Genomic DNA, 142,086 nt, shown 5'->3' with positions numbered 1-142,086 from the left:
CCTCCCACAGGTCTCCGTCCTCGCTGTGCATCCGTGCGCACACCGTGACCGGCCAGTGGGGGGGCAAGGAGCACCCGATGATGCTGACCTGATCGTCTATCATCGCACGAGCAGGTGAGGCTGTCAGCAGCGGGGCCGGCCTGCAGCTGCTCCCCAACCGCACCACACCTGAGGTCAGAAGAGAAACATACTGGTGATGTTAAGCTCTTTAAACAGTTATAGATTTTAGTGGATTTCAAATGTAGTATCAGATTTGATGTGAAGTATCAGAAGACATAAAGATCCAAGAGAGGAATTGTTCACTGATCAAAACATTTATTCAAATTTTATGGTTCTATTGAAGGTAATAGATTTTACTCTTTCCTTTCCTGTGCTGACCAGGCCCTTGGTAATTCTGAAAACTCTGCTATACTATACTATATAAACTCAGTTTTAAATTCTTTTTACATTTATAAATTTATGATATGATGGCATAGCTATGGTAACCAGTTATTGATGTAATTAATTTTTTTTTACATAGTTCTGCCCATTATTTTCTAGTACAGTGCTGTTTCCGTACTGCTGACTGGGCTGTTTGAAGAGGGTGACACTTGGGTTGAGGGGGTGTTCAGGGTCATGTGCCCGTTTTACCTGTAACAGCAGACAGCACAGTAATGGTAAAAGTAGCCACAAAGGCATGTCAGTAAGCATAGCAATGTGAAAACAGCTGGTCTGTACCAGAGATACACATGAGCACTCTCTTGTCTGACTGGCACCTTGTCCTTCTCTAACCATAAAGTTGCCACAGTCAACAGAATAAACAAATGGGTACAAAATACACACAAATAACTCTAAATATAAACTACAGGATTAATGGCAAATGCATCCACCAACCCAACACCACTGGTGCTGGGGAGCAGGGCTGAGGTGTGTGTGTGTGTGTGTGTTTACATCATGCTGTGGAGTTACAGTGTGCCGTATGTGTGTTACCAGGGCAATCCTCAGACTTTATAAACCACTTCAGTTTAGAAAAGTGATTCATGGCATTACTTCACTCCTGTAATATGAGCGGTTATGAGCAAAACGATAAATATTTATTATCTCAGATGTTCCAGTACATCAAAACAGCAGCTTCATATAAGAACAGCAGAAGAGAACGACTTCCAAAATGATAAAAGCAGTTTCACTTTGGGTCAAATTAGATTGAACATAAACATAATCCATTAGAAAAACACAATGGAAAACAAGCAGAATTCTTACCCAGTGGGCGGTGTAAATGTGCCAAATTCCCATACATGTTGACGCTCGGTATCACACTCATTTCAATGAGTTTCCGTAGTGCTGCCATACTCATAGTCTGTCAGCCCACCCTAAAAAAAAAAATGAAAAAGTTAAAATTGATCCAAAGGTGGAACTGCACACTGCCTGGCAAGATTTGTCTAGTAAAAGCTTGCAGCTCTGTTGGAGATTAACCTTTGCCTTGCAAGCTTCACTGCCCAGTAATGTGTCAGAAGAAAGACAGAAGATAGTCCAACCATTATTAGCCAAGTCCTGGGGAATGTAGCTTTTTCCAGGGTGCCTGCAAGTCTTAGCAGGTTACATTATAGTTAAGACACATAAAGTTAGGACTACACTACTGGACAAAACCTTGTGGTTATGATCAAAATGTCTGAGTGTGTGATTAATGAGATGTGGGAATTGTTGAGGAAATCGCTCAAAATCATTTTAAGAGTTTGCTGGAGTGGAGTGTTTAATAGTATACTCGAAAACAGCTTACAGACACAGAGTGGGTCTGAGAAAGTAAGCTACACAGACAATAATGGAACTGGGAAGTCATTTATACTGTGGACCAAATGGTTGCAGCCAACTGCAAACTGTGTTGTAGTAACAATTCAGAGAGTTTCAGGCTGTTCTGCAGTCAAACAACAGTTTACAGTGACAGAGTGTGATGAAATCAAGGTGATAGGATGTTGCTCCTAGACAGAAGTAATCATCTGCAGTTACAATAGGCTAACTAAGCAAAAAGACAGTGTTATTTTGTTTTCAAGGTGTCTCTGATGGTGCCTCATTGTCCCTGGTTAGTTAGTAGTTCTGAGGTTGTTTACTTCTTCATCAATGCTGTTTTTCATCTTAATCAGAATTTTTAGGGAAGGAGAAGAAGAATTATTATTATAATTATTAGGGCTGTAGCTTTGATTTGAATTTGAATTACTCCACTATTGTACATGTAATGCAGATATCCTGGCCTCTGATTCCTTATTGCTTATCGGCAGAACCAGAAATTGATCCAGCTCTCCTTGACAGGCTCAAAGAAGCAGTAGAAAATCCAGGTCAAGTCACTGAGAAATATATCCAGCAAAATTTGAGGTCTTGCATTCTGATTTACACGCATGGATCCATGGATCCTGAAAGTGGTAAAGCTGATCCTGGTTCCATGCAGTCTCCTGAATCGCATCCCGCCCACTTTTCAGACTTTGTCGAGCGATTCAGAGATAATAATAAATGAATGATGGAGCAGTGATGAAATGGCCATTCAGTCTGAGTATCAAGCTAGGTAAATCTGGTTTTGGGTTTTCAGTGCCTGTTCTTGAAATCCATCAGAGTATGCGTCTCCCCAACAGAGTGTCTGTTTTTACCTCTGAGTTAATGGCATTTTGGGAATTATGGTGGGTTGAGGAAGCTATATTACCTTGTGTGGTTCTGTGCATTGATTCAGCAGCTGCATTGATGGCTTTAAAGAACTGTGCTATCAGGACTCGCCCTGAACTTGTGAATGAAATCATAATTTGCTTTCTCAGAATAGGACAAATGGGCTGCATGGTGGGGTTCATATGGGTTCCAGGCCTTATGGGAGTTACAGGAAATGAAAGAGTAGATCAACTTGTAAAAAGTTATTAGAAAAGGAAAACAGACATCGCCCTGCTATTAAGCCCAGTAGAATACCACAGCAGAATAAAAGATCTTCTAAAGGAATGGCAAAACATTTGGAGCTCGGAGAGAAGGGAGAGGCATTATCAGTCATACACATCCATGGGGCTAAGAGAGGAGACTCAGTCAGGCTTGCCAGGCTAAGATTGGGGCATTGTGCTCTAAATAGTGGACTAAAGCTGGGAGGAAAACATCCTGATGGTATTTGTGACTGTGATCTCCTCGAGACAGTATCTCATATTCTTTTAAATATGCAAAACAAAAAGTGGAACTATTCAAAGAGGTTGAAGAGCTGGGAATTTCCTAATAAAAAAAACTTTGCTTGGTCGACATGATGAACATCAACTGCTGGAGAGGAGGGTGCTAACCTTTTTGCTTTTAACGGGCTTGTATCAGAGGGTCTAATAGTTTAATTTGGTCTAATTCTTTTAGTGAACTGTGGTTGGCAGCATTACGCCTCGTAAGGTCTAAACTGCCGAAATCGAACAAGAAGAAGAAGAACTGGTTCAGAGGTCAGTCCAGGAAAAGTGAATCCCTAAGCTCCTTCAGGTGGTCGCGAGCGCACAACAACAACAACCGCACAGTCAAAACTTGCAAACCAGCGAGCTCTCAGCTTGAACAGAATATATTATAAAATCCCTAGTGGCATCCTGCACCTGCACCCACGGGTGTCGGATCCCAAACCAGTGGCCGAAGAAAGTACAGAATCGCCCTACCTGAACGCAAATCTCTGAAGTTTGGCGATGAAGGCAAAAGTGGTTGTGGCGGATGTAATCACCAACTTTCCTATACGAGTCTCCGCCCCTCTGGACATGGCCATGACATTTGGTACAATATGATATGAGGTAAAAACCAACAGTAGCCTACCGTCCAGAAACGGTCATTTTTGGTCAAGATATAGCCTAGGCTAACGCGCAAGAACGCATATTGAGACCCATCGTTCCGGTTGGGTGGTATTTTACTTTGAAATCAACTGTGACAACTTAAATTTGCTATCCGGGTCAATCGCTATGATTAAAGCAATTTGAAAGTATACACAAGCCTAGTGTGGTAGCCTAATTATCTTACTGAAGAACATAGAATAAGAGAAGATGACATTTTGTTAAGAAAAATACATTTTAGATCACCAACATGTTTCGGCATTATGCCTTCTTCAGGGTGTCAGGAAGGCATAATGCAAAAAGACATAATGCCGAAACATGTTGGTGATCTAAAATAAATATTTTCATATGGAGAGATGTGTATAACCTTCATGATTACTTATTTTGACTTTGGACCGTTGGTTTGCACATTTTTATGGGTGTGCGCTCTACTGCGAAACTATTGGATTAAGAAAAATACATTTGAAAAGATATATGAAGTTGGGCGGGGATGGAATTTGTACATCTTCAATGGTGTTGCAGTCCGTTTTTTTTCTTTGGGCTTTGATTAGGTAATACAATATAAACAATCCTTTTACTTAAACTATTAACCTGTGATGCTGCACACTCCGGTACAGCAGGTGGCGCTATGCACTTTCTAAATTGGTCGATACTCCATAAAATTCAGGGAAGTAGAATCGTGATTACTCGCTTGTTTTGGCAAGGTTTACTGTTAGAAGGTGTAGTAGTCTGAAAACAGTAAACTACTGAAGGGACTAGAAGCGGCTTCCCAGAACCTCGGTTTATTCCAGGGGTTACTTTCTCTCCGTTTTACTGCTTCGAAGTTTGGATGAAACTGCTCGCCTGTTAGTCCTAAAGAAAACAATCTTGCTAACCTAGACCCATCGCGGTTATACGGCGGACTTCCGTATTGTTGTCAAGGAACTTTGATGATGTTGCCGTTGCAGTTGCCGCGACCTTAATCAATGTAAAGACCTTCTTTCTTGTATTTTTTTTTATTTCTCCTGAATCGAGGTTGTCACAGCAAGCTTTGGATAATGGTCTTCCACGAGATTGTCCGGCTGTTGTAATGTAATCAGACATGTCTATGTAGCTATGCAAATAGGCTAGTAGAGATGTGGGTAAAGGGGATGCTACAAAGCTATGGCTGATATCGCCATCCTCAAACAGTGGATAGCTACTAGCTAGGTTAGCTGTTGTCTAACGTTAGCCAGTGTGCTTCGAGTCATATAGTGATTGCTGTTGACGTTACGTTTCAATAACTATACAGAGCTAACACTATACTCCATATTTCATAACGGCTGTAATAATGGAAGTCCTATATATTACATGTTAACAGTGAGAAGGGCCTGTTTCGTCCTCCGCTCCTTTCAAGAAGCCCGTGCACTTCGCTACGTCGCTCAGAATTCAGTTGTAGCACTTCCGTAGTTATAGCTATAGATAAATAATTAGCGCTAAGTTATTCTTTTCGGTTATTTTACACATTATTTAAACATCCCACATGGAACATTTATAAAGCCTCTAGTAAATGGTGCATGACAATAAGATGCACAGGCTGAGTTTGTAATGCACTGTATTCTTGGGTATTGCGGGGGTGTTATATCCGTTTCAGAGTAATTAAAAGCTGCCATTATGATAGGTTTACATAATGAATTTCTTGGGCCAAGAGACAAAACTCAAGAAACAAAATATAGTATGTTTATGCCTTTTCATTAAATGTGACTTTTGTTTTATGTTTCAGATTCTGAAGGCATACACACTTCACACTGGAGGGGCCAGCTAGTAACTGCAGAGGCCAGCTGTTAACATCCTTCTTTGGGCCTCCAAGTGTAACGCACAGACTACAATGGCCAGTCACTTCCGTAGCTACATCTGGGACCCAGTCCTTATTGTGTCTCAGATTGTGCTAATGCAGTGCATCTACTACAGCTTCTTGGGTCTGTGGTTGGCTGGAGTGGACAGCCTTGTACAAACGAACCGGTCACTGGACCAGATCTTCAGCTATGAAGTAAGTCATATGGTCTACTGTATCTGTGTAATCTCCTTTCTTTGTGCCAAGTTTGTACACCAGCTTAATGGTACTTAAATCCTGGCTCTACATTTGCAGAACCTTGGATTTGCAACAGTGCAGGGCAGGCTCTCAATGATGGCATTCATCTTGAACTCTCTTACCTGGTAAGAAATGGTGTTTTTGTCATTTCTCTGTTTCAATTTTCTCTCTGCATGGCCAAAGAGCCATGACACCTCTGACTAAAATCATATTGCTCTAGCATCATATGATGTAATCTTTTGAAAGGTTATCTTTGTATCTACAACCACCTTGTCTGAAAACTAAATTAGTGTGGTTACAGCATGGCAGATAATGTTGCCTATCTGTGTCATTGCTCCATCAGTGCACTCGGTCTGTGGTTCTTCATCCGTCGAGGGAAGCAGTGCCTGGACTTCACCGTCACGGTGCATTTCTTCCACATGATCGGGTGCTGGATCTATAATGCTCATCTTCCAGCTGCTCTGTCCTGGTGGCTCGTCAATGTAGCCTGCATGGCTTTGATGGCTGTAATCGGAGAGTACCTGTGCATGCGGACTGAACTCAGGGCCATCCCAGTCAATAGTGGACCGAAGTCGAACCTTTGACTCTTCGTCGACGCCACACTGACCCCGTTTAAAACTCTTTGGACAGTTAACCTCTGAGGAATTAGGTCAGAGGAGGTTTTTCACTACTGACAAAGGAAATGGAAAGGCAAGCTGCAATAATGTAGATGTTGGATTGACAGTTGTGCACCTCTTCAAGTGATACAATGGATGAACTGAACTATTTATTCATAACTGCCCATCTACCACTGGACAATGATTACTCCGTAGCCTATTAAGATAAGATTTCAGTTGACATCTTTCTCTGGACCTGAATGATCATAGATATAATTGCTTTTTGACTATTCAGCTTAAAGCTGCACTAGGCAACATTTAATAGTTTTTATGTGTAAAAATACACCCGTCTCATCAAAACTAGATCTCAGAGTGTCCCATTCCCCCTATTTGAGTCCCTATATATTCACCATATTTGCCCAAATTAATTTCTGGTTTCGGGTATGTGTACTTCTCCCCCCACAGGAAGTGACAAATACAAGCTGTCCCCTAAACGGCAGTGAGTGAGCGCTCCATCCAGAGAAAGCTGGACTCACCAACAAGAAATCTCTCATCCCATCGCATCACAGACGGGCAGATTGGAAAACATGAGCATGCCGTGTGCAGCTTACTGACGTCGCATCACCAGATTTCTGGGTATTGAAGTTCAGATTTTTTCAAACGGTTTCCTCTCTGCTGCTATTTGGAGCCACCAACATGCAGAGTCTCCTAGTGCAGCTTTAATAATTTTCTTATTATCTGCATCTGAGAGTTGAATGTTAGGTGACAAATTGTGGTGTTTAGTATTCAAACAGTTGTACTATATAGTTTTCTGATATACATCATTGTGTAAACCTGAATGTAAGAGAGGTATCTGTTTTATATTCTCAGTACATAATGGGTCAGAAGTATAAAAGCAAGCTTATTCTTGCCTTTCTGGATAGAGTTTGAACATTGCAATCTCATAAGCATTGTGATAAGCATCTCTGCATTATGTATTATGTCTTGATGTATTATGCAGACTAGGTGGCCACTCTGGGGATGTCTGTCCGTCAGCCACCAGCTGTATTCTGACAAGAGGATGTGTCTGTGTCTCTGAAAAAAAACTAGCACTGTTTATGGAGACGTGACTTGTCAAGTTGCATCTAGGATCATTTACTGCATTGATGGTTTTTGGAACGTTTTTGGCTTACTCATTCTGTCACAGCTTAAAGAAGTTTTCTAAATTGTCCGCCCCAAGTATTACAGCTCATATAACACTTACTCATATTTCTTCATGTTTTGTGTGGCAACTGTGTGACATCAGAACCTTTTGTAGCTTTGAAAATGTGGACTATGCAGTGACTTGGTTTGAAATCAGTTTTCTTGACTATTAACAGTACTTCATTATGTTGAGTGGGCTGATATTTCCAAGTAACTTTGAACTTGGACAATAACTTTTTGGAGCCAGCATCACCTATTATTTGAGTGTGCTCTTTAACATAAGTTTAAATTATAAAGCATCTGTTAAGCAGTTTTTATGATGTGTTTAATAAATACAGAGGACTCAGCGATGGAATGCTTTGACTCGACTTGAAACAGCCCCAGATATACAGGCGCTGCATTGTATTTTATGACCAGGCCTTCTTAACTCTTACTTGACCAACACCCATCTCTATGCTTCACGGGGGGGGGGGGTTTAGAAGCTCTGCCCCATTTGTAGTGCAGAGATGTCACAGATTGGTTTTACATATTCATCCCCTCCACAGATTTGAAACATAGTCAAGTGTTAGAAGTGTTCTGGCTGCATACCAGTATCATGGAAATACAATGCAAGTACCAGTGTGCATATGTCATATACTAAAACACTCCAGTACATCTCGATTATAAAAAAAAAAAAAGTGTACATGCCAGTGTCAAGCAGTTGCGGGTGAAGAATAATTGGCCATCATACTTCAAACTGTCAGAGAGAGATCATCTAATGAGGGGCTCACACCACATTCATGTATTTGAGTTTTTCCCCCCTGGGCGCTGATCCCTCATTTTATCCCACCATTGTCTCTCTGGTAAGTGGCCAGGTGGAAAGGAACAGATGGGAGTGTACTAACGAGTTGAAAAATGCTCGGTGCGATTCTCATTATCAACACTTTGCTACAGGGAAGACTAAAAACAGAAACACTGTTGTGAATGAGTTGTGACGCAGAAGACTTACTGCTCTCTGCCCCATTTATTTTTGAAGAATATTCCACTACTTTGTGTATCTAGGTTAAGGCTATCATAATTATTTTCATCAAGGGAATGAGTAGTAGTCTGTGTAGTCTATGCAAACAGGCAATGGATATTTTAAACTTTGTGCTTTATTATTACAAACACATTATTACTTTGCGATACAATGCTTTATACAGACTCTTGTAAATAGTGTGCTTTGCTATTGGTAAACCGTAGAGACCACATTGGTATTGAACTTATTTTTACATTCAGAAGTTCTTTCAGTGATTGAACCATCATTTGTAATCAGTTCCTGTGATATAATGCTTATGATACGCTTAATGCAATCATTTTCATGCTTTCTTCAACAGCATATGAAGGGAAAAGAGTCCTCTGTAGGAATTAACCGTACATATTGCTCATGCTTTGAGGACAGAACAACTTACAACTGTTTTATTCTGACACTTGCCACCGGACACACATTGGATGACATTATGCTACCACTTGTGAAACATGAAATAATTATAAACAACCAGTACAAACATGCTGATGGGGAAGAATAATGAATCTGGATAAGAAAGAATGCTATCATACCAAGGATCTAGCCTAACTTCATGCACAGATCAATACTACTGTACAGTAGGTACCTCTGGGCAAGGTAAAATCAATAGAAGGTCCATTGTCTCAAGAACTGTTTCACAAAAATAATCATGCATTTGTGATGAATGAGATTACTGAAAATATTCAGGCCCACAGAGTTCTTCAACATTTTGGCAATGCCTATGTAGATCATCAGTAATTCAGAAAATATGCAATTGGTGACACAATTTTGAAAAAAATAAAAAACCAAAAAGAAACAGGTCATTTTCATAAGTAATACTATTGCTCACTTATTTCAATTAAAGTTGCCATCAATTCTGTGTGATTTCACTTTATTTATTGCAGTAATAGTGATTAATTCATATTTTTGTAAGTAAAATTCAAACCTAACAGTAAGCTCATAGTGAATAAAAGATTATTACAATTAATGGTATTCCACATGGGTTATTGGCTGGATATGTTGCCAAATGAACTGTGATGAGACCAATCATTATTGCTACAGTCTGTAGCTCCCATGAGCTGCTTTCTGTCCACATACTTCTCTGTTTCTTCTCTTTGCTGCTGTTGAGTCTACCAGAATGGATTTTGTGGGAATCAAGCCTAAATTCCATCCAGATTGGACCAATTTAATGCACGAAACAGATAATTGGGGCTACTGATGGAAGTTAGCAGTTGTGTTTTGTTTGGTTTGCTAGCACTATAATTAATTAATATCTAATTTTACAATGATTACATTAATGGGTAAATATTTAATTAAAATGCTATTTTAATATTCCACCAATTGTATGGTTATTTTATAAAAATAACTATTTTTGTGATATTTTGCTCTTAGTTTTGCTATTGTGTATTATTTTGACTTCATGTGAGAATAATTATGGCTATTTAAAGTGATATTACATTTGTATTAAATACTGTATATAGTATGATAATTCAGAGTTACCTTACAAGGATTACCTTCCCATGTAATCTGTCTGCATATAGGACACATTGAGTAATTATAGTACTTGGTGTACTGTGAATGGGACAATGACACTGAATCAGCTGCAGGTAAACACTTTCGCACAAGATGGGACAGAAACTCATGAAATAACGTGGAACATTCACACTTCATATGTTCTTTGTCACACCCATCAACCAGTCAGCAGGTTGACAAAGTGTAAGACTTACCAAAACATGGGGTGAAGCTCTGAGAGAGTGAGAGAGGATCCGGAGAGGTGAAGGTGTGATGCTGTGTGTCAGATGCCTTTTTTGGTGTCTTTATAGCAGCCGTGCAACACCAGCCATAGGGGCTGAGTCGGGGACAGAGGGTCAAGTTTTATACAACTGGCTTGATTGTCACTTACACAAACATTCCCACAATTTGAAATAGGTTAAAGGGGCATTTCACCCATAGTACATCCCAACATTTCTTAGTTGTTACCTTTGGTGTAATTAATTCTCGCAGATTAATTTTTGGTATTCAGTCTTTAGGTTGTTAGATATTGACGCTGTATCTACATATGAATTATTTTCCTGACAGGGTCATACTATTCTTTCACCTACATCATTTAATTTATTGATTTATTAACTCGACGGCAAACTCAAAATTATTGACTCTTAATAACTCAAGTAGAGTGAATTTCTTTAAGTGTTTATAGTTTATAGTTTCTCAGTGTGAGCTGAGATACCTAATAAACTGCTATAATTTTCAGTGAACTGCCCCTTTAAATGTTTTTTCATAGTGTGATAATTGCATTATGATGGCTAGGCTGTGTTTATACAAACTCACTGGAGATTAACATCTGTGGCTTGGTGCTAACATACACTGTAGCTCTTAATTAACCGTTGTGATACCATAATATATATGGCATGTTGGTATTGTAACCCATAGTCTGACTGTAGACTTTGTGCTGATCAGACTCGGGTCACATTGTATTTGAAATCCCTAGAGTGTTTATTTAAGTCTGCCTGGACTGATAAAGCGGCAGAAATTTAATTTTGTCAACTACTACATCAGGTTCTACGCATAAGGAAAGATCAAGCCGAAGTAGTTGAGAGGATTTCAAACATTATTCAGCACAGAAAATATCTATTGGCTTGCCACAGAGATCTATGGCTCTGTGTTTAAATAATCCTTGATAAAATATTCTGCCTAATTAAATCCTTGGCTTTAAATTTCAACTGTGCTCAAGAGGACCCCACCCACCCACCCATCCACCCCATCCCACCCATCCCACCCCACCTCACCCCACCCCACCTATGCTGAGGACCAAATGGGCCCAGCCATGATCAGCATGCCCAGCAGTGGAAGGGGCAGGGCGGCCAACGGTGAGCGCAGGCCGGGAGAGGAGCTGGGGCTGCACAGGTCGAACAGGCTTCCCTGGAAGCGTATCTTCCTGGAGTCTTCCCTCAGCGTCTCCCAGATGGAGCCCACCTCCTCCTGACAGTCGGACAGCGCTGTCAGTGCACAAGTGTGGAAAGCCTCCCAGTGGCTGCGGCAAACAGAGGATCAGCGGATCAACACTACTACACTGCTCTCTGCCATTTCACAATTCATCCCATCTACTCTGCAGACATGCACTGGCTGTTGTGGATTAATTAGCTCTCCAGTAATCTATCACTCAGATGAGTATGGTGGCTTCAAGTGAGTCAAACTGAGCTTTAATTACCATGGTAACTGCATCTGAGAGTGATACAATATCAGAGATGATGTTGGAGCTGGCCAATTTTCAACAGAAGGCCTATGTGTAATTTTGTTTTACTTTAATATACTGTGCTGGGGTGGTAGAGTGCAAGCAGTAACAATGACAAAAATGTCCTCAGAATTTCATTACTGCTGCAGCAAAGTCATAAATTATTTAGTACAATGGCTCAGTGTTTCAGCACCATTCATTCCTGTTTTCTCCCTCGGAGATTACGGCATCTGTTCTTTTTCTCTCCAGTCTTCTGTCATGAGATGCAGACAGACACCATATCTTCCCATATCATTCCAGTCAACCATGCATTATTTCACATGAACAGAATTAAAACCTGACGTCGGTGCACAGCGCTATAGATCAGCGGCTTTCAATCAAGCACCATCGAGGCCCAAGGGTATGCAGGATTTTATTCCAACTGAACACTATCACAGCTGATTTCACTGTTTAGTTCTGTCCTCTCTGGTTGAAGTTGTGCTAATCAATGAAATCAGATCCTGTAGTGTTTGGTTGGAATGAAAACCTGCAGACTCTCGGCCCTTCATAGCACATGATTGCTCATTCCTGTTTTAAGGGCAATTGGGACTCTATTACACTACAAACACTGATGTCCAGTATGCACAAATGGATGCTGCATGCCATTCACACTCTCTCAAACTGATAATAATAAATGCATTATTGTCACCTGCACACAGCCTCCACTCCCCTCTCGCTGGTCACGTTCTCCTGATAGTTATCCATGCTCTCTCCCAGCTCCAGGACACAATCAGAGAAGTCCTTATAAATGTTCTCACACTTCACATCTGCTGAGTCTCCTGACACGCTGAGGGACAGGAATACTGCAAAACACATACAGGTGACACACATCTTATTTTACCAACCTACAGGCACCATGCGATGTCAGAGCCTTGTTGAACCAGCAAGTTTGACAGACAAATCAGTGCCAGTGTCTCCCCGGCAAATGCCAGAACAAGGTTATCAAATGCCTTTGTTGTTTTGGGAGTTCAAATTCGGAAACGGGTGCATCAGCTCTGTAGAATCCTTCAGAGGATTGCAGGCCATTTGGTGTTTCTTTTTCCTATCTGCCAAATATATCAGGGAACAGTTTCAATCAATCTGGTTCTCAGCTTGCAGGGTTTCTCTTTACAGGGCTTCCCCCACTTCCCACTGCTTATGATCATGCTTATGCTCATGCAATCTTTTGTAAAATGTGATCTACAAATACATCTGACTTGCCTTGTGACCTTTTAAGGAGTATGTAGAGAAAATAATTATTCTCATACATTTTATTCCATGCCTCACTGATTAGTATGTTTTCAATGTTAAGTCCATGTAATCAGCAATAGCAAGCATTTCTCCTTTAACGTGAATGAAAAGATTTTCAATTGCTGTTATCTGAACCTCCTTTTCACGAATACCTGTAGTTTTGGATAAAGCAACATCTTGTCAGAGGTAGCAATTGAATTTAGACAGATGTAAGTGGGCGGTAGATGGCAGATGTTGTGTCAGAGTGGTCACTGCAGCCGATTTGAAGATCTTCCACATGGCAGGCAAGTAATGCTGACATCTGATTCAGTTCCAATTTAAGTGCTAAAACACGTTAATATTGTGAAACCACGACACTCTGTATGAGCTTTGTTTCAAAATAGCAATAAAGAAAAGGCATGCCTCTTTATTGGTTTTCATTTTGAATGTTGCATGTCCCAAAAGCCTGTACAGCATCACGCAAGTAATAATAGACACCCAATATCTAATACCGAGGGGTGTGCTACAAGCTACTGGCCACGGCAGGTCTCATAACATGCAAAATGATCAACTCCCATCATGCAACAATGAGGGAAATAAATGAAAGATTGTGATCATGGCAAGAATGCATGTTGGATGTAGGAAGATGTAGATTCAGGCTGCTCTAAGGGCAGATCTACTCAGTTCCCTCTGACATCCAACCAAAGTGGACTGTAGTCCAAATGAAAACATGGAGGTGCTGGAAATACCTTACCTAAGGCAAACGCAAAAAATCTTCGTATCTTCGTCGACATATAAAATCCCATATCCCATTTCAAGCCAAGCGGAGGGCACCTCGATCCATGCAGCCACCGGATCCGACCAAGCCGTTCATGAAATGGAATAATATCGCTGCTTATAATACAGAGCTAATTAACTGGCCATTATTAATCTCTGCCAGTCTATCAGTGATTAAGCGGCGATAAGCACTTAGTGTGTGTGCAGTCTTGCCTTGATCCGGCCGGCTGCTGACGTTACCTGCCCCCCAGTGCGCGCTGAGCTCATCCCCCCTCCAGCACCGGACAGCTCTCACCTCCCTAATGAACAATCACAACGATACTCCCACTACATGCCTGCAGGGACTTCAAGTGTGTCTGTGCTGTTCAACGGTGAGTGTATAGTCACCTTATCGTACTTTGTGGATTTTTTTTTTTATTTTTTTTTTATCTCTATCTCTCTTGCATCCCCACGCTCTTCCCATAGGCTGTTAGGTTATCTATTATTCATAGATCATAATTTTGCTGTGACATTTGCAGGCAATATTATCCGTCTACAGCCCATTTGCTACCTATTTGCTCTTAGTTTAAAATAGGATAGCGTTGTGATGCATTGGCCTGTTCAGTACTTTCCACGCCATAAGCAGCAGGCAAAGAGCAGCTGTAATCCTTGATTATATCGAAGTAAGAGTATTCAGTCTGGGAAGTGTGTGATGTGATTACAGTCACTCTTCCATGGAGAGTGTTGCATTTTGGTTTGCTTGATGTAATATTAAAATGTATTTATTAAAAAGATGAAACTATTAAAAATGATTAAAAAATTTGAAGAAATGTACATCAAAATATTGACTAAATTCTGATATTTACAAAAAATCTTTGGAAAAACATCTATAAGTCATTTTTCTTCTTAATTTCCTTCATTGACATCATGGACATCAATGATCCTCTGTTTCCAAGTTGTCAGTTTCTTGAAATGTATCTGGTGTGATAATTATGTTTGACGCATTATTTATTATATTTCACAAGAGCAAAGGTTTTTTGCACCTGACTCTGCAGACTGTTGCAAAGCAGGAACTGCTGGACAATCAAAATGTGTGTCAAGCTCAGTTGTCAAACATAACATCTTCTCAATATCCTTCCTCACATCCCTTCCCTGCCGACAGAATGTGTCATGATGCTGGCAAGAGAACAACTAACTGGACAAAATATCCCTTTTGTTCAGCCTTTTATTCTTGTTGAAAAAACGTTTTATCACAAATTATGGCATGCAATCTCACAGTATGGCCACAAGCCATAATTGATCCTGTTGCACCATTTTAACAGAATAAACGTTTAAGATGCTCCACTGAGCCTCTTACAACAGAAAGGAGAACAAACCCGGTGCATCGTTAGTGTCCTGCAGAAACCTCTCCAACTTTCTCTTTTAATTTTTATTGTAACTGGCAGCTGCCATTGCCCCCCACATGTAGCAAATGTTCCATCATATAGGAACCGGTCCAAACCCTAGAAAATATATTGCCGAATGTTAAAAATATATGGGTATCAGTGGGAAAAATAATAACCAATTGTATCTACTTTTTGTTGACACAAGGTCTTTGCAGGACATCACCAATACAGTACTGATATGGCACAAAAGTGTTTCTATACCTGAGGGAAAGGAATTTGTTAGGAGGGTTCATCTCATTTGAGCACATGGGTTTTGAAGTCATAATGTCCATTTCAGTCCATTTAACCCTATAAGGCAGATAATAAGGATCCATATAAAATGCCAATAAACTTAAATGTAACCTTATGACTTCACAGCATGCATACGGGCAAAGAGGAGGTGTCTCCAGCTCTCTCAGTGTCTCCCACGTCCCCACATGTTTTTCACAGAGTTAACATGGTGATTCAATTACTGAGTCTTTTCTTTTATCAAGTTTCACACCCTGGTAAAACGTAAATCCCTTTACAAAGTGAACTAAAGGTTGAGTCGTGTCAGTGTGCAGCAGGAGTGGTGTGTGTGTGTGTGTGTGTGTGTGTGTGTGTGTCTGTGTGTGTGTGTGTGAATGGCCTCACTCTGACCGGAGCACTAGAGTCCTGGGATGCTCACTGGTCTTGCAGACCTAAAAGCCCTGGTGGTGCAGGCGAGAGTGTGGAGGTGAGAGGCTCGCTCAATACAAACATATAAAACGCATCGCTTTGAGCTGGAAATTGGATTCCAGGAATGTTGAGCAGTTGTAAATGGGAGTCAGGTTACTGTGGCTAATGAGGAAATGAGCTTTGGAAGTCTGACAGACAGTATGATGATGGCTGGCTACAGGCAGATTTATTGATCTGTTCCAGCTGCCCTCTTGGTTCGTTTCCGTGGAGATGTTTTAGGGGATGCCTTGTCTGTAAGAGAGGAAGTCATTATCAGCCATTTGTGTTGCTACTTTTGCAGAGAAAATGAAAGTAACATGAGCAAAAGGTCACCACTCAAACAAAAGAATATGAAGAGAGTGCAGTAATAATTAAGCGGTAAAATAGTTACTCAAAAGGGTTCAGTCTATTGTACTTGTGACACTTGGGGTAGAAAAACAAACATACTCATGACGTTGAGGGTTTCTTGAGGAATCCAGCTGATGTCCACATCACTCATCCCACCAGTGCCTTTCTCTATTTTCACTGGGATTCTCTTCTTCTGCACAACACAGGTTGAAAAACAACACATCACATTTTCAATCCACTCTATCCATTAGCCTGATACAAGATATGCATTCTATCCCAACTGTTGTTGTAGATGTTATGGAAACAAACATGTAATTTGTGATTATCTGCGACCAGATTGGTGCAGGTTACCTTATTGGGGCCGCAGCCTAAAGTAGGGCCATACTTGTTTAGATTGTGTAGTCACTAATATGGATGTTCGTGGATAGGCCTAATCAATGATCTGTTATTTAGGCCTATTCTTGACTCTGTGCAACATCAATCAATGTTATCAAACTAAAAGATGAGTGTTGGTGTGGGGTGTAGCTTTTTTCTTGGTATGTTGGTGGGAAAATGCTATCTTTTAAATTGACCATGTCAGATAGCATCATGTAGACATTGTGTACTTGCTGGGTTCAAGAGTCAAACTCTTTTGTCAAACGTTTTGAATCATTTGCCAAACCCGGGATTAGGACCCAAGACCCTTGCATGGAAGTCTGCTGCCCTACCAAGTGAGATAAAGCACCAGTGTGGCTGCCAGAGAAACTTAGGTGTTGTGTCTCTCTATCCCGCTGCTCTATATGCGCGGTGGAATAAAAAAAAAAAAAAATACAGTACATTTACATACAAGAATACCTTTTGCCTCACAACCTTTTCATTTACCAATTACTCACTGCCTTCTTCCAACTAGATATTTAAACACATATTAGATCAGTACCTTTGACATATGGAGATATCTTAACATGTAAAATACAGCAAAGCTGATCAAACACAAACACATACCGTCCTCGTCTCCAGGACCTGGTACACTCCAAAAAGCACCAGCGCCACCAGTCCAGTCAGGAAAATGTACATGAACATTCTGCAGACAAAACAAAATCAATCCTTTAATCACTGAACAGAAATCAACCCAAGAATACTGGGTTCATACGTGTTTTTGCATATACTGTATATTTCATTTTCATTTTCTCCCTAGTACACAATTTTGAAAGATGTGAAAAAAAAGTGGGTTAGGGAGGGAGAGCGAATAGAGGTGTGTGTCTGTGATAACTGATCATTCATCTCTACTTGGGGGTGGTAAAAAAAAGGCGTAATACCAGCCTTGACATCATTGATTGAGGTGTGGCCAGAAGTGCAACAAGGTTGAAACTTGCAACCCATAAAGAGCAGTGCAACAGCCATTTTCAGCCCCTTGCACCGGATGCAGGACTTAGCGCAAAATGAGTCCTTCAGTTTTAAGACAAATCCACCAAGACTGGCACCCTTGCCCTCTAAAGCATTTCAAAGGATCTTATATGCACTACAGTAATTTGGAGAGTTGGTGTTGTGAAGTGTTAGTGAACTGGGCGCAATGTTGATTTGCATGGCCTCACCTACAAATAACTATTATGTGGGCAAAATAAGGAGATTTACATATGCATGACCATAACAGGCAGGCTGTATTTTTTGACCAGCGCTATTAGGCAACTGAATAAGCATAGCATCCAGATTTGGTCACTTTGGTGATATAGCATGCGCTCTTCCGTGTGCACATCTTAAGTGAATCTGGGCCTCAGAATACAAACAAGTAGCATCTTTATCTATATTCACATATGTTTACAGCATACAATACAACATAGACCCTGCAGAAAAATGCTTACGTCTCTCCATCCAGTCCCTCTTCCAGCTCAGTGATGGTGACAGTCTGGTTGTAAATGGCAGTCTGGAATGCATTGCCCTGGAGAACAATTACACACAACTAGTTAGCAAACGCCTTAAGCAATACATTCTTAAAAGTTTAAGGAACTGCTCCTTGAAAACCAACAAAATGACTGACTAAAGACGCATTTGACATTTCATAAATCATAACATCAGATGGTTCTTCTACACCACCACCACAAATGCTTTCTTAAAATCATGTAAATTGTTCTTACCTCATTGTCAAGATAGTTGAGGAGGATCACAAGACCGAAAGGACGACCAGCCATGGGCTGAGCTGGGATGAAGGAATACTCGAAGGACGCCTGTTTCTGGGGCTGCACCACAGTGTTCAGGGGCAAAGCTGTGAACTGCACAACACAGTACATTATTTCAAATGTTGTTGTCATACAAGAAAACAGAATGACTTCTTTAACTACATAAAGTCCTGTATTTAACATGTTTATAGGAAAATATTTAATAATAATGTCATGAGGTAGATGACAGGACAGAAAGCCATATTCCTGCACATTTTTTTGTAATACAAACTAAATAGAAATTTAATTCTGGGTTTTTGTTTTATCTCTTCTAGGAAAGTGAAAAGACAATGCTCAAAATCCATGTGATGGCATCAAAATCAAATGTGCAATACTATAGAAACCCCTGTTTTATTTTGGGCTGAATGGTGCCACTGGCAAATATTTGATCAACCCTTTTATATCATATGTTATTCAGACTCAATATTTAGGTTACAGTTATGAGATTGGAAAAATATTTTCCATTCAAAATTGTTCTTTTTTTCTCCTAAAAAGTGGATATTGGCCACATTCAATACTCCACAACAGGAGTTTTGGGTGTTAGGTGGACTGCCATTGATTATTATACAGTCACATAAATGCAGTTTTCTTTCCACTTTGAGAAGTGGTATACAGTAGTTTTTGTAGATCTCAGACAAAAAAACAAACCAAATAATTTAATTTTAAAATAACTTTCCCACACATCAGACTCAAGGAATGCACAAATGTTTGAGCGTGATTCGACTTCAGAGCCCGCTTACATTCTGAATGTAGAACTGGAAGTCCTGTGGGTAACGGAAGGAGGCCTCCAGGGACTGCACGGAGAAATCCTGACTCCCCTTGTTGGTAAAACCCACCAGGAACTTCAACGATTTCATTGGCGGGAAACTCTGAATTGATGACGAAGACACATAATACAAATAAAGCATCGGTTCACCATCAGAAATCTCATAAGCCACTAAAACATACAACAAACATAAGAGCATCTCAGGATGTCATATCCACTTTATGCTTTAATATTAGATTAAAAAACATTACTACACGTTCCTCTTTTCTCTCAGTTGTTGGTGTGACTGTAAACATTGAGTAACAGGTCAATGAATGAATGCTAACCAACCTTCTCCAGTCACAAAGATGATGGTCGTGTCGGCGTCAGGGTGAGACGTTACATCAACAGCTTCAGCATCATCGTCTAAGTCGCCGTCCGTTTCCTGAGGGTGAACGCAAAATGACATCGTAACGTAACTGTCTGAATGTAAAATCTAAGAAAACCTAACAAACAAACAGTTTGTTCTGCTGCTATTTGATCAAAGACACATACCGCACTTGGTATCTGATCTTCCTCTACAAGCACCTCATCCTCCTCTTCCTCTTCCTCCTCATCAACTGCAGCATCTGGGCCGATGTCCTCAGCAGACTCTGAGTCGGCAGAAACGTGGCCTGGGTCGGAAAAGATAGATTATTAGGTACATTAATGGTCTTTGGAAGTTTCCTCTGTCCCCAGGAGAGGATTGGCTGCTGGATGTGGAGAGAGCCCACACTCCATTTATTACTTATGGGAATGAGAGAAGCTGTGAAAAGCAGTGAAAAACTGTGAAAACACTATAAAAATAACTTGCTGTCCTCTGCAGAAAAGTACATTGCATATCATGTGTTAATGGAGTTGGAAGATCAAAACACTAGTCAGAAATTATCCTTCTGTGGTGTCAATAAATATTGACAGCACAGGCAATACCAATCAGGAAATTAAATGCTTTAAAAAGATGTTTTAAATGGCTCTTGGTAGTAGAGTTCAAATGCAATTTAAAATGAATAAATAAATGAGGCGTATTCCTAATTTCTTGTCTGCCCATCTGCATGACTCCTGGCCGCCAATTTTAGATGAACAGCAGCAGATAGTCACAACCATTCTTCCCCTGGAGAATATCAGTGTCATAAATAAGTGGAACCAACAAATACAAAATATTACTCATTTGAATAAATCGACTTCAAGCCAATAATTTATATATGAACATCACTAATGGACAAACTCTTCTCTATGGGAGACAAAGGTGGACATCATACTACCCAACAATACAGGAATAACATACTACTAAAATTCTGTGATATCTTTCTTTAACATAATGGTGTATTTGGGTATTCCTGGTAAACGGAGTAAAAGGAGTGAGCCTTTCATTTTTTATGCAATTTGATGCAACTCCAGCAGCACATTGTGTTTTGAAACCTTCAGTGAAGTGTGCCCTGGACAGTCAGGGGCTTAAAGCAGGGGTTCCCAAACTTTTTCACATCAAGGACCCCTACATAGGCCACCATTAGACCATTATTTGCTGAGACTTTGCCCCATTGACCCCATTTTTGCAGTTAGATATGACTTGGAGACAGAATTATGACAGAACTATATTACTGTCCAGAACTATATTATTGTCCATATCATGAATAAGCAACTAGACAATGTGTGTTCCAACTAAACACTACACAGGTGATTTCACTGCTGTACTGTAGTGTTTGGCTGGAATGAAAACCTGCTGTTGGCCCTCCATGGCATGTGCTTTGACTCCCCTGACTTAAGTTATACTCATGAACAAAATAGTCATTCTCATTCATTCCCTAATTGTGCGAATTTCTAGTGAATAAAATGATAGTGAAATTCAACTACTACTACTAGGGACGCCTGGAGGTCCCCGGACCCTCGTTTGTGACCCACTGGTGTCTATGGTGACGTGTCCCAGGAGCGGGGACCCCTTCAAATGGGTTGTTGCATCCATACTCAGCTTATAGTAGGCTATCTTTGAGTAAATCACATCTAAACTTAATAGGGCGGTTCAAATCCAATTTTACACAGAATACACGAGGTTTAACGATTTATAACTTTTACTATTTAGCGTCGCGAGCTAGAAGACGACATTCCTATTCATTTATTTAGAGGAAAAGTGATAAGCTACAACTCTGGCCTGTAACGTTATGGATACAACAACTTTCAGGCACGTTAAGTTAGCAATGCATTCACGGAGAAATAGTACTACTGGCTGAAAGTAATATGCCACGTCAATGTTAGGCTGTCTGATAACTTTTTGAAGTGTTGGACAACTCGAGCTAAAGCCTCAAGTTATACCTTGTCTGCTTCACGCGCCTACACAGAAACAAATGACTTACCGATGGATAATAATCCACAGGGAAAGGCCAGGAGAAAAAGTAGAAGCAGTTTTGATCCAAAATTGAACATTTTGCAGGCTTCAAGGTTGGAGTTTGTAACACATCAGCAGTCGGGAGAAGACAGCAGCGGAGAAAGGGGCGGGACAAGAGAGCGTTAAGACACGCCTAGTATGTACTGTACAGATATGGGAAGTCCCACTCAGTTAAAGTTACACTGGGTTTTATTTTTCACCACCAGCTGAAACTCAGCAGCCTGGAGCAAAAAGTCACAGAAATTGCACTTTATGACAAAATTCAAATGAATCATCCATCCAGCTTACAACCTTAATGAAAAATCACTCTAACATTCCTACAGGATCTTATAGTCTGTCTGTGGTAGTCAATATAATAATAATAATGATAATAGAATTCATTGTGATCTTATTGTACTTTATGGTATATATATATATATATATATATATATATATATATATATATATATTTTTTATCTCCTATGGTATCACTATAATATTTCTATAATATATTAGCCTATATAACGACTTACGTTTGCTCTAATATTTGTATAGTATTGTTCTAAAATTACTTTATAATAAAAATTGTATTATAGGATTTCTCTTCATGATACGGTTGTTTTTCATAAAGGGAGGACACAGTCGAGACATAAAGTAGGCTACAAGTTGTCCTGAATGAAAAGAGGCAAACTTTTCTCTATATTCAATCTGCTTCAGAAAGCATGATTAAAATTGAAATCAGTCAGTCTCTCAGTGTTGTGATAGCCTAATGTTTCAAAGTATCAGATGGTTGTTTAAGAGGATGGCTGAGGCTGAAACCATGAAGAAGAAGAAAAATGAAAGCAGTCAGTGATGTGGATCGCCCAAATGGCCTCAAGATGTCACTGGAATTCATTTGCATTTACTAGGCAGTAACCAAGTGGGATAACCTCATATGTCACTGGCCCGTGGGAAGCCAGTTGTGATGGGTACTGCACATGGTAGTGCTGAGTTCAGAGAAGTTCAATGAATAAAACAGTAGTGATCAGATAAAGCAGAGCCATGGCAGCATTGTCGTCACTTATCATTCATCATTTATTATTCAAACTACAAAGTTGCTATTTATCTTTAAAGATGAGCAGCTTCTAGCTCTTGAACTAGGAAATAACAAAAAATAACCAACAGATGATAAAAAATGAATGTGAACTGCAAAACAGCATGGTGTGAATTAAAAAAAAAAGGTAGGACTTACTGTATTGTAGTGTTTGGTTGCAATGAAAACCTGCAGACTCCTGACCTTTCATGACCCTGGTAAATGTCTGTCAAAAACCACTGATGAGCCTCTCCACTTTGCTGCTTTCGGTATGCAAACTTATTGATATTGATTAGTTGACATTGGTTGGTTTGGTTCTGTAAGTTTATGGACAAGAACAGAATCAAGCTGTTCAGTATTGGAGGGGAATTCACTGATCAGTTATCATGGCTTTTGACTGAATCCAAACGATCACTGTGCTCTGAACCTAGTAGCCTACAGATGTAATCGGGGCAGGTATTAGTCAGTGTATCACTTGTGGTTGTGATAAGTTTGTGAGCATTGCCTGTCACAAGGGCTTTTCATCGACTCAACCCAGGGTTAACAGCCTAAGATCTCCAGGTTAACTGTCAACTCTCCCGTTTTTCCCGGGTTTCTCCTGTATTTTCACCCCCTCTTCCGCCGTGCGAGAGAGAGAGAAGAGAGAGAGAGAGAGAGAGAGAGAGAGAGAGAGAGAGAGAGAGAGAGAGAGAGAGCATTAAAACGTAACAAAATGGAAAGGAATCCTTCCAAAAAACGAAAACGTGGGGCAGAGAAATTGAGGGACAAGAAATAACGGCCCGTGAAGCTCAGGCATCAAAATGCGCAAAAATTACTGACCTTTTCAGTAATGCAAGCACCAGCAGCATTTCCATTGCCGGTGGAACGGCATCAAGAGGCTCAGTGCCTCTCTCTACATGCCCACCCCTTTACTCCACCTTTTAATTGTTTATAGTTTGTTATTAGACAACGTTATAGTTTATTAGAATTTATTGTTACCTGGTGTTGGTTAATTTAAATATTTATTGTTGAAAGTTACCAAATTAAAGTGCTAAAAATGGCAATGGCAATGGCAATCCCTGACTTTGATATTGATATAGATTACATTGCATTTTCAAATATAGCCCTTTATCATGATGCACTAAATGCTCAATGTTGTGGTCTCCTCACAATGATGGTCTGCTGGTCGACAAACCATATGTAGCCTAGTACTAACTTATATACTGTAGGCTATAAGTAGTGACACTAAGTCTTGCTGTATTCATGTATGAGTCAATGGGGTGGGGATGGTGGAATATTCGCAGGCTGGATGTGGGCCGTCTGGGTCAAAAAGTCCAGGGCCATTTTCTTGTCCCAGTCCGTCCCTGATCAGACGCCAGCAAAAAAAGCTAGGCCTATTTAGACACTTGGGAGACTATTTATCCATCCCTGACCAGAAGTATGTTGGGAAACAACCATGCGTTTTGCAAGGTTTAGGGTGGAGTTTAGTATTGGTCACAGTGGGAAAAAAGATGTCAACCAGCATGCTAGTTGGTAGATCTCTGGAACCGAGAGAGGAAATCCCTTTCATAATGTAAAAATAATGGTCGGGTGGGAATTGAATTCAGAATCTCCATTTTATCACACTTGCTGTTTATGCTTACTATTTATTCGAGGTGTCGTCACTTCGCTCGTGTATTTCTGATGTGGTCGCTCACAGCTGACACAAACGCTGCTCCATTGGCCGCTGGGACACAAGTGTCCTTGCACTGGTCATTTGACTGATTAGTTGTTGCATCTTTGCACATTTCTCTGCAGCATATGAGGATCATATGGGTCAATGAAATGCACAGGAAATGTTGACAGGTGAATATCGTCCAATGACTCTTTTGGTTTGAGACGAGCTGTAAAATGCAGAATACGTAGGCTACCAAGGCGTGATCTACATGAAATCACTGTGAAATCTCCACACCTGGACTTCTATTTACAACGTTCAGATTAAATTTAATGCAAAATCCATTGAGGGGGCCTGAATGGCAGCTTTGAGTATTTCCATTAGCAATAATGTTACTACAAGCTGAATGTATATCGGTCATAACAATGCCATTAGATGGATGTCCAGTTATCAGTATGGAGCTTGAATGTCAAACCTAATCTTTGAACGTTGCCACACATCTCTTAAACCTTTAACCTTTAACCTCAGAACCGGGTATGGTCGCTTGTGGCTACAGCTGTATCTTCTTTTAGAAGGGGAATTCACCGGTTTCTTCTACCTCCCCAGTACATGTTCCCCCACTCTTTCTGTACACTAATTGTTTTTTGTACCCTACTAAATAAACAAAATTTGTGGTACATTATTGAGATTTTTACCATTAGTAGATACTGGCTTATATCAGTTTGCTAAGTGCGCCTTTTTGTGAATACAGAGAATAAAACAGATTTTTAGGATGGTTAAAGTGAAAATTGGAAATTGGTTGTGTTTATCTGAGGCTCTATATTAAATCAAAACTAGTATCTGTGTCCCCATATTCCTTCATATTCTCTAAAGAGGTTCACAGTCTTATTACTTGTCACCTTGATGTTATTCTCTGTCTAATGAAGAGTTGTGTGCTCATAAAAAGCTTTGTGGTTTTCTGCAAAAGCACACATCCTGTATCACGCTTTTAAACAAGCTATCCCATGAAAACTGTTTCTCTTCTCGAATAGCAACACACTGCAGGAACAGTAATATTACAAAAGAGCTGACTCTCCAGTTTTAATCTCATTTTTTTTTTACAAATTTTTAATCAGTTTATCACAGGGGAAGAGGGAGAGAGCAAGAGCCAGAGAGAGAGAGAGTTAAAGAGAAAGAAATACAATTGTACTTGGATAGATTCATTGCCATGGCAGGCAGTTGTAATGGGACGCAAACAGCAGGTAAGTCTTGAATAATCGTAGAAACCATGTCTATTAAATGTGAGACACAACATGAAGATTTTAGCTATAAGAACTGATTTGATGTGAGATTGAAAAGGGATTTGACTGAATTTCACTGTATAAATGTTTTATTCCTATGGCTTGAGCCAATTTGCTCTGTGCTAATGAAAAAAACACTGCTGCAGCCAGAGTGAAGGGATTAAAAATTCAACATGTTTTGTATTCATTTGTGCATCTCACAGAGCCTCATGAACAGGTCACACACTGTCATCAGCTATTTTTAGTATTCTAAACACTGTACACACACACACACACACACTGTACTGATACATTATAAATTATCTTATCCAGAGAGCATCAGCATTTTACTCCTCGCTCGTGTCAGCAGATTAATCAATCACTCATATTCATATGTGTATTCAGATTTAGTGAACAAACTGAACTGTTTTCTTCTTAGGCAGTCACCATTAGTTAGAACCACTACATACTGTCTGTTGTAGACAGAACCACGGCTGATTCAATTTCATATCAGGTCAAGCCTAATCTCAAATGCAAACTCCCTGGAAAAAAAATAAATAAATAATCGGTGCTATTGAAATCAGCTGGAATGATGTTACCACGGTAACAATGTGATATGATTAATTATTCTTTCCAAAACCTCCCTTGTGAAACTGCAACTAAATGAAAGGAATCCATTTAAGCTTTCTCTGGATATTGGCAAACACATTCAGAGGCATGTTTATTAAGTGTTGCTGGGTGGGTTAATTAGGTCAGCTGCTGCTGAAGCCCAAAGGCCACAAGTGACATTGTGCACGTAACGTCTTCTGTTGTGACACCACCAGTGTGTGTGGGATCGCTCTTGAGTTAATCTTTTGACCATCTTATCAGTGAGCTGCTGACTGGATGTGGTTTGTTCCTGTTGTGTTTTGTTTGCACCTTTACCATTCGTTTGCAATCTTCAGTTCACCCTAGATGCTGTAATGCATGAAAAGCCCAGAATGTCAACTGTTTCTGAGGTGCTTGGGATTATAAGGTTTCATCTGCATTCAGAGTAGTTTTGAGATAGTGAGCGTTTAAACTTTCACTTCATAAACTATAACTAATATAATCTTTTTAGATAGTATTTTTAACCTCCTTGTCAAAAACCTCTATTCACCTTGGGAAGATTTACTCAGCATGTATGCTTTGTTTCAGCAACAACCAACATTCATACCTGAGAGCCGCCCAGTAGCTATAACCACAGCCGACAGAGTAGAGTAGACTGGTGGCCACTGAGCCACTGAGCGGTTCCACTGGAGGAATCTGCATGTTAATGCCTTGCTCAAGGGTGCCGCAATAGTTGTTATCTTGCTCACTTCCACTACCTAGTTTTTCCCAGCAGGGATTTTGGATGTACGTCATCCTCTTCATCGTCCTCATGATCATCCTCCTGTCTGCTCTCCTCAGCCAGAGACTTTGCATGTTTGCATGTTTCTCCCTGTGTTTGCGTGGGTTTCCTTTGGGTGTTCCAGTTTCCTCCCACAGTCCAAAGACATGCAAGTCAGGCGGACTGGAGACTGGAGAGGGCTCCATCCCCTCATGACCCTGAATGGGAAAAAGTGGGAAAAGACAATGAATGAATGAGAAAATGTGACACTAGCAGTATCCAGAATAATTTCCTGGGGATCAGAGAACTTTTTTTTTTTTTTTTTTTAATTTGGGACTCAATTTAGGACAGAGTTGACCATGATCATATCAATACAAAGCCTGATTGAGCATATTGGACCTGGAATTATGGTATTCCCCTTTAAGTTGGAATGGTATCAGAACAACATTTGTACGTTAAAGGAGCTTTTCAAAGTCCAACTTCAAAAATTCTTGATGTCAAATTTCTTCACGATGTTTCTACAATTTAAAAAATGCTGTTTGTACATGTAGCATTATGCAGGGTTATTATGAGCAAGCTATAATTATGCAAGCTAATGAGCTAGCTTGCCACTTGGAGGTGGATTCTGTCAATATTGTTCAAGATACAATTTTGAAGCTAAGAGAACACTAGAAAAATAATGTGACATCTATTCAATGTAATATGCTCTTTATTCTCTTTTTGTAGTCTTGAGTGTTTTCTGTGGATCGTATGAGCTGTGGACGCTACTAGCAGTCGTCAGTGCAATGTTGGTCCTCTCACTCTGCTGGAATATTATTTGCTGTGTGGCAAAACTCTGCTCAGGTAATAACATTACTTGCTTTTCAAAAATATAATAAAAACAGATTCAAATTTTGTATCTGATGGGTGAATCTGTGATTTAGGTTCTTATAAAGGGACAGACCTCCTACCAAGGGTCAGAGGAAGGTGAGTGTATATGATACAAGGAAAACACAAAACATTTTATTGTTCATGGCTTCTTGAATGGGCTGCTTTTTTTAAAGATTTTTTTCCAAGTTGAACAGTGTATATAAAGTTTATTTCCTCTCTGTATCAAATTTAAGTGTAAGGGAGATGGAAGACAATCCTATTTATGGAAACGTGAACTACATACAAACAAGTAAGTTCTGTGTGTGTGTGTGTGTGTGTGTGTGTGTGTGTATGTGCGTAAGGCATATATACACAAATATATGTGTTTATACTGTATGTGTGTTTCTTTATCCATCTGTGCCTGTTTACAGTGTGATATTGTTCTCCACTGGCATCTCTTTATTTACAGGAGTTGATCCTGTAGATCCACCAATCAGCTCTTCCTCTCAGATGGATCAGCAGAGCGTTCACTGTGACTCACAGGTAGCGTCTTTATCCCACTTACCAATATTCAATACATAGCCTGTAAAATAAATAAAACAATACAACAGCCTGTTCATAAAAGTGTGTTTTGAGGAGTGATTGAAAAGATGATGCTGATTTAGCTATAGCCTTACTTTCTACGATTCTATGAGTACAATATGAAAAATTTTCTAGGAATACAAACAATCACTTGTTTAGGATTATTTTGCTATACATGTTATACCATGCAGAAAAACAGTGTCAAAAAAGGTGTACAAGCCTTTTTTGTTCTACATTTATATCAAGAAAAAGGATTGTGTATGATAACTTTCATGTTGCTTGCCACTATAAACATGTCTTATGCATAAAATATTGTGTAAAGGTAGTTATGAAAAAGATAAACACTTTTTTTTTTTCTAGTCCCAATCCAAAACCCAGGACTGCTACGCTAACCTGGCCCTGAAGCCTCCCTTGCCTCAGTCCGGCCGCAGCTCTCCAAAGATCCACTACTCTGATGTGGTTCAGCTGCTGGAGGCGCTGGAGCCGGAGAAGGAACCGGCAGGCGACACAGACACCGTCTCCACCCTGTCTGATCTGTACGCCTCGGTGCAGACCCAGCGCACCAAAACCCTGGACACTGCAGTCACTGGAGACGGATACGCAAACCACCTCTGAGAGCTGCACAGTTACTGATGCTTCTGCTCATGTTTAGACGCCAGTAATTATCTTTCTGCAACCACAGGATGGCACTGTAAGTCATTATATTGAAAGTGACTACTCTGCACTGTGTGTTATCTGAGTAGTGATGTATGCTGCACTTTTTAACCTGCATGAAAACTTACTCACTGAGACTGGTGGTATTTTTATAGTTTTAGTTATATTATTTAGCAACCTTTTGGACTTAGATTATTTCCTGTGTGCGAAACACAAAAATGCAGCTGAAGTTACTGTAAGAGGAAAGAATCCCTTCTTTCCTCTTACAGTAACTTCAGCTGCATTTTGATTTTTAATGACTTGTATGTTTCTTGACATATTTTATTTTGGTTCTGTACTAAATCACAGCAGATATGATTTAATTGTGTCATGACCTATACTGCAATGATATGCATGGATTATAAATATACTTCTCAAGTGCCAACAGATCAATATCTGATAGTTTGTTGAACATATTGCTGATATCTAATTATCTATTGTTCGAGTCAGTGGTGTTATAAAGGCAGCTGACTTTTAAATTATTTTCTAAGTCATTTGTTCCATGTAATCTCCCTCCAAGGTTCAATTTGTCACTCCCTTAATAAGTATGTTAATGTTTAAACCTGTCAAGTCAAGTCCAGTCAAGTTCATTAATTTATATAGCCCGTCATCACAAGCTTATCTCAAAGGACTGTACAGAGAATGAGCCCAACTATATCTAACTAATCAACAATCAATCACAACCACAAAATTATGAAAGACAAACACAAGGAAGCAGAACAAAGCACAAGACACACAATAGCAAGTTTTAGCAAGACATAGAAAGTCCACCTATTCTACATAGCCTAACCTACCTGGCACCACCAGCCTTAGACCCTCAATGCATACAAGGAAAAACTCCCACGAAAAAAAAACTTGTTAGGAAAGAAAATGGAAGAAACGTTGGGGCGGCCGAGTCAAAGAGGATGGCTGAGCGTGCAATAGGTGCATTAAATTCCTTTTCTGGAGTCTTCATTAAATCTGACTGATAGACCTGGCTTGGGCTACTGGGTTAAATGGGTCGTCCTTACAGAAATACAACTGAATGGAAAAAGTTGTAATTCTATTTTTTTTTTCCAAGTAAGCTGCATATTATAATGAAACAGAGAGAAGGGATCATTTTATTATTTTCAGTTTTGTCAATTGTTTTTCAGTTGTTTGTAAACTTACTTTAGTTGCGACACTGATATGATGAAAATGTCGTGTAGTTTTAGCAGATTATTGATATGATAGGCATAGAGTATAGCTTATACAGAGCAGCAGACTCAGTGTCTGTTATTGTGCTGTGACAGTTCCAATATTAAATACTGTTACACCTTCAGTGCTCAGTATCCTGTTGCTTCAACCCACAAAATCAGCATGCATGTAATTTACTCATGGATGCAAGGTCATTTGCTTATGTAATATTGACTGAACTTTGTATTGTCTGGCATCTTATCATACTTTTGTATTCATTAATGGGTAATAGTGCAGGACAGACATTGACCTGTGACATTGTGCTCCTAAACAGAATGGGACAATGCAGACTAGCATGGGAGTGGTACATCTCTTTTTTGAAAAGCGTGTTTGGCATTATTTCTAAATCAGAACAAAAGCTAAGTCAAAAACAGTGGTGTGAACATGATCAATAGTTTGATCATTGGTGCTCTGCTATCAGTGACCCTCCGCTGTTCTCTGCCTACGGTGTGAAAAGTCAAGGATGAAAAGCCAAGAAGCACTGAGACTGACAACACAATGAACCACTGATGCAAAATGAATACTTCACCTGGCTGTGTGGCGACTAAACAGCAATTTTAACATTTAGAAGATTTTAAATGAGTATCAATGTAACTCCAAGATAAAGTTAAGATAATAAGATAATAAGCTACGCAAAGACACATAGGACCCTGGTATTAGCTGTTATAACAAAGGCAGCTATTTTATTATCTACTTTCTCAGATGACTGAACAATAACAACTCTAACAAGTCAGGCAAATTTCTCTTCAAAAAGGTTTTTCTCCATAATAATCCATGTTCATTTTTTTGTGGTTTCTCAGTTTTAAAGTGAATAAGAAATAGAGAGACAAGGGTAATTCTTATGTCAATTTTGTAATTTTTTCATCAGTTGTTAGCTTTAGATACTTTTTTTATAAGCATCCTTCCTTTAGTTGTGATGTACATTTATTCAAGACTAATAAAATGACAATGCCTGATATGTTATTGATCTCCGTAGGGAAATTTTCTTTTCACTTGCCCTTCCATAGAGAGGTCAGAGGTCAGGCTCAGTTACAGAGAAGCACAATCTCTTTCAATCTGGTTACCAAATGTCACAAAGCATGTGTAAATCGAACTATGAATATTAGACAAGAATACGTTAAATTATTAAGGATAACACTGTAAAATCCAATGCAGTCTTGAGTGTCAAAAAAGAGAGGGCAAGAACAAGAGAGAGAGAATGCAGACAGAGAAAGAGAGAGAAGAGAAAACTGTGACACAATCAAGCAACTGAATCTACTTTGAAAAATGTACATAGATTCATCTTCCGTAGTTTTAACAAATACTTTGAACTCAGCAAAAGAGAGCAGCTCTTTGAGTTATCTTCCTGAGCACTATTCCCCCCAGAGGGGCCAGAGATCATTAACGCTTTCTTGTCCATCTCAGTTTCACATGTTATCACATTTATCAGAGGACAAATTTCATCTTGACACAGTGCTGCCATGTTCCTACAGCAGATAAACAGAGATAGCTGCAATGCCATTAAATCCAATAATCTGATATATGCCATTGAGCTTGAGCGAGGTTTAGTTTACTTTATGCAATGTGAGTGCTTATGTAAGGGTTACTATAGTACACAAAATCAACCACATCTTCTTCTATCACACCTAACACACAATTTTCAGAGAAGACATTTCTTTTACCTTGGACAGGACAGTCAAATAAAAGTTCTGTATTTGTATTCTTCCGCTGATTAAATTTGACATTCCATTTTTAGTTGGGAAAGGATTCTTGTGGGGCTCTCTAACATTTGTACATTGTTTTGTTACTTAAAGAAAATAAATGTGATTCCTAGTGATTTGATGACGCACCTTGTGGATTGATACTGGACCCTGTTAGATAATGACAGACTCGGTGGTGATGGAGAAGACGCACTGCCTGATCTTTGTTTACTGTATATAACCCTATTTAACTGTATGAACCCTCTAGACCCCTCAGGTCATCTGGGACTAACTATTCCCAGAGTTAAAACTAAGCATGGTGAGGCAGCATTTAGTTATGCCACACAGAGCTGGAACAAGCTCCCAGAAGAACAAAACTTTTTTATTCTGGACTGCCTATGCAACTTGATCTTTATTCTATTTTTATGCATTTTAATTCTTTATTTATATGCACTGTCTTCTAAATGTGATTTTTATATGTCTGTTATTTTTCTTTTATTTATGTACAGCACTTTGAATTGCCGATGTGTATGAAATGTGCTATATAAATATACTTGCCTTGCCTTAACCTCAATAGCTAATGCCCCACACTTTGGTACCAGGCAAGTGATTCTCCTGGGTGAATGCCTCAGCTTCATCCCCAGGTTCACCAGTCTTCATGTACTGTGCATAGAGGAAGAGTTTACGATGTGACACACTAGTCATCATTGTGCTTTCAGCCTTGATCTCCAGAAAAGTTGGCAGGAGTCTTGGCACAGGGAGGCGTTTATTGGAGGGTGAGATAATTATATTGCCACCATTTCTTGTTATAGACTCTTTGGCCTTGCATGATCTGATTTGATTTGATTTGATGTTATTAGGAATTTAAAAGCACAACAACTCAAAAGAGTATCATGACACAAAATCCCAGAGGATAGCACTTAAAAGCATTACTAAAAACACTTATTTCCAAAGTGATCCTCGATGGAAACAAACAAACACAATACATAAAAAAAAAACAGGTCGATGGAAACAAACAAATGACAAGATACACCTACTAGCCCCCCTTGCAACCCCATGCCCATGGTTCAACCTCCCTCCCTTAACAGTGAACCATCAACACTCCCCACAAAGCCGCCTCAACTTTTGTTTTAAAAATTGCCTTTGTTTGGCTTTGTTTAATATGCAGGGGCAGGTTGTTCCATAAGGAGATCCCAGTATAGAAAAATTAGCTTCTTGCTATTTTACCTTTAACACAAGGAACACTGCATGACATAATGCTTGCTCTTGTGTTGCATTTATGTTAGCTTCTAACCATATCAGTTTGACAGTTCATATATTCTGGGGCCCTTTTGTGAATTATATCAAACATATGGTTAAGTTTCAGTTGTTTAACTCGATCTTCAATTTTCTAGTCCCAACTTCCTTCATTTCTACAGGTCCTATATGTGTCCTGGGAGGAGCATTGAGCATGTATCTGATAACATTATTCTGCGCTACCTGCATTTTGTTTTTAAGCTTTTGGGACAGTCCACTATACTATGTGGAGCAGGTATAGTCGAAGTGGCACTGGATTAATGAGCCAACTAAAAGTTTCTTAACCTTAATATTAAAAAACGAGTGTAACAATATAAAAACGTAAGCTTTTTTGCGGTTTTAGATAAGATTGTAGCTGCAATTTCCTCCCCAGACAAAGATTGGTCGAGAGAGACTCCAAGGTATTTGACACTGGTTTTGGATTCAATAATATTTCCTTCACACTGTACCTTAATTGTATCGCTTTTCTTAAGCTTGTGTTTAGTGCCAAATAAAATGGACTCTGTCTTTCCCAGATGTAAAGACAATTTGTTGTCAATCAACCAGTCTCTAACCAGAGACAGTTCTCTACTAAGAGTTTCCTGTGTAACTCTGGTATCTTTACCGGATACTAATAAGGTAAAGTCATCCGCGTAAAACATCATTTTAGACGTCACGGCTGCTGGCCTATCATTGACATAAATTAAAAACAACAATGGTCCCAAAATGGAGCCCTGTGGTACCCCACATGTGACCTCCATAACTGTGGACATGGCTTCACCAACTTTACACATCTGTTTCCTGTTTGCCAAGTAGGATTTAAACCAATTTACAGCTATGTCTTTAAGGCCCACACATTTCAATTTCATTAAAAGAATATCATGATCAACGGTATTGAAAGCCTTCTGTAAGTCTAACATGACCATACCCGTATAATTCCCTTTCTCGCTCTCCATTTTTATGTAATCAAAAAGATTGATCAAACACGTGTTTGTAGAGTGAGCTGTTCTGAAGCCAGACTGGTACTTAAAAAGTATTTTGTGTTTGAGAAGATATTCTTCCAGTTGATTATATACCAATCTCTCAAAGATTTAGATAGTACGTTTAAGATTGACACAGGCCTATAATTGCTAACCTGGGTTTTACTGTCTTTTTTATGCAGAGGAATGACTCTGGCTGATTTCAGATCATTTGGGAACTTTCCAGTGTGTATAGAAAGATTCACAATATGCATCAGGATTTTTGCTGTTATGCTGGCACTATCCTTTATAAATCTAGCTGGCAAATTGTCTAGTCCAGTTGCTTTAGTGATATTCATTTTGCGAAGAAGATTAAAAACATCGCTCTCTGTTACCATATCTAACTCAAACATATCGTTTGCTATGTTCAAACTTTGGTAAAAGTTTTGGACAAAGGAAAACCCATAGTATCCCTTACAGGTTTGTAACTTCTTAACCAGGGATGAGGCTACAGTGGTAAAAAAAAAGGCATTAAAATGGTTGGCAATTTTTGTTTTCTCATGACATATGGCTCCATCAATTTCCAAACTAATATTTTGAGACTTTGCTTTGTAAGAAGATGTGGAGCCGACCAAACTGACCATACTTTTTGTGGCTGTTTCAGATTGTTGTTTACAGTGGTTATGTAATATTGTGCTTTTGCCTTGTTTATTTTGTATTTCACTTAGTTTGATGTATTCATCATAGTACTGCTGCTGACTGGTCCCTTTAAACTTGGTGAGAGCATTATCCCTTTTCCTAATAAACTCCAAAATTGCATGGGTAATCCATTTAGCAGTATTCTGCTTGATTCGTATGTGTTTAATTGGGGCCAAAGAATCCAATACAGACAGGAATTTCGGTTTAAAAAGACTCCATGCCTCGTCTATGTCATTACTGTTCAATATATCCGTCCAATTTAACGCACCCAGAGATTCAATAAAACGTTCTTTTGAATACTGTTTCATTGCCCTCGTTTTTATAAAGTCACATTGACCGTGGGGAACTTTAGTGCGCTTACGGGTACAATATGTTACCATATGATCACTGACACCATATCCTAAAACTCCAGATTGACTAATTTTCTCAGAATCAGACACCAGAATCAAATCCAATATTGTTTTACTGTTAACACATATACGAGTGGGTTCTTTAATTAGCTGTTTCAGACCATATAATTTTGTAGGTTTGTGAAGTCTAAAATCCCAAAGGAAACTACATTCATTATTTGCAACATTAATCTCACTACATAGTGTTTCAAATTGTTCATAGAAGTTCTGCTGCTTTGGAGGTCTATAGCATACTCCTACTACGATAGGTCGAGTTTTGGGTAGGATTATATCCACACAAGCAACTTCTAGACCCTCTCGCTCTAATTCTGACCGGTGATAAAAATGTACATCGTCCCTTATGTAAAGGCAAACACCTCCACCATTGCGGTTTTGGTCTCGTCTGATGATGTTATAGCTTGGATGATTAACTTCATTATTCTCTATTGACCATCTAGCCAGGTTTCAGTCACTGCCAGCACCATTGGTCTAATATTTGATATAAGCAGTTTCACATCCTCTACTTTCGGTAATAGAGCGCATTTATATGCATTAGATGCAGCCCTCTTCTATTAAAACGGTCAAACTCATCATTTCGCGAATCTGAGTGCAGTATTTCATTCTGGTCTTGCTTCAAAGTGCACATGTCATTATTCATGCTTTCATCAATTAATCCAATGTTTGGCACCGCTTGCAGACAGAAAACATTGCACTCAAGCAGAACATCGTTTTGTAATTTGAAAGCCTTATTATGTAGGCTATGATCTGATATGTTTCTGAAGAGATGGAGAGAACATAGGCTTACTGTATAATTGTGATGTGCTTCACTTCAGCCACCGTCAGGTAAGGTGTCCAACTTCCTGACAGAAATAACCCTTTGTGGGACATATTAAACAATATTTGCAGACACAAACAATTGCTGACAACCTCTTTTTGCTGTTCAGCTTTCCGCCGCTGTGATTGTTTTATCATGATTCAACACAGAGGCGATCAAAGAGCCATAATCAGAAGCTATCAGCTTATTCTTGTGAATCAGATTCGACATTAGATGTGAAAGATTACAGTGTAGATTAGACAGCAATAAATATGAGTGGATGAATACTCAATATTCCAATAAATTTGCAATTTACTGTAAACAGCAAGCTATTAAACCATAATGAAATAAAGTAAAGATAACTTTGTTCTCTGATCATTCTTTCATACTAGTCAACACAAAGTTAAAAGCCAGAAAAAAATGGCACCATGACATAGCAGGACTTCTTAGATTGGGATCATCACACTCTGAATCTCTTTTATTATTCTGGCTCAATATTCACAATGTTAACTGATTAACCTAGTAAAAGTGTTAAACACATAACTAAGAAAAGATGACAATTTTAGCTAAGTGTAACTGCAAAAGGTTACATTTTCTGAGATCATTTTCAGTGATCTGAAGTGCGGTTCATGGTTTTATTTAAAATTAAATCAATCAATGAGAACACAGGGCGAATTTGCTTCAGTGTCATTTATTAATCATTTATTCCACATGTATATACATTATATATTCCACAACAGATCTTCCCCATTAAAAACATTACATTCAGTGCACCATTAATGTAATACTGTGTTTTAAGGAACTTTTGCTTGTCTATTGCCATTTTACATAATACAGAACACCAAATACTTTAAGATGATACAAATAGTACAAATGTAGAAATGTTAACTTTTCAGCCCAGGTCCCAAATGATACATTTTGTCTCTCAACCAGGTTTATTATATTGCCCCCTTTTATGGGGACCACCCAGCAATTGGATAGCAACTCATTTCCTGACCCAAACCAAGAAACCAGGTTTGGGATTAATAATAAATATACACAATATATTGATTATACAAAACTGGAAAAGACTATTGATAGAAACCCTTCGAACTTGGCCCTCAAGGTAGAGAGGCACATTTAAAAAACAAAGGCTGCATATATTTGTGTCTCTATAGAAGATATGGGAAAATAGTATGAATGAATTGCACTATATTTTCTACAGATTTTACTCAATATTGGTACAACATACAGGCAGCTATTTTACAATAATTAACTCCTCTCCTGTTGTTATTTAACTCCTCTTCAAGCCCATAGGGTATAGGTAAATTTAGATAAAAATGATTTTGCCAGCATTGACAGACCAATCTGTAATCCAGCAAACAAAAGATTAGCCCACAACAAATACTAAGACATGGGATGATAGAGTAAAAGTTTTATATTTGCAACACTTGTAAACAGTGGAATAAACAAGATCTACATTTTGAAATAGATAAAATAAGAATAAAGCAAAAAGCTGCATCAACCACATTGACATCAATGTTGACTGTCAACACAAACACTTTCAGGTCTGCCTCAGTGTGAGCTCAGATCTTGGTTGTGTCCTCAGAGCTGATGTGTCCTTTCTCATCAGTGCTGATTGGCATCTTGAGCACTTCTATACTGTGAAAGTCAGAAGGCATATCGAAGAAAAGTTCATCGTCAAAGCAGTCCTCATCAGATGGAGAAGCCAGGAAGGGCAGTTTCAAAACAAAGCCTGTGAGAATCCCACCAAGACCAGACGCTGCGATGGTGGTGAAGACAGCTGCCACCTGGTAGAGGGCTTGCTCCTGGGCGGTGCGGCCCAGGCCGGGCTTCAGCCCAGGAATCAGCTGCTGCAGCTCCAGCAGCTTTGGATCTCCCTCAGGTGGGGCGCGATGGGAAAAGATCTGGTACATACTGGGCCCGTAGGTTTCCTCAGTGGCTAAGAGGATGGCACAGATGCCTGCTGTGGATGATATGAGGCCAGTGAGCCCATGGAGATTGTGAATGCCACACTGGTCCTGGATCCTGAGGTGGCGGGCCAGATATGGGGTCAGGTACCTGTATCCCAGGTAACAGGCAGTACAGCCCATAACGCCCAGAGCATACGCAGCTGCAGGGGAAATCATCATGTCCACAGAAGCCCCGACAGTCACACCACCGGCTAGAGTCACGTTCTGAATGTCAGCCATGGTGAGCTTGCCTCTCTTATTGAACACTGCTGAGAGTGCGAAGGCAGTCATCGTGGATGAGCTTAGACCTATAAAAGTGTGAAGTATTGCTCTGTGCTGATCATCACCTTTAAAGGTCAGAGCAGAGTTGAATGAAGGCCAGAACACCCAGAGGAACAGGGTTCCCATTACAGAGAGGATGTCAGACTGATAACTGGTGATCTCTTTCACGTGTCCATCATTCAAGCTTGGGCGGAATAGCACAAATGTCACCCCCAGGCCAAAGTAGCAGGCAAACAGGTGAATAAGAATGGTGCCACCTGCGTCATTTATCCTTATGTACTTCAATACAGCCCATTCTGTCAGCGCAAAGATAGGGACCTCCACCAAAGCCATGACCAGGAGCTGCACAGGACTGGTCTTCCCTAGCACAGCTCCAAAAGAGATGAGCACCACAGCGCAGGCAAACTCTGCATTGAGCAGGTTGATTACCCCCAGATGAATTTTACCATCATAGTAAAACTGGAAGAAACCTTGCACCAGAATCGCCCACTGGATCGCAAAGGTGGCAGTGAGAAAGTTGAAGACCATCCCACTGAAGCCGTAGAGCCGGAGGAAGGCCAGCAGGCAGCCGAAGCCTATGAAGATCATCACCTGCACATCGGCAAAGAAGGGGTAGTCGCGATACAGGGAATTCTCCATGGGGTTGGTCTCGTTGTTTTGCAGCTTGGCGTTGGCATTGTCATCGTAAGTGACAAAGCCAGCATAAAGAGCCAGGAGGATAACCTCTAACACTAGCACCAGCACAGGCAGGCGCACCCTCAAACTTGTAGACTTGTTCATGGCGGTGCACAACTGACAGTTCAGAGCAGCATGCACCCTCAGCGGCACTAACACCTCTTTTATACTGCTACTCTGTCAGATAAGAGCAGCTACCAGCACTGGGTAAAGAGTACAGGCCCACACTGTGTACTGTAATGTAACAATGCAGCACTTTCAATGAGGGTTGTACTTTGGTCCCTTATATTTCGCAATTGCATTTTGACAAGCCAGCATTTGAGGATTTTATAAGTGAATTTCTACTTATAAAATATGACAACTCAAAGAAGTAAAACTCAATATGTATAATGGTCTACTTTGAATGAATGCCACATTTTTAGTTTTCTACAGTTACAGGAAGAGTTCATTTAAAAAAAAGCTATATATCCATTTAAAAAAATATTTACCTGAAGTTCATCATTCAATATTTCTAAAATAGTGAAGATTTAGTTCAACGTACCATAATTTCATAGGTGTAGGTGTCACTTTTTTCAAATTTTGGAATTAAACTCTTAAATGGTTTGATGCTGTGTTAAGTAAAAAAGGATAACAGCCTCTCGTGTTGAAAAGCATAGCACTGTTCAACTCAATCAATAGGACTATATTTATGAAATAAACTGCAATAGTAGTTATAACATTCCAATACATAGGCTGAATCTACAGCACACTCCTCATGAAAAAAAAAAAATCTCCACTTCACAAAACAATAGATGGAGTTGCACTATCATTTAACATTAATGGATTTGAGAGTTGAAAGGGAGACTTCTGGTGTGAAATGGCCATCTGCTGCCATCCTTTGGTCATACATGTCTAGACTGTAATGCATTCCTGTCTGACTATACTAATTCTGCACACAGTAATCTCAGTAAACTCAGTGAATCAGTGAATCAGTAAACTCAATTTGAAACTTGAAAATCTGCTAGTACGTCTCAACACATCACTCCTGTCCTTTTGTTATTACACTGGCTCCCCATAAAACAGTGGATCACTTTTTCTAGTCTTTTTATGTTTGACAGGTTCTATATAGCCTAGCTCCATTCTTCATAGCAAAAATTAGCCTAAACTATATGTCGATCCTCCACAGCAGATACCACTTAAACTATATGTACCAGCTTGTGTCCTATATTCCACTGACCGGACTCCATCTAAAAAAAATCAATAGGTAGAATGTTCTTTGCTATTAAAACCCAAACTCTTTGAAACAATCCTCCTCTTCAAGTGTTGGCTCAAAACCTGACTATACAGCTTTGGAGCTATAAAGTACATTAATAAATTTACTTTAATTGACCATTATATTTAGGGATTTTTTTTTTTTAAAGTAGTTTAGCTGAGTTATTAGGATGAGAAAGGAAGCAGTGAAAATGGGAATAGGGAGTTCAGGCTAATGAAAAGAAATCACAGTTTTTCAGAACCGGGTCATAGTGATTTCGCAGTTACTCAGGGGAAATGTTTGCGAGATTGATGGGATTTGTTACATCCTTAGGACTTTTAACCTCACTTATATAACAATTATTACTCAGACACCTACTGGGAGTTAACCACTTATTTCTGTATGCAGCACACCAACAACAAACATGGCGTCTTAATTAACCATAACACCTTGCGTGTCCAGCTACGGAAAAAGTAAAGGACAAATTACCACATTTCCTCCCTTCTTACAATAGATGTCCTATTAGACCAATAACTAAAATTTCCACAGTTCCCAAAAGAAACTGGCCCTTAGATGTCTATTTACGTAAATCTTATACAATCTGCTGCATACATTACTAATCAACTCTTTCATTTATTTATTTAAACAATCAAAACAACTCTGGGGTGAGGGTAGACTACCTCAGACCCCTGACTATACCCATGGGGTTTATTCTGTCCCAGCTGGTTTGGGTAGGTCTCTAAACCTAGCCTATAGGTTCAAGCGTTCAGGAGGCCGCCGCTCTCTTGTAGGGTATCGGCGGTCAACCGGAACCTCAGTCTCACTGTGTCTCAGTGGTTTGAAACAGATGCTGATGCAGGAGGATATATTACAGTCTCTTTGACCTGAGGATCAGGAGCTGAGACCTCAGCCTCAGGTGTAAATGAGCTTTGGACTTGTAAAGGTTGACAAACAGATGGATCGACAGGCAGCGCATCAGGACAGTCCTCTGCAGACAGTTCTGTGGGTGTTGGTGTTTGTCAGAGTTGGTCGACGTGCCTTCTCCAGATGGTGTCTGCAGCGGTCTGAACTGTATAAGATACCGGTCCAGTCTGCGCAATGACAGTGGCAGGAAGCCACTTAGGTCCACAAGTAGTTCCTCGCCAACACAGATTCACCTGGTGCGAAGACTCTGTCTGTAGCCCGTCGTTCTCTTTGCTTGATCTGTTTCTTTTGCTGCTGCAAAACTGTGTCCTTCACTGATGTTGGCTTCAGGAGGTCAAAGTTGGTTCGAAGATCTTTTTTAAACAACAGGCTGGCAGGTGATGTCTTAGTGGTTGCATGTGGCGTGTGTATCTCCCCCAGCTTCTCAACTGTTTTCTCCAGAGTAGTGGATCTCATGATAGCCACTTCAGGCCATTTACTGTGTGCATCAACAGCGATAAGGAACATTCTGTCCTCAAAAGGTCCTGCAAAATCAATATGCACATGATGCCATGGCTCTTCTGGAAAGTTCCAGGGGGGCATAGGAGCTATCTGAGGACTGTTCCTGACTTTCTGACATGAGGAACAGGTTTTGCTATATCCTCAATCTGTCCATCTATGCCTGGCCACCAGAAATAGCTTCTTGCTATTTCTTTCATTCGCACTATCCCACTGTGTCCAGAGTGGAGTTGCTGCAACACTGGTTTGCCCCTCTTAAGAGGTTTCAAATTGCTGTGGTCGCTGCCTGAGTGGCCCCTTACAATAATGTCCAAGACTGCTGAAAAGACAGGGTCACTGCACGTGGCTTTTCTCACTTGTGAAGCTGAAACAGGAGCATCATCCACCTGGCTAAAGTAGAAGACGTCCACCGTGTGCGACTGTCTGCCTTACGATACTTGATGTCATATGAGTGCGCAGCGCCCATCGTTACAGACGGCTTGCAGCGAGAGATGGTATTCCAGTGTGTGGTCCAAGGATGGTTGCGAGGGGTCGGCGATCAGTAAGGAGTGTGAACCTCCTTCCATACAAGTACTGGTGGAATTTACGAACACCGAAAATGAGGCTCAACGCTTCCCTCTCTAGCTGAGCATCGTTGGCCTCTGCTTTGTTCAGGGTCCTTTATGCAAAGGCAATGGGTCTTTCGTTTGGCATTACGAAATAACTGCACCCACCCCATATGGAGATGCATCGCAGGCCAGCTGGATTGGGAGCGACGGATCAAAGTGAGTCAGAACCTCTGACTTCACCAACATGTCCTTTGCCTTCTGAAAAGACTCCTGACATGCTTCACTCCATTTCCAAATCTTGTCTTGGCAGAGTAATTCATGTAGTGGCTTTAACAGCAATGCCAGGTTTGGAATGAAACGACCGTAGTAGTTAAGTAATCATAGGAAAGAACGCAACTGGCTGACGTTCTGGGGTGGTGGGGCGTCCACAACCCTGAGTCCATATTCCTTCAATCTATGAAGAGTGGCATCCAGGTTGTGAAGGTGTTCCTCATCAGTGGCTCCAGTGCAAAGGATATCGTCCAGATAGCACTGAACTCCTGGCAGCCCACTGAAGATTTGGTCCATAGCACGTTGGAAAATGCTGGGGCTGAGGTGATTCCAAAAGGTAGTCGACAGTATCTGAAGAGACCTTTGTGCGTGGTAATAGTGAACAGTTCTCGTGACTGTTCATGCACATGCATTTGCAGGATTAATGGATAGATCAGATGAAACCTGGTAAAGCTTTAATTATGTTCAGGTTTGTTCTCAGTATTAATTAATTTAAGATTGAGGTTTCAAATAATCAAATATTAAGATTAGTGGAGTTGTGAGATTTATTTGGGTTTGGGTGAGGGGACATGAAGCTGCTCTGCTCTGACTAATCAAGCCCCATTGACAGGCCATTCAGCTAAATAATTCAACTAAATAAAGCAAAAGCCAAAGGAATTATATGGAGGAAAACACATTTGTGAATGAGAACACTGGGATGAAGAGAGGGGAAACCTTTATATCAAATAGAGTAAAGGTAACAGAGGAATACGTATGGTAGAAATAAAAGAGAGGTTATTACGGTTTGGGCACAAGACATTACAGCTTTTAGAAACACGCTGCACATGTTTTATTTTCAAATGTAAGATGTAAAAAAGACAGGTGATGAGAACAGTGTTGAGTGAAATAGGACGCTGCGCTGCATTAAATAATTTATTTTTTTAATGAATTTTTGAGAAGTGATTTTATGAAAGAAATAGACTTACTGTTGTGATAATAATGTCATCTCTGGTTCACACTCCGAAGCAGTAGACGCAGCAGAGGCAGAAGAAGAAGGAGCAGAAGAAGAAGCAAAAGGACTCCCAAGATGCATTGCATTGCCAACGTATGCAAACAGGAACATGGCCACCGGTGTTTAACATCAGCAGTCAACGTTCCTATTTTTCTTCTGTCGGTGTGTTGCAGTGTGTGACAACAAATTATTTTCTGTGCCTCCACGACCGAAGCGAAACCTCCATAGGGTTTATCAGCTCAACCGACAGACCCTCGAAACAGCGCCTGCGTTGTGCATCAATCACAGACAGGTAAAGGATGAGTAGCTTCAGCTAACGTTAGCCTACCGGTCGTCAGCTAGCATTCCTTAGCTAACATGTCAATTCACTTAATGTTTGATATTTGGTGTTGCATGTCCATCAAACACTTGATATCGCCTAAAAATAACAAGCTCGAAATAGCGAAGTCTTAACGTTTCAAACGTATTTTTACAGAAAATACACGCAACCTCACGACTAACGTGAGCTGTAACATTTGTCACGAGTCGAGGTGTAAATGCATTTGAAATTCATTTTGCAATTCTTCGTGAAATCTTTGACTAGTAAATTGTTTTACAGTGTGTACATCGAGGCCAAACGATATTTGAATTACTGAATGTTTGATGTTTCGAGTGGAATTTGAAAACAAAAAAGCTCGATTTCTTTTCTCATAATTCCCATGAAGGGCCAATGCCTGTAGCCTGTAGTCTGCTGGCTGAGACCATGGATGTATTAAACTAGGCTGAGACCTGCAATTTATTTTTGTACATGATAGTTCTTGCTCAGAGGGGCAGATGCTGGTGGTCTAAGGAATGTAGCACTCTGTATCAGAGACTTGCTTGACAAATATTTGATATCCTTTCCATTTGAATGTCTGTTTGACTCCACTCTATTTGCAGAGGAGGTGGTTGTTGGCTTATGTGAAAACATCACATCTCTCTGTTAGGACCACAGTATTTATGTAACTGGGGTCAGCAGCCTCAACACCATCATCCAATGTTTAATTTCCTGAAAACACTATCCAATAGGTACATGCGAAACAGACCTCTAGTACTGTGTTGATGGTTTCATTCATTGACAGTAATAGAAGTGAATAAGCTGCACACTGCTCTACTTGCTGTGATTTTTATTTATCACACCAACTATGCTAAGCCTTCATCAGGATGTGATTCATTCATTGATCGGCCATTCCTTTAAGATGCAGGATAGCTTGGTAGTGTGGAATCGGGTACAGAACATTAATTTTTATGTTTACAGTTGGTGTTTTTTTTAACAGATTTACCGGGAGTTTGTTATCAACTTTGATACTTAGGCTTTAAATTCTCTTTCAGTGTGGGTCAAAAATGGCGAGTCCAAGGACCAGAAGAGTTCTGAAGGAAGTGAGAACCCAGGATGAGAACAATGTAAGTCGTAACACCTTGTAACTTCGAAGCCATGTTTTCACTACTTGGTCAAAATATTGTCAGCTCATCATAACCCTACCAGGCATGTAGTAAGGTAGCAGAGGTGGAGACGTTTTCAATGTATCATTCAGTTAGTTGTAATTTTTTCTTACAATATCTAATAACATTTTTGCTTCATAAAATAGTATAGGCCTATACTGGAGAATGATAAGAAAGGTGGGACAGGTGGGTGGGGATGGTAAGGTGCCAAAGGTCATAGGCCAGATTTGAACTCATAATATGAGCTAATGGAATGTATTTTAAGATTAAGATTGCACTTTATTGATCCCCTGGGGGAAATTCAGGAGCAAATTCATTAGCCTGTTAAAAATGAGTAATCAAGTAAAAGTAAGAGTTATTGTCTTGGAGATTACTAAATTAAAAGAATATCTTACCCCAAAGCACTTAACTTTTTTATTATGATGAAATTCATTTTTGATTTTGTATGATTCAAAATCTTTCCAAAATGTTGTATTTTTAAACATTTATTTTATTTCTAAAATTGCACTTTCATTTCCAAAAATGAACGTCTTAATCCCTGACCATGGTGGACTATTTAATTACGTTTGTTAGCCTGCATCCTTTGCAATAACGGTAGGACAGCTGTAACGTCTCTTAACTTCAAAAGTGAATATATAATTCAAATTACAACCTTAAATATTTAAGAATAACTGCAAGCCTAAACATCAAAACTTTCAATTATTAACTCAAATATGTGTTTACATTATAGGTTTTGCATTTTAAATAATAATTGCCGTGCCTTGTCTTTTTCTGTCTTTTGACAAGTGAGATTATAAGAAAAAACAAAAGAAATATGAGAACTTTGCTTCCAAGATTCACGCTTAGTCTTAAGCTTTTTTATAAGATATATGTTAAAATGAAAACTTTTTTCTTAAAGCAAAAATTACCTTTAAAAAGTAGCACTTAAGAAATGTTGCTATGGTCAGGCTACAGATGCGCTTCATTCTACAAAAATCCAAAATGCTGTATATCTAATTATTAATAAATAAATAAATTCTACACATCCTCTTTTCTCAGCTTTGCTTTGAGTGTGGGGCGTTCAACCCCCAGTGGGTGAGTGTGACCTATGGGATCTGGATTTGTCTTGAATGCTCCGGGAAGCACCGGGGCCTGGGAGTACACCTCAGGTACGTATCTTGAAGTTTACTGAGGTGTTGATGACTTTGGGATTTTCATATGGGACATTTGCTATCTGTCAAATCCACAGACAAGTAGGCGTTGAAACCACCTAGATTGTGGTGTTGTGGGCGTATCTCTAAAGTTTTCAAAGCAGTCTGTACAAATTTCATTGGCTGATGAAGTCCATTAGCAGTTCTGTCAAAAGTTTCAACCTTTTTGACGGACTGCATTGCGATATTTTCACCCACTGCATTCCGTCAATCCATGTCATCCGTCAACGCAGAGGTCTCATCGAAATACATGGGATATTGTCTGTTTTTTGATTAATCATAAATGCTCATGTGAACGGGCCTTACTTCATAGTTTCGGTTCTGAGATATTACGGGTGGAAAGCTAGTTTTCAGAATTCAAATATCTTACTTTATTTATTATCATCTATCTATTTTCCAAACAGACTTTTGTGAAATATTTCAGCTCTAGTAGCTAAATAAAATTAAATCCCTTAAATGAATACACTGAGTTTTTTGGGAGATTATCCCATTGGTCAGCTTACACGTTTAGAACATAGACACCAAAATCATCCTTGGAACAACGGAGTGAATCATTGGATGATTTTAGTGTCCATGTTCTCATCATGTAACGGGTAAATTGACCAACAGGCCAATCTCCCAAAAGATAAGTGTTTAATGCCTTTCCATTCAAGTATGACAAGTCTGATAGTAATTAATTTATCCGTTATGTCCTCTCTGCAGCTTTGTGCGCTCTGTCACCATGGACAAGTGGAAGGATATTGAGCTTGAGAAGATGAAAGCAGGAGGGAACGGAAAATTCCGCCTGTTTCTTGAACTCCAGGATGATTATGATCCCAGCTGGAACTTGCAGGAGAAATACAACAGCAGAGCTGCTGCACTGTTCAGGGACAAGGTGAGGCGTGCAGACCCATAGGTCTATGATTAAAAGATGCTGTCATGCAGAATGCAGACCACAGCTGTCATTGTTAACTACTTACACTTTTCATATTCACATTTAGAGGATTGTAATTTTTTAGCTTTAACTATGAAACTAACAGAGATAGAGACTTGATTTCAAATTTTAATGGTATGTTTGGAGAAAGAAATCAAGATCAATTTAACTTAAAATTTGAGTGATAGGAATGACATTGTACATTGTATATGACAGGTTGCAACATTAGCAGAGGGTAAGGATTGGTCCATTGAGACGTCTTCTGCTAAAAACTGGACATCTCCTCAACCTAAGACTAGCCTATCATCCTCTCACCGGTAAGAGTGAAGGCAATCTTGTACAACATGTTGAAGCCACTGCATTGTCTGGAGTGCAATACAGAACAGTCATCAACGCAGTGACATCGCATTTCTCTCTTGTAGCTCAGGGGGACCTGGACAGAACACGTCAAAGTCTAACGACAAGGCTTTTGAAGACTGGTTGAGTGATGATGTTAACTCTTATCAAAGGTGAGAGCATTACATTACACCCTTCTCCTGCTGCTATACTTTATCTTGTTGTTCTCCAGGCCAAAGCATGTCTTTATTGAAATGTTTTCATTACATTTTCTACTCTTCTCCAGTGGAGGGGGCTACAGTGGGAATCAAGAGAACCGGTATGTTGGTTTTGGCAACACGGTGACCCCAGAGAAGAAAGAGGATGACTTCCTGAACAATGCCATGTCTTCCATTTATTCAGTATGTCACAATATATCTTCAAGCTGAGTTGTATTTTCCTTCACTGTAGAATACCTTCTTTATGATTCTGTTTGTTTTTTTCTTGCCAGGGTTGGAGCAGTTTCACTGTTGGAGCTAGCAAGTTTGCCTCTGTCGCTAAAGATAATGTAAGTATATTCATATGATAAACACTATAACATCCTGTTGGCACTGAATGTCTAAGGATTTATGCAGAGAAATAACGGCCCTTATCTGGACATATTTAATGCAAAACAAGAACATTCGCATATAGTTAAAAAATAAAGTGTCTGGTAATGGTCAGATTAATTAATAATTTTTTTCTCCTTTTTTCCTTCATACAGACAGCTAAACTGGCAAACCAAGCAACCTTAAAGGTATGACTAATACAGCTAATACAGTTAGCTTTCAGCTTTACACTTGATATTATCTGGCTTTCCTTACTTACTACTTCCCTCTTACTTTACCTTAAGTAGAGTGCTCACATCATTTCTGATTAGATGGTTCAGACATTTTGCCTGATACATCTCTTAACATACTGTGTAAACTTTTAAGATGTGAACCTCAAAAATGCATGAATGACTTCCTTTTTATTATTGCAGTAGAATGAACTGTGTTACTACTTTAATATCTCTTTGCCTCCTCTGGACCTAGTTAAGGGGCTATAAAGCGCCCCCAGAACCGGTAAAGCAGATACCAGCTGCATGGCGCTTTGTCATCATAAAGTTTATATGTTGCACATGTATTCTTTTCTTTCTTTCTTTTTTTTAAAGAAATTATTAATTTCTCTTACCTTGTCAGCTTGTCATGGTTTTTCAGTCCAACTAATCAAAACAGAAACAGTCTACGCTTGTTTGTGCACAATGGTGGATGTCAGCTTCACTGGCTTCTGCTTGGATATATTAACACAAGTTTTATGTTTGTCTTGGCACCTGCACTTTGAGTTTATGGATAACCTATGGGGACAGTAGTGTTAAATCTGATACTGTCATAATGTAGAATTGAGAGTAGATGGGATGGGGATTGCTTTTAATTCTTTGCCCTCATGTTATACAGAAACATTGTTCACTCCGGTCTGTTGATCATGGGTTATCCATTCACGCATGACAGTTTCTGTCCTATTGATGATCATTTGTTTGCTGCTGACAGTGCTTTAGAGGTGTAATGGTATGTAAAATTAAATCAACATCTCAGTACACTTCCTTTGGTTTGGTACATATTCTTACTGAAATCTAATGATATATTTTTTTAAATATTGTTACTGGCTACTCATGACTTGTTTTCCTCTAAATAAGGCAATAAGATAGCAGTGCTGTGGGAAAAGTCTTAAAAAAATTCTAAATCCCAATGCAACATTTCACTTTACAGATTCAACTCAGGTGGCAAAGAAGCTGCCCTTGAAAATCTGAAATGGAAGATATACACTTAAAAAGCCCCTAAGATTAATTAAGGCTGCTTGGGCTTTACCAACCTTTAAAAAACATATTTTTTTATTAGAGTGCAATATTAAACCACTGCCCCAGAAGAGAGGTATGCACTGACATGTGAGTTTTATGAACCATTACACCCCCTAGTGCTTGTTCAGTGTCATAGCGAATGCAATGACGACTCGCCTCATGCAACTGCAGAACCAGTGGCTCAGTGTCTTGCATTATTGTGAATGTTGAACTCCTCTGTTTTATTCAAGCGAATTCTCCCCTCTCACTTCCAACTAGGCCACAGAGTTAGGACAGACATTAAATGAGAATGTTATCAAACCTACCCAAGAAAAGGTAACATTGATGTTTGAAGTTGTTGACTTGGTGGTGGGTTGCAGTGCTTTCTAACAGCTTCAGATGTGAATGTGCATTTTCTAGATTGCCTGTCTGTGGGAATTTATTTGCTTTATGCCGGCGTTACACTAAACGACAAAAGTGATGGTTTTGAGATTGTAGGAAGACCAATTTTTAATGGCTTTTCCAGTCAGATATTCAGACAGCTGTGACGGAGAATGTATTAAGTAGAATATATGTCATTCTATCTGTAGTTAGGGTGAGGGCACTCCACGTAGTTTAACTCTTACTGTCAATTGAGTAGCTCTTGGATATGTCTGTTGATGAGATCATCAAATAAGTCTTGATATACTGAAAGAGAGACATGTTCATGTTCACAAATCAAAATTCAGTAGTAAGAAGAGAAGAATAACATGACAATTCAATTTTTTTAATTAGAAGAATATTTTTGTGATCCTGTTCAGTGTTTTACTCGCTTGACTGACACAAAGGCCACTGACTGAGAGAGACTGGTGGTTAAACACAGTTTTTAACCTTGCTTTTGTCTTCTAATGTACTGTTGGCATTGGTGATTAAAGGTATTTAGTATGTGCTTATGTAGCATAGTCTTTCTTGTAGAAAATTACAAAAAAGTTATTGCTGCATTAGTTTGGAGTTTAGATGTAGCAAAGAGTTAGTTTGGTCTTGTGCTGATTATCAATACCCTTATCAAACACATAATCACTTTTCTCACAATCAAAAAGCAACTGCAGTTCACTATTCTGTTTGACCAACCTGTTGAGTTTGTTTTGGTTTTTAATAATAATTTGGCTCATCCAGGTGAAAGATGGAAAATTGCTAGATGAAATGGCAGTCAGCATCACTGGGCTGGCAGGCAAGGTAGGCTGGTGGGGGGAAACCTCCGCCATGCTGCACAGATCCAGAACCAGTCTCCTGAGCAGACAACATGGGCTCTGATCCAAGACTTTTCCCATTAGGCCGGGGTTCATGTAAAATCTGTGCACAAGTAGTGCCTCCCATTTTGTATCGCTCAAGGGAGACTGGTTTGGCTGTGTTAATGTACATTTGAACAATGTTAATGTAATGTGATCTCCCATTTTTCTTGCTGCCATTTTTATTCTGGTGGTGAGTACTGTGTAGACATTTTCTTTCAAACGTTCTTTGTTAAACCAACAAATGTTTGTATTCAGTAGTCAAAATCAGTGTGCACAAACTTTTATTATTATTGTTGTAGCTAAAACTCCTCTTGCTAATAGTGCTGTAACATTGCAGAACAATGTCTTCTATTATGCAGATAATAATAACTACTTATGATATTTAAATTCCTTTGGGCATCATTTATACCACTTGATGTTCCAAAATGTTTTTTGTCAGTCAAAAATCAATTGGTGTCTCTACCATTATAAAAAATAAAAAGTTGGATATACTAAACTCAATAAACTGAAAATTTCATTAAACATTGTCAGTGTTGAAAAATAGATTTGCTTATTAAACTTCCAAAGTTTAATCTTGATACAATTTTCAATTTGACTAGAGTACTTTGTGTAGAAACCCAATATATTGAATCATTTTGTAGTAGAATAGTGTAAAGTCATCAGGATTTAATATTTGCAGTAACAACTGTATCAATATTTTGTCAACTTAAGTCTTGTCTTGTCTTAGGTCCAGGGAGCTGGTGCAAAATTGACTAATCTCTTCTCGGGAAAGACAGAAGACGGGTAACAGAAGCAAATTCATACAATTTAAAAAATCATGCATAGCTTTTTCACTGTGTGGCTGAATGCCATTATATGTGAGCTATCTGAGCATCTTTTACTTGTGTGTTGACTGTGTTCAGGTCTGCTGGAGAGAGCTACCAGAACATGGATGCCACTGAGGGCTACCAGGGCAGTTCTGCCCAGCCTCCCGTAAAGGACTTCTGGGAAACCTTTGGCAGCAACAGCTCCCTAAAGCCCAAGAAATCTCCCAGCAGTGATAGTTGGACCCACGCAGATAATTCTGCGAAGAAGAGCTCTGACAGTTGGGACAATTGGGGTTCGGAGGCAGCATCCAACAACAAACACAGCACAGGAGACAGCTGGGAGGCCTGGGACAACAACTGGGAGAACGCCGAGGACGTCAAGGGAAAGAAGAGCCCCACGAAACCTGCTGAGGAAACCTGGGATAATGCAGACTGGTAGTGGCCTCACACTCATGCACCTTCTTACCGTTCCCAACCTGGCCCTTTCTCTCCGTCTCTCTGTTCATCTCACAGGCACTTTCAGGGAAAGAGCTGCTTCAGCTCGGCTCCCGTCAATCCATTCAATATGTATTTATTATAGCCCGAGTACGAATGAATGAAACCCAAAGTTAAATTGAGCTAATTATGAAAGTTATTCCTAAAAAAAAATACTGTTGAGTTGCAGTCTTGTATTTTAATGTAAATTATCTTCATCACAATGAATTAAACTCTAAATCAATGTAGATATTGTCATAACGTCCTTACTGTCCGTACTTCAGTACAACACTTTTAATGGTGAATAAGCCAGTGTTCATATCGCAGGTTTATTGATATTGGCATTCAGTACATCATATGAGAATTTATGCATGAGATAGAAAATTTGACATTGTAAATATGATGTTGACTAAGAACAACTAAACACTGATCGCACCCTTTTCTGTTTGTTGGTGAAATCTTTAAGTTTTTCTCAATCACAGACGATTTTTAAAAGATGAAGTATAAATCTTATCAACAGTTGCCCCAAAAGGTCCTTATCCTGCCCCTCGACCTTTTGCACATTTGTTTTGTAAATACAATTTCAAAATACTTTTTTTTTCTTGGAATATCGCACTTTGAGTAGATACAACTCAAAATGATATGCTAATACTATCTAAAACTATAGCTATAAAGTGATATAAAAGGAACAAAGTAAAATTAAAATAAATTGGCTAAAATAAATGGAAATGTTAAATGAACTCTGAGTAATGTAAAATGTCAACTCTTTATCACTTTTTGGTAATTAAAGCAATGCAGTTTCAGTACAACTGAATGTAAAACATACTTTTAGCACAAAAATATGCAAATAGTCAAGGGGTTTGGAAATTGACAGAGAGCTCCTGATGCATCATCAGGGACACAAAAACGATAAGATGGGGAGCGCTCAAAGGTTGAATATTTGTTGTGTTCCAAACAAAATAAATTAACAATTGCCCCACTGGTAAAAGACAAATGACTAACTGTTGGTTGTAGATAAACATGCATGAATCACATTGTCATGCTCACCAGCTGAAATCACTTTTGTAGTAATTTTGATACAGATTACTTAAAACTTTCATTTTTGTCAAAATGGATACATTTATTAATTTAACATCAATTAGCTGTTGAACCTCTGACATGCCGATACAGTAATTGTTAGCACAGCTGCCTGGAGGCAAAAGCTGCTGCGCTGCAATTCTAACAACATCACTTCCACTTTTTTGGTTTCACCTTGGGTAAATTGTGTTTTTAACAACACTCCAAGAAATAAATCCCTTTGGATAGGAAAATGTCAAAATATACCTATGGAAAAAATCAGTTCGATGAAATTCAAGGCCTTTCAGACTTTCAAGCAGTATTTGATTACCTGTTTTTCCATTTATTTATTTTTTTTGACAGAACATCATTACAAGTTCTTTCATTAAAAGCATTGTAATGTCAACAAAATGTCACAATGCTTGCCATAACTTATTGATATATATATTGATATAATACGGGTATTTTTTCCCCACCCTTAAAGCGGGCCAATACTATTTGAATGGCTGACTGTGCTGCCTCACTTTCAAATTAATGCAGGATGGGATCTGTTCATAAACTGGTGTAAACCAGGCACAGGTTGGGCCAGGTGTAAAGACAAACTTCTTTTCTGAATCCAGCTGATGCTTCGAAGCAGCGAGCAATGACTCTTATATTATGAAAGTCAGTTGCTGGACGTTTCACTCATGAGTTCATTAACCTTTTTTGTGTTTTAAACATACATTGGATATTTTAATGAAGAGTATATAAATGTTGTCTGAAGATTAAATAAATGGTTTAGTCTTGATAAAATAATGTGGTCATCAGGAAGAGAATGATCTATTGAGGTGGAGTCACAAAATTCCTCCTCTGTACAGTGATAATTTCATTAGATAATCAGCTTTTATTGCAGGTTTGTGTGTGTGGCACATGTGTGCCCACCTAACTGTAAATGAAGGACTGTGTTTGAATAACTGGACACAACTGGGGACTGTAGACTGGACGGTTCATCGCATGTCGTTAAACTGCCAAACCTGTGGGACGGCCACAGTAACCTATGGTGACCTCAGCTGAACTAACAGATCATTGTAAACCGTCATTTTCAGTCATCTCATATGAAGTAACGCTTGCTCTGTGAACTGCTCTCATATGTGTGTCAGGTGTCATTGCATTCAAGTCGTAATGAATTTGAGAGGATCTGGTGGCACAAATGGGTTGAATCCTGCACACCTAAAAAAATATGTATTAACATCTGAATTGTGGAGTAATGTTAAAGCGTCATTACAGGCTGGCTGGTTTAGATTGATGATGGTTCGTTTTTTAACGCTGTGTTGTGAATTAGTTTAATCTAGCTATTGTGTCCCATTCATCTTGAGAGTGAAATATCAATGTTTTTATTTAATCTGATTTTGAAAGAGAGCATTTAACTAAATGTTATCAGTGTTCTGTTCCATCAGAAATACTGGCAGCTCCACCTCCATTGTTCCACCATAGAGGCAAATGTAGCATGAAAAGTGTTAAACTTAACCAGTTTAACAAGTAGAAATGCAGTCAACATGAGATTTGGCATTTTATAAACCTAATAGTCTGGTAATCATAAAATTTGAATGAGCTGTTTAGAGCTAGGCCAATAGTGCAACAATTTCTAATTCTCCTATGTGGCCTTTAATTTCCTGTGACATAACACTTTGTACCTTAATATATTGTATATAACTCTAAAATTCCATTTGTTCGTCTAATTAATGAACTAGAAACACTTGCTTTTCATAAATGACAAACCACCAAACCAAACTCAAGTTAACTGCACTCAAACAAATTACAAAGGAGGACTTTGTCTACATTTTTGTTTTGAATTTTCACAGTATGAGCAAAAATTGTGCAGCTTAAATGGAATAAGTTTGATAACACCCTTTATTTGCATCTGATTCTGTGAGGCTGTGCACCTCTGCCATGTGTGCACCGGCCGGGAGTCATTAATGTCACATGGAGCAGTAGGCCAAATTATTACAGTGTTGTAAAACTTGTTGCTCTTGGTTTGCAGACGTTCCTAATTGGGCCTTAACGCATAGTCTAGTCTACGACTAGTAAAAATGACACTCTAATTTGAAGTGTGAAAGATAACTGATCCTGGGAACTTACTCTAACTTTATCTTCATTCCATGCCCATGTCCTACCTCTACCCAGAAGTGTTCAGTTTACTGCATCTTACTGAGTATGCACTGGTGAAAATGTGTTTATTGTGGTTTCTTTTTCTTTTTTTTTTATCCTCTTCAGCAATGTTTTGGTGTAGGCCTTACCAGCTGCAGGCTTGACTTGGCGTGGCATGTAATGTCTTGACTGAAAGAAGTGTGCTTACGCAAAATGAGAAACAAAGATGGGTCTAAAAAGCATTTTGCATGTTTTCTACACCAACTGATAATGTGATGACATAAACCCGAGTAACCGATCGCTACTTGTGCAACGTTTGTGTAGTTCAACCTCTGCGGTCATGTGCTCTCCTATACATTGATATTGTGTTACACGCCTCAAAGAGCTGTCTTTGTCTTTCTGTTGATACTGATGTCCGTTTGCTTGTGTGTGTGTGTGTGTGATACAATGAGGTGTACATGCGTGTCATTAAATGAACATCTAAGATGAAATGTCAAGGGATGTACTGTTGCTCTCAGCTTTCCCTGTGTTTCTGATGCTTTATAGTGGCAATTATTTCCTTGCCGCGTTGTTAATTTTCATATTTTATTTTATGCTGGCATAACTTAAGACATATCAAATACCCACAAATGAATGGAAGTGCTTGGACTTGGTGCTGTGAAATCACGCAGTTTAAAGAAAGTGAAGATTTGAACGGTCACTTGTTGAAATCTGTCAATGAGCTCAGTTCTGAAATAAGGTGCTTTTGCTTTTGGTGAATGTCTTTTGCAGGGGATACTGTTAGACTTGAATAACAGAACATGGTGTTAAATGAAATGCATCCAATAGTTCTTGACATAAGCAGATAATTTTTGATGGACAGTAATGTTGTTCATTTTATCCCCCTATTCTGAATCTTATTTTTAACCTTGAATTTCCAGAACATCTGTTTAATGCAATGTCTGTGCCTGCCGAACACTGAAGATTTGGGTGTGGCAGTGTTTGTTGATATAGCTGTCATGTCAGAAATACTATTTTTGATGTCATGCATGAGATGTAACTTGGAGCAAAGTCCATTCAGTAATTTTTAATTTTCAGAAGTTGTTTCCTCAGTGAATCCAAATGCAGTTGTAACCTGCTTTCCCCTCGAGTTCCACCAGCAACCATCCCATGAGGTGAGCCAGTGTTACCTACTCAGTTCAGGCTGTGGATATTTTTCCTGTACACCTGGTGTCTGTGTTAAATAAAAATGTATTGTGTGGTGAATCTGCAGTTGTAGTTATTGTGTGCCTGTAGTGTTGAATTTAAACCCATTTATTGTCCATTCTGGGGGAAAAAACCTGGTTATACTGGAGAAAAATGGTTTCCACTTTACAAGAGTTTTTACATTTGATAGGACAAGATTTTTTTTGTAGTTATGACAAGTTTTCTCAACATGAGCTGTTTTCATCATAATGAGAAGATCGAGATGTGTGTGTGTTTGTGGGGGACATGAGGTGTGGACACGGCATGCAAATAGGACTGGTGTTTTGGTGGATTCATGCTCACTGACAATCATTAGGGTTAAAGGCCAAATGTGTTGCTGCAGAATGATGCCGCAGCAGAAAAACTGTTGCCCTATCTTATTCATTTCCTGAGATTTTGATATGGTACAGCCTTCCTGTCCTACAACTGCCTATTTCTGAATGTGTTTAGGTTGGGTAATGGATGGAAAAGGGTTGGTTTAGTTGCCTGTTTTTGACTTTGTTCAAACATGAAATCTCATTGTCTGCATCAAGCTATCACAACACAAAATGATCAGTCTATCTGGAAAAAAGTAATAAATCCGGAGCATTAAAAAGCCTATTACACACAGAGCAAAATTCAGTAGGCCTGGATGAGAAAAAAACGTAGGCCATAATAGAGTAGGCGTCTGGTGGTATCGTCACGCTTTGGGCTTTCAATAGCTGGTGACATGTTTCTCTGTGATAGGCCTGCAGGGCAGACTAAATCCAAGACCAGTTGTCGCACCTAGAATAATAAAAAATGAGTGTTAAAATTGTAAGTTCATTTCAAATAATCACTCAATCACACAGGCCTATATATAATACCAGAGATAAAAATCACTCAAGTACAGTATCAGTTTGTGAACTTTTTTACATGCATCCCATGCACCCGTAACTCCCCCTCCCGCCCCGTTATGCGTCAATCCAATATTGAGTGGGGAAAGCAATGCTATCCCCCAGTCAATGGTGAGTAGGCGAACTATATCTGAAGCAGCGATGCCGCATCCTCCGAGGAGGATGAAAATCTGAGTGGGCACAAGATACAGATGAACGGCCTGCCTCATTGCAGACACTGACATTTACCTTGTGTCCCGCCTACAAGGCGTGGAATTGTATCCTATTTCCAAAAGTGTTTCATTGGAAGGGGGACACTGAAAGCATCATCGATGGCCCAGCTACAGGGTGAGTAACGCAGAGCAAACACATTTAGAGTTCAGTAGCCTTCAGTTTGTCAGCTAACCATTCAAAATGAATCCAGTAAGCGTCGGGACATCCGCTGAAAAACCACCGAGAAACAGGCTGCATGATGGAGGAGCAGCCAGCAGGGAGCCAGTGGCTGACTGGCTGCCTGACTGCTGTACCGCAGGTTTCAATAACGTTAGCGGCTATTTGCTTTTTGAGGAATAAAGCAAGCATCGAGTCTCATAGCAAGTGAGTTTGCTGCTTCGTGCTACTTGTAGACATGATTGGAGCCTATACGGATGAATCTCCCTAATTACAGAGACCCTAATTACAGAGATACTGTCAGTGTTAGCCATTGTAGGATGCTACCGACATTATCATGAGTTGAGATTTAATTTGTTTAAGATCACAAGGTTGCCGATGCTACCGATGCATCCTTGTCTCGAGCTGCTTCTCGTCACCGTAGCATCCGTCTAGTCTCATTGATCCCTTTATGATAGCTATCACAATAGGCACGAGCCTCTTTTCATAACTTAAATGAAGACTTCTGATGCATCAAGGAGCGTGTGTCCACGGCTATGGCGGGGACAGTAGATGTCTGAGATGATAGGGTCATGCCAACAAATGGTTCATAAATTCAGGTTTTATCAAGCGCCCCCTAGATGCAAATCGCCGTGATCGTGTTTCAAGCAGAGGAAATTAAATTTGCTTTAGATTTTTTAATCAGGAGACAGAAAAATATCACTGCTAGTTGTTTTTCTCCTCTGATGAAGCAGTCACCTCCTATGTAGCATCATGTATTGCATTTGATTGGGCCATCAGTAGAGCGGGGTGAGCTGCTTTAAGAGTAGTGATCTGGGGTCAGTGGTGCAATTTCTCGTTATACCGGGGGAGTTGGGAGAGGGGCGGGGAAGCTGATCCCTAATCAGCGCTGAACTGGCAACTTCATCCTGGAGCCGCGCTGCCGTCCGCATGTCCAGCTATCATGGCAGTTCGTGGCTGCAGAGCATACATGTGAACCTCCATCTGAACCAGCTAAGACAGGTGGTTTACAGCAGACTGTTTTGTCTCCCACATTTTTGAGACAAGTAAAATGGCGTCAGAAACATCCGGGTCATGGTGAAAAGGAAGAGGTAGTGAGGGGGAGGAGGAGGGATCCCTTTAAACTGAAGCGGCGGACACAGTGGGATTTCTTTGAGAGCTGGCTACTTAGCAATTGTTGCTACGCTACCATAGAAATTCCAGCTGAAGAACGCTTTGCTGTTGTTGTATCCGGCTGCAGCTGTGAAGCAGTTTGTAGCCTGTCGCTAAAACTATTACAAGACTAAAACATGGTCTCTGAGTAAAACCTCCCAGTTCAGCAACCCAGCAGCACACAGGCCCATCATGGTAATGATGGTACAGACAGATAGAAACCATAGAAACAGAGTGAAGTTGAGCACTTCCTGTCACTTGTCGCCTTCCTTTCCTGTGACTTGAGTCATCAGCATGTCAGTCTCTCAGTTTCTGTCATCAGACAACCACACAACCTTAAAAAGTGATTTTCATTCAGGGTCACATAAAGAAACAAGAAACAAATATAGGCTACTATGTCAGGGTTTTTGGTACTAAAAGAAAAGCATGTTGACTTTGTCTGGTGTGGAAGTGGGTCAGTACGTTTCCCACCATACTGTAGCAGCACCTGTTGCAGAACTATTGTTTTGTGACTCTGGGCATCAGTGGAAAACGCTCTACATTTGATTATTTTATTGCCATTGTTTGCGCAAACATTTTTCATGCAAAGCTTGCATTCAGCTTGGTCGAAATGGGCTGGCTTTCAGATATCGTCTGACTTAAATCCAACTTGAAGAGCTACCATCATCTGATACATCCTAGGTTCGCAAGTAAACTTCTGGGATCTTTACCCGTCCTCTGTCCTTGTGTTGTTCTGTTTTGGATTTGTTCTTAAGTGGTTATAGATACAATGTAAAATGTGTCATGAAGTACACAAGAACGTGTAAGAACACATATTGAGAAAGACACTTGCTTGAGGGGATAACGATGTAACACTCCTGCCACAGCTACTAGTGGCCCTGTTCTACACAAGAGTGAATAATTAGCAAGCACAATATGGTATTTTAATAGAAAACGGAACGTAAATGATTTCACGGTACTGAATGGGTACCTTGAGCATTTTCAAATATCTTGCTTTATTATAATATCGGGATATCGCCCATCCAAAAGACAAAACAATAGCTAACAAGGTAATTACACCACTTAACATTCCGTGAGTCTTTAGCCAATTATCAGTGTAGAGAATTCCAAATGAACACTTGTGTCCTTGTGGAGAACGTTCTTCCCACACTTTCCACCTTAATTTGTTGTGCCTGATGCTAATCGCATCCTTCACCTCCATTTCTGTTAATCCCTGTTGCTGCAAACTCTGTGAAGAATTGCATGCACGATTCTGTGATTCAGATGTATTGAGATGAAAGTGATCAGGCATGCTGCTTATCGACTATAATGCTATAAATTTTCATTCCAACTTTGAGAAGTTCTCCATCATGAAAACTTTACAGACAGCTTGAAATAAACCAAATAAATGCTAGAATAAATCTGTCATCTGCAATGCAACGATGCAGTCGTGATGGATTCTCTCATTTGAAATGGATGAACTTGGAAAGCATGTCCCACATATTAAGAGTGATCAAGGGGTTAGCACTGTCAGATGTCAGAGGCAGTGCTGATGTAAAGTAGCAAGCTAACATATTTATAGAATCAGACAAACACAAACTCTTCCTAGAATGACTGTGCTGCAGTGCTGGAAATGGGCTGCACCGCTGATGTGGTGAATCTTGAGGGAGAGCAGCATTTGCTTCAGACTGAAGATTAGCTAGTTCAATTATTCACCCATAGCATTTTGGGAACGATTCTATTTTTTATTCAAATGAGTAGCTGTAAGTGTCCTGAATGCACCCCAAATTTAAAGAGCCAATCAGAGAACAGCGCTGTCTTGTTTTTCTCTGCCACCTTCTTAGAGTCAGCAGCAGAGTCTGTCGGACAGCTTTGCTCTCCCTCTTCAAGTTGGAGGACAGAGTGAGCCCTCTCCTGCCAAACACTGTTCACTGTTGTTTCCCTCTTGGTGCTCTTGTATTTCAGAGATGTTCTCCTTGATAGAGAAATAAAGTGTGATTGCACCAGTTGGTTGCAGTTTTCACTTGGATTGCACTGTGCATTCCTATTCAGTACTGAATATGAGGTGCATGGGCTAATGATGCAATAGGTTGTAAATGTTGCTGGGTAAATAATGGTCCATCTTTGTGATTATTTAGTCTGTAAACAGTTGTGAAAAATCAAATTACTGCAAAGGTGTGATCTACATGAGAGTTGGCCATAAAATGTAATTAGACAGCAGATGGCTAAAAGGACAATTCTGTTTCGTTTTGTTCTCATTTACATCCATCTCTGAATATTTTGTTGGGACAGATATTTGTGTAGTCATTTTGTCCTATTGCAAAATATAGGGGAGGGGGGGGGGGGGGGGGGGTGTCACAGGGGACAGCTTGATTAATACATTAACACCTAGGCCTAACTAGCAATTAGTGAGAGGTGTGTTTGAATTCTGAGGACTATAATTCCCAGAAATCATATGATGTCAGTAAATGGCTCACTCATTGCACCTGTACATGGACAGGATTTCCTGGCAGTGACCATACCCGACACCTTAATTATAATAATAAATAATAATAATAAGGTGAATGTACAGCATCTCAATCAGTGGGGATGGGACACTCTTCTCTGCTACAGTCCTACTTTGTGATGTAGGCTGATAAGACAGGTGTATTTTTCATAAAAACCTTGCCTAGTGCAGCTTTAAAGATCACTACTTCCATTATTCAATTTTAGTAAATGTATTCTCAAGTATGAACAAAAAAGGTTATCATTGTGGTGTTTCTTCTTACGCTCTTTGCTAAAGACATCAGTTATTTTTACGAGGCCATCCATGCAAGAGTGGCATTGTGTTTTAGGTTGTGCATTTTTATTCCTCCACAACAGAAAAACAGAGTTTGATTTTTTTCGAGCTTTAAAATATCAAAGAGAAAGCGAGCTACATTAGGCAGGGAGACTCCCTGATTGCCACCAGGTATTTTGTGAATTTTCTAAGATGCAGTCTAAGTCCAGGCTATTGTAAACTATGACCAAACAGCATGGAAACACAAAGGGGGGTAAAGATATTCAGCATAGGTATTATTAGTAGTCCCAGTCCCAAAGCCCACCAGGCTGCTATGCACAGAAGGCTAGGCAAGTCATTGTGTGTGTGTGTGTGTGTGTGTGTGTGTGCAGATGGGTTTTCTGCATATTGTGGCACATTTCATTACAGCAAAGTTACTGCAGATAATTGATTGTGCTGCTCTCTGTCAGTTACTAAAGGGGACTTGGCATTGAAGGCCAAACTATTTCCAGAACTCTTTCAGTTGGCTAATTTGAATGGTGACGATCCAAAGGCAGTATTTGTCACAATCATTCTTACTGATCCCTTCGCTGACAGAGCAGCAGCTCAGGAGAGAGAAAATGCAGGACAGGGAGCGCACAGACTGAAGCAAACGAGGTGAGGAGCGTTCAGAAATATGCCTAAATATTATGTACAGTAGCTCTGAGAAGCCTCAGCTCAAATAAGGGGCTAATGATAGATCTGGCTGATCTATCATTAGATCTGGATAATTACTACAGAAATATTTCTGATTAGTTCAGTCAAGAATTCGCCTGACATTTAACTCCAGAAAGTATGATTTTGTTTCTGTTGATTGTTAGGAAGCAGAAAAGGAGGAGAGGAAAGAATATGAAAAAGGGAGCAGAGAAATGAGAGAGCACAAGACAGAAAAACTATGAGCTCTTGACAGTCAAGGGAGGTTACTGTCATTTTATCCTTGTCTTCATCATTTAAATGGCCTCTTTGTAACATCTCTTATGGTAGACGTGATTCAATAACCAAGGTAAATGATCGTGCTAAAATAGAAGTGGAAGAATTGACTAAATTTTGAGATAATTAAATAAAATCTGTGTGTGTTACTCAATGGTGATCAGGGACAACAGGACAGGAAGTGAAATGCAGCCTACCACTCCAATACTGTCTAGTTCTTTATTAGATGGAATGCTAATTTAATGTCCTTTTCTCACATGAAATTCCAGCTGATATTAAATTGTAACTGCTGTGTTAGCCTTCATTCATGTAACGCTATGTAAATATGACATTATGCTGCACATGCTGGGCAAGTGAAAATTAGATTGCTATGAAGTGTTTCCCCTTCATAGCAATCTAATTTCGAACTTATTTAAAATAAACATTCTGACCAAAGGTGTTATAACGAAGCCTTCGCACACACACCTGCAAGCAAAATCGCTGCTGCGATACTGTTGCATTTTGTGTTAGGAAAGCTTAAAAATTGACAAATTTCTTGTCACCGGCTCTGTTGGTGTTCTTGGCGAGCTTTGGCTTATTTTTCTGTGGTTCTTGTACAGCAATTACTGCCAGGTTGTATGGCTTTGTTCTTTATTATTAAACAAAAATAAATTATGAAGGGATAGTTTGAGAGATTGTCTCTGATAGCAAATAAATTGTATTTCTTTCAAGTAAAAAACTAGGCAATATGGTGTTATGTAATATGATGTCATCCCTATAAGCAACAGTAGCAGATACCTACCACTGACTTTATTGTAGTTGTGTGACACTGAGCTGTGGGACCTTTGGAAGGTTTTGCTTTTGCCCTGACATATCAGTGTGTGGATTCCTGTCTCTGCAGGGGAGCTGACTCAGTGGTTTATACAGCAAAGCTGTGAGAGTGATTGACCCACTCAACACTTCTCCATCAGGTGATGTATAACCTACTGTACAGTTCATATTGTGCTGAAGTTAACCAAGGATCACACTGAAAACTCAAGATTGTTCTTTCTGGGCTGGGGTCTAAACACCTTGAAATAGGAGTGTGGAATCAGGAAAGCATTGAGCGGAATAAAGTAATGCTTATATGAGATTTGATAGGGCAGAAAACAATTTTTCATTTTTCATTATTGGCAGTAAAGAAGTTGCAGTCACACCAGTGCTCCCAAATTTCCAGGTTAATGGCATTCATTTCCACAGTCACAGTTTAATGCAATGCAATGTTCCACTGAATTATTCTTGGGGATAATATGTGCTTGATACTAAATATGTTTGTTTTTTTCCCCACAGGGTGCTACGACAGGACAGCCATGCCACCCCCCTCCGACATTGTGAAGGTGGCCATTGAATGGCCTGGTGCTAATGCTCAGCTTATTGAGATTGACCAGGTCTGTACTTGTATGTGTAAAAAACAAACCATTTATAGAAACTTCCATTATCTAGTTTAAACTTTGAATAATTAAAGGGAAAGCAAGTATTGCTGAGTCATTGTTTAGGTTTCTCACACTCACTCTTTTTCAGTCCGGTCTGAACTGGACTGCATTTATTCTTGAATGAACCAGGCCAAGACACTATAAGATTTCTTGAAATAAATAGGCTCTAACAGTACTACCTAGGGCCTACCTACTACCTAATGCAGGTCTTTCACTCTGATCTACTAATTGGTATGGATTATAGTTTGCAGTTTCAATGCTAGTGGTGGGCAATATGGCATAACCTTTAAATCACAATATACTCATTATTCTGAAAAATTAAGATATAACACCATATATAGAGGAAATTATTATACATTATAACTGAATGCAGATTGTATTATCCCACACAAATTCACCTTTGAATGTTTCATGATTAAACTGAGGATAATACCCAGAGACTGTAAGACAGGGCTTTTACCCATCCCACAATAAATTACAATAATAATGCCTTTTAAAAAAAAAAAAAGTATTTTCAGGAAAATGAATGAGATGCGTGGTAGTGTCAGGTCAACCAAGTTGCTCATTTTGGTCCCAAACAGCTGTGAGATTGTAGACTGTGTCAGAGTGTAATATCCAGATATTAAAACACTCAATTTGGATGGGGCGTCCTGGTGGCTCCATGTCCTGGGTTTGAATCTGGCCTGGGACCTTTGTTGCATGGCATCCCCCAGTCTGTCCCATCCCTCTGTTCTGTGAAAAATAGCCTTACAAACAAAACTCTCAGGCACAATGAAATAACAATATAACAGAAACTTTGACAAAACCAAATTAAGGCTTCATGTTTACTGTGGTGGATTATCTTGTTCGGCCAATATTCAAATCTGTGGAAGTTGTTTTTCATACTGAATAAAAAGGAATGGCAGCAAATGGCTTCTTCTGAAGGGAGGAAAACAAGCCCTGATATCTCCTGTGCTGACTGTGTACAGACACCAGGAATAATGCAAAGCAGAGGGGCAACCTAGATGATTCTCACAACTTAAAAAAAACACACCAGTAGACTGCAGCCCTTAGATGGCTTAGATGGATAATACTGGGCACACCCAGTATTATCCTTTAAAGAGCGCCTCTCACATATACCGCTTTGATTTGGATCAAAAACCACATGTGAAAAATTGTGGTCCGTACTCAGTATGCCATGTATTGTGATGTGGGTTGAATGGACCAACATTTTTTTTCTACTAAAACTATTTGCTTAATTATTCCTCAGCAGCAACACAGACAAAGTAGACTGTGGAAGACTTTTGAAAAGTCATCAGTGTAACAGGGCAAGGCTTCAAAATTGACATCTTTGATATAAAGTATACATACACACCAAAATCTGTAATTGTTGTCATTGTCATACCACATCAAAACGTATCACTGAATGATAATTATAATCTATGTTGTTTCATTTAAACTCTGTGATTTTGTAATTTTAAATGTTTGAATGTTTTTTCTCTGTTTGCAGAAAAAACCTTTGTCCTCGATAATACGGGAAGTATGTGATGGGTAAGCATTACTCCTACATGATAGGATAATTTCCTGATATATTTTATTATCTGTGGCTCTCAGTGTAATTGCAAAAGTGTAATTGCAAAGTTGTGGTCTCTGCCATTTTAATAAAAGGCTGTGAGGGGTTTTATTTAGTAAAGGGGCAGGAATCACACAAAATTGCAAGCATATTTCAACAGGCCGTTCACTCACTCCACAATCTGCCACTGCGAGAAACTTTGAACTCTTTGCACTGGAAGGACAGAACCCTCTTCCTGTTTTGTGCCATAAATCAACATCAGTAGAGGCAGCAGCCAGTGAGAGCACAGGAGAAGGAAAACAAGACTAGAGGTGATTTTCAAGTCCAAGAATGCCAAGTCGATACTCGTGTCCTTGTTTAGAAAGTTCTTCTCAAGTTATCTTGGAGAGAACAAACTTCTCAAGAGCGTGAGCACAGACCGTTTCCTGGCAATTTGCGATGGGTCAAGCCGGTCAAGTCCCCATCCGATGCATCCTCGGCTGGCAAGTAAACTTCCAGGATCTTAACCCGTCCTCCATCCTCGCATTCTTTTAATTCATTCTTCGGCGGTTAGATTACGTCAAACACATCATGGAGGACACAAGAATGCATATTGAGAACAAAAAATGTTCCACCTCCATGTTTTTTTTGGTCCTGTGTTGCGGCAGAGTGAGAGCCTGTGGTTTTGTGAGACTGGGGGGAGACTGGTGGTGTGAGAAGTAGAGTAGTGTCTGATCCCCGTCAGCTAATGTGTGATTCCCCAATCCAACTCGTCATCAAGTGCGCGCGTGTCTATCTTTCGAGATGAAAAAAAATGCCAGAGAATGCCAGCCGTTTAGAGTGTGATGTCCAATCGCTTCACGGTCTGTTTAGTTTTGTAATCCCCCGCTTTGCCAAGGCTTTCCAATGATTCACACACTGAGACGAGATTTGACTGTGGATGTGTTCCCCTCCTGTTCTTGCCCATTGCCTTCTCTCTCTCTGTCTGCTTAATCATTTGTTCCTGCTTTTAACCTTTGAGTTTAGGCTTCATTGTTGTGGTCTTTGTGTTTCTGTATCAATTCTTTTGTCCTTTCTTTCAATGATGATGAACACTACAACCTTCATCTCGCCCATCCATCCATCTCTCTTCACTCTGTTTCTACCCACTGCCTCCTTCTTCCATTTGAAGCTATGAGAATTTTTGCACTTCAGTACTAACGCCCACTGAATATTTCCCCTCCACAGTCTCTCCATCTGCCGCTCTGGTAGATGGAACTGCTGGAGGGAGCAGTGTGACTTTCATCAACCTTTTGTACATGCATGGTAGATTATGTTGGGTGAGAAAAACCCCTGCTCATCCTGTTAAAACATGGGTTCACCTCACTAATTCTTACTAGGTACACTGTGGTATAGAAATGCAATGGATTTACTTCTGGGTGGTCTGTTTATCTCTTTCTTACTCTCTCCCCATCCTTAGTTGGTCTTTGTCAGGCTCGGAGCAGTTTGCTCTGCGTTACGCTGATGGCCCTCAGCTCTATATCACTGAGCAGGTGAGCCTCACTGTTTTCTCCCTTGTGTTAATGGCATTGTGAATGAGTGATGCACTTGTAGCTAAATGCCTCCTTTTATATCTTTTAGAGCCGTGGTGAAATCAAGAATGGGACCATCCTACGATTAGCCATTTCTCCTGTGAGACACCTTTTTGTTTTTATTCCTGCTCAGTTGTGTCTTTCACTAGATATAGTGAGCTTCATATTTGTGCAATGATTCCCTGCTTTATACTTTGGCTCTTCACTCAATTCTCCAATTCATACTGTGCAGTGACTTCAAAAGGTTTGCGCCCATAATGGTGAATAGAAGCTGTATTGATACCTGAGTCTTTACCTTTTCTCAGTTACACTAACCATGTATTGCATACTGCTTTGCATAGGCTATAGCCGCATCACATGCTGCACCACAGCTGAATTTTCACTGAAATACAAAAAGACTGGAAAAAGTTTACTTTTGGCACCCAATTGTTAATTTTGAACTTGTTCCTCTGATATACCTGGAACTACCCTCAATTGGAAATGGACATTTTGTGCTCTAACATTATAGTCATTATCTCATTTTGCATCGAAAGCGTATGGAGACAAACCATCAGTGTCTCTCTGTCCAAATAGTCAAGGACCTCACTAAATATGTTACATGAAATAAATACTAGAATGTATGAATATACAAAAAACTCTCCATCCCAAGCAGCTCTATAAGAGCTTTATTAAGCAAGACCTGTCTCCATTAACGTTGTGTTAATCCATTGACTGGCTGCGGTGAACTGTATCATGACGTCATGACGTGTGTCATGGCCGACAGGCTCGTGCTGCTCGTCAGCTCCTGGAGAGGATCCAGTCCCACGGCATCGACGCTCGCCTGGAGGCTCTGAAGGAGCTGGCCAAGCTGTCGGCAGACCCCACCTTTGCCACAGAGTTCATCAACATGGAGGGCATCGGGACACTGGCCCGTCTTGTAGAGAGTGGCACCCAGTGAGTTTTAATCCTGACATTAACCCTATATAGGCTTTTCACCTTGGGCAGGCGCTTTAAACCCTGGACTAACCTGCTGTAGGGCTGTGACCCAGGGCGACGTGATTCACACTGTGCTCCTTTTTAGTAGTTTCATACTGTATCTGCAAAGCTATTGAGTAGATAGGTCAGTGGGAAAAGTAGCCATCTAAGGGCTGCAGTCTACACTTCAACGGTATTATTCTTCTTTGAAGGATAATGAAATTTGAAGGAAAGTTAGTCACTACAACTTGGAACAACAGAGCTGTTTTAAATTATGTAACAACCTTCAGACATGTGTGTCTGATTTCCATTACCATACTAATACCTCCAGATAAGACAGCCTGACTGGAAAACAAGCATATGTTAGGAGACACATTCCCCCAAATAACTTATTTAGGAGAGGGGCAGACATGTTGTGGTACAGCTTGATTAAACTGTATGAAAGACCGATATAGGCTCTCAGATATACATATTTTTAAGCTATTGCCTGTATTGCCTTGGCTCCTAACCAAGTTAGAGCCAAGTTAGCCCAGTTTAGTAAATGTGGGTTAGGTCAGATAATGTGAAGAGGCCTAAGGGACCGCTCTCCTTTGCTTTCCTCAGCTTTGGCGAAATGTTGGCCTTCACTCTCACTGCCTTCCTGGAGCTGATGGATCATGGCATTGTATCCTGGGATCTTCTTTCCCTCTCCTTCATCAAACAGGTACCTCCAACTAAAGAACAAATCAGCACAGATTATAGTTTTGAAGAGACCCTTATAGGGAAAACTCTCTTTTCCCCCCACATCTTTACATGTTACTCAATTCATCCTTTTTATTTCTTGCTTTAAGTCAAAGAATTTTTGAGCTCTATCTTTTAGTCCTTTCTATTCACACACTTTTCTTTAATTACTTGACCTTCTTCCCTCCCCTGTGCCGGAAATGAGTGGGTTGCTGTTGCCTAGCAACTCCTTGCTTTATTTGGAGCCCCTTCAGTGTTGCTGTCTGTGAATAGTTTTCTACTTAACACCTCTGTGTGGCCCTGACAGTCTGCCAGCGGAAGCTTGAGGAAGTGTTCATTTAGTTTTCTTTTACCGATATATGCAGCGTTTCACAGGGAATATGGATGTCAATTCTACCACTTCTCCACTGCGATCACCTTGAGGTTTAAAGTGAAGCACAATGGGGTGGCACGGTGGCGCAGTGGTAGCGCTGTCGCCTCACAGCAAGAAGGTCCTGCCTTCATCCATGCCTTCGGTGCCTAGTGCCCAGGTGGGTATCTCGTAAAAAGGGCCTTTCTGTGTGGAGTTTGCATGTTCTCCCCGAGCTCACCTGGGGTTTCCTCCATATAACACCGATAAGAACCCCCCACTAAAAACATGCAAGAAGATCGTCGCCTGACCAGCAAAAACAAAAAGAAAAAAAAGAAGTTGGTCCCCAGGCGCTGCGCTGCAAGCTGCCCACCGCTCCTGGCCTGCCCGTGGAGGAGGACGAGCCAGGATGGGATAAATGCGGAGGACATATTTCACCATCCATTCATCCATTGGATGAACGGAAAAACACACAGTGGTCAAGCTAAAACTAAGGCTGGTTTTCTTAGTTCCTGAAAAACGGACACTTTGAAGATTGAAAGTTTTCACGGAACAGCAGCCATGTTCTGTATTTGGGTTATTTCCGTGTCACTAAGTCTGTTCCCCCTCTGCTCTGTCCTCAGATTGCTGGCTACGTGAACCAGCCCATGGTGGATGTGTCCATCCTGCAGCGCTCTCTGGCCATCCTGGAGAGCATGGTCCTCAACAGCCACAGCCTCTATCACCGAGTGGCACAGGAGATCACCGTGGGACAGCTCATCGGACACCTGCAAGTGTGAGCACACACACACGCACAGGGGCTCCCCACTCTCTGATGTGGGGCGGAGGAGTAACTGTAGCATTTTGAAGTAACTTAATATTGGTGCAATAGAATAGAGATTTGCCATGCTCAGTGTTACTTGCTGCTATTTAAAGGGTGTGTTCAGGATGCTTAGAAACCCATCCTATTGACAACCAACGATTCCTTTCATAACACTGGTGGTTTTTTTTGAGAAATTGGCAAAAGTCACCTGTCAGCAACTGTTAGCAATATCAGTGCAAATCAGTGTGGGATAAAAACATTCCTTTAGAAATTGTAAGATATTCTATTTAGTATTACTAAAGACTGAGGGTGTAGCAGGATTAAGAATAACAGGCCTGTTGGATTCTACAGTTTTTCAAATATACTGGTATAAAAATTGTTTTTGATCAATGGGATAGGCTTCTAAAAATCCTGGACCCACCCTAAGTAGTAGTGGTAATAGTGATAAAATAACAGAAGTTCCAAAGTAAGATTAACTGTAATATAACCTAATTTTTAATCATAACCCTAAAGCTCCTGTAGTTTAAATTCAGTATGGAGACTAGTGGAGCAAGATGCTTCTAACTGGTTGTGATGTGCCTTCAGGTCTAACCAGGAGATCCAGACCTACGCCATCGCACTCATCAATGCTCTTTTCCTGAAGGCACCAGAGGATAGACGGCAGGTCAGTGCCCAGCTCTCACCACACACAATGCCTTATTAGAGAAAATGAATGCATGAATTGAATGAGATAGACATAACTGGAATACTGATCATGTCCTGTCATCACATTACAGTCTAAAAACACCACCCATATGTTTTAGACTGACCTTCATTCAAAATAGTCATATCTTACTTGGTATTAGAAGATGGCAGAGATAAGTTCTGCCTCACCCTGGTTGCTTATGTATGCAGAATAGTTTAGTCACTAATGCTAATCTCATGAATAGACGTCTGTCTGCCAGCTGTCATGTAGTGGATTCTGTCTGACAGTCATTGCTGTAATGATACAATTGCTCAAAATAGTACTTGCCCCCCCTTGAAGTTTTGCACATTTGTTATGCTACAGTTATTACAGAATAGCCTGGTGAGATAAACCTCCCATCCAGCTGTAACTGGAAGGTGAAAAGAGTTTTTTTGGGGTCAAAGAGCCTGGTTAGAACCAGGCAAATTTCAAATTAAATTAAGGATTAAATTAAGGATTTATTTTTCCGTCTGAATTCTAGGCAAAGTGCTCTTTTCTTTTAAAGTGAAAAATTAATTATTGGACTTGATGCCATCCATTGGTGTATCCACTGGTATTTCATGCTGTGGTTATGATGGAGAGTATAGTGTGCGGACTAAAATCCCATTATGATGAATTGAAGAAGCCTTGTCTTGGCTTTGTTAGCAGTAAACACTAAATTCAATCAAATATGAAATTAAATAAAATGAAGCAAACAAATGCATTTCGAACTTTGTAGCACAACCAAATGTACAAATAGTAAAGGAGTGAGGACTTGTTTGAATGTGTACAGCATGTTACTAATCACTGTCATGACCTCCCATGTTGCCTTGCTTCCACTCTGTAGTGATTATCAAAGCTCACATTGTGCACTAGCATACTGCAGTGTCAAGTCCCGCCTGTTTCATGCCGTTTCATACCCGGTCTCATCACTGTGTGCCTCTCTGTCTCTAAACTAGGGTTGTCCATGCTTTACTTAATCAAATCTCATTTTTCAGGTAAAGCAAAGAGTTAAATAATGCCTCATTTATTTATTTTAAGGTTTATCACCATAGGATTAAGTACAGTTTAATAATTTGCTGTTCTACTATTCTATGCCAGACTTAAAATATCATAATTTGGGGATAAAATAGGAAAAAATACAGAGGGTGGCCTAATTTTATGGTCACTGTGAAAATTGGACAGGAGAAACTTGCTGATTGCACTCTGTATTATCACATATAGTGGCAGAAGGGTGATAATATTTTATCTATAACAATTCAAAGGCTGTCATCCCAAATGCCATATTAGTGGGTCATGTCAACCTACACCACTACCCACGAGTCAAAACATTGAAATTATTGTTCAAAACGTGTTTGTAAAGATGCAAAACAATGTAAAGATGAAGTTTGAGTAAAAAAGGATGTGAAATGCTGAAACACTTCAGGTCTTTAATGCAATTCCATGTAAATTAAGGGTGTGAAAACAGACTAGATTTTTAATTACACAGTCTCATAAGTATTAAGTATTATATATTTCTAAGAGTGTTCTTTACAAAATAGAATAGCATACTTTGTTTACACCTAAGTCAGAAATTCCCTAATGAAAGTATTTAGATAATAGATTAGCATAACAAAATGAACAAAAGTCAAGGGAGCTGAATATTTTTATTCAGTGACTGTATATCTCCCATCTGTGTCTGGTTATCTAACGACAACAAGCTACAGTCTAGACCTTTTGCATGGATTGGTTTGTAAAATGAGAGCTGAGGAGATGCAGGAAAAGAGACTTGTGTGCACTTGTTTGCATACATATCTCTACTGTACAAGTTTATTATCATATGAATTTTTCTTATTTTTCCTCTAATTTTTGCTTTTTTCTTGTTAAATACTGAATAGTGTTCAGCCTCTAGGTCTCCTCTGATAATCAAATGAAACTAGCTGCAAAGCAAAAGTAATTTGTTGGGTGAACTGTTCACCACTCTGCATGCAGCCTGTGATGGGAGTCACGACTTGTGACTAGGCATTGCTTCGTTTTAAGAACCACGGCTCTATGGGATGAGAGAAATCATGCAACTGCGTGCAAATGTTTATGCCATTTCAAAGCCAATTGGATAAACTCAAAAATGCATTGACAATCAAACTAAAACCCAGGCTTTTTTTCTTAGTTCCTAAAAAGTTGACTTTTGGAGTACAGGGCTTTCACCCAACAACAGCAGCATGTATTTGACTTTTCAGGGACGGCCATGTTTGACACTACTGGGACACCACATTTTGCTGTTTCATGTTCTTACTCCGTTGCATGCTGTGCCCTGTGATGTATGCCTGTATCTCATGGTCCATGTGTGTGCATTCTTTGTTCCCATTACTGTTATGCCCACGCACCTCCCCCCACGCCCCCCCACCGACCCTCACCCACTAGGAGGACTATACTAACCCGCTGGACCAGCAGCTCACTGTGAGTACACATCCCTTACCGTCTCACACCATCCTCTCACCCCACGGTCCTTTCTCCTCCTCTCTCTGTTTCTCCATGACTCCATGACCGCTCCACGATTCATGCAAATTAAGATTGAAGCATGGCTTGTTGCGGCAGCAGACGGACCATGTGGACAGGTTTAAGTCAGACCCTGTTGTCATGTTTTACAGAGAGTGTGACGGGCAGATAGTTGGTAATCCGAACCAGTGGTGTGGTGAAATTAAATGTAGCTTCAGAGTGTTGTTGTATTTCAGTAGTTCTCATCTAGGCAGAGTCAAATAAAGTTACTGCTCTGTACTACTCTGGTGTGGTAGTAAAGCATCTTCACTCATCTGGCCTGTCTGTTGGATCGATGTTCCTCTTTACCCTCAGGAAATGGCAAGTACTTTGGCTCAGAAACACCTGCGATCCATCATCCTCAATGTGAGTATCAAGTCTGAAACACAAAGAACAAAGTATTTCTCGCTATTTCAACTGCACGTCAGAGTTAACAATGAACTCCATTGTTTGTTACAGCCTACAGCTGTCAAATGTCCAGTTGTTAACAGGATTTGAGCAACTGCTCCAAATTGTTTGGAATTGAGTTTAAGTTGCATGCTGTGTGTATCACAAATTGTGCTTTTGAAAGCATAAACAGATGCTGTCTGAAACAAAAATGCAACGTGTCTCCAACGTAATATTTTCCACCCTTTGCACTATCCAACGCGGGGCTGGTAGACTGCAGAAGAGAGGTGCAGACTGGCAATAGCAAGGCTGGAAGTTCTGTCCCTGGCACCAGCGGTTCAGAAAGTGGAAAAATATACTAGCCTCCAGAACTGTGACACGCATCCAGCAAATGTGATACAGCATGAAGTCCATGGAGTGGAAGAATGTCTGCTCTGAAAATGATTCATTTTGACACCAACTTGTCTGAAGTGCTCGGCTGAACTGGCTGGAAATGTCACGAGGGAAGACGCTGCACTACTGCTGTGTGCCCTTGAGCAAGAAACCTTCCCTCAGCAGCTTTATGTCTCTGTTGGTACCAAACCCCTCATCTGTGTACTGTACATGGGACTTGGTTACCTGCAGGACTGTCACAGTCAACGTATTATTAACATACCACAGTATTAGAAACATACTTTGAAGTTGGGCACTTTACTGCCATAACTGTTGTTGCTTTTTTAAATTATTTATTTCGATATTTGTTGCATTTGGTCTCGCATGACGTGTAAAAACGAAAAATATGAAAACGATAATCTTTGTTAGCTGCCTTCCACATTCTGTTCAGGCAATTATCCAAAGTTGCAGTGACTCACTGTAGTTGCTGTTGGATAGAGGAGAGACAGAACAATTTGTTGGGCTTTTTCCACATAGGGGTGAATTTGCTCTGTGCTTTCTGCTCTAATATAATGTGCTGTTGTTTGTGAATAAATTATACATATAGCCTCTGCTCTTAACTCACACACGGCTCTTCTTTTCCAGCATATTATCAGAGGCAATCGACCAATCAAAGCAGAAATGGCACATCAGCTGTACGTGCTGCAGGTGCTGACCTTTAACCTTTTGGAGGAACGTATGATGACCAAAATGGATCCTAATGACCAGGTAAAAATACAAAGAATGGTTGTTCTGTTTGGCAGGTCATTCCATCTGTGTTTTCTTAAACCATATAATCCTGTTAAAATTGTTTCCCAGGCTACTAAGTTCAATATAATTAATGTAATTTGAATGCAGTAAAAGATGAAATGTGCAGTGGAATCCTACCAGCATTGTTAATTTGAATACTGAAAGTCTTGTTTCATATTTACTCCCCTATTCATCACAAAGAGCTATAATAATTAGAGTTTCTTATCCCATCGACTTTCTGTTGGGTAGCTTTGTCAACCCACAGGTTTTCTCTACAGGGAAATTTTCCTTGTTAGATGCACGGATGGTACTGTGACTTAAGTATGAAGAATGGACCAGAAATGTTGAATTTTCCTGCTTGTTTCATGCATGCTTGTTTACAGATTTACACTGCAAATGCACAAGCACAGCACACACGTCCCATGCAAACGTAAATGTGTATGTAAAACAAGCAGGAAACTAGTAACATTTCTGGGCCATTTTGCACTTCAAATAACACCAACAATGCACCATGCTTCAACAGCTCCTTTAGACTCTGAGAGGTGTGAATGGTTCAGTCATTCATACATGCTGCTTTTCTGTTTGTAAGAGGCTGATTTTCTACTCCACACACACTGAACCTGAGATTGTTTTTCGACAAACTACTGATACAGTTTTTCTAAATTTATATTTTATTGTCTGTTGACTATTTTGATTCAATGAACTGTTTTGAATGATGCTTCTGTCAAGTTAAAGCTATTTTGACACAAGTAATAGAATGATTGGACGTCAGCGTTGTTATTATTATGCTGATAATCCTGTTGGCTTGCTGCGGCCCAGGCTCAGAGGGACATCATCTTCGAGCTGCGTAGGATCGCCTTTGATGGAGAGAATGACCCCAGTGGCACAGAAAAGAGAAAGGCCATGTACACCAAGGACTACAAGATGCTAGGTTTCACTGTGAGTCTCCAGTACACATTTCAGTTTCTTGTTCTGGGTTCTGGGGAATACTTGAAAAAGAAGTTATATAGATTAGAAATATGTTAAGAAACCGCAATCTGCTGTAGGGGGATTGGGCTCAGGACTGTCCTTTCTGTTGTGAATGCAGAACCATGTGAACCCAGCCATGGATTTCACCCAGACCCCTCCAGGGATGCTGGCTCTGGACAACATGCTGTACCTGGCCAAGCTCCACCAGGACACGTACATCAGGGTGAGTTTTGGCCTCAGGTGCCACTCAAAGAACAGAAATTTAACTTGAGAGGTCAATCACAAATGAAATGCCGCTAACATGCATGCTCTCCCACAACAGATCGTCCTGGAGAACAGCAGCCGCGAGGATAAGCATGAATGTCCCTTTGGCCGGTGCGCCATCGAACTCACCCGCATGCTGTGCGAGATACTGCAGGTCGGAGAGTTGCGTAAGTATTTCTCCAACAGCCATGCTTTGATGCAGACTGGATAAGAGGTGGCTCTAACACAGGTGGCCAACCTTTTTTCTGTGTTATTCAAGGAGATTCAGTGGAAAACATTCAGGACCCTAATTATGCAAGCAGGGAATGAGTAAATTTTTATATTTATAAGAACAATAGAAATTCTGGCTATTTGTGGAGATGAACATAATGCAAACTGGCACTTGAATTATTATTGTTATTATTATTATTTTTAATAGTAGTGGTAGTAGTAACAGTAGGTTTTGTTGTTGTTTTATTTTTAGTAATCATAATAATGCTCTCAAAATATTCAAAAGATGTAATGCTGCCTATTCAGCATTGAAAACAGTTACTCAGGAACACCTCTGTCTTTACAAATAAATGCATTTACTTGACTTTAAAAATACCTCTGCACAATGAGGTAATGGCAGGGAATTTCCTGACCCGCAGTAAGCCTTCAGATAGCGTGGTGCGGCACGAGGGCGGTTACTGCTGCAGCTTTAGGGCTCTTGAGGAAGAATACCTCTCTCACACACACTACCATGTTTGCTTGTAATACCGCTTAGTATTTTTTGGCTCCCACCACCATGCAACCATCCAAGTTACTGATCTCTCATTTAGTATATGGGCCTGTTAAGTTTTATAATTTAAAACTATTCTTGTAGCTAACGAGGGCTGCAATGACTACCACCCCATGTTCTTCACCCATGACCGGGCTTGGGAGGAGTTCTTCTGTGTCTGCATCCAGTTGCTCAATAAAACCTGGAAGGAGATGAGGGCCACAGCTGAGGACTTCAACAAGGTCAGAGTTCAACACCGGTCATCTCATTCAGATTGATATAGTGTGTAGAGTGGAATTATTGTGTAGAGCTGGGTGATCTTAAATTGTCACCAGTTCAAATTTTGTCACAATTTGCATTCACATAGAGATCATAGAGACATTGTGATAAATGTATTGACCCAAAACTGTGTTCATTGCGTAACTTTCCTAACTCATCCCTCACAAATACATTCATTGGTGTCAAGCATGGTTGTCATTTACTATGATTGTTTCCCCTTTTCCCACTGTTGGAAACCTCATGTTACAACCACAGTGGGCACGAGATTAGTTTAAAATTGCGTGGCTCAACATGTCATTTGAGTGCATCGTTGAGAATAGCTAAACAGCCAAAGGACAGACCTACGCTGCCTTAAAGTGCTGTTGGAAATCTGGAAATTATGAATTGAGCATACATGAATAGCACAACAAAGTGGTAAATAGGATGTTGGGATTATTTTATACCTGAGTTGCCAAGATGTAACGTTTAACCACTATTACCATAACAATATGTTATGGTAATAGTGATGTTTTATTTATGTGTTATTGTTTGGCATTTTATGTAAGTGATTAGTCTTGTTTTTATTTTCTATCTTTAACTTTCAGTTAATTGAATTGATTAATTAAATTATCAATTACATTATGGACAGTTTCTCTACTTTATTCTGTTGCAGCACAAAGTACCTCTGTGCTGCTTGATTTCTAAAATAAAACATTAGCTGTGAAAAACAGCTTTTGTTACAGGGTCCATTTTATTATTTCCAATCAAAAGCGCTTGAATGCATGAAAAGTCGTATTTATGACTTCCAAACACGGAGCTTACAAGCAGTCCAAGAAGGCAGCATCAGAAACTGCTGGACAAGCCATTTGAGAAAAGCATTTTATGTTAAAAGCAAACACTGGCTAGATGTAATGGATGCTGTAATGGTTAACCCAGCAGAGGATGGTTCCTGGCCATCAGCTGAAAATGAAGGTTTCAGTAGATTGCTTATAGTGGGTGACCCTCATTACCAAACGCCCTTTATCTATCCAAGGTGGGATTGCTGAGTATGCTCTTTTTCAGCAATGGCAGGCTTCACATTCATACAGTCCCACACATCCATAACTAGTAGCTGCCATAGTCTTCTACTGGGGGTGAGTGAGCAGCACACTGGAGCAGGTAGATGAAAGGTTTTTGGTTGACTAAATAATATAGGACAATTAAATGCTTAAGGCTATCAATTCCAATGCAAACAATATTGTCAGGCTGATTTAAATCAAGCTCTGCTTACTTTAATTCAAGCTCCAGAAACTTCTCTGTCTATTCTGTTGGTACAGAATATTGATGACCATTTAGTGTGTATTGATGCCTTTGGGTTGACAAGGATGTCTGTCAGCAGAATACGTTTCTGAATGGGATTGTAATGGAAAGTAATGGGGATGTGAATTACATATTTAACAACACACTCTTTGCACTGAAAACCAAGCCAGGAAGCAAAAAACTCTGATGGGAATATACTGTATGTCTCTAGATATCAGTTTCTGTTACCATGGAAGCCTGCTGTGTTTTTAACCCTCCTCACCATGGGTTCTAGTGGAAGCTGAATCTCAAATCAAGTCCTTGACTCGTCTCCCTAGATGTCACTGAATTATTCAAGCTGCCATCAACATTTGGCACCGTCCCATCCAGTTTTCACATTTGTTCAACCCATCCTCAAGAGACTCAGCCCAGATCCCTTCTCAATAATTACAGGCCTATTTATGAATATTTTTTTATCTTTTATGAATTGTAACATCTTTTCACAGCAAATGCAGGGGAATGTTAAATATTTTTGGAATCTTTTTCTAATTGATCACAATTATTAGTCGACTACCTGACTCGCTGATGCAACTCTGTGTGTGTGTGTGTGTGTGAGCAGGTGATGCAAGTGGTCCGTGAGCAGATCACCAGGGCTCTGGCCATGAAGCCTTCGTCTCTGGACCAGCTGAAGAGTAAACTGCGTGGCCTCAGCTATTCAGAGATTCTGCGTCTGCGCCAGTCGGAAAGAATGAGCCAGGACGACTTCCAGTCTCCACCTATCATGTCAGTCTGTCTAAACTTCCTCCCATTCTCCTGTGGATCTTTATCTGTTGTTACAGTTTAAACCTGTTCTTCTTTTGTTATCTGTAGACTTTCATATTGTATGCATCAGTGTAGTTTTGACATATGTAGAGTATTCCTTACTTACCATCTAAGGATTTCAGCCTTTCAGCCCCTTGTCTTAGCGACAGATGCTCAATCCATCTAAACAAAAAAAAACCTGCTCTGTCTCAGTCTTTGTTTTTAGTATAATATTATGCTCATTATTTGTATGCATGTCAAATCCCATGCTTGTTCATGTTCCTGAGACTGTGTTTCTGCTGTAGTGAGCTGCGGGAGAGGATTCAGCCCGAGATCCTGGAGCTCATCAAGCAGCAGCGTCTCAACCGCCTGTGTGAGGGAAGCTGCTTCCGTAAACTAGGGAACCGCCGGAGGCAAGGTACAGTATCACAACTCACCCAGCTCTTTCACATCATTTACTAAAGGAGCACTACTACTCTTCCTTATCGACTAAGTGTTTGGTCTCCTGTCTCTTCCTTTGTAGAGAAGTTCTGGTTCTGCAGACTCTCTCTGAATCACAAAGTGCTGCACTACGGGGACTTGGATGAGTCGCCCCAGGGGGAAGTGCCTTTTGAGCTACTCAGTGACAAGAGTGAGTCAGTGTTAAACCAGTGTTGCACCATTTTACTGCTCAACCTTTTATAACACACACCATGACACTGACACTGGCTGATCATACTGAATCAGTGGAATTGGCCAGGCTGCCCCAAATAAACGCTTCAAATGACTTAGTTGTTTCTTTTGTGTTTTCCCTCCAGTCCCAGTATCAGATATCAAGTCAGTGGTGACAGGGAAGGACTGCCCCCACATGAAAGAGAAAAGTGCACTGAAACAAAACAAGGTAGTATCATTTTGTACTTTTATTAGCATAACATTATATAGTTATTCTCTCATTCTTTCCTCTCATTCAGTGTGGAGAGTAGGCATGTTGTGTGACCTGTTTTCTGTTTTCAGGAGGTGCTGGAGCTAGCCTTCTCTGTCCTCTATGATCCTGATGAGACGCTCAATTTTGTAGCTCCCAACAAGTACGAGGTAAGCAGATATCCACAAACCCTAATGAATTTCAATAAGACTCTGAATTCACTAGTTTAGCCATATAGTACTATATAGGTAACTGGTATCACTTTTGACTTGCAACTCTTTATCTTAAACTCAAAATGTCCCTGTGTGTGTGTGTGTGTGTGTGTGTGTGTGTGTGTGTGTGTGTGTGATTTTGCACCAGTATTGTATCTGGACTGATGGGCTGTGTGCGCTGCTGGGCAGAGAGATGGGCAGTGACCTGACACGCAGCGACCTAGACACTCTCATCAGCATGGAGATGAAACTCCGCCTCCTCGACCTTGAGAACATCACCATTCCAGAAGCCCCGCCCCCCGTGCCGAAGGAGCCTAGCTCATACAACTTCACCTATAACTACAGCTGAGGTGTGCTTGTGTGCGTTTGTGTGCATGTGTGTTAGTGATGGATGGGTATACTCAGTCTTTTAGAAAAAAACGTCATGAATTTAGCTTCAAATTTGAGCACCGCTACTCTGTTGTTCCCCCAAAAGAGAGATTTGTCTTTTCACCTCCACAGGGAGGTCAAAGGTCAGGGTCAGCTATAGAGCAGTGACCCTGGTTGAAGGACGGTCTCCCTAATCACTTCACCACCCTGCTCTCCATTGTGTTGCATATCTGAATGATCCGCAGTTGATTTGACAGTTGGAAAAAAATGAACTGGAATTCTGTGATAAAGAAGGCTGGAAATATTGTTTTAAAAAATGTAGTAACAGAATAGCGAACCAGATAGAATGCAGACACAGGTACGGTTGGAGGATAATTGCTGCTTCCTGCTATAAGTTTGTTACTTTCATCTTGTTTATCATGCTGGAACACCAAAGTGTTGATATCAGTATATAGTCAAGCCTTCTGTTTACTTAACATTCATGTTGCTCCAGATTGTTTGACGTACTTCTCTCCTTAGCCCAGTGCACACTTTTATAGCCTATTACACACTGTGTCCACTGTATGAAGTAAATAGATTATTCCACTGGATTAATCAAATCATGCAAGTATTTGATCTGTGAAAATTCTTGAAGATGCCCATCCCTAGTGTTTCTGTACTGTGTGTGTGTGTGTGTGTGTGTGTGTGTGTGTGTGTGTGAATGTGTATGTGTGCAGATTTAGAGATTTACTGTAGGTTGTTTATGTTAAGAGATGTAAGGAATTGTTCCCGGGCCCAACATACTGTCAATAGTTTATGCGCCTAATGCCCTGACACTTGAAATGTGGGTGCCAGGTAGTCAGGGCCAAGGTACTTGCATCTATTTCAGACATTGTACCAGTGCATTAAAAAAACATGAATATACTTGATATGAACCTGAAAGTTATTATTATTTCTTTTTAATCATACTCACTTCATTGCCTTATCAGCCATATGCTCTCTATATATTTTGAAAGATTATAGCGATAAGTTACAGTGATATTTCTCTTTGGTGTCAGCATTTTCATCTTACAGCGTACGTACCTTGACATGCCTCTGCCAGGAGTCACCCTCTGATGTTAGACGCCCCCGGTTTCTGAATTAACAACCAGTTTTTAGGATTGATTTGAGACTTTTAATCAAAGTGTAACAAGGTGAAACAACAAAAACCACAGGGAAAAGACCATATCTGTTGGCCTTCTTTAGTTAATGTGCCAGAAGTATGACCCTCAGACCAATGGAAGTAAATCAAAAGCAGCTGAGTGACATGGCCATTGGCATCAGGGATGGCTATTATTTGGTTGCTAACAGCTCATCAATCATCAATCCACATGGGCATATGTGTGCTAAGAATGATCACATTTTTGAAGTGTAATATTAGTTTAAGCACTGTTGCTTCAAAATTGTTATTTGTTACAAACGTTTTGGGTAGTTTATTCATGTCACTTTGTGTCCCGTTATCTTTTAATCCAGTACTAATCAATATTGTCATTTGTTATGCAGAATAGATTTATATTTTTGTAAATGATTGTATAATCTTATCAGCTGTGAAGAGAATGGATATTGAATTAACATAGCCGTTTCATTTTGTGCCACTCTGTACAGTACATTCCACTCGCTCATTACTGTGGAAGGATATTTTACGGTGAACAAAAGCTTTTGCAGTCTTGACATTTTTTAAATCACAATCACATTTTTTAAATCACAAGTACTTCGTGTTGAATTAGGTTTAGGAATGACACTCACCCAGCACCTAATGATGTCAGTGTTGATGTATCTTATACTACTAATGAGAATACGAAAAAATGCCATTACTGGTTATGCTGTCATACGTACAGTTTGTGAAAAGGATTATATTTGAATCTTGTTTTTTCAAAAATGTTTTTCTGTTCTATTTTTAACTGAAGTTGGAGGTTTTAATTAGTCAGTTTAAGAAGTTATTTTATATTCCGGTAGGTCATGCAGTTTTTTCAGGCCTTGCTGCCACAGTGTTGAAGCTGCAGCTCGAATATATCAGTAACCACAAAATGCCACACTAAGTAAAGGATTGCTGCATTGGATGTACTAACAGTATGACTTGAAGTTTTAGCATCTGGTACTCTTTTACATGACTTGCTAAACTATTTATTTATACTTGCTAGTACCAGAAATGAATGACATGTTGTTAGTTAAGAAATAACAACATTAAATCTAAATATGGTATTCATATATAAACCATTGTATGTATATATTGTGTTGCCTTATCGAAAAAAATGTATTATGTTTTGTGTGAATAAATACAGTCTAACTACTCTAGAACTCTTTTTTTTTTACTTTACATGCCATTACATTGTTTTAATCTACCCTTCACATAGATCCATTTTAAGGTTGAAAGGATTAGTGAACTAAGAAATCAGTTTACAATTCCCACAAAAACTGACAATGCTGCCAGCTGCTACCAGTCATACAAATTATGTTAATGAGGCCACTTGTAAAGCCTGCTCACCCACTGCAGTACCTTTTAACCTGGCATTAACCTGCCTCTGCTCAGTTGCAGGCCTCAGCCAGCAGGGGACAGACTGTATCTTGTGTTTCATGAGTCAATGTCTTGGGATTGGTTGAACTATTATCCCAGACATCCATACTGTAGAGAAACCACAGCAACTACATAGATAATGAAAGGAGTTGTAGTTGCAGATGAATCAATAATGTATGATTTTTTTTTTGTGTGGAGAGTTTGGCTGTCATCTCTTATCATATCTTACCATACACTTGTGCCAGTGCCTATGGGTTTGATCCCCTGTCTAATGATTGTTATACTTCCAGTCTGTCTAATTCAAATTCAATTAGTAGTCAGATGACAAAATGACAATGTGAAATCATGTAAATTAAAAAGTTTTATTGTGTAATAGCTCAAAATAGAATTTAACACAGTCACTTTTAGATCACTTTTATGCTAAAAGGGATGTGGTACGTTAGGCAGGGGAATCTGGATGAGTATATGTATTGCAAGATGGAGAAACTAGGCCAAGGTATCGAAAGCTAAGCAAAAGGGTTGTTTACATCAATCACTTTTACTTACAGAGCCCAAACAAGCAGGAATGTCATTCAATAGCACACTCAAGGGAAGGTTTCATCTGTTTGGATTAGGTATGGTTGAATCTGTGGAAGAGCAAAGGAGGTGCATGGACAGGAAACATGAGAAATGCCCTGGTGGTCTGAGCCACTTTCCTCTATACAGTAAACACTGTAAATATCTGTCCCTGGATTGAGTCAGGTGTTGCCCAGTTTCAGTCCAGTGGTCGTCAGTGGCTCAGACTCCTCAGTTCTCTCTCCTTTGTTCACTCACTGTGCGGCGGGAATATGACGACAGGTTGATTGTCCATTTTTGTTTCCCTGGTTGGGGTTTAGGTATTCTTTACATACATCTTAACACAGCAACAATGTCAATATATACTTTATAAGGTATATAAAATAAATACAAATCTTTTCTTACACCGCTGCTCTAATGTATTACCGCTCTCTCTCTGCTAATTGTGATTCACCAAGTGTATATTTGGCAGTGTGAGTGTGTATGTGTTTGTCTCAGTATTTTTGTCTGCTTTTGAATATTCACAAATGTAATTATCTCAGCAGTCCCGGTGTAATGACAGTTTCTCACTCTGCGTTGGCTGATGTTCACTGCTGCCACCTGTCTTTTTATTGGTTATCTGAGCCTCGTGACTTTTGATCTCCTGGAGGAGGGTGCCGTGGTGCTTCCCGTCCCCCTCCCCAGGCTCCGTGTCCCAACCCTGGCCTGCCAGTGCCAGCAGTATGAGAGCAAGGAATAGCAGTGTGAGAGCTGTGGAGGTCAACTCTGGGCTTAGCTGCAGGCTGGGCGGTGGCTCAGGGGCGTCCTTTGTCCTGAATGAAACACACGGAGGCTTTCTGCTCTCTCTCGCTCTCCTGCTCGCGTGCTTGGCACCCTTACTGATCCCTAAATGTAGGCAGACACGGTAAAATGTCTCTGCCTGCAGGTGGGTCAGGTTGAAGCTCTGTGTACCAGCCAGGATGCGCGTGGTGTATGTGGGCGTATGAGCATTCGAGTGTATGGCTTGCCAGGATAGACGAGTGGAGGGGAGGTTGTGCCCACTCTGCCAGGACAGAACAGCGTAGTGTTGTCCGACCTCCCTCACCTCCAAGCTGGCCTCCGCTCTGAAGATTGGATTTCCCCTCAGGTTAGCAGCCGCCCCCCTCTTCCTTTTCTTTTCTCTCCCATGCAAGCCCACGGTAACGCTGTGTGTGTCTGCTCCCAGTGCATTCTCAGCTATACAGGTATACAGTCCCGCCTCACTGGGGCTCACCATGCTGATCTCTAGAGTTCCCTCAGGCAGCAGCCGGTAGTGGTTGGAGCGGGTATGTGGCGTATCATCTTGAGCCTGGGTGGGAGAGAGCCTGGAGGCGGATGTGTGGTTGGATCCTTTGGAGTCTGTCACACCGAGGTAGGGAGCAGGGTCTGGTGTGTGGTTGGATGCATGGCCGGGTGCGGGACCCAGTCTTAGCCCAGAGGGAGTCACCCAATAGAGTTTGGGCTGTGGCTCTGCCAGAGCGCGGCAGTGCAAAGCCAGACTGCCCCCTTCTCTCACCCCTACATAGGAGGGGAGGGGACCACGCGGGATCATGGGGAGGCAGGAGGCTGACATCTCCCTGGTGGACACCTCTTTCACCCTGCGAGCTCTCAGTTCTGGAGGTTCAGAGCACAGGGTAGCCTGGGGCTGGATGAAGCGCACCACCCGAGGGGTTTGTGTGTCCGTCCGTGTGACTGTGTGTGTGTCTGTATCAGTGCGCGGGTGAGAGGCCACCTCTGCTGCCCAGTGAAACAGGCAGTCACAGCGGAGTGGGTTGGAGTGTAAGCTGACCTCCTGAAGACTTGGCAAGGAGAGCAGTGTGTGTTGGTGCAGAGCGCTCAGAGAGTTGGAGTTGAGCATGAGACTCTCCAGCCGGCCCAGCTGAAGGAAAGCCTGGGGATGGATGTAGGACAGACGGGGGTTGTTGGTGATCTCGAGCTTGGTGAGCTCTGGCAGGTTATCTAGGGCAGCTCTCTCAATGGACACCAGCTCCTCCATGTTGTTCAGGCCTAGTTCCTTCAGATGGACCATGTCTCGGAAGTCTCCCGTCTCAACCAGTTTGATCTGGTTCTTATTAAGATCAAGGAACTTAAGGCCCGGCACTCTCCTCAGGGCCTGAGTGGGGACTTTGGTCAGCATGTTATCGTAGAAGGAGAGGCTCTCCAGGCCATCCAACCCTTCCAGTGCTTTTTCAGCCAGGCCCCTCAGACCCATACCGCCGAGCACAAGGCTACGGAGAGATCTTAGGGCCTGGAAGCCCCGCTCAGGAAGGGCCTCCACAGGGTTTCCCCCCAGCATCAGAACCTCCAGGCGAGGCAGGGCTCTGAACCATCGGGGGTCGATGGTGGTGAGTCTATTGTTGTTGATATGCAGGCGCAGTAGGGAGTCCAGACCAATGAAGGCTCCTGGTGCTAGCGAGTGTAAGTTGTTGTGGCTAAGAAAGAGCTCCTGCAAAGCTGGCAGGGAGGAGAAAGAGGCCTCGGGGAGGTGATTGAGCTGGTTTTCTTCCAGGTGCAGGGACAGCAGGGAGGGTAGGGAGGACATCTGTGTTATTGTCCTGACACTGCTGAAACGATTCTGGGAAAGGTCTAGCTCGGTGAGGTTGGGGAGGCTGTGTAGCACCACACTCTCCAGCTCAGACAAAAGGTTGCTCTGCAGGCGCAGGGTGTGTGTGTTCTGCGGTAGGGGCAAGGGAAGCTCGGTCAGCAGCAGGTCATTGCAGTCCACAGTAGGAGCTTCATGGTAGACAGACTCAGGAGAGAACCATGGCTTGATCTGACACACGCACTGTACTGGGCAGGAGACATGCCATGGTAGTGAGTGTATCACCACAACGCTGGGCACACACACGCCAACAAACACACACAGGAGCCACTGTGACTGAAGAAGCACTGAAGTCGGCCTCATAATCCTCACAGCTCACAAGAGTTGACTCAGACAAGGGAAGGAAGTTAGGATGCCTCAAGAGTTGGTTATGAGGACTTGAGATGAATCATTTGGGCCAGCGATGTGTGTAAAGTCATTCATGTGCAAGAGCAGTAGATTCTAGATGTGTGCACAGACTGCATAAGATGGTTTAGCGTCATCATTCATAAGAAGGTAACTGATAAAAGAGAGATTTGATTGGTCTCAGCGTTCTACAGTGGCTTTCGACAGAACAAAAACAAAATCTGACATCCCTTTGTAGTTGAGGTTTGCTCTCTTATACCAAGTGGGTTTTTATGAGTGACTTTAATTACAGTGGTAGAACAGTAATTGCACATCGGCTGCTGCTAGATGATGGCCTTTGTTGTCACGCAATTGATCTTACATCCTGGCCACAGGTGGAGGACACATGGCTCGCGGTGTGGTGGCTCACTGTGTCAGGAACACAAGAAGAGAGAGAGAGACAGAGAAAATCAGAGAGAGAAAGAGAGATACTAAGATTAATAAGGGCTAAAAGTCAAATCTGCCATTTCATACATTCAGCTATTAAAAGTCAATATATCACTCAAATACACAAAACACTCTTTTTTTCAGCATTATGCCTCATCCAGTTCTCACTCTAACCCAAATCTGTGTGAATTTATAAAACACTTCAGTTTTGCTATAGGTGCTTTAGTGAGGTCTTATAGAGTTATCAAGGATGGAAATGTATTATGCAGACTCATAAAAGCAACACAATGCGATGCAGTTGAGGAGGAGCAGGGGAGGAGTGGAGAGGAGAAGATGGACAGTGTCTAGAGGAGAACAGGAGAGAGGAGGGAACAGATTGAAGAAAGCATGTAGCGAGGAGGATCTGTTTTCCAAAGGAGACCTGGCCTACACAGTAGCAGCATATTTAAATACACACAGAGTAGCGACAAACACATTTAGACAATCTAAGAAAAAGTGAGAGAAAGAAACAAAGAAACAGAAGGGGGAAGAGGGGGAAGAGAGAGAGAAAGGCAGTGGTCTACTGTAATCTGTAATCTCCGGTGTAACTTTCAACCTTCTGCACTTCTGAGGGGAATAGCTAAATATGCAGTGATGAAGTTGTGTAGCATACAGATATTTAATTACAATATTTCATTCATTGTCTGTTAGAACATCTTTTTCCACAAATGTGATCTATTCTGCAACAGTTAAAGTCACAACAGTCTATAGCACTCCAGGGTCCTTTTATATTATCAGGGTTGACTCTGATTAGAAGGATCCTGCAGCACTTAAGGCAATATGGAAGGTTGCATGTATAAAGTTGCTACCTGAACACACACACACACACACACACACACACTGGGGTTACAATGGTATATTGTTTGGCATGCTATTGGGCCAATATGGGCCTTTCAGTAAAAATGGGATACCAGCTAGTCGGTGTTATCCACCTCTGATATGATGATTTGATGATGATACGATTTGTTTGATTACATAATTATTGTATAATTGATCAATACCACACTGGTTTTTTATGGGAAGAATTGATTATAAAGCAACATTTCGACTGGATTTGATTGAATACATGGATATGTATTAGTACTATTATTATTACCATTATCATTATCATTATTATTTTCTGAATATTGAATACTGATTTTCTTTATCTAGGCAACAAAAAGTTGCAATGTTACACCAACAACAGAGTTTCTATACATCAAACACACGCACACACACGCGTGTGCACACACACACACACACACACACACACACACACACACACACACACAAGAACATGGCGAAGGGAGGTAGAATTAGCCAGGTGGCATCAGACGCTGGTGTGGGTGGCACAGCTGCCACTTCTCACTGTATGAAACGTCTCAGAGCCAATCTGGGATTTCACTTCCTGAGTTTCTGAAATAGCTTTCACAAGTTTCTTTTACAATATCCTGCTGAATATTTTGTGTTTTCTATCCAAAATGGCAGATACCATCTACTTAGCGCAGACCCACACATACTAGGCTAAGTATTAAATTAGTGAGTGGTAATTAAAAGTGCCAATATCCCTTGAGACAGATAGAAACAGCATTGTTATTTCCATATCATCACTCATGTTGTAGCTGCCTTTATCATTTCTTTGTGAAAATATAAAAATCGCCACATAGTCAGTAAACAATTTCAACAACACAGGGGGTGTTATGGGCCCCCTGTTGGTTTGGAGCCATTTAATTTGAAACAACATAAGGTTCCAAAACATGCCACAACACACACACACACACACACACACACACACACACACACACCAAGACGCCTTGCAAGGCTTAGTACATGGTTGCCATGGAGACAAATCTCCCATCCCAGTTCTGTCTCAGTGTTTTGAGATTGACTTTAGAATTTGTTGTAGGCCAAACTGCATCATTTGATAACAACACAACAGGAACACAGATGGAAAACAGTAGATTCAGGAAACGGACAGTTGGAATGCTGCATACTGCACCTCCACCTGCATACTGTTGCCTGCGTTTACTGACATGACATCCTCTATTGGTCGACACGTTTATTATCAAAATTGTTATTAGAGGGAGTTTCACCCTTCCAGACATCTGCAAATTCCTACACCTTCCTAAAAATTCCTACATTTTTATCACAATTGTCAGGACGGATCCTGACAATTGTGATAAAAATCTACATCTGCCACTGAAGCCAGTTTGAGGTCTGCGCTCTGCATGGGGCTAATAGGAAGAACAACAATTGTGCGTTCTTTACTCTCTGGAGGGAGAAGGAGCGAGGAGAAAGACGAGTGTGAAGAGATGCTTGCCAAGTTTATTCTACTATGAGGGAAGAGGAAAAAATTGACAGATTCAATTTAGAGCAATTACTGAGAGGAAGCACTGAAGCTATTAGCACTCAAACACTCTCATGGGGCTTAATTATACCTGTTGGCAGCAAGAAGTGTACACAAGGTGTTCACATGTCTGTGTGCTTGTGTTTATGTTTGTGTGTGCTAAGTGCATGCATTGCATGTGTATATGTTAACCAGCCACTGAGGCAATTTAATATCAGGGCTGTAAAGGGAATTTAGAAAAATGAGAGAATTGAAGAGAGAGGGAGAGAGGGAGAGAGGGACAGAGAGAGAGAGAGTGGGGAGGCAGACCACAACAGAGAAATGCACGAGCAGACCGTTCCTCCTGGGGCTCTTCTTACTCTTCTATCAGCCATTCTCTTTCATCTCCACTCTCTTATCTTTTCATATGCAACCTGCTCAATAATGGATTCATCATGTTCATTTAATTTTGATGGCCCCCGTTTTTGCGTTCCTATGCTCATTGTGTGTTTTTGGCCCTTTCACAAAAGCAGCACTGTGTGCTAATGTGTGTATACAAAGGACTTCTACTGCCATTGTAGGTTGAACTGTTCAGAATAGGAGTGTAAAACAGAGCTGGATGACTCAACCCAGTGTGTTTCATTGCTTTACAGCTATGTCATGCCACTGCTCTCAGTTGCTGTTTTTACTCTCCAGACTCTCGGACTGGGATTTCTTTGAGAGCTCGCTATTGCACAGCACATATTACCCACTACAATACCCAGGCCATGAACAGATGAGTAATAATTACAAAAAGACAACAAACAAACACTATGCCTAATCCAAAACCTGATGTTCCAGTGAACGGCTCAGGGAGGAGGGTGAGGGGAGGTTCATGTTATCCTTTTTCTTTAAACAACTTGTATACAGTGGCAGGATTTATCTGTTGCATATGGTTTTATTTGTTAAAATAAAAGCAAATATCATGACTGGGCATGTATACTATACAGGGCCTGGGTTGAAGAAGTCTCTAAACTCACCTCATGGTCTTGTGTTAGGGGTGTTTTGACTTTTGACAGTTTCCATAAAGCACAACCTCACCTGATGACTTTTCGACTTTTCAAAGGAAGTTGCATGTCAAGTCAGCCAGAATTGGGGACACATGAGTGCAGCAACTTTACGACATGTGAGCCAAATGTGGCTACAGCCTACAAGTCAGAGTCTCACAATGGATGAGCTCCATTCTCAGTAGCCATGAATATACTGTCGTCTCTTGCATCTTCCTGCTGGATTTTTAAGGTGGTAAGGAGAAACCTGGGAAGAGTATTCAAATGATCGCAGCCCAGCAATCTATCACAGCTGTTTCCCATCACTAATCAGCTCCACTTCCTCAGTCTCCCCTCATTTCTCATTTCTCTCTCAGGACACTGGATGCTGTGCTGTTCTGTTGTTTGACTGGGTAGGACTGAATGTTCTCAGTGTGCCGTATTAATACGTACATTTATCAATCTAACCTAATGCGCACCCCAACCTAATCCCACTATCCCACGCTGTGTCTAAAGACTCACATACACAATCCTAAGAATAGCCTAAGCACTATTCATTCTTACTGCACCTTATAATGCAAGCACTAATTGCATTTAGTGGACAGAGAAATGCCACTGCAGTTTCTACATTTTTGGTGCATATAGTCGCTTTCTACAAAAACAAACAAATACATACATAGTCCCAACCGCAAGTGCCATCATTGCTATTCGCACGTACTGTACACTGTAGCATGCTGGGTGAAAAATATCAGCAGTCTACATGATTCAGTTGTTATTATTCAAACCATACTGAAGTGCTAATACAGATGTGTATTTAATGGAGCACATTGTGGTTTGTGATTTGTTGGCACAGAACTGCCAATTTTTCATATGCTACTAATTTCTGGTTTGCACTTTTCCAAAGTCTACTCAGTTAAATTCGGAACACTGTATAAAATCCTGGCACTTAGAATATGCAGACTTTTGAGTTACAACAAACCATTTTAAATTCAGCATACTGCCAGAGCTACCTATCAGAAGGCACTGCGCTGCACGGCACAGTTTGCATACAAGCTGTTTGACTTTCATATCCTTCCTGAAGCCTAACAGATGTCGTGCGAGCTTCTGGATCAATACTTGAACTGTCTGTGATTGAACTGAGCATTTTTGTTTCTTTTCTTTTTTTGACCACCAGTGTTGGATTATTATTATGGATCTCATTTACATAAAGGGCCCTCCCTCCCTCCTACATACACCCACACACACAGTGCTCTGCATGTTTGCTAAAGCTGCCCTCTGTATTTATACCTACAGGGAACTGAGATATTAACCAATAAGCAAACAACAAATAATGCAATATATTAGAGATTTGATCAGTTTAATCACCTTTGCCTGACCTATTTTTGTCAATTTGTCATTTGATTTGACTTCAAGTGACATTTCATTTTGAAACATATACAACATATTTGCCATCTGATTTTCTCTTTCCTTCAATCCAAGCCTGTCTGGTATGATGAGAAGGTGACAGACACTTAACAGGTACTACAAGAGTGGAAAACAAGCCAATACTGTACAATGACACAGTAACACACACACACACACACACACACACACACACACACACACACGCACACACACTTGCCTACCCCTTGCTGGATAGAAAAATGATAACCTTGCTTTAAGTACTGCTTTTGGAATTTTGTCAAATTATTGTCTTTTCTCATAACGCTGTATGGAGCAGGCTCAAATATGTTAGAAAACTGAACATTTGCAAAATGCACAAGCAAAAAAATAAACTAAAATAAAAAAATCTGTTCTACAATTCTACATTACACTGACCATTGATCTAAAATTGGGGTCCTTATGGTCCAATAGGTGTCTATCAGGGAGTCCTTAGCTTGATAAAGTTTCAGAACCCCTGATGTAGGGAGGTGAGAGAGAAATAAAAGGGTGAACAGAGTGATACGTCAATGTTATTTCAGACCAGTCAAATTCTTACCTCTGTACAAGTTAAATAAAGTCTACTAGACAAACATGCTCTCTGTCTTTCTGTTCCATTTGACAGTGTTTTTCTCAGCTGGAGAGACAGAGACAGAGAGAGATAGAGAGAGCCAGAGAAAAGCTTTTAAGACCCACATTTGTTTTTTTTAACAGATAGAAGGGAAAAAAACAAGAAAGGAGGAGAAATGCATGCTGGCATGAGACGTTCCACTGCATAAGGTTTGTTTGTGCCGTACAACTACGACACACAGGGACACTGCAACAGGGAGGGATGGAGAGAGAGAGGAATGGTGTGACAGAGATAGAGGTGCTGGATGCTGATCCTAATAAAAACAGAGACGCATTGCCCTGCAGCTGTGACTCGTCCAGCACACACACACACACACACACACACACACGCACAAACTTATGATTTATTCCCCCCCTGTCAACTGAGATCACGGTGCCTCTCCGTTTCCAGCGCACACACCTGCTACCATCACCTATGAATCGATACGGCTGTAACTGATGTGTGCATGAGTGAGTCTGTGTGACTGCTGCAGTGTCCTGTCTGTGTGACAATCTGACAATCCTATCAACACATTTCAGGCTTCTTACCGTGAAGGAAGGGCTGACTACATGTCTCTCTCTCTCTCTCTCTCTCTCTGTCTCTCTCTTGTTTCTTGGCTTCTTAACCCGTTGTCAGTCTTCCCTTTTCAAATGCTTGGCATGCCAGGATGCTTTCTCTCCTCTTCCTCTCGGTGACACATTCGCGGATCTCTCAAGATTCCTGAAATATCACTTCCCCAGCGCTCCCTCTCTCTATCTCTGGAGCTGAGGAGAAACTGGCACAGACTGAGTCCCTCTCTCGCTCCCTCTCTCTCTTCCTCTCTCTCTCTCCCTCCCTCCCCTCTCTCCCCCTCTGTCTCTCTCTCTCTCTCATTCCCTCTCTCCCTCTCTCTCTCTCTCTCATTCCCTCTCTCTCTCCCTCTCTCTCTCTCCCTCCCTCTCTCCCTCTAGCTAAAGAGGAGGTGAGGTGTGTTCAGCAGCCGAGCTTCCGTCCCTCTCATCTCTGTCCCTCCCCTTTCTTCTTTATCACATTCCCTCTCTCTTTTCCTCTCTTTCTATCGCCTCTCTCTCTCACTGCTGATGGGAAACCACTTGTGTAAGTTTGCTTTGGCCCCTGATGACATTATAATATTGAATATTCTGCCATCCTCTGCAGATTGAAGACCTGTCTCAATGCTGCTCGTCACAGAGTTTTAAACTAAAACATTTCAGAATATCTTAATTTCTCCATTGCTGATCACAACAAATTCCACCCAGAATATGAAACTTTCCATAAAATTTACAGTTTGAATTAAATATTTAAATTCTGTTGGGTCCTAATGTGGAATTGTCTTGGCTATAAATCCTAACAAACCAACAACGCCAACATTATTTCTGATCTAAATTCTGCTTCACTGTGTGCTTTGGCACCAGCTCTTCACACACAACCAGAAGCCTGTGAGCTTAGATAACTTCAGGTTTCAATAATTTAATGACCTTTATTCATAAACAATGACACTCTGAGAGTGAAGCTCTCATCCATATGTATGCCCGTGTACAAGGGCACACCTAAAAAGTCTTTATCTTTGAAACACTAAATTATAGAAAATGTCAAACAGTTAAAAAGTAATTACAAAGTAAGAACCTCAAGTCTGGACCAACAAGCAACAAAGAAGATCCAAAATAGAAAACAATGTAAATACAGCAGGTATATTTGTGCAGATTATGAATCTGAAATGGGAACAAGTGAATCTGCTTTGGTTTTTCAGTAATTTATTCCATGCAGGTTTCTTACTGTAAAAATAAAAGCGTTATCTAATTCTGTTTCGTCTGCAGAAAACAGCTCGGAGCTTGAGCATTGATAACAGCTCATGTATAATGTAAAACTGAAGGAGGTAGATTGGAGGTTTATGCATGAAAGTCCAGTAATGGGTTCAGAAGCAGAGCGGCTAACAGACTTCTGTTGTTTGGGGACAAAAGCCGCAGCGTGTGAATAAATCACATCACCATAGCTGAGAAGAGCAATGAGTGTCAGCCTCACACTTTATTCACGTTTTTGTCAAATGATCATCGTGGATTAGTTTTTCATTGAGATGTCCATATGTAATCTGACACTTGTGCTATTTGAACTACTATATATTCAGGTTACAAATGTACACATCAGTGACATCAGTATTTCTTGATCTAGAGAAAAAAATTAAGTTAGTTTATCTTAATTTAAGACAAGCTGAACAGCTTGTGATTTTGTAAATAAAATTGAAAGCAGCCTGAAGATTCACTTGATTAACAATAGTATCAACAGCATAAATATGTAATTCACAGTGTTTGACAGACAACCTGATATTATATGTGTTACAGTAAATACAGTATATACATACCAGTGGGGTGGTTAATGCAATTTTCTTTCAAAACAAATCTCAAAATGCTAATGAAAAGAGATACATTTAGAAATTTGTAAATTTGTCAGGGAAGAACAAAAAGGCAAAATAAGAACCATTGTTTCTTCATGTATGACTTCAGTATTTTAAGTAATGTCTTTGGTATGATGTTTACTTTTTTTTTCTTCATTAGTTGTCAATAACTCACTTTACTTCCATCGTACCACCCTTTTTGTCCAACTCTTACTGATAATTGAAAATTATATGAATTTAATTAAATGATGATACAGAAAAGAGAAAAATGTTGTTAAACTATTCAGACAGCAGCAGTGACAATCGTACGGGGTCAACCTATTTGGCGTCTGACAGAAACTTGAACAAGGACATAAATGTTTAATTCAGCAGTAAGAGACCTGATTAAATTAGGTGCTTGTGAAAAGAGGCGTATTGAAACAGCCTCTGGTCATGATGAAAATACACCACAGTGCTGGTGTATTGTAATCACAGAGGCTCTCAGCTTTCAGGAGTTCCTCCATAATATGAGAAAGGCTGGCACCATGAGTGGTATGTGAAAACACGGTGTGTGTGTGTGTGTGTGTGTGTGTGTGTGTGTGTGTGTGTGTGTGTGTATGAGCACATTAAGACAGTGTGAACAACATTACAGAGCCGTAATGAGGCCCAGTCTCCCTATGGTGAGGCCTTTTTTCTCGGTAGCGATGTGTCACCATGCTTGTGCCCTCAGCCATTCCTCTAATGCTGTTGAATGCCAAGGCAAACATCAAGTAAATATATTTTAAAATATATTTTACCACCCAACAAATGCTGGCAAGAGCTCAACTGGGGCGCATCCTGATGGATCATTTGGACAAGGTGCATGTAACCGCAGCATCCTGGGTCCAAATCTGACCCGCGACCCTTGTCACAGTCATGTCACCCCTGTCTCTTTCTGCTGTGAATTATCAAATTAAGGCAAAAGTGTCAAAAATCTTAAAAAAGAGAGCTCAACTGAAGAAGCAGTGTTTTGGAGATGCTGTGGTACTGGGGATCACCTTCCACTTTTCTGATCACTACCCTCAGCTGCTCCTCTGGAAGGAAATTAATTTGCTGAACACTCATGAATGAAGTTGGTTTGTCTGAACTAGGTTATTGTAAACTCTTAAATTATATTTCTTGGTATTAAACGTGTAGTAGGTTAGGAGGATTAAATGGAGACACTCATATTCCCCTCCATCATTTCCTTGTATTTTTGTGTGTGTGTGTGTGTGTGTGTGTGTGTGCGCATGTGTAACTGAATATCATCCAGAGTGGTTGTGAAGGAAGGAAGGGATGGAAGGAGCCACTGCTGCCGAATATATGGAAGGTGGAAGGGTAAAAAAGAGAGAAGGAATTGAGGAAAATGGAGAAGCGGCACTCAGAAAGCCAACAGTCAGTTGACTTGAAAGCATAAAGCATTTTTTCTGCTTAGGGGCTCATATTAGTGTGTGTGTGTGTGTGTGTGTGTGTGTGTTAAGCAGTCTGATTGTATGCGATCTGGCTCTCTAATGGCTTTCCCCTTCATTTGGTTGATTCATTCAGGATCCAACACACAAAAGCACACACTCCCACACCCACATGCCCTGCTGACTGAAAGGCAGCAAGGATAAGTGGTAGCTCGCTGAAAGGAAGGGAGAGAGGAGGTCGCCATAGCAACACTGGGGGGTTGTCGCTTTTATTGGAGAAAGAAAACCAGCTCTGCCTCCCCTCCTATCTCTTCCTCAGTTTCCCTTTCTCTCCGTCGCACCTCTTCTGTGTGTGTTCATTTCATCCTCCACAAGCTGACGTCACTTGTTACATCTAAAAAAGATCGCAAAATTCAACTCTGGTTTTGTGTGAAATTCTTTCGTTATTAGTACTTTTTCATAGGAAAGATAAATATATACTGTATGTGTTTCACTTCATACAGGTGGAATCCACTCATCGATCCGACATATTTCAAGGATAAGAAGTAGACTGAACGTGTGTCGTCCTAGCAGCTTGGTGGTCAATATTGTATAAGCAGTATATAGTCTGGCACTGTTCTGGCACTATGTGACACAGATACAGTATGTAATTACTGAGTGTGTGTTTTCATCACATTTGAATCACATTCACTGATATTATGAGTAACTTGACTCTTAGTTACATCTGAACAGAAGCATGTTGCTCTGCCAATTTTGGGAATGTGATTCATGTATCAGACAAAGATTCTAGGGCAGGGACACACACACACACACACTCACACACACTCACACACACACACACACACACAGACACAGGTGCACATAGGCCACATGATGCATGATGGTGCATGATGGCGCATGATATTTTATAATAGGTTACATCTGAATGATAAAATGTGGTATGCTACTGTATTCCCTCTCTCTCTCTCTGAAGAGGTGAAAACTCCTGCATTTGAATTCTGTTCACAGGTGGACTGTTCCCCAGCTGGACCGGGGAAGGCTCAAGGACTTATACAACCCTCCCACGTCACTGCTAAATGTGTGTGTGTGTGTGTGTGTGTGTGTGTGTGTGTGTGTGCACTGAAACATGGCTGAGAGAAATGATTGAGATTTGCTGCCATGGCGACAAGCCCAGCAGTATCTAATAGCAACGGGTCGTTGAGAAGCCTGCATAGAGAGAGAGAGAGAGGGAGAGAGAGAGAGGGAGAGAGAGAGAGAGAGAGAGAGAGAGAGAGAGAGAGAGAGACACGGACAAACCGACAGAGAGGCACACGGACAGAGATAGAGAGATAAACAGACTGAAATAGACATTGCACACACTGAGAATTGTATAACACTTAAAGCTTGTCTGTGTTCTTCCACAGCAGTAATAAGTGCTACACACTTTTGCAGAATATTCACCCTTTGATGACATGTTCTTATGTTATGTGCATGACATCATGTATGTATGACATGCTGCTCTGACTCAAACGGCAGAGGAAAGCACTAATGATGGCTTGCTCTCGGTATTCACTCTCTCTTCCTTGAATACACACTCAGCATAGCATACATCACATACATAGCAGATCAAGACAAATCACACAGTGAACAACAAAGAGATTTACCACATCGTCACACCTGCCTCCATGATGAGTTAGACCCAATTAAAGCTCTACTGTACTGAAAGAGCTTTGCTATTATTTAGGAGTATATATGTCTCTTTATTGTTTACAGGAGCAGGTGGGCGTATTCCTATAGATCATCCTCTCTCACTAATAGACAACTTGTATACACAGCATTTTCATAATGTGTATGTGTGTATATATTCATCTTAACATGTTCCAATTAACCAGCAGACAGAGAGAGAGAGAGGGAGAGAGAGAGAGAGAGAGAGAGAGAGAGAGAGAGAGAGTGTGTGTGTGTGTGCGTGTGTGCGTGTGTGCATGCTCATCTGTTGTGTGGAAGATGGCAACAGGTTTGTATTTATATGTACGTTTCCTCTTCATGGTTGCCATGGTGAGAGAGGGGGGGGGGGGGAGTTTAGAGTGTGGTTCAATAAGTTGAATGTAATTTAGGGCTACAGCAAAAAAGATCCAGAGGCAACCATTGCAACCATTTTGTCCTACACAACAAACAACATTTCAGGAGTTAAGAGTTCTGGGCAATTTTGCTTGCAAGCTATAGCTTAACCGTTTCAAAGGGTCGATGACATTGCTAGAAGGGGAACTTGGATGCTTAAATGATCTAGGATTATAAAATGAAAGCACTCATTCTTGGACTATTTACACAAAAGGACCCTGGACTCTACATGGCCTATTGACTCTCTCTGCTGGTCAGACTTGGTAGTGTATCTAACACTATGATCACGTTCTGACAATACAATCTTTCCACATCATGTAGCCTACATATGACTGTATATTGACCAAGACGGCACACACCTGAATATATGTGGCAATCTTGGCCAAACATTCACTCACTCACTTCTTCCTTTTGAGCTCCATTCAAACCATTTATCCTCATGAAATGAATGAAACAGAACGTCTCCTCAGAGCACAAAATGGCCCCTTCAAAATGGCCACAGATGAAAACCATAAACCTACCTGAGACGTTTACTGTACCACTGAAACTATTCATACTGGAAGGAAGTTATTTGGAAGGAAGCTGCTTTCTAGGAGACACTGTGAAAAGACTAACCACCAGATACTGGCCATTAATGCAGTGCAATATGAATGATGATCAAATAAACCAACCAAATAAAACAATGACAACATTTAGACTTCAGTATGGTTTGAATGAATCATTTTGAAACTCTCATGCAGTCGGATGGTATTTTTCACGCGCTGCATGTGCTTATCAAATAACAAGTTCTGAAATATGGTTATTATGTGTGGACATTCAGAGCAGATTTTGGATAGAGTGCATGACATCAGATGAGAGCAAAGTTTAATTTATTGGCTGAGCTCCTGGTCTAGCTAACCTTCATCACAACATGCAAACCTGAATATAATGCAATTTCTTTGGTTTCTATTGGTTATTTCAGTATATGTAAAGCAGACAATATGTAATAGCACGCAATATACCAGAGTATGTACCAACAAATATTTGTATCTGTGGTGTATTGAACTGATTGAATTCGGTTATGCTTTAAAAATAGTATTACTATAATTCAAAAGGGCATTTAGGTTCAGGTGTCTATGGTACGATAGTATAGCATCCAATGGAGGATGAGTTCTGATGAGATGGTCAGCTGTGATTGGTCAGTCATGTGAGGGGGTCGAGTGTGTAGTGCGCTTGGAGAGAGATGAGCTGACCAGTATAGAAAATGGTTGAATGGTGTTGCGCTTTGCTGTGTTAAATAAAAGCTTTGCCACAGATTGATTTAAATCTACTGTCTCTCTGCATCTAGGATGCAACAGTATCCAATTATAAAATCTATAGGAGCATAAGGTAGAAAAAACACACAGTCAGGGAACAATAAATACATACACACTGTGGAAAGATACAGTATATCAACAGACATCAGGAATAATGCATCATTACACACCAGACAGCCACAATCCAGTAGCCTAGAAGTTACAGAAGCGGGCTTGTAACTGGAAGTTTGCCAGTTTGAATCCGTGGACAGGATGGAAAAAGGGGGAAATGAGTAACGCCCTCCCCTCCCTCTGCTGCTAATGAGGTGCCTTTGGCCCTTTAAGGAGGGAACCCAACCTCCGTCTCCAGTGGAGCAGCTCAGCGGCCTCCAGCAGAAGACTGTGGCTGTACTGGGCAGCTCCCAGGTGTGAGTGTGTGTAATGTGGGAATGTGAAACAAGGTGTTTCTGGAAAAGAGCATGCGTGCGCGCTCAGTCAACCTTGCCTGGATAAATAAAAGTTAAAAAACACCCTGTATCAAAATCTCACTTAAACTCATAAGATGTATGCAGCCATAAACATTCCATCTGACAAATCATTTCCTCTACTTCTCCTCCTCTTTGTAGCTCATTTCTTATAAATGTCCTGAAAGACCAGAGAGGAGATACCATCTATGTGAGCAGGTTTAAAAATGGCAGGGAACTGAATAATTGGGATCATTTTAATCTTACAGTCCTTTTGTATTCACTAATTCCCTGCTATGTGTGTTTTTTCCAAGCATAATCTTATCACATGGGCTTAAGTATAGCTTTCATTACAAGCTAGACAAGCTGAGATCAGCTTTATAGACATTGGCTTCAAATAGTGCTCCTGCAGCGTACTCCTAAATTGGTTTCAGAGATTATTATTAGAGCTACATGAAGTCAATCAAACAAAATAAATCAAACCTCAATGCAGCCACATCAAAAGAGAAAAACAACTTTTAACGTTTTTTTTTTTTTTTTTTTTTTCCCTTTTAACAAATTTAACATGAAAATGAACATCTCTTTTCCAAATAAGAAACCAGATTCTAATCTGTGATCAAGACCGGCACACTGACAAATCTGAGGACATGGACATTATATAAAACAACCACTTTTTTTCAAACTTTTACCTAATATACTATTTCATACTACTTAAGAGTAGTAGGTCTACTTACAGTTTTGAACCTGACAATGTCCCCTGTCTATAATGTGGGCCGCCTGTTATTTGTCAATGACGTAGCTGCACAAATGCCTCACAGATCATTTTCTAGCTTTAGGAAAGTCTTGAAAGTAATTTTTCTTTTGAGCTGGATTTTCTCCCTCCAGCTTTTGCCTCTACTCCTCTCCCACTGATAACATTTTGAGATGGTGTTCTCAGAAAAGTCTGTGGTGAAAAACCGAGTTGATTAGGAACTAAACTATTGTTGATCAGGAACTAAACAAAATTTAGGCCAAGTAAATGAAAGTCACTTAAATGGTCTCTTTGACTGTTACAGATTAAACTTCAATCAGTCGGTGTCTGTGCAGATTGTTGCATTCAGAGCACTGAGATGTGGAAAGACAGGAGAAGCCGAACTGCTGATCGACATCCAAGGACAGGAAAGGACAGACGCTTTTCATTGAAAGTGCCGAATGACATAGAGGCCGGTTCGTTTTAGGTCACAGACTACGACAACAGTAACAGCATTGTGATATTAAACAATGTTTAAGGTGATAAGGCAGGTAGCAGAGCACTTAACCACAACAGAGCAAACATCAGTATCAACCACATAAATTAACTGGCAGACTGCCTGTGCATCCCAAATTTTGCTGTCCAAGCACTTTTTGATCTTTACTGATTCTCACTCACATTATGTGGAGCTCTCATTAAAAATCAATTAACTGTAGAAATCTGAGACATTAACCTCTAGTCCATACAATACTGAAACACTTCATGGAAATATAAAGCAGTGTCGGGTTTGTAAACATGCAAAAGTAGTGTGTAGTAGTATGTGGTGGAATGTATAGCCAACAAAAACCTTAACCTTGATTTGTGTTCAGCAGTTTTCAGCAGATCACATCATTATCAAAGGACACTTGGAGGTTATCAGCACTTTTAGCAAAACCAATGGAACAGTCTGGTCTTGACCAAACAAATGAGTGAGATTGCTGAGTTTTGCTGAGTCGTCATGCTAGATCAAACAGATTTACGGATACGGAGAGGAACCCAGGAGTATATAAGACCCTGCTGGCCTTCAGATTGTTGTACAGAGGCACCATGGGCAAACTACTCATCTGCGTTGGTAAGTAGAAAGCTTCTTGCTTGTCTTAGGAATTTTTTAATTTAGTTTCTGAATCTCATCTTATATTCAAAAGAATTGTCTACCAGTGTATTTCACATGCATAACTCTAATTCTAAGGACTAATTCTCATCAACTTCTTATTCAACTCTCTCTCCCTCTTTCTGCAGGACTGGCTCTCCTGCTGCATGTGCAGCTAGGTAATTACTTCCTTTGTCCACTCGGTTCTGGTGTGATATACTTGAACATATCATAGTGCGTGACAGAATCAAACAAATCCTAACTGTACCATATCTTCCAGGATCATCCTACATCCTCTCCTGTTATTTCACTAACTGGGGACAGTACCGTCCCGGAGCAGGCAAGTATTTCCCCACTAACGTGGACCCATGTCTCTGTGACCACCTCATCTACGCCTTTGCTGGTATGGACAGCAACATGATCAAGACCTACGAGTGGGACGATGAGAAGCTCTACGGACAGTTCCAGGCCCTGAAGAACGAGTTAGTACACACATATGCACACTAGCTTTGCAGGCACACGAAACACACTCACACACGATCGCAGGCCATCTTTGTATTCTACGGCAGTCAGTGTTTGTTTCTTCTGATGGGTGGGCTAGAGCTTTTGGCTGTTGACAGAGGTGCTGCAGGGGGAACACAAATTCATAGACTGATGGTGTGACTCCAGCACACGCAGAGACACACATCAAAACACATAAATGCATGAACACACAGAGAATAAAGTGTGAGAAGTCAAAGTGGACTTGCTTTTTGCTTGCAGGAACAGCAAACTGAAGACTCTGCTGGCCATTGGAGGATGGAACTTCGGCACTCAGAAGTGAGTATTGGGCATAAGTATCAATATTCTCAGCAACAGGACCTTGATCCGCAGGTAAAAGCACTCTGACTGTCTCTCCCTCTCTCCAGGTTCACAGCCATGGTGTCCAGTCCTGCCAATCGCCAGACTTTCATCAACAGTGTGATCAAGTTCCTGCGTCAGTACCAGTTTGATGGTCTGGATATCGACTGGGAGTACCCCGGCTCTCGTGGCTCCCCACCTCAGGATAAGGAGCGCTACACCGTCCTGGTTCAGGTCAGACAGACTGTGACAAAATACACAACATAGCTGGTTAGGTTTGGTCCAGCACTAATCTATGGATGGTTTGGATGTGTTTGCATTGGGGTGGTGGAATATATAGCCAAAAGACACCTTAACCATGGGTGCATCCTGCTAGTCTGTTTTTCCCAGCTTCTCCATGTATATATCTATTATTGATTCATATGTCTTTTTTAAAACATGCAACCGTACAGTACCCATAACTCTTTTCCCCCTGGCCCATCTCTCTGTAGGAGCTGATGAGCGCCTTTGTTGAGGAGGGCAAGAAAACCAACCGTCCTCGTCTGATGCTGACTGCTGCCGTCTCTGCTGGAAAGGGAACCATTGAGACCGGATACCAGATTGCCGCTATTGGAGCGTTAGTATATAGGGCACACACACCCACATCCACACCCACACCCACACATTCATATACATACCCTCACACATGCATGAATTGCACCCCTACACAGATGGATCAAACACAGATACACATACAGCACAAGCAAACACTTTAGACTAGAGCAGAACACAGCCCCGACTTAACAGTGATCCTGATGTTGTTTTGCCAGTGTGCTGGACTACTTCCATGTGATGACCTATGACTTCAACGGTCCTTGGGAGCACGTTGTCGGAGAGAACAGCCCTCTGTACAAAGGACCCGCTGACCAGGGAGCCCTCATCTACTTCAATGTGGTGAGTAGGGGGTCCATCTTTCTCCCTTTTATTTCTGTACATTTTCAACAACTTCCTCTCTGCTGTGGATTACAGTGAAAATGATGTCATGAAATGGATGCATGGATGAATGAAGGTAAGGAATGGCTGCTCACACCGGTCTGTGTTGTCTCATCCATAGGACTATGCTATGAATTACTGGAAGAGCAATGGTGCCCCAGCTGAGAAGCTGCTGGTTGGTTTCCCTACCTATGGCCACACCTTCCGCCTGGCTTCCTCTAACACAGCTGTCGGAGCTCCCGCCAACGGACCCGGACCTGCTGGACCCTTCACCCGTCAGGCTGGCTTCTGGTCCTACTATGAGGTATCCACTTCCTCTTTGAGTGTGTCAATGTGTGTGTATGTATATGAAAGAGAGAGAGGACATTTTCACTCGTGTTGTGTAGATCCCTAAATCTCTTAAATCCCTGCTTCCCCTCAGATCTGCACCTTCCTGAAGCAGGGAGCCACCCAGGCCTGGGACGCTCCCCAGGATGTGCCTTATGCCTTCAAGGGCCAGACATGGGTTGGATACGACAACGTCAAGAGCTTCCAGATCAAGGTCCGAACTTGTATTTGACTGTTCAGATTTGTATGTGTTGCCAGCCCTTTGTGCTGTAGGCGCTACTTATCACTACTTTAACCACTCTGCCTCTCTACAGATTGACTGGCTGAAGAAGAGCGGTTTTGGAGGAGCCATGGTGTGGAGTCTGGACCTCGATGACTTCAGTGGCACTTTCTGCGGACAGGGAAAATACCCTCTGATCAACACCATCAAGAGTGGCCTGGGAACCGGAGCTGGTAACACATACACACACCACATACAAACTAGAGATCTACATATCGACAGTTCCATCACTTGACTCCTGTTCTCTTTGCTCTCTCCCCCCCCAGGCTGTAAGTCCCGTGTCGACCCCCTGCCTCCAGTCACCCCAACCCAGCACGCTCAGCCCCAGCCCCATCCCAGTGGCGGCGGCACTAGCGGTGGCGGCACCAGCGGCGGTGGCACCAGCGGAGGATCTGGCTTCTGCGCTGGAAAGGGCAACGGACTCTTCCCAGACCCCACCAACAAGAACCAGTTCTATGAGTGCAGCCAGGGAAATACCTACGTCCAGCACTGTGCCGCCGGCCTGGTGTTCGATAACAGCTGCAAGTGCTGCAACTGGGCTTAAAGAATCCATGGTCCAACATCATAATTGTTGTTCTTAAGTTAGGAGCTGGGTCTAATGTTGTGTAATACAAGACCATGCCACAAAGGCCCATGAAAGATCAGCTCTGTAACATCTCTCTGATCTAACATAAATAAATATGGCATTTAAAGCAACTTGGGATCTCTGATGTTTTTGTCTCTATCACTTATGTTTCTAGTCAGTAAAAATCATTTCACCACAGACCAGAGAAGCAGAAGGAAGTTATTTATTGCAGTAAAAACTTGGAGTCAACAGCAATCATTCCCCTCCTCAATAGTTAATGCACAGACAGCCAAAACAGCAGGAAAAATAACAGTATACATAATATTGAAAGGCCAACATGATTCTTAAAAACAGAAATAATCACAGCAGATAAAACATTAAAGATTGTGGCAGGATGAGGGTGCAAAGAGACACAGCAGTATAAATCGCCTGACTCCATTAACCTACATGTGTTCACTGGTCACACTGCTTCAACTAATAAAATACTAAAATGTCTTCCAAGACATAAACTTAAAAAATATGTAAAATGTAAGACAAACAAACAAAAACATGACAGGTTGGAGATACAAATAAACACCTGTGCATACACACACACACACACACACACACACATATATCAGAGCCATGAGTTGGAGATAACATTTACATCAGCATCTGACTGGTTGACGCTGTCCTTCCTGCGGCGACAGCGTTCTTCTGAGTAGCGTTCTCCTCGATGGACCTCCAGGAAGGGATGCCAATCCTCCGAGGGACAGCACACCGACTTCAGACGCTGTAGGAAGGAGGTAACAGGTACAGATTTTTTCCAGGGCATCATTTCTTGGCATTTACAGAAACAATTTCTGTAACATTGCAGCAGCACTTTAAAAAGTGACAAAACACACAGGCGAAGTAGAGCAGCGTTTTGATCCGCCCAGGTCCTCTCGGCATGTTAACACTTTCCCAGACATCACAACCCTCTGGGGCCCTGTATTATACAACACAGCACACACCTTCCAGGCGTTTCCCTCCGCTCTCATCAGTTTATACACAGCGACGACAGGGATCCAGACAAGGCAGAACGCAACCATGCACCAGCCCAGAGCCAAGCCCCAGGCAGGGTACTGTACTGCTCCATAGTTGGGGGGTTCAAACGTCAGCAGAGACCACACCAGGATCACCTAGACACCAGGAGAGCAGAGGCAATGTGTTTGCACAGAGAGCAGGAAGAGAGAGGGTGTGCTGAAGCTTGCATTTCTACAACATTGCACAGAATGTAAAGATGAATAAACGGAGACAGTGTTTGAGGTTGTACTCACTAAGATGAGGCAGGGGCTGATGAAGAACCAACATGCTCTCCACCACAGCCAGAAACAGAAGCTCTTACTCCCAATCATCATCTCTATGTCTTGAATGAAACGGTTCCCTCCTGTGAAGCACACGAAAAAATGCACACGTACACACACACACACACACACACACACACACACCTCAAGTTGAGCGAGTCTGCTCCGACATTTTTATACGCACATATCTCGGTAATTGTGATCACTCATATTTACCATATATGTAGCAGAGGCCAATGATCTCCAAAAAAACAATAATTAGCAGCAGCCAGCTGGCAACAAACTGGTCCATCAGAGTCACCCAGTATATTCCTGCCTATCACACACACACACACACACACACGAGTGGTAAGCAGGCCGATAATGTCAGACAACAGTAACATGAAGTTACTCTTTTAAGCAGACCTACCCTTGTGACACATGGTAGGCCCAGGAGGAAGATGATGGCACATGTCACTATAGTGATTAAGCTGCGTCTGGATTGGAAGAGTTTAGGGAAGCCGTCTAGCAGGCAGGTGGAGATCATCTCTAACGACAAGAAGAGAGAGATTTCAGGAGACAGCACTGAGCCAATTAAACCTCAAACTCTAAAACAAGCACAGGCTAAACAGTAAAAAGATGATCAAACAGTGATGTAGAAAAAGGGTGCAATGAAAAAAGGTAGGAATTATGCAAATTAACTAGGTATCATAGGATAGTCACTGGCAATTGATAAACTCACCTATTCCTGCAAACTGAGAGTCCAGACCAAGGGTGAAAAACATGAAAAAGAACATAATAGACCAAAAAGGAGCGATGGGAAGCTTAGACAGAGCATCTGGATACACAATGAATACCAGGCCAAATCCTGCACAAAGATGGGGAATTGGAATATCAGAAGACATGTAACAGCCTAAAAGGAGGAACTTTTGTACTAATAGGTATATATAGTATAGTATACCTTCCTGGGCGACCTCCCCAACAGGCTTTCCATAGACGTGAGCCATGTGACCCAAAACAGAAAAGATGGCAAAGCCAGCAAACACACTGGTGCCTAGGAGGAGATGAAGAATAGTCAAATAGACATATATGTTAATGAAATCATTCATTAATTATCTGTACATTACTCTATGTGAAGAATCCACGTGACTAATCCATTGTACTATTGTACAAAAACTCAAATCACACTGGAAATGTCCTTTAAGGCAAAACACTGCTGACTATTCCAACCTCTAGACTAAAAGCTAAAGGTGATTGTGGCTTTGCAATTAAAGCCCAGAGGGCAATATGCTGGCATACGGTATTCATTCTTATATACATTTCATAACTGAGAAATTAATAACCTTCCTACCAGCGTTAGTGAGGGTCACAACAACTGAGTCGTGGAACACATTATTGTGGAACTTGTTATAGGAAGCCAGGGTCGTGACTCCACCCCACCCGATGGACAGGGAATACAAGGTCTGAGTTGCTGCATCTTTCCAGACCTAAAACACACACCTACATGCTTTAAAAAGACAGTGATCAAGAGACAAGTTTTGCAAACTTTGCTACAGTTTCTTGTGGTTTGTGCTGAAGTTAAAAGGTGAACATCAGGCTGTTACCTCTGCTTCAGTCAGTTTAGTCAAATTGGATTGGGAACCAATGTAGAATTCTATCCCATCTCTGGCGCCCTCTAGTGTCACACCCCTGATCAGCAGGATCACAATCACCACATAAGGGAATGTGGCTGTGAAATACACTACCTGGGGAGACAAACAGACACTGAACAGAGGAAATCTGGTTATGCACTGGGCAAGGGAAGTGCCTTAAGTCAGCACTGGTCACACATGTTACGCAAGAAAAAAAAAACTTTTATACATTTTCAACTACTTACATCCCTGCTTGATGTTTAAGTGTTGATAATGTAGGAAAAATCTTTCCCGGGCTATGAATCAAATGGTTTTTCATGGTGGTTCATATTACCATCAATGCATGTGCCTGTACCTTTTCCTCCATGCATTCACCTGCCACCATTAGCCAGTAGCGCCAATTCAGCACTACAAAAGCTTAGAATTCATGTTTCTGAATTCTGAAATGCATACTTGCAGCTGTGTGTATGGTATCTGAGGACAAAGCCTCTGTTGGCATGTCACTGAGGGAGAAGCTTGCTCGCTTTGTATTGCAAGAAAATTGTGAAAATTGGCTGCTGAATTTGTGGTGGGCTTGATGTTGCCCATGGGCCTCAAGTTTGGCAAAATGTGGACAAGGAGCCGGAGTGGAAGCGATCTTACTTTGCCTGACGACTTGACACCTTTGAGGAGGGCTGCAGCAACGAGGATCATGGACAGCAGCAGACAGAGGGCCAAGTGCCAGACTACAGGCCCCGTGTCATCAAGACCACTGGATCGCTGCAGAACCACGCGACTGGAGGGAGGGAGGGAGGGGAGTGAGTGAGTGAGTGAGTGAGTGAGTGATCTGACTGTACAGTAAAAGGGGTACCAAGTGTGTGTGCATTTGCACTTGTTTGCATGCATGTGTGGTTCTTACTCCCAGTATTGCTCGGTGGGGCTCTGTACTGGAATCGAGATTATGTTGGATGAAGGACAAGTGCCATTATCCTGAGTCCAGTTGGCCACGGGCAGACTAGATAAGTTGCACTTCACTAGAGAGGTAAAGATGGCCAGTAAATGAATTGACTGAAAATGTCAGTATATACAATGAGTGTGTACAAGCATTCATTTCCAAAAAGCATGATTTATATTATCTTTGACCTGAAATGGTTCCAAGGTCCATTTGGGGGGCTTTAATTTCTACAGAATACACTGGTCTGTGCTAAAGCATTGCAATACTGATGAAGATATCAGCGCTCAACTGTACTTCATGGCATACTCTGTACAATGTTTTTTCATTCATACCAAAACATGTCATTTGTTATTGGTGTAAACTGCAGTGGGATTAAGGCTGATCAACACTTCTTCCTAAGTAAATGTGATAGAGTTGAAAAGCACCTATAGGTGTGAGGCTGCAGTTACTGTCAGCCCAACTGGAGCAGCTGGTCCATGGCAGAGGAGACTGGAAGGAAGCAAACATGTAGTACAGGCCGTATGCGATGATGACGTTATAGTAAATGGCAAGCAGTGCATTCACCATAAACATGCAATAGCCAACACCTAGAGAACAGAGAGAGGTTATATCAGAGAGAGTATAATGCACTGCATGACTATGGGCTGAAGAGGATTGGGACATGGAGCACAGTCGCACTATATTTATCTACAGTATACTCCCATATAGTCACACTATAATGGCCATTATATTTACATAGTGTGACTTGCGTAAAAAAAAGCAAAAAAACAAAAAACAGTAGTGTTTAAAATAAAGTTCACCCTTTTGGGGCAAGTTCCATCAATTTATATGTATTCACAGTTATTTACAAGCAGGTATGCAAGATAAGGCCTTCTTCCAGTACAAACATGCCAAGATAAATGAATCAGATTGTCATGGTTTGTTTGGTTTCTTCTCTCATCCTGAATCAGAAAGTAAAGACTGGCCAAGATTAAAGGATTACAAACACTAGGGAAGTGGTTCTAAACCTTTTCAGAGGCATATCAAGATTTGATCAAGACAGAAAAATCCACAGCAAAGGTACTGACCCTTTGGAAATGCTACAACCTGTGATTAAAATATGCAATTGAGTGTTTGACCCATGTTAACCCTCTGGAGTCATAGTTATCGCCCCAAATAGCAAACAACCTATTTTCATATTTATATGAATAACTTCTCACTTGTATGATGTAGAAACAAGTGGAGAAATGCTATTGAAAGTGCACATCTGAGTCAGTTGACCAATCAGAACAATCAGCAACTTTAATGGCAGGCTTACCCTGGAGTATTGGCACTGCTCTCCATGTGTTGATGGGGCCTTGGCTGCAGAACTGACCCAGGGAGCTTTCCAGGAAGAAAAGGGGAATACCACCCAAGACCAACATCAAAAAATAGGGGATGAGAAAGGCACCTGCTCAAAATGAAGGATTGGGATGGGTGGCATAGGGATAAAAGCAAGAGTTCATGATATTTACTGTTTTTTATTGATTTTATTGAGTCTATGATTCTAAAGCACTGATGATTAGATGCCAGATACTCACCCCCTCCATTCTTATAGGTCAAATATGGAAATCTCCAGATATTTCCCAGGCCAATAGCATAGCCAATCATAGAGAGAATGTACTCTCTCTTGTTAGTCCAGTTCCCACGCACAGTATTCTCATCTCCATCATCGACATGCGAGTCCTGCTTGGTGTAACGGAGTTGTAAAAAGTTGTAAGAGATTATCCTTGGTCTAATTTAAGAAAAATAACTATAGCAATTCCATAATACATTTTTAGAAGGATGCTATGCGAAGATATAGTAAAAGTACCATAAAGTACAATAAGTATACAACCATTATAACCTCACTCTTGAGTATGACAGAGAGAGCATAAGTCTCCATTGGAATAACAGTCATTTTCCATTGGGATAATTTTGAATTAGCTCCATTATTAGTGTGGTGGTTAGTCATGCTGGCACTCACAGGACTTGTGCATTGAGACTGCAGGAAGACCCACTGCCAAGATGAGCTATATAGTCTTTGATGCTTGTATACCCTGACTGATAGCTACCTGTCACACTGGTGTCATGGCCTGGATCACATGGTTGTGTGTGCAGTTTTAATAAGTTTGGTGGAGTTTGAAAAGTCAGTTCAGTCCCGAGGGGAAGAAACCCTGGCAGCAGCATCCCTCACATGACACATGACGCCGACAGGCGCATGTATTTCATTAAATTCATTCTAGGCTATTCGAATTAAATGTCAAATATGAAGAATAGTTACTGGAATTTATAAGATTACACCTATCCTTTACAAAAAATAAATATTGTAGCTCTATGATACATTTTAGAGGGTTTAGATACTTTACAAACAGCAAAGCGAAAGTAGGCTATAAATCATTAGAATGATATTATAGCGATATAGCCTACAATATGAAATAAAATGATAAGTGCGATTAACTCACTGTACACTCTCTACTGTGAGAGTACCACAGACAGACGCACTTTAAGTCCCTACAATGAGATTTCCTTGAGGATGCATGAGTCGGCTATTGTTTGAGTTTGTTTTCTGTCAGCTATTTTATTCGTGCACATAGCGACAAACAGTTAAAGTCTTAAGTGAAAGACTTTAACTGTGAAGTGCTGTAGGCTACTTTATTTAGTCCACATCGTGGTATTTGCTTTGGCTTTTTTGATGAATAATAAAGATAAATACAAGCACCAGATGCGGCGGTATAATTTACTACGGTCAGCTAATGAGTGAAAGTCCAATCAAACAGGTGTCCCTGCCTTCCTACCTGTTCAACAACAGCGGACTTTCTGAGAACAAGATCCTTGAAATTGCTCCAGCCGTATTTCTTCATTTTGGTCCACCTGCTTTCTGATGGACGGTAGCAATTCAAATTGCTCAGGTAGGTCTATTTAAAGTCTCGTAGCCTACCCACCAGCGACAGACAACTGCTAGTTTCCAGCCAATCGCCTTCACTGATCTGCATGTGGACTTGCCTGCACTACACTGTAAAAACTGACAGTGCAATTTAGTAAAACCAACTCATCTTTAGTCATTGAGTCGGTGAGTGTCTGTCTGTTTAAATTCACAATTGCTAGTGGTAAGCTTTATAACTTATAATCATGAGTTGTCTTGTGACATACAATTCTGAGTTGAAAGGAAGAATGATCTTACCTGGCATTCACTGGTTTCATTAAAGGAACAGTTCACCCCAAAATGAAAATTAAGTAATTATCTAGCCTACTCAAACTCAGTGAAAACTTTGTAGTGAAGTTTGTAGGACCACCAAACACACAGAGAGTTAGCCTCCATATCTCTGCCTTCTCACAAACTATCTTTCTACAGCTCAAAAATGCATTGAATGTCAATAAATTTCTCCACTGTGCACCATTAGTGTTTTGTCTGTACGGTGTTTGTTTGTTTGTACAGTGCACACCAAATTTGCCTCATTATCTCCTATATTTTCCTCACTGACAATTCTCTTGATGCCCTGCACAGCAGGAGTGCGGCTGTTGGTGCGTAGTAAAACAAAGTAATGTTGCTGTGTGTTCGGTGGTTCTATGAACTTTAATTGAGTTTCGTCTGACATGGGGGTGAGTAGACAGGCCCACTGACAGAGGTTTTATTCTGAGGTGAACTATCTCTTTAATGTTCAGTTAGAAATGTTGTTGGCTTATTAGCATTCTTCCCAGCATGCACTGCATTTAAGTTAAGTCTCCAGAAACCCTTCCTTCTTCTTCTTTGGATAAAGTTGCAAGATAGAAGCTTTAGGTGTTCATATGTATATTTCTGATTTAAAAAAATCGAAATAATGATAACCATGATGAAAATTACTTTCCAGATAAATCTGTACCTCAATGGTCTACAAATTTTAGAATTTAGAAGTATGATATGTCTTGTGTTTGAATTAGCGCAGATTCAGCTGGTGACTTCTCAGCATATTGTACTGTATAATCATTTAGTGACACCTGAACTTCACTACACTAAAAACCTCCTCACTAGTCAAATAATAGATAACACTGCAATGCAGTTCATAGTGGATTCAACTAAAAAACACTTGTCAACATGACTAGATATTTATTGAGCTTTACTGCATTAGAACAACTAATGAACTTTGGACCAACTCTTCTGTACTATTTCAGTCAACTTGCAATCTCAAGGCAGCAAGGAAACTTGTTTTTAAGTTGAATATTTTTTGCAGTGTAGGCAGATAAGCGAAGGCCCTGAAGATGTCTGTCAGCAGCAGGTCCCATGGTCTCATTATCTGCCAATATGGGGAAGACTGGGCAGGAACAAAGACAGAAATAGGGATTTTTTCCCCTTCTGTGTAAGGTGATGTTAGCCACTATCTATTTTGTCACCTCTAACAGCCTCCAGAGCAAAATTACATTTCAACAGTATTACGATAGGGACTTATAGTGTGTCTGAGAAATTCAATAGTAAGTTTACAGTGATCTTTTTTTTCTCCTATGGTACCACTGTAATATTCCTATTATTCCTACAGGCTCTGATAGTGTAGCTGTGATTACTGTATAATATCCTTCTTAAATTTATTTTAGGATTACTATAGTTCTTTTTGAAAGGGCCAGTCAATGTTGAAGCAACAAAACCACATATATTTCATGGAAGCTTTAGTTATCTAGTTACAAATATATCCAAGTGGTGTGCCACAAAAAGTTATTATGCTTCTGATCCACATCATCACCATCATCACCATCACCATCGCCATCATCATCATCATCATCATCACCATCGCCATCACCATCACCATCACCAACATCACCATCATCACCATCATCATCATCATCATCATCATCATCATCAAAGTGTAAATCAGAATCACTTAGTATGTATGATGCCTTTCATTTGGCTTGAGTATGCTCTTCAGGCTATGTATAATGCAATAGACAATTAAACAAAATAGGAGGTAGGCCTCACCCTCTAGTTAATTCTCTAGTTATTTCTTGATAATAAAATGTTTCCTGGAAAGAATCCTGAATTGATGTCATTGTTATGTGAAATCTGTTGAGGAAGAAGTCAGCACTGGTGGTCATTATTGGCCTAATAAACTGGGCAGCAAGATACAGAAAATATTTTTTAGCTGTTTTTATCTGTGTATCACTCTGTAGGGTGAGAGGAGTGGATTCTTAAAGTTCAGGAGAAATGTCATAATGAATATGGAGAATACTGAGTAAAGTAGACTTTCAGTGAGGTGTATAAGATTGGTAGCTGTTCAATATAATGCTGGGTACCTTAATGATCGTGTGGTACAAGTGTGTGTGCATGTGTCTGTGTGTATATGATGTGAGCAGTGTATTGTAATAGGTGGATTGTTTTATTGGGATGACTGGTGGTCACTGGTCTGAATAATCACACTGGTTGCAGACATCTTGTGGTAGTAGGATGAGAAATGCTCTTCCTTCAACAACTACTGCCCAAGTTCCCTTGAGCAAAGCAGTGAACCTCTGTCTGCCCCAGTGGAACAGATCAATATGAGACAGCTACAGGCGTAGCTCTCAGGTATGTGACTGTATGTAACCTGCTCTCCTCTACATCTACTCCCAAAGGCCATTGCTGTAACTGATGATGTGCTCTCTGTAAACCCGACTGGCTAAATACTGGTTAAAAATAAAGACAGCTGAACAGATCTCATTTTGGTCAATGACGTCTGACCGCTAAACAATCTCTGTAAGCGCACATGTGCGTTAGCTCTAATGACAGCATGTGCTGTTGTGACCACAACCACCTCAGATGACATGACCAGTGACACAGAGAGAGAGAAATCTAAGTCTTGTACTGCCTGACTGTTCTGCTCAACCCATCAATCAACAGCTCAACACAATAGCTTAACTCTCATTATGGTCAGAGTAGGACATACACACACATACACACACTCACACACACGCACGTGCCTGTTCACCTAATAATGTCTTTGTGAAGTAGGTGAAAGCCATATAAAGTTATGATATTGTATATCAGCATTATCAAGTCTACTTTATGCTCTGAAAAGTTTGCTTTGAAGCGCACTGAGGGAAGTAAATGCCAGGAGCCCTCAGGCTTAATCAAATATTATCGCTGTTCACACGCACACTGACAAGCTCTTTTGTAAATAAGAGCCAACTGAAAACACACCAGCACACACACACACACACACACACATACACACACAGCATCTCCCAATTGTGTGTGTGTGTGTGTGTTTGTAGTCCCACATAACCCTCCCCTCCCCCCCCAGCTACTTCCTCAGGTTGTTTGTACAATAATTTTTTTCAACATGCGTAGTCAAATAAGGGTTAAAATGTTGACAAACTTAATTTTGTCCTACTGGCTTCTGAACCATTTTAGTCAATGACGTCTGACCGCTACACAATCACTGTAAGCACACATGTGCGTTAGCTCTAATGACAGCATGTGCTGCTGTGACCACAACCACCTCAGATGACATAACCAGTGACACACAGAGAGAAATGTAAGTCTTGTGCTGCCTGACTGCTCTGCTCAACCCATCAATCAACAGCTCATTACTGGCCAGCTGACACACAGAGGGATCAGCACTGACATAATAGCTCATCTTGATATGGTTAGAGTTAGTGACAAGTGTAAGTAACTGTAACAACTGTAAATTAATCCCAATAAACCCTTATATGCTTATACAACCTCGCACTTGTTTCTATTCCATTTTAGTGCTTTACTGCATAAAATAATATATGTATAGAAATAAGTATAAACACAAATTTCTGTACACAGGGATACATAAAGTTTCATCTTATCTCAAGTTTAGGAATGCAGTGGAGCGGGTTAAGGTGAGGGTTAAGGGCTAGGGAAGGAATGTAGTCAGTGAAGCATAGTAATATAATGTGTGTGTGTGTGCATGTAAATGTGAGTAAATGTGTGTAAATGTCTTGTATAACGCATGTCTCCTTGTAAAATTCCTCATATTCCTCAATATTTACATTGACTTCTGGGGTGAATGAGTGTGTGTGTGTGTGTGTGTGTGTGTGTGTGTGTGTATTTAACAGTGATAGATATTTATCAGCCTTCACCCACAGGATGGTTGATTGATGGTCAAATTAACTACCAACAAAGCTTCATTGTTGCGCCCGTTGTTCCAGGTCCATGACTCCCTGTTCAGTGGGACTCTCTGCATTCCTCACTGCACAAACTGTACTGTATTTCTCCTCAACCCAGTCTTAATTGGTCCATAAAATCCCCTTATTGCTCCTATATCACACACATACACACAGACATAAAAACACATACCGGATGTACGTTTGAACAACAAAAAGTACATTTGTCTTTCTAAAAAAATGAATTTTTATTTATTTTGCAAACAGGCTTGTAAACATATATATATATTTATATATAAAACCTTTGTCAGTTTGGAGATCAATCCATGCAATGTGTAAATCAAAAATCATAATTCACATACACCCAAAGCCCTCTTTGTGTCTGATTCAGTACAGTACAGTATGGAGACAGTTTTCACATGGTACAAAACAATTTTTTTTTCTCTAGGGCAAATTGCCATCACTGTATTTGTGCACAAAAAGAGGATCCTCTGTTGGAACAAACACTCGCAGCATTTTTTAACACATAGAAATAGAATAATTGGCTCAATGCATCCAACTGCTATAACATTTGGACATGATTGTGAGAGAGAGAGAGAGAGATGTGATAAACATATTCTCATGCAGCAGATACTATAGTATTATCTATACTTAATGTTATAGTATTCTATGACTATAACAGCTAGTGATTTGAAATTAAACATTTCAGACGATACGTTCTGTCAGCGTCAACTTAGCAGATGAAGTGAGGTAAAGGGTAAAGTAAGATAGACAGAGAGAGAGAGATAGATAGAGAGAGATGTAAAGTCAGAGTCAAAATACTGTCTACAAACGACATGGAGGGTCAGGTCACATCATTGAAACACATCATGTATCGCTTATAAAGTATATTTTCTAGCTTATATGCTGTACTTTATGGATAAGGGTTCACTTTAACAAGCTTTAGAAATCTACTTCTTTTAGGTTTTCTACAAAATGTCCTCAGTGTGAAATCTCTGGTAGCCTCTCAAAGGGTTGGAAAACCACTGCTATAAAAACAACCAAGTGCCTCACTCCCCTCTGTGGTGTGAACGATAGAACAGCAACAAAGTGATATACAGAGCTGCTGCCCCTTGCTGCTGATATTAAAATAGGCCTATATCAGTGCCACTGTGCTGTGGTGGAGGCACACAATGTCACACATGAAGCTGTCACACTGAGGGCAGCCCACACTGAGCTGTGTGTGTGGGCAGTGTGCCACAGACTGTGACGTACAGACAGTTAGAGCTCAATAGTGGAAGCCAGGCGCAGGCAGAGGGCCGAGTCAGAGGGAACGTCCTGCCGACCGATCTCATTCCCGTCCAGCCTCAGGGTCCGCAGCTTGGAGAAGTTGGTCACATCCACGATGCTGCAGAAGCTCCCAAGAGTGAACTCTACAGCAGAGACAGGGAGGTGACAGGTATTGTATAAGAAAGGCTCACAATTTACCTTTTTCACACGGCTGCCATTTTGAACACTCGGATGGGAAACTCTATCCAGAAGATTGCCTTATATAAAACTAGTGTTACTTCAACTCATAAGTGCGGACTTCTGATAGATTCTCAAATTAGTAGCAAGTGATAATGGGCCAAATATATTAAAATGTGAACCTATATCCCTCTGGATTCTTGAGACCCATTTGTTTCTAATGTGTTTTTTCAGTAGGGAATCTGTGACATGATAAATGTTTGTATGATGTGCATCTTGGTACACAACAGACATACAGTAGCTGGGCTGTTCCAGGTAGAGTTTCCCACCCCAAGTATTCAAAATGGCTGCCGAGGACATTATTTCTGTGCGCAGAGAGCAGTAATAGTATGAGTGTGGCCCATGCAGGGCTTTCTTGACACCTGCAAAAGTGTATTGATCATTCTTTCAAACCACTCCAGTATACATTCAACAAAGATACGAACAAACTAAGATTTCCTTAGCCAACTCAGCATCTGGCCTATACATTATTTAGAAACAAAAACACTGCTATTGGAAGAGGTCCATAGTTTATGCTCAGTAATTCCATCCAAAATAACTTTGATTAGATTTTCTAAAAGTTAAACACACATGTCCTTTTAACAAGATGCAAAACGTGGTGCGTGGATTACCTTTGATCTGGTTGGCTTGCAAATAGAGATGCTCTAGCGTGGTGCTGACCGGGGGGATTCTCTCCAGTTTGTTGAAGCTCAGGTCCAGCTCCACCAGGCCGGTCACATTAAAGGTGTTGGGAGGGATGCCCTTGTCCGTCAGCTGGTTGTGGGCCATTCTGATGTACTGCAGCTGAGTGAAATGGCCCAGGAAGCCCTCTGGTAGAGAATCAATGGAGTTGGACTCCAGATACAGCTGGTGGAGAAGCTCAGGCAGAGCCGCTGGCACCTGGAGTCAGTTAATACAGGAGAGTGTGGGAGGATGGGATACATCTGAGGTTTGCTAACTCCATCAACTTGATGGGACATATGTACACACACACACACACACACACACACACACACACACAATACCTTCTTCAACTTGTTGCCGCTGATATCCAGCAGTGTGAGGGACTTCAATCCCTTCAGTGATGTGCCCATGTCTGTCACAGCGTTGTCATGGAGATACAGGATAGTGAGGTTATCCATTCCCTCTAGGTCTGCAGGTGTTACCTAGGCAACAGTGGAAACCATTTCACAGTCTGATATCTCTATTGATCTACAGCCAAAAGATAAGGGCTCTGCATGAATATGAAACTGTGCGAACATTACCGTGTCAATGATGTTGTGGTTGATTCTCAGGTCCCGTAGAGAGCGAGGGAGGTTAGGGGGAATGCGGGTCAGATTGTTGTGTTGCAGATATAAACGCTCCAGTCCCTGCATCTTCAGGAATGCCTACACAGTGATATGAAGACTGGATGACTCACTGATATGCACAGCATAGCAAAGCCAGCTCTACCGGGATTAAAACTATCATGAAAAAGTTTTTACTGAGGACCACATGATGCATAGAAATCCACCTTTTTGTCACATATAGATGCAGGAATTAAACCATTAATTTTGCCTTTGTAATTGCGCAACCCCAAAGCCAAATGTTGGCCACCTGTCGACCGTGTAGACAAGTATCACTGCATAATTTTCTGAAGGTTCAAATCAATGGCTCTGAGTGAGGCCAGATGTACCTTCTTGCCAATGCCATCAGATGTCAGCTGGTTGTAGTGCATCATGAGCCACACCAGACCGGTGGCGTTCACAAGAGACGAGTCAGGCACAGTTGTGATGGCGTTGTTTTGCAGGTACAAGTACTTCATGCGGGAGGGAATGGTCGGCATGGCGGTCAGCCCCCGCCCATCGCAGTACATGGCGACAGGGAAGGTGGGGGGACAGTCACACTCGGCTGGACAATCCCCTCCTGTGGTGTCCGCCTGTAGGGAGCCTGACTGGTAGCCCTGCGCCCGCAGGCCATACACCCAGGAGAAGGGGTCCTGTCTATGGGAGAGAGACGAGGGAAGCAGGGCAGCCAACAGGAACACACACACCACACGCATGGTCACAGTCACACAGGACTCGCTGTAATCTACCAGAGGGGGAGAGAGAGAGAGAGAGAGAGAGAGAGAGAGAGAGAGAGAGAGGGAGAGACGTTAAATTACACGTTTTATTATGTTTAATTAAAAACATGAGTTTTATAGCAGTTCACAAATGAAGAAAATGATTCTTTCATTACAAGAGTACTATTGGCTGTAGCGGCTGTAGCGGGTATTCAGCAAGATTTTTTTTAAGAGCCTGTTCCTCTCCTGCATACTGTAGTACTACAGGATTAGCAAAAATAAATTAGTTGGATCTTCGACAAAAAGATAAAGAAGTAGACCTTGTTAAAAAGTCTCTTATTTTTACAGATTCACACTTTCAGAATACATGTTGGTATTTTTTCTAACAACAAAACCAACTTCAGTGTCATCATACTGTGGTTGTATAACCAGCCAATTTGGTAGTGCTACTGCAGAGAGGCACATTCTTAGGGGTCTTAATCCACAGGGAATCCGGAGAGGAAACATAAAAAAAAGAAAAACATAGCCATGAATGTCAGCTTTGTAAATGGTTCTCACTGCTGCCAGACCCACACTGTACAGGGAAATATTCAATAACTATGCTTTGATTTGCAGGAGAAAAAAGTTAAACAAAAACATTTGTCCTCTGTTCCTATATGGTTTCATAGCAACAACAACACTAACACCGTCTATTGACAGACAAACAGACAGACAGGCAGATACACAGACACAAGCACACACACCTACACACACACCTATACACGCACACGCACACACACACACACACACACACACACACACACACACACACACACACACACACACACACACACCCCTACCTGATCAGAGAGACTGGCCCTCCTTGTCCCCTCTCTCTCTAAGAGCTTGTTCAGGACTGAAAGGGACTCTGCCACAGACTTTGTAAAAACCTCTCCCTCCCCTCCCTGCTCGCCTTCCGTTTTGCCATCCCCCTCTCCACCCTTCTTCCCCCTCAGCCCCTCTTTCTGTCCTCTGCATGAGTTTGTTCCTTCCACCCCCTCTAACCTCCCTCCTGCACCCCATTCTGTCCGTTCAGGCACAGTTCACACACTCCCACCCTGACCCATTATGGAGCCCCTTTCTCCACCAAAGTGAGTGCTGTGAGGTGGGGTGGCTGTGAGGGATTGTTCCCATCTGTGTGCAGCACATTCAAATCCTCAGATGTGTTTCCCCTCTCAGTTGGACCCCACTATTCCTCCACAATGCTTAGACCTTTGCGCCTCATCGTTTCCTCTCAGCCCTTTGTTTGGTTTTGGATCACAAAGGGTAAATATGTTTCTTTCACATCTAGATGCATTTATTTGAAGTGGCCTGCCTCTGCCAAAAGTGCAAATGGCAAGTCCGGGCCAGTGTAACAAATAAGTACATGTACACTGTGGCTCCGATGAATAATGAACAATGCAATACAATCCGCAGAAGCACGGTTGTTGCAGAATGTCCATGTTATCAGCCTCAATCTCCTGGACTGGAGGGAATGCAATCAAGAGATTGTTATAAGTGTGTGTGAGAGAGTAAGAGAGAGTGAGTGTGACCGGTTGATATGATGCAAGTGCAACTGAATGTTATTGTGCCTCGTCATATAAGGTCTGGGTAGATTCAGGTGCCTTGCCCCACACATTTGATTACACAGACAAGTGTTGGCAATTTCCCAGGAAAAACGTTTCTCCTGCTCTGGGAACTGCATGAAGGGCGATCCAGGCTTTAAATCTGATCTAGTAGTAGTATTTTTTTTATCTATTTTTTACAGTAAGTTAATAACATTTATTTAAAGGTTATTTAGATATATAGATTGATAACATATAACAAAAACTGACACAGTATTAAACAGTTCTTCAAACCACTTAGTGTGTCCAGATCCCTGTGCCAAAGCGTAAGGAGCGTATGGAGCCCAGAGGATCCAACTCTCTCCATTCCTCTCCAACAACCAAACATGTTGTAAAGGGTTAAATGAAAACATCTGTCGCGGTCCACAGAATCCTCTTATGTTGTCTGTCTGGTCTTAATATGGGCCTCTTCCTGCGTCTGTACCTTTTCCCCAGCTCTCCACTTCCATCTGAATCAATGTTTTCAACTCTCTTCCGTCTTTCATTTCTCCAACCAGTCAACCATTCACTGAATCTTCCCAACATTTTTTCCTGCTTTTTCCTTTCTCTCATCTCATCCTCTTCATCTCATTCCCATGGGACACCCCACTCTAATGCGTTAAGGAGAAGGATAAACATGTTGGCACAGGAGGATGATGTATCCGACCCAGATTTGTTTTGAATCCAAATTCAACACATTAAAATAAATATATCCTTTTTTCACTGTGTGAGTAGATGTAGGTTTTGTGTTTGCCAGAGAAAAAAACACTGGAGAATGAAGAAAAGCAGTAAGAAAAATGTAATGCTTCTATAGTATATCACAGTAAAACAGGAGACTTACCATTTATCATTTGCTCTGCAGGACAGCTCTGTGATGCTCATCCTAGATTTATGTGCATAAGGTTAATTTAGAGCAGAGTGAGACTATCAATAGGGTCCAACTGGATTGCAACACCACACAGCAAAATAGTCAATGTTACTTTAACTCTGAGAGTGTAAAAAATCAACCTGCAGTGTTTAAGTCCACACCCGTCAGAGTTAATTTAAAGGTCCCATATTCTACACTTTCCAGTGTTTTATTTTGTCTTCAAAGTTGTTTGTGTGGTGTCATGTACCAAAAACACTCTCAATCTATTTTAACACGTTCTTTTTCCAGCATCTCTCTGAGCCTTACCAAGAACAGGCTGTTTCTGTTGCTGTGTCTTTAAGGCTCATTAATATTAACGACCCCTCTGTCCTGATTTGCTAACCGTTTCAAGAGTGAAATGTGAGACACCAGAGCCCGGTAACAGCGACAGGTAGGGAAAACTCTCTGGTAAATAGACAATGGCAACCGCTCAACTGCTTTGAAAAAAACATCTTTTTAAACTATTATTTCTTACAAAAATGAGTGAACCTTTGTGACGCCACAAAGTCACATGATATGGGACCTTTAATAATTTAAGATGGTTTTGAACACTTGCTCCAGAGCCATATCAGCTCTGAGTGAACAAACAACCCTCAAATCAACACTTGTCAACTCCATATAATTGTCACTGGAAAAAACAACACTGGGAAATTTGCTGTATAGGCTAGCTTTGTGCTTGGCTCATGTTATTTCAGTTGGTTTTAATTTATCATCAATGGGAAGAAAGACCAGGCCAGATGCTGGAGAGCTGTGTTGGTTTATTACAGAGCACAGATTGTGTTGATGTGTCATTGTTTAAGGCCTGAAATAAGTAGGATTGCACACTGGCATGTGCCCCAAGCAGGATGGACGAGCAGATAAACAAAACAATGTATTCCTTGCTGCTATTGTGCAGTTGTGCAGTCGCTGCAGCATCAGGAAACACGTCTCTTTCCCGTTTGTCTGAGCCTCCAGGGGGCTGCGGACTCTGAACAGATTCAGGACTACAGAGACAGCTCAGATATGCCTATGCCTTTGACCACCAATCACATTTATTATTTCAGACATATGGTTTTATGTTGCTGATGGACTTAGCTCTGTTTCTCTCCAAAAAGGCCAAAGAGCATCTGTTTGGAGAACACGCTGTCATCCAAGAGTCCTGCAGTGTGAACTCAGCCAGGGTTAACTATCTCTCTTTACTCATCACTGAGGACCGACACTAGAGCCTTATGAGGTCAAGACAGGCAGTCTAACCTCTGGCAAGATAACATCAAAGAGGTGGTTAAGTCGATGAAAGCTGCTGTGTGTGTGTGTGTGTTTGTGTGTGTGTGTGTATGCGTGTGTGTGTGTGCGTGTGTGTGTGTGAGATACGAATCTATATAGATAGACTGATAGAAAGAGAAAAGTGACAGAGAGTGAGTGAGAGTGAGAGGTGCAGCAGTTTTGATTTAGAGTGAAGTGGCTCTCTACTGAGAGACACTTCAAAGTGAGAGGCCCAAGTGGACTCTGGGTAACCTCTGTCCACTCCCCCACCCCTCCAACCCCGCACCCCTCCTCTTCTGTCTGGGTCAGGAGCAGCGCTGAGCAGGGATCAGAAGATCAGAGGATCAGGGCAAGACTCTCAAACCTTTGGCTCAGGCTGTGAACTCTTCACAGGAATGTCCAGCTTTTCATTTCAACCATCTTTTTTCTGGTCAATCACCTATTTCTATGTCCAGACTCCCTCAGACTGCAGATACGTTTATTCATCCTAGCTCTCTCTTGGCCTCCAGGAACATGTTGGTCTCCAGAATCAGAATCAGAGTCAGTGAGGATAGACTTTGGATGCTGTTGTTTTGCATTTCAAAGTGAAACGGTCTGAGTGGGCTTATTGGGTATGTATGGCAGTCAGATGTTCTGTCCCTGGAAAATATCCCCTTGGATCCATATGGCCCCAATAGACTTGTAGGACGCACAATGGAAAAAATACACACATACACACAATACACATTCGCTGATCTTTTATCTCTTTCCAAATGAGATGTAATGTTTGAAGTGTGTTTCTGTTTTATGCTACATGAACAAGCCAAAAATGATGTGGGGAAAAAACAGCAACAAAATATAGTATACACACCACAAACACACTCCCACCTCACTCTTGTTAGGTCTTTTCCTGCTCCATTGCTGCTGAAACATTAGCAGTTCATGATGCAATTTGTGGCAGCTTATCTTTTACCACATCTACCCTGTAAAAGTCTTTTTATGTGTCTGTCTCCCCCCTAACCCTAAACCTAACCCAGGTGTATAATAGGTACATAAAACAAAATCCATTTAAGTGGCATAGTGGTGGTGAGAGAGACAGTCACACACATTAATGATTTAGTCCCTGCCAATGCCAGCGTGTCCACAGCCATGTGTCCTTTTGAAGTGTCCTTGAGCAATACACTGAACCCCTACCTGCTCACTTGTTGAAAGTTGTTATGGAGAAGAGTGTCAGCCAAATAAAATGCATAAAGACCTCTCTGCCCACACAAAGACATTCCTTTAACTCCTCATAAAAAATACAGATTAATCCAGAAAACGCAGACATAATAACATATAAGTAATAAACAAATGAACTCAACCCAGGAATGATAGAGATTTGGTCTTAGAGGTCCCAGGACAGAGTGGCTCCTTTAGGTAACCTGAACCATGGCACCCCCCAGGGCAGGGGGGGCAGTATAAACCATGCAATAGAAAGCAGATGTCATCCACACACACACACACACACACACACACACATAGGGACAGAAAGAAGAAAATGTGTGCATATACAGCTCCCCTCTGTGCCCTCTGAGTGCCCTCATGCTGTCTGCAGAATATACACACGGTCTGAACTGGCGTGTTGCAAGTGAGACTAAGACATGTACTGTACCAGAGTTGATTCATAAATGATATACATGCACACATGCACAAATACACACATACACACAGGCACACACAGAGACACACACAAGCACACACACAAAAAACCACGCACAGATGTTCATGATTAAACCATGTTGAGCTTCTCATCGTTTTCTTGTTCAGATGAAAGCAGCAGAAACGTGTTTTTTTTGTGTATGTTGGTGTAACGATTTTATTTATGAGTCAAATCAAAATTGGGGTGCCATTTTAACAAAATGTAGGATATCGCTGATGTGTGTATGTGGCTGAGCTATTGAGATGCATTGAAATGCATATAGGCTGAAAAGTCAACCTGAAAACAAAATATGAACAGTCGAGATTTTTATGTGTTGCACTCTTTTATTAAATCTTTTTGCCCTGAAAAAACGTAACATCAAAATAATGTCAAAATAATTTTAGCACCAAGAAATTGGAGGACCATGTACAGCAAGAACTAACTTTTCATTATATATGGCTGAAAATATTTTCAAATTAACATTGACAATTTGGACTAGGACAGTACAAAGCCAAAAAAAAAATCAGCATGCTGCTTGAATGTAATCAGTTTGAATGTAGAGTATCTGCCACATGTTTATGTAGGCCGCAATATATTAGATTTGATATTGATATTGAGTTGCAGCCCCTTTTGCACAACCCACATCTCAATTGTCTTAAAGCTTAAAAAATCCTTCTCTAACCCATGTCCTTCTCTTCATCTCCATCTCATCCTTTGTGATTGGTATAGATTTAATAAGGGAAATCAGTAAGGATAATGGCTTTTGTCTGGATTCATCTCAACCTACGTCATGAATAGAGCGGCACTAATATTTTGTACATTCAGTGTAAATCATCCCCCTGAATTGCAACCTTCACTGTAAGTGTATAATAGAATGGATATGGTTCAAAATGTAAAATTAATCATAGTAAGAAGCTTCTAGCCATCTCTTTCCTCATTCAGCAGACTGTGCTATGATTATGTATTTTACTCCCTTACTCAATACCTCTAATATATGAGTTACTGACTGCACTGTACTATTTTCTATTGTTCTGCATACAAGGAACAGCGGATAATGACAGCTGTATCCCACCCTGTTGATGTAAAGGATGTTTAAGTGCTGTGTGCTGTTGATTGCAGGTGAAATGGAGCCCTCTAGCCTCAGTGATGGGGAACCGCGATGATGTCTAACATGCTCAGTTTATCCAATCTGTAATGGAGCATGTAGAGAAGAAGTTTAAACAGGCTGTAGAGGACTCTTTAGAAGCACGTGGATTAGCTGTTACATACTGTACAGCAGCACAGTGCTTTCTACATGCCTCTGTGCACCAATAAGGAAAATAAGGAATTCCACACTTGCCAATGTCCTGATAGCAGACCAAAGCTGGACATGTCAATTGGACATGTGAAAAACAATAATAATATGCTCTCTCCCTCTTTCTCTAAATCTTTCTCTTGTCTAATTGAAGAGTTTCATTCCAAAATGAGACATCTAACAACCAATCTTACAAAATCATGTTTTAATTACTAAGTAGTAACATTTTATACAATATAATCATCTGCGTTTTTTAAATATTGGACAGTGAACATCAGGTAACAATTTTTGGGATGAAACTGTTCAATTATACATTCAGTGTTGCATAAAGACAAAACAATGTCTGTTCCAGTTCATCACAGTGTTTTGAGATAACAGGCAGCTGTGATGTGATGGTCTGTCAGACCAGAGATAACCTACATCACAACTGATAGTTATCTCCAGTCAGCGGCTGAGGAGGTCCGTACAAACATCTGTGTGCAGCAAACATTTAGAGAATGTGCAGAGGATGTTATACCCTTACTTTATGAGACAAAGTAAGGGATTGCAGTAATTTGAGGCGGGGGGTATGGACTAGGTGGAGCTGGAGTTGGACGATCCTGAACCAAGGCCCCATGTCAACAAGCATCTGCCCTGCTGAAGTGTCCTGGAGCAACACACTGAATCCCTCCGAGCTCCAGAGACACTGCTCTGCAGCTGAACCTGACCTCTGACCTCCTTGTGGAGGGGGAAAAGCAATCAATAAAGAATCACATTAGCGCTACCAATAATCTGTCATTTACACATTCTTTCAAAATAGATTTTAATGCAACATTTTTAAGAAAAATCTATAAAAAACAGTGGAAAAATAACAGCTTACATAATCACAAAGAGAATATTACTATCGTGCAGAGTGGATTCTCATTCCAGCTAATGCTGATTTTATGTTAGAGTGAGGCGATTATTTATGTCTGGTGAATGTAATGTTCCAGTGAAAGGTGTTATTCTGGAGCAGAGGGACTGCAGCCAACAGAGGATGGGGGGGACGTTTTTTCCATTTCCTTCTGTTTATGGATAAACCATCAGGCTGTCGGTGGCAGGCAGACACAGCAGAGTACAGAGTGTGTAAGCTGGCAGGAGCTACTCACACACTCTTTCCCTGCCCACATCCATGTTTCCAAAGATTCTCAATGAGTAAGTAAATGAGTTGCAGAAAACATGACACACTTTAACGAGAAATGTTGCTAACGTGGAACAGCATTTGATGGGGATCAGATGAAGATAACTGTGAAAGATGTTTTAGAGCCATATCATTTTGTGTGAGTTGTCTGGCATTCCATCCAACAGCCGTAGACCATCACAGATCAAATAAAACTATAAAAAAAAATCTGTAGAAATGTTTTAAATTCTCTATAATTCAGACAACTTGTGGTTAACCGGTTGGTATAATTAGCAGGCATAACTGCACACACATATTCTTTGCTCTGCTCTGCCATTCCATATAGTTTTCCTAGAGGGCGCTTCTTCCATGCTCTGCAGAGGAAATATTGTCTCTCTAGCTTGTCTCTCTTGTCCTCTTCACATTCCCTCTCTCGTCTTTTTGCTTCCCTCGTCTTTTGCAGTAAGCATGAAAGGAATCTGGAGTCCTTTTCCTCTCTCCGCCTTGCTGAGATGCTTGCATGGAGCGTCTTCCATAAAAGACACACATACACATACACACGCAGACACACACGGACACACAGACACACACACACACATACACACACACAGGCACACACACGGACACACAGGCATATACATACACACATACTATATATACACACAGACACAGACATGCACACAAGCACACAGATGTGCACACACACACACACACACACACACACACACACACACACACACACACAAGCACGCACAAGCATGCACATACACAGAGTGGTCTCTTTGGCTCCCCAGGTACTTTGGTTTCAATGCCTGTAGACAGTGTATGAGCACACAGACTCACTCACACAAGCAGATTATACTTGAAAGTTGATCAAAACATTCTTTTATTCGATTAAAGCTTTGTAACACCCTCATTCAAAGCCAGTTCTCCTCCTTTCTCTCCATTTCTTTCTTCTTTCTGTTCTCCCTTTTTAGCATTCCTTGTCACTCTCCTGTTTTTTCCATAGTGCAGGCAAACATGTTTCCACCAAATGTTGCGGGTTCAACAGTTACCGTGAGCTGAGAGAGGGGAGAAGGAATGAGTGAATGACGGAAGATTATGGAGGAGGTCTGGGGTCTGGGATGTGGGCAGCGTTTGAAGCAAAGGAATGCATCAGACAGCGGGTAAACACCGTGGTAGCTTGAACACACAGACAGACATACAGACACATACACACACACATACATACACACACACGGTCCCATACAGCTCCATGAATGAGGCGCACGGAAGGTTTCACTGGAAACTAAGACAACTGCTGTCCCCATTCTCTAGCTCCAGATCAACAGGTAGGTGTCTCTATTCTCCACATGTTGTCTACTTCTCCTCTCAATTGTTTTAAACTGCTTCCATTTCATGTATTTGCAAGGAAGGCAAACTTTTACCATTCTACAATGTGTGTATCTGTGTTCGATTTAAATTTGTCTGATAAGATATTGTTGCATTACAGAGCTAACCTTTGTAAATTCTTCTGATTATATATCTGCTGTATTTCAAGACCGCAAACACAAGGGAGAGTGGTAAAATGCAATGCTGCAAACATGCTGATTAAGTAAAAGCTCCTGATGATTCAGTCCTTTCTCACCAACTGTTATACAGTAACAGGGTAACCATGTGTTTGTGTGTACCCGTGTGTGTGTGTGTGTGTGTGTGTGTGTGTGTGTGCTCATGTGCAAGAAGGCTTGTGGGTAATGTTACTGTAACAAGCTGCAGCTGTGCATGCAGGGAAAAAATTAAATGCATTCTTCCCTCTCATTCTCAGAAGTTTGTGTGTATACAAAAGCAACCATCGCCACATGAGGGTGCAGTGCTGTGTATGCCATTTTAAAAAGTGCCATACATAACGTCAGAGGTTTGGGCTCTTTCCACTCATTGTATAATACATAATAGATCCATGACGTGGAGAGACGCTACCATAGTTATGACCAGTTGCCTCGTTTGACCTCACACTGACGCTGTTTCATCTCATAGTTTCAAAGTTTGGGTTCAGATGGATACGATTTTTCCACATTTGATTATTCCTTTAAGTCCAGTAATAGCAATTGTTCCCATGCCCACTCTCCATGTTTAATTCCCAGGATTTGTCAGCATAGTTATCTCATCATCTGTCTCCATGGCTGTCCTTCGCTGTGCTGTGTTGGTGCTGCTGTGTGTGTGCGAGTCTGCCTCGACCACTGCTGAAGCCGACCTGGACTACGGAGGTGTTCCTCTGTGGATCAACCGCCTGCTGGGTGAGCCCAGTGTGCTGAGCCTGCAGGGGCGGATAGACCCAGCCTGGCACCGAGCCAACAACCCGCAGGCCTGCCCCCAACACTGTGACTGTCCCATCCAGTGGCCCACAGCGCTCTACTGTGACCACAGAGCCATGGCAGACATCCCTGATGACCTGCCTGACAGAACTCAATACCTTTTTCTACAGGTAGGAAAAACAGACACAGTGGTTTATCTTTACATGGTCAGCCACCAAACCGCACTGGCTATTCTTTTCCTGTTCAGTTCCCACAGCTATGCCAAATATGCCATCAGACCTCCATTGTGCTGTGTGGGGTATTTTAATTAGAAAGTGTGAAAACGCCAACACATACCACATTAAATCCACCACGCATTGTGCTCTCTTGTTTCCAGCGCAACAACATCTCGTCCCTGTCCTCCTCTGTCCTGGCCAACACCACAGGGCTGCGCTGGCTCATCCTGGACCACAACCAGCTGCAGAGCGACAAGCTGGACCAGGCCGCCCTGCAGAACCAGACCCAGCTGTGTTATTTTTTTGCCAACCACAACCACCTGAGCTCGGTGCCCAGTGCTCTGCCAGCTGGACTCAGGCAGCTGAGGCTGGCACACAACCAAATCCACACCATCAGCCCTGGAACCTTCCAGAAGCTGCACAACCTGACGCTGCTGCTACTGCAGGGCAACAGACTGCAGACCATCACACAGGGAGACTTCACAGGTAGTGTCATGTGTCATTCCCTTATTGACCTTATTCACACGGCAGCCATTTTGAACACTCAGGGTGGGAAGTTCTACCTCAAAGAGCAAGTACAGCCCAGCTATACTGCATGTGTACCAGGATGCACATCATACTGACATTTATCATTTCACAGATTCCCCACTGAAAAACATATTAGAATCAAATGGATCTCAAGAATCCAGAAGGATTATAGGTTCCCATTTTAATGTATTTGGCCCATTGCTAGCTACCAGAGTCTATCCTGGGTAGCTAGTAGCTTACTAACTAGAAGCTAAATTCAAGTTAGCTGAATTGATAACTGTTACGTCTATCTGAAGTCCTTACTTATGTGTTGAAGTAACACTAGTTTTATGCCAAGTAGAGTTTTCCAGCTGAGTGTTCAAAAGGGTTGCTGTGTGAATAAGGTCAATTAGCTCTGTGAGTGGACAAACAACATTACAATCAACACTTGTCAACCCCATAGCCTAAGGTGTAACTAAAAAATCTATCAATCTGCCTGTCTGTCTGATTTTGACCTACAGTATATTTAAACCTTCTCTCTGTGTCTCCTCTGTCCTCTCCCCCTCTTCCAGGTCTGCTCAGACTGAACCTGTTGGACCTCAGTGGGAATTTGTTCTCCTCTGTCCCCAGACATTTACCCCCCTCTGTCCAGCAGCTCTATCTGTCCAACAACTCTCTCTCTGTGCTGGAGGAGGACAGATTTATGGGGTTCCTCAACCTCAAGTACCTTCGTCTAAGTCGCTGTGGTCTGCAGAGCCGCAGCCTCCACCCACAGATCTTCAACGTCTCCAGCCTGGTGGAGCTGGACCTCTCCTATAACAAGCTTACTGTTATTCCCACAGTCCCCACCACCCTGCAGTACCTCTACCTGGAAGCCAATGAAATACAAGGTTCGGCACGAACACACACATGCATACACACGTTTGCATTACTATTCTGTACTTGTGTATACCTTCATTGACTAAATGCATTACCTAACCTGAACCCTAATCTTGCTAACCCTAATGTTAACCCTTTCCACAACATGCCTAACCCTGATCCTAATTTAATAATAATACTAATTCTAACTTTAACACTAAAGTTCTAACCCTAAACTAGCCCCTGAAAGATTTCTATTCTTGTGAGGACATTTTGTCCTCATAAACATAGAGGTAGAAGAACACATACACAATACACATACACAAAACACACATGCATGCACAACAAATGCACACACACACACACACACACACACACACACACACACACACACACACACACACACACACACACACACACACACACACACACACACACACACACAAAGCAAAGCAAAGCAAAGCAAACGTGCATGAATTGGACATGGTTACACACTCTCACTAGAGGTGTTACTGACATCATGACTGTGAAATGCAAATCCCCAAAAGCACCACTGAGTGCACAAACACGAACACAGACACACACTTTAGAATCAAACAGAGCACAATCCTCGTGACAGCCATGCACAGTATTAGACTGATTTACTGTATGTGGCAAATTATCTGGGGAGATGTGACACCTCATCCCTGCTGTGAGGGAGGAGAAGGGGAAATGTGGAAAATGTGACAGGAACCGTAAGGAAAGCTGCAGCCCCAGCCTCCAACCGAACACTGCAGGCCCTGGTCACTGCACATGGACAGCAGAGGGGCTGGGGCTGGCTAGCATGCAGACAAGTCAGAGGAGGGAGAGGAGACCCAGAATGAAGGGAGGGGAAACATGGAAAGAAGAGAAGAGGGGAGGGAATATTGGGTGGTTGGGTAGAGGAAAAGTAGGTTAGCAAAGAGGAGAGTGGTATGAAAACATCTGTGATGGATTCAGAGGTGAGTGTGCCAGACGAGCCAGAAGCACACTCTGTTCCTCTCTTCATATTCCCCCCTTTCCTCTCTCTCTGTCTGCTCGCCATCATTCTTTCTTCCTTTTAGACACATAGGACTCATATCCGAATGAAACAGACCTGTAGCCAGGAGCCACATAACAGCTTTGACAAATTCAGACAGATCTTTAGCACCAGGCTGTGAAACCCACTTCCTACACGACCTTCCAGAAACTGCCAGAAGCACTGTCTTGGTGTGGCTCACACGCTCTGGCAAAGTGAGAGAGTGTGTTCTTGTTTCTCGATCTACGGTCCAGCAGACAGAGCTAAGCACCATTCGGAGACAACCAAACAGACAGAAGGCGAGATACTTCCACAATAACATACACCTCATCGTCTAGGTAGCAGCCTCACAGCTTCCCCGGCTCCTGTCTCTGCCAAACCCGGCGGTCTGGCCTGAGTACAGCTCTACTGGAATGAAGCGAGAAAGCAGGAGAGGGTGTTGTGGTTTCTTCACTTTCTGTTTTCACCGCAGCACCTGCAAGCCATCTAACAGTGAATGTACTGTAGATTCTATGGAGAACAAGGGGGACAGTTGCTCATACCAGGGGTTAACAGTGGCAAGCAAGACTGCGCCTTTTGATACGACAACTCCTATAAGTATAATTGAGGTGCTTCATCATAATAATTTACATATGGTGAGCACATGGTGCACAATGTGAAATCAAAGCTCTGTGCACTGGTTTAGTATCCACAGTATGGCTCTGACTAGACACCAATACATATCCAAGCAGAGGGCGTTTCACTTTGGTGAATAATAGGTCTCTAATAATGGAATATGTTCTGTGTGTGAAACAATCCTGTCTGTTTTCTGTCTGCTCTCTCCAGAGTTCAATGTGACGAGTTTCTGCAGAGAGGTTGGACCTCTTTCCTACTCCAGGATGAGGATCCTACGGCTGGATGGAAACAAGATGTCCTACCAGCAGCTGCCTCCTGACTGGGTCTTCTGCCTCAGAGTGCTTCACAATATTTACATCTGACTCCACCATCTGAAAATACATCAAAACAGGATTACTGTATGTTACAGGTCACCTGGTGTAGCACAGCTTTGCTCAAATTAAAAATGGAATATGACTCAATTTAAAATATCACTTTTTTTATTTCTGTAGTCTTAGATAGTTAACTCATTATTTGTGAACTTGAACAACTCGGTCTTAAAGCTAGAAACTGAGCGAGAAACAGACCCTAATTTGGTTGTGTCTTCAAGATGTGCAACCAGGCCTAAATGCACAGCCAGGCACTGAGTGGGAGACAAAGAATGTCAAAGAATGTTTGTTTGAGCTTGTACATTTAACTAAGCTTTATTATACAGTAATGTCAAAAGTTCTGAATCAAAGTGCACACACCACAAGTAAATTCCTATGTGTTCTCTCACAGTTACTTGTTCCATCTTTTCCCAGTTCTGTCTCAGCAAAGCTGTACATCTGTGACTTATCACAGAATAGGAACTTTGACAAACCCTGTAATTTCTGGCTATACAGCACAATACTGAATGTGTACTGGTTCAAACTGAGCTGTCACAGAGTTTAGGGAAACTTATATAAATATTAAACTTCTGCAGTATTCCCTGGGGAGAACTGACTTGATCTGTTCAGTCCTAAACAGCCAAGATGAGTACTGTAACCTTTTCTCCAGATTACTTTTCATGTCTGTCCACACATAATGGCAGGCGTAACCTGCGCTCCCTGAGCAATACATGTATGTGAATAAAACTGCTATGACTTAACCATTGCAACATGTTCACAACTCTCTCTAGCTCTCTCTCTCTCTCTCTCTCCCTCTCTCTCTCTCTCTCTCAAACAGTATTAGCACCCACGTTATACTAGTAAATAAAGAACTTTGATCCACCAAGTTAGTTTCCATAATGTTGAGCATGAAATTTGATTTGTTTTGCATAAACAACTGAAAAATAAAACAGGCATTATCATCATGTGTTATGAAACTTGTGTTATTCCAAAAAACAAACTATATACTTTGCCAATATGTAAATGTCACTTTAAAAAATGTCTCCCTACGTTCCTTGCTAATGGCTTTGTGCTGGAAAATAGGCAACCAAGATCCTTTAGAATAAGATTTCTGGAGCTATGGGAAGGGGGTAGATTTGTTACCATTGAGTCGGCATAAGATCTGAGACATGAAAAAAAAATTAAGACCATTAATTTATATTTCATGCGTTTTGTAATCAAAATCTAAAGTTTTTCACAAGCCATAACTCAGTTTCCCTGGTAACACCTGAGGGTTTGACTAATACCTGGAACAATCATTACCATCCCATAAGGTTCTTATGCCATGGAAACGTTGTTCACTACTCCAGTAAATAGGACGAACCTTCGATACGACTTGGCAACGGGAGATATTTCTAGTCCACTCAGCTCATAGAACCCTTTGGCTCAGCTATGAGCCAGAAAGCTAACGTTATGCTAGCAACATTCAAGTCAATAACATTGCGTACGGTTGACAGACAGTAAATATAATTTGACAGTATGTTTAACAACAAGACTAGCTAGCTATCCAGCCATGTCATTGTCCCCAAATCAATATCAAGATTTTCACGAACATACAAATTGTAAACGGAGGCTTTGACTGCGTCCCTGTTGCTATAGTTACTCATTTTAGATACAGGCTGATACTACGTAGCCAGCGCATTAATTTAGAACAGTGAACAGACAGTTTCACTGGAACTACTTAGTAGGTATCCATTATCAGGAATTAATGGACACCCTGCAGTCAATCAGAATCGAGTATTCACCCAGACCATGGTATAACAGGAGGTATAACTGGATATCATTTGTTTAGCAAGTGAAAGAGACATTAATTTTACAAATGACGTTGCTAAGTGGGAGCATGTAGACAGAGAAAAGGATGGGGCCTAGAATTGAACCCTGAGGGACCTCACAGGTGATGTTTGCTGAGGAAGATGATGAATTGCCTATTATAACAGAGTAGGTTCAATTTGAGAGACAGGATATGCGCCAACTCATTGCAGAGTCAGAGATAACTATGCAGTGCCTAAGGCTGTCAATTAAAATTACATGATCCACTGTGTCAAATTCTGTATTAAATGATTCGGACTAAGCAGTTTTATGCCTCTGCTGCTGATGTTGTTTTTTAAATGTTTTGATAAAATTGGCATTACTGTACTCAACACCAGCAAATGCTGGTGTTGAGTATGCACACTACCTTTGGTATAAGCAATCACAGACTGACTGGGTTGAGTATCAGAATGAATAAATCTTCCCCACACATGCTGTATACACATGGGACAATTCTTATGCAATTTGACAGTCAGAAAAAAGTCTTTACTTCTCCCTCCTCCCTCATTGACTATCACTCAACATCACATCCTTACAACCTACATCTGCATTTACATTTTTTATATTTTAGGAATTTGGCTGACGCTATTATTGGCAATGTATTATGAACATGAAATGGCTATACACAAAGGAATGACTGACAGGCAGCTTCTCTGCGTGGTTGGAAAAGGGAACCACAGAGTGTTTGAGAAGGCCATTGCACAGGAATGGGGAATCCCCTTGTCACTGAATCCAGCCCAAGCCCAGTTCTGTTCGGCAAGTCTTTGTTACTGCCCCAAACTGCTGAAAAAAGTGAAATATTCATATTAAATAAATAAATAATTCATATAATGGCAAATGGTTAACATCCCCAGTGGCCATCTGGTTTGAAAGCCTAGTCGAGTTATAGCCTGGCCAAGTGATCTGTGGCTTTTCTTGTGACCTATACTGCATGTCATGTGGCTACACCCATGGTTTGGTGGGTTTAGGGTCATAAATCATCCTTATGGTTAACTGTTGGAGGGTGGTGGGGGTTTCAATGGACAGAAATTCATAAGTAATCATCATTACGTGCAGTGTGGTGGCTCGGTGGTTAGCTGTCTCCTCACAGCAAGAAGGTCTTAGATTCAAATCTCGGCCCTGGTCCTTTCTGTGTGGAGTTTACAGGTTCTCCCCGTGTTTGTGTGGGTTTCTTATCACAATCCAAAGACATGCAGGTCAGGTGAATTGGAGACTCTAAATTGCCCATAGGCGTGAATGTGAGTGTGTATGATGTAGTATGGTATAGGACATGGATATATGGCATGTAAAGCCCTCTGGGACATGCTTGTGATGAAGCCTTGACTTGACATTATTATGCAATGGTTATTGAATCCTGTTTATGAATTTGTTAATTCTCTGACACAAATATAAAAGTAGAGGAAATATACTTATTCAAACATGCAAGTTTTCCCTCAATCCATCTTGCATCAAATGAACTCTAGTCTAATGGTGGGCACCAGACATTTTTTGAACTTATTCAACATTTTCAAGATTGGTGTGTGTTGGGACACTTTGACATACAGTATATTGTGCTTTCACTCAGTCCTCTATTAGTGTGATACTGCCTACCAAAGTCACTTCCAACCTAATTTTCACAAGCATTCAAGAGGAGGTTAAAGGTGTAGAGGATGATGAAACTACGCCTCAGCTTTGATGCTCATGAGGCGCTTTTAATAGCCACAAGACAAGATTTCAAATAGTTAAATTTCTTACAATGAGAATACAGGAATAGTTGGTTAAGTTTCAATGGAAAAACAATGTTTTCCTTTTATTCTGTTTCAAATATTTTCTTTTTTTGTGGGTTAGGCACTAATGCAGGCTGTGGTTTTCAATTTATCCCACAGGATCAGTTTTGAAAATAAAAAATCTGGTCAAGTGTGGATTGCAACAGAGCTAAGCCTGATCAGTACTTGTTGTTCACATCACAAGAATGCTGAATGTTGTGCATTGTAAGTTTAGCTGGATATAACACACACTACAGTTTACAGATACCTCTGAGTATGTTTGGCTGGACCGCAACAGCCCTACAAATGCGAATGTCTGTCACTGACTGTTGTTGTCTGTTCTGTCGGGGGAGAGAGAGACAGACAAGCATGGAGGTTTCATCACGCCGAGGGTGTCCAGCAAACAGCGTTTTCGGCACCAATGGGTAGCAGAGTGCCTGGCGCTTGGATCAGGAGGATCGATGCGGGTCATGGGCGCGGTGGAGACGACAGCGGCGGAGAGAGGAGACGGGACGTGCTGGAACAGAGATCAGTATGGATGTATGGACTATTATTCTGTATTAGCAGTCTACAGCGGAGTTAGTTACACTATTGGTTGGCCGTGGCACGTGGCACATCCATACACGGTCCAGCCATATACTAGGTTTTGACCTAGTCTTGTTTTATCTGAATATCTGACAGGTGTTTCAAAATATTCATTTTGCTGGTGTTTCCAAGCATCATATTTGACTTACCAAGGACTGTTGGTCTTTGGTCTGTAACTGTAACTGTAACTGTAACTGTAACTGTAACTAGCGATATGACAATTTTGACTCAGTTTAGATGGTTGCAGGTTAATTGCCATCACTTTCTGGGTTTAGAACACTGTTTTTTTAATGCTGTAGATTAAACCAAATTTGTTGGTGCTCCAGTTAGGCTTGCTCTGACTGCCTCCTTTATTAGCTGGTTGCTGGACACCAAAAAGAACATAATTTTTATGAACTGAGCATTTTGTATAAAGTAGTAACAATAGGTGTTAGATAAATGCAGTGCAGTAAAATATGGGTATATGCTTATATAGGTTTCCTAAAATGGAAGAACCTCAAAACTAGACAAGTATACTTGAGTAAAGGTTCTTAGTTATGCTCCTGTTATTATTCCTATTCAAAAGGACAAACCTCTGCACCTCTTTAATCATTAATCAGAGATAACTACTCACTTACTTACTGTGTGTGTGTGTGTGTGTGTGTGTGTGTGTGTGTGTGTGTGTGTGTGTGTGTGTGTGTGTGTGTGTGTGTGTGTGTGTGCGCGTGTGTGTGTGCGTGTGTGTGTGTGAGTATCATGTACCATTACTAAAACCACTACCATATTTTCCAGGTGACAACATGTCTTATAAATTCTGTGAGTGTTTGTGTGTGTGTGTGTGTGTGTGTGTATGTGTGTGTGTGCATGTGTGCGTGTGTGTGTGTTTGTGTGTGTGTCATGATCAGATCAGCCTCGTGCTATGTCTGGGTCAAGACCCACTTTTACCAGAGGCAGGAGTCAGTCACAGAGAGTCCCATTGAGCAGCAAATATTAACCATAATAGTCAGTGTAAGGTTGTGCCAGTGGCGACTTGCCTGCAGTCTAATAGCTATGAAGTCATGGGGGATGGAGAGAAGCTGAAGGAAAAAAGCTCACTGGTTCCATGGTGCTGGTCAGAAGCTGGCAACCCAATCAAAACAGTACATCTGCTACAGTGCATCATGCTATCTAAAGCTCTTTGCAATGTCAGACTCACAGATGCCTGCCCTGTTCGCTCTACTTGTCGCCATAGATACCATTTTCTGTCTCTTCACTGCACTCTGTCATCCTCCTCACCCACTTTAACCTGTAGGCCTGTGCTGCATGCCTCATTCTCAGAATAATAAAGACAGAAAGAGCAAAATCAATCAAATCTGAAGCACTGAGCACTGACAAATTAGCAATCAAGATATTTTAAAGGGAAATACTACTGAATTTTAGATAGATAGATAGACAGATAGATCGATAGATAGACAGATGGTCATTCCCCTAATTGTAGATAATTTTGCTAATATCCTTTCCATCACTACCTCCAGACTCACGGACTTGTTCAGCCAAGAAGCTAAAGGAAGTGGAAAAATGCAAAGTGGAAGTGGGAAAGAAGAAAAGAAAAGGGACAGCGATGGTATGTTGGAACTGATAGATTGCCAGTCATTGTCAGAAGAGCAGCTCCAGGCTGTATATTGTTTGGTACAGTCGAGTCCTGCGTGTCTGGTTTTAAACTTTGGGTAATGAGATCATAATTTTCAAAAGATGTGGACTTTTGAAATTCTTTCAATTAGTGGTATTCTAGTTCCACCTATTTTAGACTTTATTCATAAATAGTCATAAATACAGTCTGGGGGATTGTCTTTGCAGGTCCATTTAAAGACAGAATATAGCTCTGGCTGGTAGAGTCATCATAACTCTAGCCATTCCTCTCCTCTAAACTAAACTCTACCTTGGAAACCACCAGTCAAAACAATCTGCTATGAGTCTCCCTGTGGTGTCATAACACCAACATGCAGAGCCTCACATATCACATGCTACTGCCCACAGACAAACACTCACCATCAGTGTAACATAGTCTGGTGCATTTATCTATCATTTGGATTATCATTGACACATCTTGTCTCCGATACAAAAATATCCCAACACTAAAAGTCTGTTGTGCTATATTCTTTGAATCTCAGATTAAAAGTTAACACAGTGTCAACTAATTTGTTTGAGCCGGTAGATAATCTGGCTCTTCAGTGGTTCTGTGCAGTGGCTAGAGGCACCATTACACACAGAACCATTAATGTCCCCACATGGTTCTTGGCTCTGGAGGTTCCTGACTGGTTCTTCTGATCTTCCCACAAAAACAGTTGGTGAGATGGATTTGCTGAGTCACTGGGTCAGCTGATGCAAACAGGGAGATAACCATGCATGTTTCCACTGTGACTGTTCTTCTTAAAAGCAAATAGGTGCTCATTAGCAGAGTTGTTTTACTTGCTTGGCGAGGACATTTTCATGTTAATATTCTAGCTATTTAACTTAGTTGCAAACCTAGGGTCATGTTTTGTACCTAGAAGGAGTGATAGGTTTTCATAAAACTAATGTTATAAAGCTACTGTTATCATTAACGTTAGCTTGTGTCATAGAAGGCAAATTTGCTTGTTAGTTAACTATAGCTGCCTAGCTGTTAACTATAGCTGACTAGATTCCAAAATTTCTGGAATCGAACAGCCCTGTTTTTTCCTCAAGCTAAAAAATATGATATAGGCACCAGTATGCATACTTTGAGATTTTAGGTTACCTAAAAGCCCAGTTAGGGCCTGTACCGTAATGTTTGTGTGTTTTCTGTCCCTACACTGATGTCAGACTGACTGCAAGTCTTGGAGGTCAGATCAAGTTTTCCAGTGGCTGCGAGACATAATGAGTTGGGAGAATATTGTCATATTTTCTTGGGTGAGCTTCAGAAATTCAAATGCTAGATGTATCAGTGCCTTAACTGCTTCGTAAAATCACTTTCCTTTAATAAATACCTTAAACTTACACTTGCATTTACACAGGCACTTCTCCCATATTGTGCTCATCTCATTGTGTTTGTCACAGGTCGTTGGTTCCATGGCTCTATCAATAAGTGTCAATTGCAGACCCCACACTTTACAGCTTAGGATAGGATAATGGATACATGCTGTCTAATTGTATGTTAACTGTATTCATTTTGTTGTGTGTTAATCTTTATTATTTACTCAATTTTTACTCTATTATCAGCATTAACTGTATTTTTCATTGCATGTCTGCATTTTTTACATTGTGAAATGGGATACAGAAATGTTTTCTATAGGTTTCTATAGACAGTTGATGAAAATAAAGAAAATTAGATTGTCAAAGGTGGTGTCAGTCTTAGTAAGCATATAATTTGAGTTTTGAACCATTTGAACAATCAGTAAGAAATGATGGCCACAAATCTGATCAACCATTAGGTGTTATATGGCACATTTATTTGTCAATACACTACAAAAATAAATGCCATACAATGTCATGTCTGAAAACAAGGAGTTAGAAATTGCCATACTTACTGGAATAATAATGGGAATGGGGTATGTGTTCCCATCAACCTATCATCTACATCTTAATGTGTGCATATTTCTTTGTCGTTTGAAATCTCTATCAGTGCCCACTGGCCATACTGTGGACGTGGATCAAGTCTTATTTCCAATGTGGTTCCGACCTCCCAGCTGTCTGAAAAGCCTGTTTGTTGCTGGGTCGGTTCTAACTCACAGACATGCATGGTACTTGCGGTTTTGGCAAGATGGCTGAGGGGGCTGTGAGATGCTTTACAGGCCTGTTTACAAGCAAGCCTGAGACCTCCAACCCTTTCATTACACACACACACACACACACACACACACACACACACACACACACACACACAGATGTTGAATCGCCTGTCATTTATTGTTGAAACAGAGTTACTCCATCAACATACAGTACAGTAACATCTTTTCATTTTGAGGTGACATGTTCAGTGTAAATTACCGCTGTCATTGCTCAACTCAACTCCTAGCAGTATTGAAATAACTAAAAGAGGGATGTTTCTTGAATGATGGCAGCAATCAATTTTCAAACAAAGAGCTTCAGAAATGATGTTTATGTTTACAGTTATGAACCTTGGAAGTACAGTGGGAATAAACGCTTAATCGCTTTGGCCAATAAATTGACAAATTTATTAACAAATACATTTTTGGAACTAATGCCTAATCTATCCCGTCCCCTCTACATTCAATCAGTCTGTTTGTATTCCTCCTTACGATTCCTAAAGAGTGTGTAGGCTTAGTCATAATATCCAAAAGGACTGTTTATTACACTGTTTCCTGAGATTATCTCACATCCCTTCACTCTGCACCGCTGCCTAATGTTTTCAGCGCCATGTTACAGCAGCTGTTAATTCTGTAAGTCAGAGTGAGTAGTTGTGGTTTTCCTGTTCCATACCCAGATGACATTTTCATTACTTATTGACTGAACATGAAGAGAGCCGGGGGTGTGGGACAATAGAAGGCTGGGAGCAGGTGGGTGGAGGTGAGAGGTGTGGGGTTCAGGTCAAAGGTTGCATGTGTGAACTGTAACTGTGTGGATTGCGTGTGAGAGGTGAGTTCGGCAACCTGTGGACTCTACAGTATATCAGACATTCCATATTTAACTGAGTCCTGGCGCAGGGCCTCATATGTGAAACACATGTGGGCTATCCAACACACAGTACACACACACACACACACACACACACACACACACACACACACACACACACACAACCACAGAAAATCATACTAAGACAAGCATACAAGCTAAGCAAATGCAATGTCTGTGTCCAATAGAATCCATCTGTCTGACTGAACAGTGATAGAGAGGCATCTGCCTTCCTTCCCTTCTGCAAATTAGTATCTGCATGAGATGAGAGGAGATGATGAGAAGCAGAGCACCTATACTGTACAGACATACTGATTCACTGGGAATTAATTGCTAACCTTGGTCAAAACAATCATTCCTTGGCAAAGATTGCTTGGGCCTTTTATTATAAAACACTGATACAATTCACAGAATGATAATAATCAAAACAATGCAAAGAGGAAGCTTTAAGAGAAAGACCTAAAGGGTTAGCAACTACATAACAGCAAGACTTCATTACAGTAAC

General features: G+C 41.0%; 12 protein-coding genes and 1 pseudogene across 18 annotated transcripts in view; 6 read left to right on the top strand and 7 right to left on the bottom strand.

Annotated features, from left to right (window-relative positions):
* LOC139642784 (bile acid-CoA:amino acid N-acyltransferase-like) overlaps positions 1-3,649 on the bottom strand; it is a 23,991-nt gene extending 20,342 nt beyond the window's left edge. The window contains exons 1-3 of the mRNA XM_071517800.1: positions 3,624-3,649; positions 1,240-1,349; positions 1-168 (exon numbers count right to left, since the gene is read on the bottom strand). The exon at positions 1-168 is cut by the window's left edge and continues 42 nt beyond it. Of these exons, the coding sequence (XP_071373901.1) occupies positions 1-168; positions 1,240-1,333 (262 nt within the window). The 5' untranslated portion in view covers positions 1,334-1,349; positions 3,624-3,649. The remainder of the gene's footprint in view (positions 169-1,239; positions 1,350-3,623) is intronic.
* On the top strand, positions 3,440-7,965 carry sys1 (SYS1 golgi trafficking protein). Of its 3 annotated transcripts, none has more exons than XM_071517804.1 (4): positions 3,440-3,752; positions 5,530-5,796; positions 5,896-5,963; positions 6,182-7,965. In XM_071517804.1, the coding sequence occupies exons 2-4, from the start codon at positions 5,635-5,637 to the stop codon at positions 6,420-6,422; spliced, it is 471 nt and encodes a 156-aa protein (XP_071373905.1). In that variant the 5' UTR covers positions 3,440-3,752; positions 5,530-5,634; the 3' UTR covers positions 6,423-7,965. The 3 variants fall into 3 exon arrangements, with proteins under 3 accessions (XP_071373905.1, XP_071373902.1, XP_071373903.1); XM_071517801.1 differs by lacking the exon at positions 3,440-3,752 and adding an exon at positions 4,494-4,755; XM_071517802.1 differs by lacking the exon at positions 3,440-3,752 and adding an exon at positions 4,779-4,859.
* Positions 7,966-11,436: 3,471 nt separating this feature from the next.
* Positions 11,437-13,926, bottom strand: LOC139642776 (neuritin-like). The gene is made up of 3 exons (XM_071517788.1): positions 13,875-13,926; positions 12,561-12,714; positions 11,437-11,671 (listed from the first exon to the last, which is right to left on the bottom strand). The coding sequence occupies exons 1-3, from the start codon at positions 13,924-13,926 to the stop codon at positions 11,437-11,439; spliced, it is 441 nt and encodes a 146-aa protein (XP_071373889.1).
* A 1,136-nt stretch (positions 13,927-15,062) lies between these two features.
* LOC139642790 (translocon-associated protein subunit alpha-like) lies at positions 15,063-21,795 on the bottom strand. Its single transcript, XM_071517813.1, is given in 10 exon segments — positions 15,063-16,248; positions 16,444-16,537; positions 17,326-17,404; positions 18,183-18,259; positions 18,456-18,590; positions 19,277-19,381; positions 19,383-19,405; positions 19,633-19,726; positions 19,837-19,955; positions 21,669-21,795. Coding segments are annotated over 10 exon segments (861 nt in total). The 5' UTR covers positions 21,739-21,795; the 3' UTR covers positions 15,063-16,183.
* A 3,614-nt stretch (positions 21,796-25,409) lies between these two features.
* LOC139642795 (signaling threshold-regulating transmembrane adapter 1-like) lies at positions 25,410-32,061 on the top strand. The gene is made up of 6 exons (XM_071517821.1): positions 25,410-25,625; positions 27,718-27,834; positions 27,915-27,957; positions 28,095-28,150; positions 28,310-28,383; positions 28,783-32,061. The coding sequence occupies exons 1-6, from the start codon at positions 25,592-25,594 to the stop codon at positions 29,035-29,037; spliced, it is 579 nt and encodes a 192-aa protein (XP_071373922.1). The 5' UTR covers positions 25,410-25,591; the 3' UTR covers positions 29,038-32,061.
* Positions 32,062-37,710: 5,649 nt separating this feature from the next.
* Positions 37,711-39,159, bottom strand: LOC139642799 (ammonium transporter Rh type B pseudogene; annotated as a pseudogene).
* Positions 39,160-43,622: 4,463 nt separating this feature from the next.
* arfgap1 (ADP-ribosylation factor GTPase activating protein 1) lies at positions 43,623-56,229 on the top strand. 2 transcript variants are annotated; one of them, XM_071517811.1, is made up of 13 exons: positions 43,623-43,808; positions 44,867-44,938; positions 46,016-46,125; positions 46,870-47,041; positions 47,297-47,397; positions 47,503-47,589; positions 47,703-47,817; positions 47,907-47,963; positions 48,159-48,191; positions 49,530-49,586; positions 50,406-50,465; positions 51,249-51,304; positions 51,424-56,229. In XM_071517811.1, exons 2-13 carry the CDS (start codon positions 44,879-44,881, stop codon positions 51,764-51,766), a joined length of 1,251 nt encoding a protein of 416 aa, XP_071373912.1. In that variant the 5' UTR covers positions 43,623-43,808; positions 44,867-44,878; the 3' UTR covers positions 51,767-56,229. The 2 variants fall into 2 exon arrangements, with proteins under 2 accessions (XP_071373912.1, XP_071373913.1); XM_071517812.1 differs by lacking the exon at positions 49,530-49,586.
* A 1,093-nt stretch (positions 56,230-57,322) lies between these two features.
* elmo2 (engulfment and cell motility 2) lies at positions 57,323-82,541 on the top strand. Of its 2 annotated transcripts, XM_071517789.1 has the most exons (23): positions 57,323-57,410; positions 63,191-63,260; positions 63,619-63,716; positions 65,251-65,291; positions 66,752-66,824; positions 66,913-66,963; positions 67,627-67,796; positions 68,421-68,520; positions 69,510-69,661; positions 70,274-70,352; positions 72,792-72,827; positions 73,221-73,271; positions 74,310-74,432; positions 75,273-75,392; positions 75,541-75,645; positions 75,745-75,853; positions 76,531-76,667; positions 78,581-78,744; positions 79,068-79,180; positions 79,286-79,393; positions 79,560-79,642; positions 79,756-79,833; positions 80,024-82,541. In XM_071517789.1, the coding sequence occupies exons 3-23, from the start codon at positions 63,639-63,641 to the stop codon at positions 80,222-80,224; spliced, it is 2,172 nt and encodes a 723-aa protein (XP_071373890.1). In that variant the 5' UTR covers positions 57,323-57,410; positions 63,191-63,260; positions 63,619-63,638; the 3' UTR covers positions 80,225-82,541. The 2 variants fall into 2 exon arrangements, with proteins under 2 accessions (XP_071373890.1, XP_071373892.1); XM_071517791.1 differs by lacking the exon at positions 72,792-72,827.
* Positions 82,542-83,870: 1,329 nt separating this feature from the next.
* lrrn2 (leucine rich repeat neuronal 2) lies at positions 83,871-86,255 on the bottom strand. Its single transcript, XM_071517824.1, has one exon. The coding sequence runs from the start codon at positions 86,253-86,255 to the stop codon at positions 83,871-83,873; it is 2,385 nt and encodes a 794-aa protein (XP_071373925.1).
* Positions 86,256-101,558: 15,303 nt separating this feature from the next.
* Positions 101,559-104,647, top strand: LOC139642778 (acidic mammalian chitinase-like). The gene is made up of 11 exons (XM_071517792.1): positions 101,559-101,592; positions 101,760-101,789; positions 101,891-102,092; positions 102,373-102,429; positions 102,519-102,684; positions 102,942-103,066; positions 103,260-103,383; positions 103,544-103,726; positions 103,844-103,963; positions 104,064-104,202; positions 104,296-104,647. The coding sequence occupies exons 1-11, from the start codon at positions 101,568-101,570 to the stop codon at positions 104,571-104,573; spliced, it is 1,449 nt and encodes a 482-aa protein (XP_071373893.1). The 5' UTR covers positions 101,559-101,567; the 3' UTR covers positions 104,574-104,647.
* Positions 104,648-104,838: 191 nt separating this feature from the next.
* On the bottom strand, positions 104,839-111,368 carry slc6a14 (solute carrier family 6 member 14). 3 transcript variants are annotated; one of them, XM_071517818.1, is made up of 15 exons: positions 111,259-111,368; positions 110,023-110,167; positions 109,761-109,892; positions 108,889-109,050; positions 108,428-108,542; positions 108,172-108,304; positions 107,503-107,643; positions 107,250-107,385; positions 106,860-106,952; positions 106,641-106,766; positions 106,329-106,447; positions 106,136-106,235; positions 105,893-106,002; positions 105,587-105,754; positions 104,839-105,366 (listed from the first exon to the last, which is right to left on the bottom strand). In XM_071517818.1, the coding sequence occupies exons 1-15, from the start codon at positions 111,322-111,324 to the stop codon at positions 105,211-105,213; spliced, it is 1,902 nt and encodes a 633-aa protein (XP_071373919.1). In that variant the 5' UTR covers positions 111,325-111,368; the 3' UTR covers positions 104,839-105,210. The 3 variants fall into 3 exon arrangements, with proteins under 3 accessions (XP_071373919.1, XP_071373920.1, XP_071373918.1); XM_071517819.1 differs by having other exon boundaries at positions 108,428-108,513; positions 108,890-109,050; XM_071517817.1 differs by having other exon boundaries at positions 110,023-110,170; positions 111,259-111,330.
* Positions 111,369-115,771: 4,403 nt separating this feature from the next.
* fmoda (fibromodulin a) lies at positions 115,772-119,952 on the bottom strand. Its single transcript, XM_071517815.1, has 6 exons — positions 119,903-119,952; positions 118,698-119,092; positions 118,288-118,410; positions 118,048-118,188; positions 117,655-117,922; positions 115,772-116,949 (listed from the first exon to the last, which is right to left on the bottom strand). The coding sequence occupies exons 2-6, from the start codon at positions 119,061-119,063 to the stop codon at positions 116,798-116,800; spliced, it is 1,050 nt and encodes a 349-aa protein (XP_071373916.1). The 5' UTR covers positions 119,064-119,092; positions 119,903-119,952; the 3' UTR covers positions 115,772-116,797.
* Positions 119,953-128,131: 8,179 nt separating this feature from the next.
* LOC139642801 (lumican) lies at positions 128,132-133,759 on the top strand. Its single transcript, XM_071517826.1, has 5 exons — positions 128,132-128,254; positions 129,044-129,384; positions 129,591-129,915; positions 130,509-130,826; positions 132,656-133,759. The coding sequence occupies exons 1-5, from the start codon at positions 128,179-128,181 to the stop codon at positions 132,805-132,807; spliced, it is 1,212 nt and encodes a 403-aa protein (XP_071373927.1). The 5' UTR covers positions 128,132-128,178; the 3' UTR covers positions 132,808-133,759.
* Positions 133,760-142,086: the final 8,327 nt, after the last annotated feature.

The sequence above is a fragment of the Centroberyx affinis genome, unplaced genomic scaffold (assembly GCF_046629955.1).
Source record: "Centroberyx affinis isolate AG114_WGS23_722 - 3 ecotype Tasmania unplaced genomic scaffold, CSIRO-AGI_Caff_v1 ptg000522l_1, whole genome shotgun sequence".
NCBI lineage: Eukaryota > Metazoa > Chordata > Actinopteri > Beryciformes > Berycidae > Centroberyx > Centroberyx affinis.
The sequence above is the reverse complement of the archived record's forward strand: the minus strand, read 5'-3'. Positions and strand labels throughout refer to the sequence as shown.

Excerpts from the sequence above, each read along its gene's own strand:
- arfgap1 (XM_071517811.1), top strand. The coding sequence starts at position 44,879 with ATGGCGAGTCCAAGGACCAGAAGAGTTCTGAAGGAAGTGAGAACCCAG. Across the intron at positions 47,964-48,158 it reads CCTCTGTCGCTAAAGATAAT|ACAGCTAAACTGGCAAACCA; the intron begins GTAAGTATATTC and ends TCCTTCATACAG. Across the intron at positions 51,305-51,423 it reads TCGGGAAAGACAGAAGACGG|GTCTGCTGGAGAGAGCTACC; the intron begins GTAACAGAAGCA and ends GACTGTGTTCAG.
- LOC139642801 (XM_071517826.1), top strand. The coding sequence starts at position 128,179 with ATGAATGAGGCGCACGGAAGGTTTCACTGGAAACTAAGACAACTGCTG. Across the intron at positions 129,385-129,590 it reads CTCAATACCTTTTTCTACAG|CGCAACAACATCTCGTCCCT; the intron begins GTAGGAAAAACA and ends TCTTGTTTCCAG. Across the intron at positions 130,827-132,655 it reads GGAAGCCAATGAAATACAAG|AGTTCAATGTGACGAGTTTC; the intron begins GTTCGGCACGAA and ends TGCTCTCTCCAG.
- lrrn2 (XM_071517824.1), bottom strand. The coding sequence starts at position 86,255 with ATGAGGCCGACTTCAGTGCTTCTTCAGTCACAGTGGCTCCTGTGTGTG.
- LOC139642776 (XM_071517788.1), bottom strand. The coding sequence starts at position 13,926 with ATGGGATTTTATATGTCGACGAAGATACGAAGATTTTTTGCGTTTGCC. Across the intron at positions 12,715-13,874 it reads ATTTTTTGCGTTTGCCTTAG|TATTCCTGTCCCTCAGCGTG; the intron begins GTAAGGTATTTC and ends TGTGTTTTGCAG. Across the intron at positions 11,672-12,560 it reads GGAGTGGAGGCTGTGTGCAG|CCACTGGGAGGCTTTCCACA; the intron begins GTGACAATAATG and ends TGTTTGCCGCAG.
- LOC139642778 (XM_071517792.1), top strand. The coding sequence starts at position 101,568 with ATGGGCAAACTACTCATCTGCGTTG. Across the intron at positions 101,593-101,759 it reads CAAACTACTCATCTGCGTTG|GACTGGCTCTCCTGCTGCAT; the intron begins GTAAGTAGAAAG and ends CTCTTTCTGCAG. Across the intron at positions 104,203-104,295 it reads TGGCCTGGGAACCGGAGCTG|GCTGTAAGTCCCGTGTCGAC; the intron begins GTAACACATACA and ends CTCCCCCCCCAG.
- sys1 (XM_071517804.1), top strand. The coding sequence starts at position 5,635 with ATGGCCAGTCACTTCCGTAGCTACATCTGGGACCCAGTCCTTATTGTG. Across the intron at positions 5,797-5,895 it reads ACCAGATCTTCAGCTATGAA|AACCTTGGATTTGCAACAGT; the intron begins GTAAGTCATATG and ends CTACATTTGCAG. Across the intron at positions 5,964-6,181 it reads ATCTTGAACTCTCTTACCTG|TGCACTCGGTCTGTGGTTCT; the intron begins GTAAGAAATGGT and ends TTGCTCCATCAG.
- slc6a14 (XM_071517817.1), bottom strand. The coding sequence starts at position 111,324 with ATGAAGAAATACGGCTGGAGCAATTTCAAGGATCTTGTTCTCAGAAAG. Across the intron at positions 108,543-108,888 it reads CTGCAGCCTCACACCTATAG|TGAAGTGCAACTTATCTAGT; the intron begins GTGCTTTTCAAC and ends TTACCTCTCTAG. Across the intron at positions 106,236-106,328 it reads GCCTACCATGTGTCACAAGG|GCAGGAATATACTGGGTGAC; the intron begins GTAGGTCTGCTT and ends TGTGTGTGATAG.
- elmo2 (XM_071517789.1), top strand. The coding sequence starts at position 63,639 with ATGCCACCCCCCTCCGACATTGTGAAGGTGGCCATTGAATGGCCTGGT. Across the intron at positions 63,717-65,250 it reads AGCTTATTGAGATTGACCAG|AAAAAACCTTTGTCCTCGAT; the intron begins GTCTGTACTTGT and ends CTCTGTTTGCAG. Across the intron at positions 79,181-79,285 it reads AGGGAACCGCCGGAGGCAAG|AGAAGTTCTGGTTCTGCAGA; the intron begins GTACAGTATCAC and ends CTTCCTTTGTAG.
- LOC139642795 (XM_071517821.1), top strand. The coding sequence starts at position 25,592 with ATGGCAGGCAGTTGTAATGGGACGCAAACAGCAG. Across the intron at positions 27,835-27,914 it reads TGTGGCAAAACTCTGCTCAG|GTTCTTATAAAGGGACAGAC; the intron begins GTAATAACATTA and ends TCTGTGATTTAG. Across the intron at positions 27,958-28,094 it reads CTACCAAGGGTCAGAGGAAG|TGTAAGGGAGATGGAAGACA; the intron begins GTGAGTGTATAT and ends ATCAAATTTAAG.
- fmoda (XM_071517815.1), bottom strand. The coding sequence starts at position 119,063 with ATGCGTGTGGTGTGTGTGTTCCTGTTGGCTGCCCTGCTTCCCTCGTCT. Across the intron at positions 118,189-118,287 it reads ACCACAACATCATTGACACG|GTAACACCTGCAGACCTAGA; the intron begins GTAATGTTCGCA and ends ACTGTTGCCTAG. Across the intron at positions 116,950-117,654 it reads GCAAGCCAACCAGATCAAAG|AGTTCACTCTTGGGAGCTTC; the intron begins GTAATCCACGCA and ends TCTCTGCTGTAG.